The 144,179-nt window shown below is 38.3% G+C and overlaps 7 protein-coding genes across 17 annotated transcripts in view; 6 read left to right on the forward strand and 1 right to left on the reverse strand.

The window, feature by feature from the left end:
- The first annotated feature begins 3,037 nt into the window (after positions 1–3,037).
- pfdn5 (prefoldin 5) lies at positions 3,038–5,261 on the forward strand. 2 transcript variants are annotated; one of them, XM_079461379.1, is made up of 7 exons: positions 3,057–3,381; positions 3,857–3,959; positions 4,040–4,071; positions 4,180–4,254; positions 4,386–4,491; positions 4,619–4,742; positions 4,914–5,214. In XM_079461379.1, exons 1-6 carry the CDS (start codon positions 3,316–3,318, stop codon positions 4,699–4,701), a joined length of 465 nt encoding a protein of 154 aa, XP_079317505.1. In that variant the 5' UTR covers positions 3,057–3,315; the 3' UTR covers positions 4,702–4,742; positions 4,914–5,214. The 2 variants fall into 2 exon arrangements, with proteins under 2 accessions (XP_079317504.1, XP_079317505.1); XM_079461378.1 differs by having other exon boundaries at positions 3,038–3,381; positions 4,619–5,261.
- Positions 5,262–6,623: 1,362 nt separating this feature from the next.
- On the forward strand, positions 6,624–27,587 carry larp4ab (La ribonucleoprotein 4Ab). 4 transcript variants are annotated; one of them, XM_079460424.1, is made up of 17 exons: positions 6,725–7,164; positions 11,682–11,820; positions 12,885–12,998; positions 13,110–13,197; positions 13,828–13,964; positions 14,041–14,144; positions 15,277–15,387; positions 15,491–15,544; positions 16,155–16,355; positions 17,240–17,343; positions 21,342–21,383; positions 22,676–22,849; positions 23,323–23,371; positions 23,447–23,623; positions 23,837–23,961; positions 24,403–24,583; positions 24,693–27,587. In XM_079460424.1, exons 1-17 carry the CDS (start codon positions 7,060–7,062, stop codon positions 25,062–25,064), a joined length of 2,277 nt encoding a protein of 758 aa, XP_079316550.1. In that variant the 5' UTR covers positions 6,725–7,059; the 3' UTR covers positions 25,065–27,587. The 4 variants fall into 4 exon arrangements, with proteins under 4 accessions (XP_079316551.1, XP_079316550.1, XP_079316553.1 ...); XM_079460426.1 differs by lacking the exon at positions 6,725–7,164 and adding an exon at positions 10,292–10,542; XM_079460425.1 differs by lacking the exon at positions 21,342–21,383 and having other exon boundaries at positions 6,624–7,164.
- Positions 27,588–28,234: 647 nt separating this feature from the next.
- On the forward strand, positions 28,235–38,015 carry atf7b (activating transcription factor 7b). Of its 7 annotated transcripts, none has more exons than XM_079460566.1 (12): positions 28,235–28,351; positions 29,163–29,238; positions 30,338–30,434; positions 30,736–30,866; positions 31,024–31,167; positions 31,255–31,409; positions 31,949–32,042; positions 32,603–32,722; positions 32,890–32,985; positions 35,654–35,842; positions 35,998–36,100; positions 36,194–37,904. In XM_079460566.1, the coding sequence occupies exons 2-12, from the start codon at positions 29,191–29,193 to the stop codon at positions 36,379–36,381; spliced, it is 1,365 nt and encodes a 454-aa protein (XP_079316692.1). In that variant the 5' UTR covers positions 28,235–28,351; positions 29,163–29,190; the 3' UTR covers positions 36,382–37,904. The 7 variants fall into 7 exon arrangements, 6 of the variants coding, with proteins under 6 accessions (XP_079316692.1, XP_079316693.1, XP_079316694.1 ...); XR_013786930.1 differs by having other exon boundaries at positions 28,277–28,351; positions 35,964–36,100; positions 36,194–37,897; XM_079460564.1 differs by having other exon boundaries at positions 28,277–28,351; positions 31,009–31,167.
- A 967-nt stretch (positions 38,016–38,982) lies between these two features.
- Positions 38,983–73,625, forward strand: dip2bb (disco-interacting protein 2 homolog Bb; the record flags this gene model as incomplete). The annotated part of the gene is made up of 38 exons (XM_079460563.1): positions 38,983–39,067; positions 52,179–52,250; positions 52,655–52,819; positions 54,923–55,048; positions 55,250–55,510; positions 57,036–57,176; positions 58,590–58,709; positions 58,806–59,003; positions 59,086–59,177; positions 59,610–59,720; positions 59,820–59,943; positions 60,036–60,145; positions 60,303–60,405; positions 60,529–60,593; positions 61,916–62,009; positions 62,097–62,216; positions 62,313–62,427; positions 62,524–62,663; positions 62,997–63,133; positions 63,221–63,301; positions 63,658–63,785; positions 64,092–64,206; positions 64,287–64,488; positions 64,553–64,665; positions 65,072–65,152; positions 65,515–65,638; positions 66,209–66,330; positions 66,477–66,588; positions 68,497–68,606; positions 68,778–68,908; positions 69,065–69,233; positions 69,995–70,165; positions 70,291–70,352; positions 70,425–70,482; positions 70,672–70,746; positions 70,875–71,049; positions 71,409–71,532; positions 71,731–73,625. The coding sequence occupies 38 exons, from the start codon at positions 38,983–38,985 to the stop codon at positions 71,981–71,983; spliced, it is 4,785 nt and encodes a 1,594-aa protein (XP_079316689.1). The 3' UTR covers positions 71,984–73,625.
- Positions 73,626–75,332: 1,707 nt separating this feature from the next.
- atf1 (activating transcription factor 1) lies at positions 75,333–81,597 on the forward strand. The gene is made up of 8 exons (XM_079460570.1): positions 75,333–75,660; positions 77,530–77,633; positions 77,897–78,016; positions 78,108–78,202; positions 78,519–78,652; positions 78,960–79,127; positions 79,292–79,439; positions 80,481–81,597. Exons 2-8 carry the CDS (start codon positions 77,535–77,537, stop codon positions 80,623–80,625), a joined length of 909 nt encoding a protein of 302 aa, XP_079316696.1. The 5' UTR covers positions 75,333–75,660; positions 77,530–77,534; the 3' UTR covers positions 80,626–81,597.
- Positions 81,598–94,334: 12,737 nt separating this feature from the next.
- LOC306895995 (thiol S-methyltransferase TMT1A-like) lies at positions 94,335–97,849 on the reverse strand. The gene is made up of 3 exons (XM_079459626.1): positions 97,276–97,849; positions 96,789–96,874; positions 94,335–96,408 (listed from the first exon to the last, which is right to left on the reverse strand). The coding sequence occupies exons 1-3, from the start codon at positions 97,768–97,770 to the stop codon at positions 96,261–96,263; spliced, it is 729 nt and encodes a 242-aa protein (XP_079315752.1). The 5' UTR covers positions 97,771–97,849; the 3' UTR covers positions 94,335–96,260.
- Positions 97,850–99,150: 1,301 nt separating this feature from the next.
- scn8ab (sodium channel, voltage gated, type VIII, alpha subunit b) overlaps positions 99,151–144,179 on the forward strand; it is a 53,234-nt gene continuing 8,205 nt past the window's right edge. The window contains exons 1-21 of the mRNA XM_079460438.1: positions 99,151–99,268; positions 106,651–106,988; positions 111,627–111,757; positions 112,036–112,116; positions 112,220–112,348; positions 115,646–115,737; positions 118,683–118,904; positions 119,582–119,645; positions 119,875–120,016; positions 120,315–120,521; positions 124,319–124,594; positions 128,773–129,129; positions 130,314–130,446; positions 130,821–131,059; positions 132,037–132,210; positions 132,336–132,692; positions 132,898–133,371; positions 137,251–137,368; positions 137,503–137,657; positions 138,715–138,888; positions 141,500–141,622. Of these exons, the coding sequence (XP_079316564.1) occupies positions 106,707–106,988; positions 111,627–111,757; positions 112,036–112,116; positions 112,220–112,348; positions 115,646–115,737; positions 118,683–118,904; positions 119,582–119,645; positions 119,875–120,016; positions 120,315–120,521; positions 124,319–124,594; positions 128,773–129,129; positions 130,314–130,446; positions 130,821–131,059; positions 132,037–132,210; positions 132,336–132,692; positions 132,898–133,371; positions 137,251–137,368; positions 137,503–137,657; positions 138,715–138,888; positions 141,500–141,622 (3,930 nt within the window). The 5' untranslated portion in view covers positions 99,151–99,268; positions 106,651–106,706. The remainder of the gene's footprint in view (positions 99,269–106,650; positions 106,989–111,626; positions 111,758–112,035; positions 112,117–112,219; positions 112,349–115,645; positions 115,738–118,682; positions 118,905–119,581; positions 119,646–119,874; positions 120,017–120,314; positions 120,522–124,318; positions 124,595–128,772; positions 129,130–130,313; positions 130,447–130,820; positions 131,060–132,036; positions 132,211–132,335; positions 132,693–132,897; positions 133,372–137,250; positions 137,369–137,502; positions 137,658–138,714; positions 138,889–141,499; positions 141,623–144,179) is intronic.

Below are 144,179 nucleotides of genomic sequence, written 5' to 3' on the forward strand. Positions count from 1 at the left end.
TAAAGTCTCTTTTAACGAAACGCGCCCCCCGCCATGGGATAGAGTCTCTGCAGTTCTTAAGTGATGCAGTAAGTGTAGGTGTCTGATCTGCACCATCTGCACCTTTCTTTTAACCACTCTAATGTGGGCCAAAGATATAAAAATGCTCGTTGGCTGCTAAATCGTACGTCAACGGCGCCCCCTAGTGGTTGCAATATTCCCCAATATTTATGTATCATAAACGTAATTTTATTCATTTTTTCGACCTTTAAAATACAAACTAATTGACTTACGTGTAATAAAAATCACAAAAGACTCTAATAAATATTGAGTTTAGTTAACATAAAATATTAGTTTAAATTTGTTCTTTTATATAATTTTCCTAGCATGCAAACACACAAACTGCATTTAACAAGAGGATTTTGAGCAAGCAACCCTTGCGAGGTTCATTATATAAGACAACTGACATCCATCAGCTTTCAGTCTACAGATGAAGCTCAGTTAAAAATCAAAACATGCTTGGTCAATATGCATGGGGTCAGAATTGTTGCATTATTCTGAATAAATAAACTATGATCCGCAAATAAACTGTGTTGACTGTGTTGTCACTGTGCTGCTGTTCATATTTCACAGATATACACATTAATAAAAACACATCAATAAATACAGTATATAAAAATAAAAATGTATAATACAATTTTAGATGCTAAGCCTTCACGTGCCATCTGGCATTTTTCTTCTAAAATTCAATTCAATAAAATTTTATTTATATGTTCAAAAGCAGCTTTACAGGGGAAATTAAAAACACAAAAAAGGTAAAACACAGTACATGAATAGTTTAACTTGTTATTTAAACACCTAGTAAATGTCAGCAGTCTGCCGGTGGTTTATTTAGCATATTTGGCATTAAGTGAATGCTTGGCTGAAAATATGTGTCTTTAATCTAGATTTAAATTGGGCGAGTGTGTCTGATCCTCGAATAATATCAGGAAGGCTATTCCAGAGTTTAGGTGCTACGTATGAGAAAGCTCGACCCCTTTGGTGGAATTTACCGGTCAATCTACGTTCCTACTCTCACCTATGGTCATGAGCTTTGGGTCATGACCGAAAGGACAAGATCCCGGATACAGGCGGCTGAAATGAGCTTCCTCCGCAGGGTGGCTGGGCGATCCCTTAGAGATAGGGTGAGAAGCTCGGTCACCCGGGAGGAGCTCGGAGTAGAGCTGCTGCTCCTCCACATCGAGAGGGGTCAGCTGAGGTGGCTTGGGCATCTGTTACGGATGCCTACTGGACGCCTTCCTCGGAGGTGTTCCGGGCCCGTCCGACCGGGAGGAGACCACGGGGAAGACCTAGGACACGCTGGTGGGACTATGTGTCCCGGCTGCCCTGGGAACGCCTCGGTGTCCCCCCGGAAGAGCTGGAGGAAGTGTCTAGGGTGAGGGATGTCTGGGCATCTCTACTTAGACTGCTGCCCCCGCGACCCGGCCCCGGATAAGCGGTAGAAAATGGATGGATGGATGGAGTCTCTAGTTTAGAGTGCCACATTTTGGCATTTATTGTACATAAAATAACTTATTTTGTCTGAAATTCATCATATCCCCTTGTCATAGCCCCTTTCAAATCATGTATGTTTATGTTTATCATGAACATTTTTCATATGCTCAAATATGTCCAACATGTTCAAGTTATCAAATGAAAGCTCTTTTTCTACAGATTATAAATCTCCAGTTGGATTTATTGATATTTTACCACAGGCAAAGTCGAATGAATTATGTTTATGAAATTGGTATTTGTTAACAAACATCACATCCACCAAATACCTAAGCTAATAACTGCAACCCACCATTACACAGCCACACATGCTACATGTAAGTTTATTACTTTGTCTAGCTATACAGCTTTTATGACTTGAAGGGTCTAGTTGACGGAGCAATCAGAGGAACCGGATCCGGGGACCAAGAATGACACAGACACAGAAGTGTAGTTCACTCAAAGTCAAAGTTTACTAAAGATGGGTTCAGTATATATATATGCATAAGTGAGGAAGTGATGAACACATCACTTATCTCTGAACATCTCACACGATAACAAGATAACACAATAAATCTGACATTTGTTAGGTCAACGGAGCACGCCGTCATAATGGAGATCCCTTAGACAAAACATATATCTGTCCTTGCATGTTGAAACAGCTGGACAGTGAATTCGTTCGGATTCTATCAAATAATTCCTTTCCTACCTCATTATTTGGTTTTAAAGATTAAGCTTCCAATGTATCCCATCAACATGCTGTGCAGCAACTTGACATAAAAGCTTGGATTGTTAAACATTCTGTAAATATCTGAACCTCTGTCTATCTACATGAGATTACATATTAAACGGAAGCTCAGGCTCTGACCTCTATGTAGACTCCTCATTTGTCCAAATTGGCGGATCAGAGGCTAAGATATGGCAATACTGGGGAGGCAGAACAAAACACCATGAGCAACTCATGGAACTCAACACCAAGTTTCGCTTGTTAGATGCACTTTAAGCTGTGTTGCATGCAATTTTGAGAGGTTTACTGTGAAATTACACAGAAATATAAAAAAAATGTATACCACTGTATGAGGTTATTGGGTCTGTTTAGAATTGGTTATGCCAAATTCAGGTGGAAATTACGAAAAAAGGACACTTGAGTTGCTTTATAATAATAAATGAATACCACTTGATACAGAAAAAAATAAATGTTCCTCTATTTGTTGAGATCAAAAACAATTGTCTGCAGGTTCCTGGGCCCTTCAGGCTCACACTTCAAAAACAGATTTTAGAAAAAAGCACCTCTTTTTGTATCTTTTTCATAGGACTTGTCCGACAAACAAACCTGCCGTGGTGATTAATATGAAAAAGATAGCTTTTTAATTATTGTAATAGTTAACAGAGAGAGATATACCATATGATATTAATGCGTTTTAATATTAATTTTTGTCTGAAATTAGCGTGTCAGTTTTCCAGAAATTCATCACTATTTCCCCAGGGAGCGACCACATTTATATGGAGCGCAAGTCTGATACCAAAAGCTCGCCTGACATATCAACAGGAACGGGTCAATTAAATTCCTTCACTAACCACCAGGGGTTTATACGTACCCGATTTTGTGAAACCTAGAAGATCGACCTCTGCATCATTGAAGAGATCTGTACGAACTATTTCTATTTTTGCCAGCTCTCGTAACGTTAATGTTAAAAGAGAAAGCTGCAGACTTTCGCTGTTATTTGATACGTTCGTCCATTGTTAAACGTCCTAGTTTATTTCCGGTCGACACGGAAGCTTTTCTCGCTGTGCACTGTTATCAACATGGCGGTGAATCTTACTGAATTGTCTCTCCCGCAACTAGAGGGTTTGAAAACGCAGCTTGACCAGGTATTTTGCGCTTTAAGTACAACCATGACCGGCTTCACTTTAAACTATAACATGCTCTGATATTTTTCTGTCAGTGGTTTTCTAAATTGAACGCAGTGGACGTCATGCTGTCTGAACGCGTGCTGCTACTAGCATAAACGATACACATGTGTTAGCTAGCGAAAAACCTTCATAGAATGACCAATTATGTAAATGAGTGTCATTGGACTGTAGGTGAGTTTGGGGGCATATAGGTTTAATTCATAGACCTTTTTGGGATTACCCTACAGTGTCATTTAGGAAACAGATTTCTTTACCTATCTCTATTTAGTAGTAACATTGCGTTTGTAATACGGAACAGATTCAACAACATTACTGTATACTGTTCTGTGTCTTTCCTCGTTTTTGATTAGATATGTTTGTACCGACTCGTTTTTCTTTAGTTTCTTTACTAATTTCGTTAGTGCTATGTTAACACATGTTTTTCTTCTTCTAGGAAACGGAGTTCCTGTCATCATCCATAGGTCAGCTTAAGGTAGTTCAGACAAAATATGTGGAGGCGAAAGACAGTTTGAATGTTCTTGCTAAGAATAATGAAGGTGAGTTAAATGAGATGATTCTTGTTAATTCTATCCGAATCTGTTCACTTACCTGTTTTTCCTGTCCTTTTTTGTCTCAGGAAAAGAACTGCTTGTCCCTCTCACCAGTTCTGTATCCTCTTAACAGTTGCCTTATAAATGTAATTTTACCATCAATGTACCAAAAAAAACCTTTGTGTTTGTGTTATTGTTTGTTTTTCCTTTAACTGTCTTCTTATAGATGTATGTACCTGGAAAGCTGCATGATGTAGATAATGTCTTAGTAGATATTGGAACGGGTTACTATGTGGAGAAGGTAAGCCAAGATCTTAAACATAATAGTTTTATTTAGCAAATAATTTGGTACTTTAATACTTTGCCATCACTGGGCTTTCTAAAGTAAATCTTTCCGCTGAGCTTCTTTCTCGCTGTCTTTTATTTATTCAGAAAGTAGAGAATGGGAAAGAGTTCTTTAAGCGTAAAATTGACTTTCTTACAAAGCAAATTGAGAAAATTCAGCCTGCCCTTCAAGAAAAACATGGAATGAAACAAGGTGAATTGTTCACATACTTATTTGGAGTTGGACATATTTTTCTGCCTTTTGTCTGGTATATTATGTTTATATATTTAGCTTACATCCTTATTTACTTCTCTCTGCCCTCTGTGCTGCTCTCCTGAAGCTGTGGTGGAAGTTATGAACATTAAGCTCCAGCAACTGCACAGCCAACAAGCATCACAGTCTGCCATCACCACCAAAGCCTAAAAACAGTCAGGAGCACCAGTATGGAAAAATCATGGCAGATTGTGAGAATTTATACAATATCAGTCCAATCTGCAAGCGTGAGACAGGACATTGCTGCTATGTCGTCACACTCACTTGGAAGAATGTCCGCTAGTTGCTTGTGTTACACAACTTTTACCTTATTTTGTTCCACATTTTCCTGTTTGGTTAACAAACAAACTTTTGGCTTTCAGCCTCCCAAGACTGGGATTGTTGCCAGAGATTCTCTGTTTGTGCAAAATTACATTTTAGTATAAATAACATTGGTAAAAGTGTTTTTGTAGTATTTACTTGTACCTGCATTCACTACTGTTATTTCCCTGTGACTCAAAGCAATATAAATCATAAAATACCTGCTTTGTTCTGAACAATTTTCCTCAGCAGAAAAATGTACTGGCCTATCAACAACTTTGTAGCTACTTTAAAGTAGATTTTGAAGGAAAGTGTTTCCTTGCTGGGGTATCAATAAATTGAAGATCAACATATTTAAATCTTACATTGCATCTTGTTTTTCCATTCATTAAAATAAAGACTTACAAGTTAAATATACAGCGTATGAAATTTAGCGCATCTAGTAGGGAGGAGGTGAATTGCAACCAACGGCTCACTCTACCCAACCCCCTTTCGAAGCACTTCGGTGGCTGGCACAGGAATTAGATTTGATTAATTCAATTAATTCAATTCGATAATGTATTTACGAAACACATTTTAGAGTTTGTCTGTTAGGGCTACTGTAGAAACAAGGCGAATATCATGCAGGGGGCCCACGGTTTATGTAGATAGAAACAGCAGTGTTGCAAGTGGAGGGTAAAGGGTGACTGAGTACATAGGGCTTTGGCATGTGAGGGTCCTTGAAGTTCCTGAAATTATATTTATTATTATTTTACAATGCGCCTATACTGCACGTCTGTGCAACTTCTCGGTTCTCTAATTTTGAGAAGCTTCAGCCTCACCGCGAACTGCATGATAAGGCTGTATGAGTGAAGTAGAATGGACTCACATTCTTGCTGAAAGCATTCTGTTATCAATCTGCTAGAGATCCGGTCTAAATTAACACCTAATTCATAGCCTCACAAAAATTAGGCAGGAGTATTTGAGAATTATATTCAGCAGACAACCCAAAAATAGTTGGAATTGAATTAACAAGGCAGGCTGCTATCTCTTAAAACAATCACTTGAAAACAATGTGCGTATTGGGGTAAATTTAGGATATATACAAAGTTGAGGCTGTTCTTCTGAGACATTCATTTTTATTCCTAATAATATTTAATTACTCAAATAAAACGATAACAGGCAAAAGTTAAAAAGGTCAATAAATATGTAAGTAATAAAAAGATGTGCTAGTGTATTTTGGACTTTTTATTTTGAATAAAAACGTATAAGAGGGAAGCTCTTTTTTTCTTGACATACTCAACTTGGCATTAAACTTTTTAAGAAATATTACACACATTGAATTTGCACAGGGCCCAAGATTTTTTGCTACGCCCCTGATAGAAATATTTAATTCTAGGGTTATAAAAACATAACGCTTCATTGTGCAATGTCTTATACACCTCTGAATACATATTTATGTAAATTATGTATATTATTGTTTGGATATTACCATCTAGAACCTCCAGGGGAGGGGTTGAGAAAATCTATTCTATATACAACGGTTTGCCACTAGATGAGAGTGTATATGATTATTCCCCTATATACCCTGTGTAGTTTAATGTGCCATCAAAATCCAAGAATACGCAAGAAATGGCTTTTAAACAGCTGCCCCCTTTAGTGGCCTCCATGCGTGAAATGGTTAATAAAGAGTGCACGCGAGTTCAGGAGCGAAGGCTGCGGTTATTATATATGGATTATTCGCTGTGTCATGATTTGCAGGAGTTGCCCGGCTGCAGCTTCGCTGAGCGTCTGTCGCTATGCGGCGCGAGCGCCCGCTGGTTGCTATGCGGCGCAGCGCGTGTTGCACACTGTTGCCAGGGAAGAGAGCGCGCGCGCGCGCGATGGAGGGGGGTGGTCGCATTGTCTGTCGGGACGGTAACGGTGTGTGAATATCTGCCGTCTGTCAGGAACGCTCGCTGATACACCGGTTTGTGTTCTTTACCCGGAAGCTTTATAGTATACGAAGTAGACCAATACTACATATACATTCGCAAGCTTAAGTTTTAGCACAGCTCGCTTCTTCCCCGTCGTTTCGTTCGAAAAGGTAAGACAAGCCAAACCTAACTAGCTAGAGCAAGTGCTTGTTGCATTCAGCCGGCGTGAGGAGTGGCAGAGTGAGGAGGTGCACGGCGCTTGAACACGGATTGGGTCGAGAGGGACCGGCCGGTGGAGAGCGAAAGGCGGCCGATGACTTCGGAGAGTAGCAGCCAACCGCAACAGATAGAGGAGATCGAGCTGGGATCAGTCGTACGAGATCAAGAGGAGAGAAACGGCGAGAACCAAGGCGGCATGGTAAGCAGGCCTGTGGTGCTGAATCGGCACAACCCACTTAACCCTCCCCGCGATATTTCCATGTTTGTTAGTTAATCGTGGTATTAATGGCATTTAAAATAAACGCGTTTAGACCACATATGACCAGTTTGTCGAACTGTTACACAAGACATAAGTTGACCAACTACCTGTGATCATGCGAGCTAACGTTACGCGCATTGTAAATCCATTTGTCAAGTTATCGATCCACTGAAATGGTTGAGAGTAACGACCGCTTGGTTAGGATTGAGTATTAGCCATGTCAGTTTAGCCGGTTCGGACATTGATAAGACGGCATTGCTAGGCAACAGACATTTTTATCCAATGGCTTGTGCCCATACATTACAAAGCACGTGTTCATATCCTGGTCCGCGGACATGTCCGATATAAAGCATTGTTAGTACGAATGACGTCAAGGTCTAAAGTTTGGAAGTTGACCACCACCTGACAGCATACAGTTATCTTGTGTTATTACAATTAACTAAAGATAAGTTATTACCAGCTAGAAATATTATTACCTTTATTTAAAAAGGATTATCATATCAGCACTAGCATTTGTATTTTTTTCTAAATACAAAAGGCTAGTGCTGATCTGATCTGATGAACCTTTCAAATGAAATAAGTTTCTGATACTGTAGATATGTTATAGATATATTACACATATAAGCTAAATATTTCAGTCTCATCACAGATTCCTTTCACTAATGACTGCCTGCTAGTCTTAACCCCATTTTTTTATTGCGTTGATTCTCCAGCTCTATGAGTGACAGCTCTGTTACATTTTAAAGGGGCTTGATGTGCTTTGTCATCATGACTCTCAATATAGCAGGAGGATTTAGTGCCATGTGACAGGATCTGTTGTCTAGATAGAATGTTTCAGTATGAAGAATGTCAGCTTTAGAACAAGAAGCCTTTCATTTCCCTACATAAAGCATTGTAATCTTATTCATGTACTATGGTATTAATATTGTAAGGGATATCATGGTGTTATTATGCTACATGTCCAAACTAATTTTGTACTAACATGGTCCTTTTGGATAGTGTAAGATCCGGTCTTGTGTGTATATGCTGTCTTATATGTATGTATACACTCACTACAATACTTATGTTTTTTACATTACTATACAACATTATAAAATGTTAAAACCACCTTTTTTAAGTTACAGCAACACTTCACTATTAAGAGTTTAAAGGTATAGTTCACCCAAAATTGAAAATTCTGTAATCATTTACTCACCTTCGAGTTGTTCCAAATCAGTATACATTTCTTTGTTCTGAACGAACACAAGTTCTCAAAACCAGACAGATTTTGCAACTACCATAGTAGGAAAAATACAATGGAAGTCAAGTGCCCCAGAACTGTTTGCTGTACTACATTCTTCAAAAAGTCTTCTTTCGTGTTCAACAGAACCAAAAAATTATAAAGTATTTTAGTCAATGGGGCAAAATCTAGGTAGGCTTGTGCCGGTAGTACATTTTTTAAATGTGGCGGTATTTGATTAAGCTTTTATTATGGTAAACTGTAGTATCACATTGATGAAATGCATTACAAATACATAAGCCAGTATCAGTGTTATAGTATAAATACAGGTTTAATCCCTTTTTAAATATCATCCAATAAAAAGACATAAAATAGAAAGTACAGCTTATTGGTTATTTGTCAGGTGTTCAATTAAATATATTTTACTCCATACTAGATTTTAGTAAGTGAACAACACATGTAATGATGATGATTAAGCTAAAGATACCCACTTAACTTGCTGTACAATAGTGTATTTAACATACATAGTCAAATACATATGTAACATAATATTCATGGCTTAAAATTTGAATGGTCATTTTTACTGACACACAAGTTCATTATAAATAAACCTGTCAGTGGCAGTACAACAATAGTGCTAATTCATGTTTTTCCCGGATAGCAAGTAGTAGGATAGCTTATATAGATAAATAGACATTTAAAAGCAGCATTCTATGGCAAGATTTGATTCTGTTGTGTTTCATGTTAACACTGCCATTATAAACTACATAGCTATGATTAGGGGATTACTGTATTTTATTTGTTAAGTTACGATATGCAAACTTAATGCGGACCAAGCTAACTCTTCAACTGTCAGGAATGCAAATGGAAATATACGATCGATGCAATTTTGGCACTGTAGTTAGTCTTTTTTTTCTATGTGGTATTCAGAAACACGTAAATATGAGAAGTGGCGTGACATAACTCATATTTCAGTGTTGTCCAGGCTGTTGTCAAGTCAAGTAACTTATACCCAAGTGCATGTGTGTATGATGCTTGCGCAGCATAGACGGAGTGTTATTTTATCCAGTCAAAGGAAAGATAAGGCACATTTTTCTTCGCTTGTGATTTTACGTGCCCGCAATAACATTACTGTGCATTTTCACTATACTGTGGTGTATGGTAACCATACCGAACACCGACACAAGCCTAGTTAAGCATTCTTCCAAATATCTTTCAATGTGTTCATCCAGAACACAGAAATGTATACAGATTTGGAACAACTCGAAGGCGAGTAAATGATGACAGACTTTCACAGCATACTTGCATAACATGCCCAACTGACCACCTCAATACACAATTGTTTTGCAATTTACTCCATTTGTATTTATCTTCCTTTGTTTATTTCACTGCACTTCCCTCAATTTTCAACTTACAAATCACAAATGCACTGACATCTAGTTTACCTCATGTTTAAGTCGCTTTGGATAAAAGCGTCTGCTAAACGACTAAATGTAAATGTATTTTGAATTGGGATTTAATAACGTTATAACACATTATTGTATTACAAAAGAACAATACTGAGTTTGTAGTTTTTGTGGTCGGTTTAATGTTTCGAAACAAATATGATTCGATTTATTTTATGACTACTTTCATTCATTTTGTCAGGCCTGTCTAATCTGTCGCCACGTGCTCAGCGGTGATGTTGGTTGAAGAGGTAACAGTTCCGGTAATTCGAACATAATTTTGACAGACCTAAATCTACTCCAATAATAGTGAGTTGTTTTGTGACGTATTTTGGTTTGCGCCAATCCCGTATTAGAGGGCGGGAGATGCTAAAGTCGTGCTGCAGCATGTGATCACAAAAGAGACGAAGGAAAGACGAGCTCATGGCCAATCAGACGGACTCCATAGCAGCCGTATCTATGCTTACGTAGAGCAAAGGGGATTGTTGCTGATGAGTAGTGGCGAAACTCCTTTGCTGTGAATTTGCGCTTTTGGTTTAAGCAACGAGTAGTGCAACTTACTGCCACGTTATCGGGAGCTAGATTTATTCGGGTACAAGCTGTCTAGCGACTATAACGTTGTCGTGGAAAAGGACCATGCTGTTGTTTGTAGAGGTAGGTCATTTTGGCGACCGCGAATGTTTCTTCGCAGCTGCTGCGTGCATTTACTTCGATGGCGCTTGACACGAGTTAAACAAGGAAATACTTTAATCTAGTAATGTGGCACACTCACTATGTTTATGTTTGTTTGGCGATAAACAGTTCTGCTGAGTTGACGTGTTTATGTGGTCTTGAACTGACCGTCGACCCTGAAAGATCCACGTGCGCGCTATAAATGCTAGCTATTAGCCAGCCTCTTCGTAATAAAGCAGAACTGTTTGCCACCGCTCACAATTGTATCGGCTCGCAGCAACGGAGAGTTTCAGTTAACTTATCACGAATTACATTGACTTTTAATTCAACTTTTATTTCAAAAATAACTGAAACGTTGGCTCCTTCAAATCCAATCAAGTTCGTCTGGTTAACCCGGCTGCCTTCAGATAGAGGGTTGTGGCGCTTTGCCATGAACTCTCGCTCTAGTTTATTAGAGTAGACGTGGATTACTAATCAGATTAAATGGATGAAAGGCCACACTATTTAAAACCCCCTGCCTGTGTGCATTGTGCTAGTTTTGAATGGATTTATCCTTTATCGAGCGCCGTAGTACAAAGTTTGCAGGAATAGTTGTTCTATATTTAATGCGAATTTACTCCGCCATTTCTTTGTAAAGTTACATGAAATGCGATCAGTTCAGTCTTGTGGTATTTCTGACAGACGTCCTTCGCTAAGGTTGTGCATCCGATTCTGTAGTAAATGCATTTGCCAAAGTAAAGCAGTGCTGCAGTTGCCTCAGCGTGCCTCGTGTCATTTGAAACTGACAGCGTCGCTTCAGATTCAGATAAATGCAGTTTGTGCTGGAAACATTAGGTGTTGCCCCCCCACACAGAACTTTTGGGATCAAACACCATATTTTAGAGCTGTGTGTATAATTATTTGCTTGTTGCATTGACGCCCAATTTCATCCATTGTCAGTTCAAATAAATTTAATACATTTCATAACTCAAAAAGTGCAGCCACAACAGTCAATTTCAGATGACGTTGCACAATTCTGATTACAAAATGTCGTCTGTGGTCTTCTGGTTGTTTCTTAGTGTGAACATTCAACCAAGTTGGTAGGGAGTTAACCTTGCTGATTTATTAACCTTGTTTTCAAGGTGACCACCAAGGGGGCCGGTCTGAATCCCAATGCTAAAGTGTGGCAGGAAGTATCTGCACCTAGCACCCAGGCTCCAGAGGCAGTCACACAGACTTGCCAATGGCCACCAGCAGATTCTAACATCGGGGAATCCGAGGGTATGTATAATGTGCCAGTGATTTAGGGCTGTTATTTTGCAGGAAGTGTTAAAAGATAGACTTCATACATTAAGGGAACTGTTGGAGTTGCATTTGCGAAATAAATTATCATCCATATTTGTATCTGCTGATAAGTAGCCATTTTTGTTCTTAATCTGTATCGATAGTAAAAATGTAGACTGGTATATTATAGCCAATAAATAATAATTTCCTCTGGCTAAACTTCTTCAACTGCATGCTGCTCAGTTACAGTACAGTATTGTCTTTCTGTCGTGATCATTCACTTACTGTATGATGTGTATATATATATATATATATATATATCTCTACATGTAGATACGGTATTTATGAATGAGTAAATTATACGAACAAAAGCATATTGCTTGAAGCAAGACAGCTGTCTGAATGCTTTTCTGTCTTGAGACCTGTTAGACATGACATTTTCTGGGTTGCGTAAATGTATATTATATATATATATATATATACATTTATACGTTAATGAATATAATTTGTTTACTTAATAGAAAAATATAACGGAATTTAAAAGTTAACAAAATTTAAGTTGAAATAATCTTTATAGTGTAAAGTAGGCTTGGTACATGTTCAATGATGACTAATTGTTTTCAAATGAAGGCAGTTGTCCACTTTTTGTTTCAGACTTAGGGAATTTTATATTTATATTTAGATATGATTTATCGGCTTTCAATGTTACACAATTATCAGCCAAATGCGTACATATTTGTGCATCCCTAAAAGCTTTATATTAGTTCACATTTGTGTCCCAGTGATGATCAGTATCGCGCTTGGAAGGACCCAGAGCCACTTTTACTGTTGAGATCTTTTTCTCATGTCTCCTCTTTTGCTTCCTTTCTGTTTCTGTCCTCTTCTAATTCTTTTTCAAACTTTCTAGCTCCTTCTTGCTCACAGTGAAGTGCGTCTCTGCCCTAATGACCGTGAGATTATGAGATCTGAGGGATAAATGATGTTTATATGCTTTATAACCTTATGTTAGAGATATGCACAACCCCAAACTAACCACGGTTTCTTTGATTTTTCATTATAAGGATTTAAGGAGTTCGAAGTTGGCTATGGTGACTTGGATTCAGCCCCTCCTTTAGAGAGCAGCATGTTGAATGGCTCGGAGTCTGCAGAACTTGATTACCCACTCTACGAACCAGGTCTGAGAGAAGAGCATCACAAAGCCACTGTCACTTTTTCCATCAGTGTTGCTTAGTGACTGATTGTCATTGCGTGTGTTTGTGTCTCTGTGTGTTGCTTTTAACCCACAGTTGAGGGTGAGGTGAGTGTAGAGCAGCCACTATCCGAGGAAAGCCTGAAGGAGTCGCTGAAGAAACAGCTGGAGTTCTGCTTCTCCAGGTAACACCCACGGGTCGTCCAGACGTGCTCACACCTCCGGTATTGCGTAATGTCTATTTACATAAGTTCCTGAGGGACGGATGGAAATTTATAATCGCCTGAATGAAGAAGCCGTGTTAAGTTGGCGCTTTAAAGATGATTTCTTATTCTGTTATTAAATGCAATGTAGTAATGGACCTGCCGTAGTAGTAGTGGAGATTAGGTTGAGATCAGGTACTGCTATTTTGGGGTAATTTGATTGTTGGTGTGCAGATGCGGCACCGGTGTAATTGAGTAATGGGCCACAAGAGGATTTGCGTTATGTGCTTTATTACTTTTAGAAGACCGATGCTGCATTATATATTATTATTGACAGAAACGTTTTATGTTAACCATTCCAAATTGCTTCCAGATACATTGCCTTGTAAACGGTAACAACCTGTTGCTATGCAACACAATCAGCTTTGTGTGATGCAAACAGGCGCTTGAAGATATCATCAGTCTGTTGACCAATCAGCATCGAGGACCAGACCTATGTTTTATGATCTTTATTTCCTCGTTTACAAAACACGGTGCTGTTTTCTTTCGTGTGCCAATGTGCTTGTTTGTAAGAGCGTAACCTCTTGTTAATACTTTTTAATTGTTTTGTAGAGAGAATCTCTCAAAGGACCTTTATCTCGTGTCTCAAATGGACAGTGATCAGTTTGTCCCAATCTGGACCATTGCCAGCATGGAGGGGGTCAAACTGCTGACAACTGATATGGACCTGATACTTGAGGTTCTACGAGGTAACAAAAAGATGAGTAATGAGTTTTGTCTTGTTTGTATTACTTGCATGTTAATCGTGTTTTCTGTTCTGTTTAGCGTCTCCCATGGTGCAGGTGGATGAGAAAGGTGAGAAAGTACGGCCCAACCACAAACGATGCATTATCATCCTCCGCGAAGTACCTGAGGATACACCTATTGAGGTGAGACCTTATCCTTTTTGTTTTACATTGTTACATTTCTGTAGGAGAGACTATAGGCTACCTGTTTCGAAGTCGCACTAAACTTGACCTGTACCTGGTCCACTTTGTTTGCTGTGACTTCAGTTCAGTTTGCATTCACTTCTGTTAAGTGAATGCTTATGTGTAACATCTTTGTTTTAAATTCGGGAAATAATTGTAAATAGCCTTAAAGGGATATTTCACAGGCAAATCAAAATTCCCCATGTTTTGCTCACACTCAAGGCATCCTGACTGAATATGACTTTCTGCTTTAAGAATAATGAAGTTGAAGATATAATACCATGTATCATTTTACTTCCAAGCGGTACAACAGGTGTGGATGGGCGCCAACTTTCTGAAGCTCCAAAAAGTGAATCTATCGATCAAATAACTGCTTGTCTTGATAAAAGTCTTCTGAAGTGAATTGATGCGTTTGTTTAAGATATATCCATATTGACAGCGCTATTAAGGTTGATGTCTAGCTTCCGTTATCCCTCTGCTGCGCGTGGACCTGAGGCTTGTTTTTCCAGCAAATGACGCCAGTAAGTTCCGGTGACAAACGCAACATTTTTTATTTTTTCCCCAATAGGATGTCTTCTATGCGTGGGAGCTTTCGTCACGGTAATTTTGCCGGAAAAACAAGCCTCAGGTTCAAGCCGGGCAGAGGGATATACTTTGACTGCATTATTCTTCAAGAAGAAAGTCGTATTCAGTCAGGATACCTTTAGGGTGAATTTGGGAAATTTTGTTTTGCCTGTGACATATCCTATTAAGTTGAGTTTTTATCAGAAATTGCAGCCAGGATTGGTTCTTACTTATTGCAGTTACCCCAATGATGATCAGTATCGCGCTTGGAAGGATTCAGAGCCATTGCTGCTGTAAGAGAGCTTGTTCCCTCTCGTTCTTTCTCTCTCTAGCTCGTTCTCTCTCTCGCTCTGTCTCTCTTTCTCACCCAGCTCATTTCTTATCTATGTTCTGTCTCTCTCAGTGCAGTGGATTTTGGCCTAATGACCGTGAGATTATGAGATCTGAGGGATGACTGGCTGATAGTTTTTCAGTCGTTTTACCAGTGATTCTATTGATGTGTGACTGACTGCTTTTCTCTGTCTGATAGGAGGTAGAGGCCCTGTTTAAAAGTGAGAAGTGTCCGCTAGTCATCAGTGTGGAGTTTGCACACAACAACAACTGGTATATCACGTTCCAGTCTGACACAGATGCGCAACAGGTATACATAAATGTTCTTTTGATTGAAAATTTGTTTAAGATTACTTGTTACTCTAGTGTAAATGGTGGTTTTCTGTATTAACTTTCATTGTTTCACTTCACAGGCTCACAGATATTTACGCGAGGAAGTTAAAACCTTTCAGGGCAAGCCTATTATGGTGAGTGTATGTTTAACATACTGCCACGTCTGTTGCTAGGTCAGTTGTAATTTAAGCACCCTATATGTGTACGTGCCTGGCCTGCACCTTACATGCTACCAAAGTCACCTTGAGCTCATGACCACTCAGTGACTTGTAGTCTGATAAGACAGATGATTTATGGCAGCAGAGTCTTTGTGCGTTTGAGTTTGTTGGCACAGCTCACAGGATATAACAATACAATAATATTTATTATTTACAAGACGCTAAATGTACTTGACCCTTTCTGTGATTGGTTACACTGTCATGAGTGTTTCTGCTAGTATTTTGTGGAGCTGGGGTGTTGAATGACATCACAGGCTATTTAACATATCTGTGACGACATCCATGGTTAGCAATTCAAAGAATGTTATTATAATAAAGCTTATTGCCCAATAAAGCAGTTCTCGTTTACATCCGTGTCTTTTGCCAGTTCTGATTTATAAGGTTTTGAACCACTGTTTTTACTTTATTTTAATGTTTTTGACGGTTGTGACTGACCTTATTTGGTAAACATTTTTGGAATTTCATTCTGTAACACTAGTATCAAAGAAACCATTTTTTTATATTTTCCTTCTGTTTTTTTATGTAGGCACGCATCAAGGCCATCAACACATTCTTTGCAAAGAACGCTTATGGGACTGTGGACTCTTCTGTGTATTCCACTCCATCACAGTACTCGTCTCCAGTTTACCTGCAGCAGGTGTACCAGCCCGCCCAGCAGTACCCTCTCTACAGCCTGCTGCCTCAAACATGGACCCCCTCACCCACCCCTTACTTTGAAACCCCACTGGTAAGAATTTCAGCTTGGAGTTATTTTTTTCCAAGTTAAAGGTATTGACGGATGATCTTGATGGATCATCTTATTTGGTAGCTGTGTATCTATATGACAGTTTAAAGCAGCAGGTTTTATTGACCCGATGATGATACTCTCAGCGCATAGAGGGAACACAAGGAGAGATCAGATAATTCTGGGAATTCATCACTCATCACTTTTCTCCTCTCTCTCTGTCTCTCTCTCTCTCTCTCTCCCCCCTTCTGTCTTTCTGTCTTACTCAGAATCTCTGTGACTCCCATCCTAATGAGCGTAAAGATTATGAGATCTGATGGGTCTGCAATAGAAAGTTCTGACGGTAAAGAGGGTGGAATGTTTGCGATGACAGGTTTCCAGTGGGGGACTTAAGATGACATTTAACAGTTGTTTTTATCCAAAGCTACTCACAAATTAGGGGAAAACAATAGAAGCAATTATATGCCACAAAAGAAAAACAATGCATAGGTTCAGTAAAACTGGTCTTAGTTAGCCTTACCACAGTATACGCAGCTAAATGATTTGGGGGCAAATAGGAAAGAAGAAAAGTAGAAGACCGTACTAATGGGACAGATGTTGACGGAAGAGGTGACCATTCTTAAAGACCAATAAAGAATCCAGTGATCTTGCTTGTTATCAGAGGTGTGATTGCAGGCCAAGCTACAGCGAAGAATAGAATAGGGAGTTAGCCTGGGCTGTAAGGAGAGGCTGCTTTGGAAGGGTTTACCATGACAACAGTTTTTTTTGGTTAATGTAACACCTCACATAATATAAATTACTTTAGGTTTGGGTCAGAAAATGTGGAATTTAAGAGTAGTGGTTATGATAACCTGTGGGCTAATCTCCGCTTCTGATGCACCCCGCAGGCTCCTTTTCCCAACAGCACATTTGTTAATGGATTTGGCACAGCAGGAACCTACAAAACTGGCTCATCTCCAATCAGCCTTGCACGTAGCTACCCCCGCAACCGGTAAGATCCATCAACTTCTAGCTTCTCTCTCCATTTCTCTATTTCTGTCCCTGTTTGCCTGCCAAAAAACAGATGTTTCTTCAGGCCCTTTTCCCAATAGCTGATGTAATTTTTTCAATTGTGACCGAAGGCGTGGTTATTCTTGACTTTCCGTGCCTTCCTGCCCATACTCAATCTCGGAATTCCGCAAGTTCTTCACATGCACAGTACTAATTAGTATTTAAACTCAACTTGGGCTGTAGCTATCGATTATTTTAGTAATCAAGTATTCTACCAATTATTCCATAGAGTATTCGGAAAAGTACTTTTTCTTTATTACAGAGCAATACTATATATACATGAGAAAATAAGACGGGTCTCTTAAAATGAACAAATTTACTATTAAATAGTAATCTGTATGGCTGCAACTAACGATTATTTTAATTGTCGATTAATCAGTCGATTATTTTTCGATTAATCTCGTGCTTGTTTTTGTTTTACCATATGTATTATTTTGTAAACTTTCCAGTAAAATAATAAGTACAGCTTCTACCGTTAGTATTTTAAACTGTAAAAGTTTTAGTAAATCATTTTCTAAAACATACTTCAATTTAATTTGGTTTATTCAAACATAGATACTGCCTAACAGTGCAAAAAATTCCTGAAAGGCAACATATAGTTTAAAGACGTTACTTCAAATATATATCCTGCCTAATACACAGCAAAATATCCTGAGGCAACATGTAGTTTCAAGTAAAATCAAACATAAATAATGCCCAACAAGAACAGTGCATATTGGGGGACTGTGTCACAAATTTTAAGTAACTTCACAAAGTTCTAGTTACATTTAAAAAAGGGTAGTGCATGACCACAATAATAGTATTTTAGAAAGGGTAACGTATTTATGTATTTTATTATGAAATGTATGAACCGAGAAAGCATGACAAAATTTAAAATGTATATAGTGATGGTCTAACAAGGAAACGTGTTGTTTACTATCTGTTATCAATTTCCGTGGATGTAAGATTAACATCTGACTAATGTTGAAGTTAACCGCCACTGTAGGTAACTTATATTAGCACCATTAGCTGTTAACATTAGCATTATTATTTGGGAAGCCAAACAATGCAAAAGTGGGACGAGACAGCAGGGTTTTACAGAACTTGCTCCGCGCTGACATATCATCTGCGCGAATCAATGGACAGAGCGGACGTGTTTCCTAGCGCCACCATATTATTACCATATGTGCTAGCCGATAGCTTCAGCGCTAGGGTGACGTCTATCATGAATCATTGACCGTAACAAAGGCTCATCGGAGAGTCACAGGGTGTTATCTCTTGAGGTGCTCTTGCATCGCAGTCGTGATGCCATTTATTTTGTTACAGAGTGAACAAATCACCGTTTTGTCCTAACTGTTTGAAGTTTTCCCACACTTAGACATATTAAATAAAACCAGACCACGATCATGTTATCTTGTCATTTGCACTATGCCTGGGAGCAGAATCCGCCATTACTCCAAATAATGTAAAACATGTGACGTGTCGACGCATTTCACGTACGTTGACGTATTTTCGTAGACCGATAACTGATATTTTGAACAGATTAGGTAGATATGTCTGGTGTAAAAATGTTCAAAATTAAGAATAACAAGATTAAACCATGATTCCTACACGTTTACTATCTAACACCATGGCAAACGGTAAGGACAGGAAGAACCGATACTCATCATAAAGAATACGCTTCACTGATGCTGTCGCTCTTTAAAATGAAACCACGTATCTTTTTATTTAAACGTAATGTTAACCTTCCCTCCTTGTTTGAGCAATGATCTTGCTGCTTTGTTGTGCCATTGTTTGGGGCTTGCATAGATCATGTGAAACCGTGCTCTGCTCAAGGATGTGATATGATGTGGCGGTACCACATCATATCACGCTTATTACAGATGCTGTTCACATTTACTCACTGAAGGCAACCGACTTTGTATACTTTTATACTCGCCAAGACAAGCCTTCTGTGTTGTTTGGCCAGACACGTGACTTTCAGCAAAGCAGAGTGGTGGTGGGCGGGCATTGCTCTAGGCCAGAGAGTGGTGTATTACAACAGAGGAGGCTGCCTTAGAGCCAAATAGTGTGTTACACAAATAGATTCATAAATCGGCAAACCAACTTTGGAAATGATGTCAATAATCATAAAAATGCTTAATATCGACACCGATAATCGGCCAGGGCGATAATTGGTCGACCCCTAGTCAAAACACCCATGCTTGAAGTGAAGCTGACACCGGATGCACTGTCATGTGGCTCCTGTGTTTGGTTGCTTTACGAGGAGTCAGAAAGCTTCCAACACTACCTTAATTCGTGCTTTTAAGCAAATTTCAAGCAGTTATTTTCCCCAATTTCATGTCAAATAAGTATGTGTAGTAAAATTTTTAGATAAGAACTTGCTGAATGTTATGTTCCCTTACCAGAAATCATGTGACATTAAGACGTTAAACTGAAATCGTAGGAGCCAACTCGATTAACTTCATGAAACACAATGTAACTTTTAAATAACATTCAAATTTTGGGAAGCATGTAAAATGTAGGCCTATTTAATTTGCCGGACAGTCAACTATTTAAGTTGGCAATGGCATTTTAGGATCTTTTTATATTATCACTTTTTGTGATTAAGTATGTATACTGGAAAAACATGAAACGCACATTGAAAGTGCTGTAATTTGACTTTTTTGATAGCTTCATTCAGTAACGTAAAATCTTAAAATGAAATGAAAATCTGAAATGAACTTAAACTTTCAGAGCAACTCTGAAGATGATGTCCTCACACAGCGCAGACGTGGACAAATCCAAGAGCATCACGAGTTTAGCACACAGTTAATTAATTCACATGCAGAACAGTCAGATGGCACTTAAATGGCAAATAACGGGATTCGTTGTCCACAAGTACGCATCTAGTTATACGGACTCAATGCAGCCAGACAACAAGTTTCACTTGCAATATAGACTAAAACAAAGTAAAATAGCGGTGCGCCATAATGTCACAGAAACATGCAGCTCTGTTTAAACCAATTGTGTTCCATTCGTGAAGTATCTTTCAAAGTAAACGTGCCCCGTTTGACCGCCTGAGCGTGCATGTGATTGTGTGTGCAATTTTTATATATATATATATATATATATACATACACTCTCTTAAGCTTGAATTATATAAATCGTCATCTTTCTTCGAAGCTACTCTCATAAACGCTCCGAATTCTTTCTCCGTTGTACTCAAACTCTGTTGTAGTGTTTTGTCTCCTCTGCTTTGGCGTCTCGCTTTTGTTTCAGTCTTCCTCGACAACTGCACACCGCAAACTTTCCGTGTGTGTACTGCCTCCAGGTGGGCTCTTATCAGTCGCGCATGTGATGTACGCATTTCGTTCGTGTGATCTCAAAATTTGTGCTGAGCGCAGCTGTTTGAAGTTTATATAAACCGTTTAGAAACGTATTACCATGTTTTCAGGATTTTACTCTTGTTACTTTATAGATATCCTTTAGCTATCTTTTAAAAGCTCTTGAAATATAATCCCAAAACATAATTAATGTGTTGTTGTCAGAGCCGATAAGCCTTATGGTTAGAGCTCCAACATATAACATATACCTGAGTTTGAGTCCTTGCTCGCGGCCCTTTACCAATTCCACCCCTCTCTTGCCCTGCTTTATTTGTACAGTAATAGTGAGAGGACAGGAAACAAAGGCAAAAACGCCCAAAACAAATCTTACAATTCTTTTTTGCAATTTATGTAACTTCCAACGTAGATACACTAAGAATCTGGGTTCAGGAGAAACAGCCCATATTGAATAAACGCATGCTCATGTTTATCTTGCAATAGTCACCTAATGCTTTGTGTTTGCCCTGAGTGTCATAAATGTGAGTGTTAAGGTTGACTTGGGTTCAGTGCTGTCATTGGTTGATTTGAGAATAGGAAGTGAGGCTCTGGTGGCAGTCTCACTCTCCTAACTGTCACTGTTACTTTCACTTTCTAGACTTCCACTTTACTCAAGAAAGAATGTAATGAATGCGTTCAGGTAGATGTGCTTTATTTACTTATATACATTTCTGATTGATCATCTCATGCACTTTCATCTTGGTGCTTTTATAACGCAAATACCGCAATTGGATTTAAGTGCTATAATGGGCCTGCATCTTTCAAATGACCACTTTTGATTCCCTTGTTTTCGTGAACAACCATGAATGTAGCCACACATGCTTTATTAATGCCGCAAACGTGGCGGCAGTGTGTGGATCATTTCTTACTTTAGAGAAAGCCAATGCACGGAATTTACCGCGCCGGAGTTAATTTTGAATGAAAGTGTCTTCACTGGTTGGTAACTTTTGTACTTCAGATTGGAGCAGGCGGTCTGACAGTAGCCCTGACGCTCGGGACATCCTTTGACATCATACAGTGGTTGCGTGCACCAGTTCCATGTATTAAACAACTTTTCAAAGTATGTTCTGTGCATCCTGGCCACAAGTGCACCTTCTGAGAGAACAGTCAGCTTTTGTGGGTGGAGTTTTGAGCGGAGATGCAAGCCATTCTGACTGACAACAGTTTCAGTTTACATGGATTCATTTCGGTGCATCTATAAATTTGATCAAACTAAATACTGAAGATATGAAGTATGCAAAACTACTTTATAGGTAACCAAGATTAATGAATTTGTCAAACTGTGTGTAAGGTTCTGTAAGGTTTTTTAAAGATATTACATGATCATAATGATGAAAAACTAGCCAGTAAGATTCCAGCATAGATTGCTAGTAAGATTTTCTTACTGCGACCTGAGATGATTACTAGATTTTTCCCCAACATAATTCCCAGTTAGATTTTTGGGGGGTTCCGTTATTTTTTTAATAAATTTTAGAATGGTGTTGTACATAATTTTCCATTTCATCTTTTCCTCATTGCTTTCACTAATTGGTATATGGGCAATACATGTTGCATTTCAACAACCAAGATGTAAATGCATTTAGATTTCCCAGCAAGGTCACACTATATAAATATTACTTTTAGTTTAGTATTTAAGCTGTGAAGTTTGTATCAGCCTCATGTAGATTCTTTTCAAAGCAGCCACATTTTAGCTAAATTGACCAGGCTGAAATATAAGGAATTTCTCAGCCAGACACCCATTACCTCTAGTCACATCTCATGTATAAGACTTCCACCTGTGATGCCTGTTCTACACAGCCAGAAATACTGTTCTTAAAACCCAGCTGGACAAAATTTTGTATACTTGCTCTTTTTCTGGCAGTGAAGCCCAGGCTGTAGTTACCTGCTTTCATTTCTGAGAAAGCTCAGTTTTTTCCTCTGTATTCTGTGCAGGAACCACGTGAAGCCGCAGCCTCGTGTTGATGCAGAGTCCTTGTCTGGTGCTGGCAGTCCTCAGCCTCCGTGTACGCCCAACTCCGACACCACGGCTTCCACCCTCACACCCCTATCTGAACCTCCGTCATCCCCCAGAGAGAACCACCACTCGGACCTTAGCAGCCGTGCCAGGTCTGTCAGTACATCATATGTGACACAAGTAGCAGAATGCTACCTTTTAGAGCTGTGTATTCTTTCTGCTTTTATTTATAGTGTTTAAAGTTTAACTCTCGGTGAGCTGCACAAATCACCAGAGTTTTTGAAATTCTAGTGGATTTAATGGAAACCAGTTATTTGTCAAGAAATGTTTGTCACTGCAGATCTAAACTGCACTTGAATGCATAAAAGGTGGTTAGAGTAGCAGATTTGTTGTTTATTGACCCTGTGATGAGAAACTAAGCGCATGGAGGGATGCAAGGAGTGATGTAAGGCTTTCTCTTATCTTGTCTCCTTCTCCATCTCTCGCTTTATTTCTGTCTCAAAGTCTATCACTCCTGTCCCAATGAGCATTGAGATTATGAGATCTGAGGGTCAAATGTAGAGCTTGTACACTACAGGTGGGTGTATTTGATGGTAAGATGTTTAACAAATTTCTATGTGTGCAGGAGAGGAAGCTATCATGGCATGAGGAGGCGAAGAGAAGATGAAAGAGCGGTAAGTCCAGAAACATGTTTCTTTATAAAAATAGTATCCGTGTGTTTCTCCAATCAACAGATTTCTTAATTGTAGAGGCAACATCCTGAAATTGAGGTGAAAGCTCCGCCCCCTAAGTTTGACCTTGCAGCCACAAACTTCCCGCCATTGCCAGGGGGTGTGCCATGCCATCTGCCAGGTGTGACCACGCAAACAGAGTCCATGCTGGAGAATTGCATGGCAGATGTAGTTAAGGGCATCAACAGAGACAAGGTATGTGATCTGCTTTGTATTTAGTTACTATGGCTGAGCCGATACACGTACAATTTCTTATGATAGAGTCCTTGTTGTGTGTTTGGATATCACGCATATATTTTGTGTTGTTGTTGAAGGTGATCTCCGTTGTCTTATTTTTGTTAGTCGTAGAGCATCGGTCAGGCAAACATATGCAACTTCATTACTTGAATGCTATCTTTGTTTCTTTAGCCGGATGTGAATAAGTCAGATGTTAGTCAAGATCCTGGAACATGTCAAGTGGATGTGCAACTTACGACATCTTCCTCTCAAGCACCAAAGCTTCCCGCCACAAAACAGGACACGCCTGTGAAAAGGTGCGAGCATAAATATGCATACCATTGGTTTAAAATGCTTTAACTATATTTGTATAAAAATAAAGTAATTAAGTATACATATTATCTTTTGATATTCTTGTGAACCTATTGAAATAATTTTAATTCAGTTGTTTCTGTATTGATATAGTCAGTAGCTGCCTTATCAAAGTTTCACTGCAGCACTGTTTATTCCTGCCTTGTAAATGTGTTTCAATTCATGAACATTTTTCTGAATACAATTGCGCTGATATTCGCGAGAAGTCAATCAAACTGATCATGCTTTCCATGTTCCGTGTGATTGGCTGTTTGCCGCACATGTCACACTTTCAGGTACACTTCACGACCTCTTGATCAAACCGGAGTTAACAGAGAAAGTTTATACAATGTTGAAGTATGGTCATATGTGAGATATGGTGTTTAAGTAAAATCTTGTCTCTATAGTGCATCACATCAATTGAAGATACAAGAAAAAGATTTTCCGGTGTCCAATGCCCCTCCCAATACTGCATCAGCATGCCCTGTCCAGCCTGTTCCTGCCCCCAAACCTTCACGCAGCCAGTCGACTTTAAACACTGGGACACAAGCGTCCACCCTACTCGTTTCCACAAGCACAACTACACAGGTACACGCCTTCATCTACTATATATTAAACCCTGCAGATGATCAAGCTTCTACATGAAAAAAGGAAGGTTTCCTTTAAAAATTCATGTTAAATTGACTGTCTTTTCCAGGAACCTCGGAAACTCAGCTACGCAGAGGTTTGTCAGAGGCCACCTAAAGACCCTCCCCCTGCACCAGTAGCTCCGCCCAGCCCGACCCCTTCTCCAACCGCTAATCAACCGCTACGTGAGCTTCGTGTCAACAAAGCAGAAGGTCTGGCCTCATCGCGTTGTAGCCCCAGTGAGAGACTAGAGAAAGGAAGTGAAGGTCGGACATCTAGAGAGCATACTGGCTACCAGCGTGGTAGCGGACCCAGAGGGTCAGGCTTTAAGCTCAGAGAGCAACAGAGGCGGCCCCCTCAGGGTCGACGTTCTTCTCCACAGTCGGGATACAGCCGTCGCAGTGGAAAAGAACAAAACATCCCACCCAGATCGCCAAAGTAATGCCTCATGCCCACTATACATGCGTGTATTATATAAACAGAGTATATAAATCTATATAGCTATATATAAATCAACATAAGAGAACTGGACTGTCACACTGTGGTGTTGAGGAACCCTCTTTGTCCCAAATAACCGTGATATTTGGGAACTTGATCCTTAAACTAGGAATTTAAGGAAGATGAAAAACCTCTTACACTTGAAAGAAGAAACAGAGGCCATGCTTTCTGTATTTGTCAGTTGTTTTACAGCAATTGATTAGCTTGTGAATGAGTTTTGATTTTACTTAGTGTGATAAAAAAGGTCCAGGTCCCATTATTGTACATTTGTCTAATAATGAAAATTGTCCACATCAGAAAAAACAGCATTACACTGCTCTTCACCGGTTTATACGTTCCACCCGTGTTTGTGTGGGTATGTCCTGCTTTTGTCAAAGTTAAGATTGGAGAAAATGTTTTTCTTCAGTGATCCACAAAACGTCATAATCGTATATTTTAATTAGGTTTTGTGCAATTTGATGCACGTAAACGAGCCTTACAGATATAGAAGACAGTCGTGCAAAATTCATAGTAAATTTTATACTTTGACATTGCAATTGTTAAAGCCGGTTGGACGACAATTGTCCTTTGCTCAGTGGTTATCTATTTGAATAGATAAGTATCAAAGGCATATTGTGTGCTGCCTTCATGTCACAATTCACAGTGCTGACTATGGGCACTCATGTCATGCTTTATATTGATACAATACGGCACAAACCCAAGCAAGCACTTGCACTACTGTCGGCAATGTTTCGCCTGTGAAAGCCGAGCTAAAATGAATTTGTGGACTCAATGAGAGTGAGTTGCAGGCTATTTTGGTGGGTCCAAATTAAGTGCGATCTGCCAATTTGGCACACAACAAATTTGAACAAAATTGTGCACTTGGCTTAATTTGTTTTCTATGACAAATTGCAAAGTCCCTTTCACCCCTATTTCACACCACTAAATCTCATAAAAATGAGACGCATCAGGAATTCTCATATTTATTTTGTCTTAAATCAAATTGTGGTCTCAATATCTGGTATTCAGAAAGATAAAGGTGGCACAGAATAAGATCGAACTGGAAAGACACGAAGAATAGGCGTAGTAGTACTAGACCTATAAACAGGAGATAAAACGTGGACAAAAGTGGGGGTTATATTTAAGGTGATTTAAGTTGAGTGTTGTGGTGTGTAATGTCGTAAGATGTCATCTGTGATGGTCCTGTGTTTTTAATGACCGGGTCTGTCAGTAACCGAAAAAGCTCGAGCTGCTCAAGAGAGAAATTTGTATAAATTGAGCCACAGTTTGTCTTCCTTTTCCCTTTGGTGTGAACGTCTTGTAATGTTGGTGTTTATCAATCAGGTGTTTGTACAGTTGCCTTTCGACAAGGATTAATTTTTGTTTTGCTGTAGATGCTTATATTTAGTTAGTGTGCTGCTTCAGAATCACTGTTTGTCGAGTCTGATCCATTGTTTTTCTATGCCTGTACATTTCAGGTGATATGATATTCCTGCTACATTGCTTATGACTTACCTGTGTCCTTTTTTGTTAAAGCAGAGGGACTGTTAATTTTGTCCAAGGCATACTGGTGGCAGTCGTCACATTATTCTGTTTCGGAGTCTTGAGGTTTTTAGTCAATGAAACATTTAAATGTACAATTTACACTGTAACACTGTAATGTTTTTCCTCATCTTTCTCTTATTTGTCATTTACATGTATAGATTGTCCACAGATTCAGACCAAAGTCAAATCAGCAGAGAGACAATCTCAGGAAGTGCTGTTTGAGTGAACAAACTCCTTCCTCACTTTCATCATTCTGCCACAGGCAGGGCCACTGTATATGTGCGAGTGGTTGTATCATGTTATATCATGGTTTCAAACTATTGCGTTAAATGTGTGTGTATGCATGTGTGTTTTAGTTTTATGAAACAATTGTTTAGAACCTTCAAAAGGTAATGTGTCCTAATCATTAATTTCTCCGATTTTTGATAGTTTGAAGTAGAAGTAGATTTTTTTTAAATGCTGTTTTTCTCTTAAACTTAATAATTGGTGTGGCTTTCTTGTCCTAACATGTGTGTTCATATTTTGGGAGGTTATTTCAAATTTATTTTCTATATTTGGCAATATTATTTTTGGGCGCAAATTGTGTAGAGACTGCCACTAAAATGAAAAAAAATCAGTGGACCTGGTTTTATTTTTTTATTTTATCTGAATTGATGGATTTGATTCATATCTGGCTGTTGAAATGAAATGTTTTGTTCCTAATCTTATCACCTGTAGGCTGTAAGCTTTTTAGACACGAAATGGTGCGATTATAAGTAGCAAGACTTTAGCCAAAAAATAAAGTATTCTCACTTGTTTATTCCTATAGGGAGGATAGGTTCTGTCACAGGAGAGAGTGGGTATAGCACGTATGCTGAGTGAAGTGTTTGAACAACATTGTAGATGTTCAATAACAAAGTTCAAAAGGAAATTGAAGAAAAAATAAATGAAAGATTTAAATTGGCATGTTTGTATTTCCTTTCTTTCCTTGAAATTCCCTAGTTGAATTTGTATATAACTTAAGATTCTTCTGCACAAAACAAAATGTCTCTTAAATCCTGTCCCAGTCGAGATTATATAAACGCCAATAAAATGTGCCTGCCGGACATCAAATGGTAATTACAAGAGAAAGCACTGGGTATGGTGTTTGTATAATTTTATAAATAGTTAATTTAACCAAGAAGGAATTTCTTCGACTGGATCTTCAATATGAGTGGTTCTAAATTAAGAGATTCCACCAATGTCATGATGCTTTTTTGTTCGTAAATATTATTTTACAGGATCACATTGCAGAATGCATTTATCCTTATGTGGAATTGAGTTGTTTGTAGATTAAGTACTAATACAACTAATGCTTAAAAAATATACCACATGTTGCGAAATATTCCATCACTGTCTTTTTCAAGGGTTGTGGGAAGCTGGCGGTTTAATGTAACATGTTTACTTTTGTGTTACACGAATGAAAAGTAGTCAAGCAGATTTCTATCGAGTAAATTGACCACACTTATTCTGGGGTGAAACATTTATTTTTCAAAACGATTCTGTATTTGCGTCATATGTTTTTTCTTACCAACGAGATTGTCATCACTCCCAGATCTCTTACGTAACCCAGTACGAGTGTTACCTCGAATTCTCGCGAGATATGCATTGCGTGAACTCGCTGGATGAAGGAGTTCCAAAGGTGGGAACGCTGTGAGAGAGGGAACGAGCGAGAGAGGGAGGAGCGGGGTAAGTTTGTAAACACTGGAACCTTTGGTTGAAGAACAGGTGACACGCAACATATTCGGATTATCTGATGCATTACAATTAGTCATTTCAAACCTAACCGTACTGGTAGCACGAGTGGCAGAGGTGTCATGACACGCGTTACCCTGCACGCTACGCGACAATTATAACGCTGCCATTACAATGAACGACGTTTGTACGTCAATCGCGGACTATCATATGAGCGTTTTCGTTGTGTCGCGTCGAGTGACTCGCTTGCTGTGGTAAATGGGGTGTTACAGACCGTTGGCTCGTGTGTGGTTAGCATTAGCCCGTTAGCTTACACAGAACCATTTAAACGAGACTGGGAGCTGTGTTGAACCCTGCGATGTTGAATCGTCGGTTTAAAATGACATTTTTGTGCATCAGTGGAGGGGATTGTATCGCCTTAGGGGACGGTTTACCGAGGAAACGCATGCTGTCTAGCTTTATATGTTAGTGCTGATGAAGCTGTTAGGTGCAAGTGTTGCTTTTTGTGGCGGAAACGAGACAACAGTCAAATGAAAGCGTTTTTATCACGTAGACATCATTGATATTTTAAACACAGAAAGCCTCTGCAGTGAAGTCTTATAGAGCCTCTTGGCATATGTGACGGGAATGCCACTCTGCAACAATTCAAATGACAAGTTTGAAAAGCATTGGAATTTGACATATGGATACGTAATGATCAGATGACGAATTGAGCTTACGTCACTGAATCGAATAGAAACCAAGCTTATGAAAGCTCAGGACATCATAACACAAATCATAACTATTTTCTCTGGATGGTCTTTAGAAGTGACACAGGAAGTAGTTGATCTAAAATGGGAGACGATCGACCTTTTGTCTGCACTGCCCCAGGCTGCGGACAGGTAAGGGACACTCTTTTATTTGATCACTTTCTGCTGTTTCTACATTCCTCTTCATTATACTTTGAATTTCAAACCTCATATGTGTAAGAACTATAATCGTGACAACCGATATACATGTCAAATAAAAAATATGCTGACTGACTGAATATACTGAAAGTATGTTTTCTGACATCTGTACTAGACGAGCAGTTAAAGTGCTTATTCCGTCCCATGTCAGTTCAAACATGTACTGAAAAGCGATTTCTAAATAGAAAATCAATTCATGTCATGTTATCAGTTTGTTCATTTTATATTCTGATCACAATGGCTTAAATGTTTTTGTATTTATCAACCATCGGCCACCATGGTATGTAAATATTAGTGTCAGGATTGCTTCCTATAAAACCCGTAATATCTAAACCCTATGCACTTCTTACTTTTTCACCCCAAATCTAAAAGTTTAAGAATCCACCATTGAAAATCCTATTTATTGACTGTTAATCTAAACTACAGCATGATTGATAATTGTAGTTATAATGGCTGTGGCCCTAGTGTAGAACATATTCCTGGAGACAGATGTAGGGTGGGTGGTATGACAAAAAACCTGTTTCACAGTATGAGTAATTAAATTTGATGGTAACACTATATACCACAATATAGTTATGAATGTCTGATGTCACACATCTTCTAATAATAAGTTCTGGGTTCTTCTCAGGGTTTGTTTGTGGGTCTTGATCTGTGTGTTTTCGTTCTGGCTGTTTTTTCATAACTCTCGTTTCATTCAGTGCCTCTCTTGGACTTAGAAGAAATGGATGCATGAAAATGGAATCTGTTGCGGTTGTCATTTTATTCCATCACAGTTATATATACACTCTCATACAGCCCAGTCTTATCTTTACCAGAGGTTGTATTCTGAGAACATACCAGCTGTTTAATCCCAGCTTCCGGCGAGCAACTGTAAGAGGCTCCCAAAGCACTGCATCACTGAATAACATAAGCCGTCATCAAAACAAACAACAGATGGCTTGATATCACCCACTGCATCTCTCTCTGTCTGATTTGAATTAAGATTAATGCTTTGGGTTAATGCTTGTCTCTGTTACTATTTCTCTTACACCAGAGGTTCACCAATGAGGATCATTTGGCGGTGCATAAACATAAACATGAGATGACCCTGAAGTTTGGACAAGCCAGAACAGACACGGTTATCATAGCAGGTTTGTTTCCCTACATATACAAGCACCTGTATGTTCTATTTGTTGTGATTTTCTTATGACTTGTTATGTTTTATGTGGTTGCATGTACAATATTGCATAATCTCAATTTTACATGGTGTTGGTTATAAAGCAGTTGTGAGTTCTGTATGCCAAATGTTGACTAATGGCAGTGTCTACGCTCAGAGTGACTGATGACAGGGTCACACTTATTTTCATAAGATGGATTTCCATTGAAAATAATAATTAGCCTTCCTTGACAGTGCCGGTGTTTGCTGCTGACACCGTGTGTTTGTGCATTCAGATCAGACGCCCACTCCCACCCGTTTTCTTAAGAATTGTGAGGAAGTGGGTTTGTTTAGTGAGCTGGCAGGCTCCTTTGAACAAGATCTTCGCAAAACACAGGAGGAGGAGGAGAGGAGACTTAAAGGCACGGTAAGATAGAAATTGAGAAAAGCATGTTGTGAAAATGGTTCTTGGTTTGTGGAACAGGTGTGCTTTTGTATCAACTCGTACACTGTTTGCCAAAATGTGTAGTTCATTCATTAAATTGATTTGATTTATCTTATATCATAAGCTTCCATTTATGCAGACGCCAACAGAGAATAAAGAGAGAGGCGGGCCTCTTGTGATTGAGTCCTCTCCCCCTGACAGCCCTCACTCCGCCTCCAGAATGACGAACAGCAAAGAACCTGTTGCCATGGTCAAAGAACCTGTTGCCATTAGGAAGGGCATGGTGAGATTTAGCATCTTAATATTAGGTCAGACAACACAATCTCGCACTAGAGCAATGTAATAATGTTGTTGAACCACAATTTTGCAGGATGTTCCTCCAAGGACTGCAGCTAGTTCCACCCCTACACCAACCATAGTGCGCCCAGGCTCGCTTCCCCTTCACCAGGGATTCGATTCCATGAACCCAACTCAACCCTCCCCCACCTCTGTTATCACTAGGACCCCTCCCTCAAACAGACTCAGGTACAAACACACTTCAGCAAAATAACAAGGAGCATTTGGCACACAGGGGAATTCACCCACAAATCGAAATAATTTATTTTAAGCATGTTTGCAAATCACACTCATTCATCTCTCAAGAATTCGGATGTAATGGTTAGCGTCTCGCTGGATGTTAGTTTTATGAACTCTTGACAGCCATAGTCATCCTTTGTACTCCCTCGTGTCATTCCATATGTTGATGAACTTTTTCTTCTGCAGAAGACAAAAGAAGGTATTTTGAAGAATGTCTCAGATTTCTTGTGTTCCATACATTGGAACATACATAGGGATGATCCCATGTATTCTGCATGTCCTAAGGGTTCGAAATGACATGAGGGTGTGTAAATGATGACAGAATCTTTAATTTGGGGTAAGTTAGACGTTTATTTGAGCAGATACACTCCTGAGCTGAAACCTTTTTAATTGCACGAGTCATTTCAGTGTTGTTCACACCTCTCCTTTCTCACCTTGTGCGAGTAACAGAAATGTCCTAAAATAGCACCTCTCTCACTCTTTTTCAGCTCCCCGTCTGGCTCTTTTCCTATGCTGATGCAGCTTCCGAATGGTCAGACCATTCCTCTGCTTCCTAGTCCAGGGCAGACTTCAGTCATATCGGTATTGATCTCTATCACGCACAAACAGAAAATTAACCCTTGTCACACCTACAAAAGAAGCATAAAATTTTGCCTTCGAATAATGTGCTAAAAGTTGCTTTGAAATGCACACTTGACCTGAATCAGTAAGGGTGAAAGTATTATTTCTACAATTTAATATAAACCACGTATTTTATTGCAATCCCTAATTAATATACATTTAATTCTAATTTATACATTTTAATTCTGTACAATGCAGCAAATTGAAATGAAATTTATCCAAAATAAAACGGCTACTTGCTATTTTAGCAAAGTAAGTTTTAATTTTGGCTCTTGCATACAAACATTATTGAGAACCATCTATAGACCTGAATTGGCTTATAAATATAGTTACCCTTCCTCTTACAAAACAAATTATATGTCCCATTTTTCTAACCCTTGTGAGGGTCAACGTAAACAATTTCTGATGACATTGACAGCAATGTGACCCTTCTGGTCACAATTCACATTAATTTCATGTTTTTTTAGTCTATACTTTGTAAAATGTGTTAAGCTTGTGTTGCTATGTGCGTCTGTCAATAGCTTGCCAGATCATCAAGCACAGTGCCCAATATCCCAGGGATTCCGGGGCCTCCTATTGGTGGAAGCAGCAGTGGCTCCTCTTCTCCATCTGGATACAGTACACACTCTGAAGCCAAGACGGTGAGGGCGCTCGCACATACACCCACGCTAACACTTGCATTCAATAAGTTAAATGAGATTATTAGATAACAAATAACTAGCTGAACGTGTCCAAAAGACATTCGTCCATTAATTTTCACACTGTGGTGTTTTCCTTGTGTTTGTGTATGGGATGTGTCTCCATCTAGAGGCTAAAGGCCGCACTATCTCAGCAGAGTCCTAGTGGACCAGCACCAGTACTAAAATCAGATCACACTGAGACACCATCACCTGCTCAGCCACAGGTGCTCAAATAACACCTCATGTCTGTGTTACATGTGTACTGGGTGATTCTCACGAAATTTTGGCTTCCAAGATGTCAAACATGATATTTTTATAGATACTCCTTAATTACAACAAAAGACCATTTAGGCGTTATGACCAGATCTTTCATGTCTTTCAAAACTGACATGATCTTCAAAAACTCATTACTATAACAGCCTAAAACTGTTGATATCAAAGCATGTTTTGCCCCAAAAAAAAGAGAAGCCACGTTGTTTAAGCATCTTTTGATTAATTCATAATTAGAGTTTTAATGACGTGTATTTCTATAGAAAATAAACATTACATTTTTTAAATGAGGAAAACTACCTGTTACGGTAATGATAATTACATAATATTGCATGAAATCTCATTACCATAAAACATCAGCTACGAAATATAATTAATCCTAAAATTATTCTTTGTGCAAGAACATATTTATCTTTATTATGATCGTTTTTTGTGTTATTAAATTGTTTTATATTTAAAATCAATACTGCTAGGGATGCACCGATGTTCTGCAACCGAAAATATTATAATGATATTATAAGTGCATGACGTGTGATATGATCAAGCGGCAACCAGAACACAAAGAAACAGACTATTAATGCAGCAAACGTGTCGGCAGTGTGTGGACAATTTTAAAGTGCCAGAGAAAGACACTGCACGGAACTTGCCGCGCTGGAGTAAATTTCTGAATGAAAGCGTCTTTACTGGTCAGGAACTTGTGTTCTTCAGACTGGAGTGGGAGGTCTGACAGTAGCCCCGACACTCGCAACATCCTTTGTCATCATACAGTGGTCTCGAGTGCACCAGTTCCCTGTACTAAATATCTTTTCAAAGTATGTTCTGTGCATCCCGGCCACGAGTGCACCTTCTGAGAGAACAGTCAGCTTTTGTGGGCAGAGAGGAGAGACGTGATTTGAAATGGTTGTCAGTCAGAATCAGTGGTGGAGCTAGTGGGTGGCCACGGCCCACCATGGACATAATCATGGCCGCAACTCGGGTGAGTTATTCAAATCTGAAAAAAATCATAACTTTAATTCCTTTCAGTTCTTTTAAAGATAAGTGTCAATTCAGCGAAGTTGTATCATGATCCTGTGTAACAGAAGTCAGAAACAGCTTTACAATAGCTGAGTTGGAACTAAGCCCTATTTGCATGGGATTAGTATTACATGGGGACTTCTAGTCATTTGTAATAATTGCAGAGGTGTCTGTGATCTTAATCCCCTTCGAATCGGCCATGTCTGTAATTTGTAAAATAAAAATATGCCTGCAAATTACCTAATGTTACCATGTTTTGACGAAAACCGAGGTCGTGTGATAATACTAGTCCCGTAATATGGTGTTGTTCTGTCCTTCTTGCAATTGCGGGTCACAAATGCTGACAGGTATGATCATCTATCGTCATACACCATACAACTATATACACACTATACGCAAAGCCTTGCCATCATATCCGGGAAATAAGTTGAAAAATTAGAGAAAAAACAAACGCTTCACTTATCCCTTGCGAATGCGCCACATGAAATACAGATGTGGGGAGGTCATTTTTAAATCACACGAGGTCTCCAGATAATAATCTTTTCATAAAGTAATATTTGTATCTGTTTTTAATGCAAGTTGTTTGTACTAGTAGTACAACTGTCGTGGTTTTTGGAAATGGCTTGTAAGTTTGCTCAAGTTTTATTGTTTGCACTTAAAATACAATTCAATAACTGACATGATTTTCCTTTTATCCCCCAGAAATGGGAGCTATGAATTTTGGCTTCAAAGTGAATGTCATAAATTGTATTTAATCAAATAGTTTTGAACAACATATGGTTGACCAGTAATTAAAGTAAAAATATTGTGGCAATCGCACATAAAACATCATAATTATTTGGGCACCTATAATGTACTTTTAAAGTGTTTTATGGTTGGATGAGTGGCTTGTTTGGCACTCATGCAACCTCGCAATGCATGCATGATGATATTTTCTGTGCCAACCCAAAGTAACTGCTGGCCCAATTTTAAGTTATATTTAATTATATTGAAAAGCAAGACAAAACAAAAAAGCACATTTTGACAATTCAGTTTATGCAATTGTGAAAAAAATTAAGAAGAAATTCGAAAAAGCCATGTTCAGTGTTTCATTATTATTCGGCTTCTGCCAAGAATTTTCATTTATGTGCATCCCTAATGACTGCCATAATGTTCAATGGTTTCGTGAGAATGACCCATACTAGTGTTGAATTTGTTGCCTTTTGTATTAACAGAGCGTAATGATAAGACTGTTAATTCGTTAACATAATAAAACATGGTTTTAAAGAAAGGAACATTTTATACACGCGTTGTTTTCAGCAATCATGGGAAAATGTATGTGGACTTCTCATCATCTACAAATTATGTTACGTTTTATGCACGTGTGATATTGTTAAGCTTTAATAAAAATGACCTTCAAATCTTGCAAATGATGGCATTCCATAATGCCAAACTGTATGAAATCACTTTAGCAGCCCTAATAAATCATTACATTTTTAACTTTAAATTGGTGATTTCACGTTAAAAAAAAACATTCAAATGCTGTTTAGTGGTTTATAAACATATATTGATTGTCTTTGCTATGCCATTTGTCATGCTATCTCTGACAGCCCATGCCATGTCTTGCAGGTATCCCCTGCTGCACCGAAAGGTGGACGCAGACGACGAGGGGCAGATATAGAGCCTGATGAACGCAGACGCCGTTTTCTTGAGCGAAATAGAGCCGCCGCCTCCCGCTGTCGACAGAAACGAAAGGTGTGGGTCAGCGCTCTAGAGAAACGTGCGGAGGAGTTAGCAACTTCTAACGTCACGCTTACCGTAAGAGGACACTTACCGTCATCTTTTCTACGCGATTGATCTTACTGTACTGTCCTACACATCCCTGCATATAGTGTTTACTTTCTTTGATATATGATCACGTGGCTCTTGGAAATCTCAGAAGGCTATAATGACACAGCGTATGTGTTTGGCAGAGTGAAGTGTCTCTCTTGAGGACTGAGGTCACACGCCTAAAAGAGCTGCTGTTGGCTCACAAGGATTGTCCTGTCACAGCCATGCAGAAAAAAGCCTATCTTGGTGAGCTATCTGTTCATTCTTCTCATACACCCCAGAGACTTTCTTTGCAAATTGTTGTTACACGTCAGTTAAAAACACTGTTTCTCTCTATAGCCGCAGGAGTGGACGAGAGTGCAGCATCCGCTCTGGTGATGCCCGTTTCGGTACCAGCTCCGGTGTCCGTTAATGGTCTGAGTGTGCGTGCAGCCGAGGCTGTCGCGGTGTTAGCGGGAATGGGCTCTGGCCAATGGAGCAACTCGGCTGGAGAAGCTTCCTCCCAATCACAGCCCACATCCAGATGATGAGCACGTCAGCCAATAGGAACTCAATATACTGTCAATGAGTCTTTCAAAGGAGTCAATTTCCAAACATTTCCCCTCAAAACTGTCACTAAGTGTATTTGCTAATACCTCTCATGTGACAAATGGAACCAACGTTGCCACGCTCTGACCACACCCTACTTGCCCACAGCCTATCATAGACTCTCCCTGGGCTAAATGGCGAAACATCTCTGCCCGTCACGAGAAGATCCCCAACCGCGCACACACTAGGAAGCACTGCAGTGGAAATTAAGTCTCACAACACGATCTATTGAACACAAATTTAGATGTACTTGTATAGATCCTCTCACTTATGCATTCAGTTGATATTTTGTCTCGTTTGCAAATACTTTTTGTTTTGCAACGTGTTCAAATTTTTTTCTAATACGATGATTCATTGCATGATTCTGGCCACATTAGAAAAATTACTACACTATGCAGATACATTTTAACACGTTATTTCTGGCTATCGCTATCTCGCACACACTTGCTCTGACTGTCGTAATGTCCCTCCCCTTTCCTGCTCTCTGTCTTAATTTTATTGTTGTATCTAAAGTAATTTCTCTCAGGTCTGTGGCTGTTCTAGTGAAGATTTCGTCTCACTTTAGCGTATCCTGGCTGGCACCACAGAATGGACTCGCAAAAGCTTAAGAATGGAGAGAAAATAAGAGCAATATATTTTTGTATTTAAATATCGTTATCGGTTTGTCTGCATTTTGCAGTCTATATATGGATGTATCGGTTTGCGTAACCATGTGGATGTGTTTTAGAAGAGTATGATGATGATACGCTCTGCTGAATTTTAGTTAACTTGCAGCAAAATACATAAACCCTTTGACATTAGAGGTTAGACCCTAAGGTTGAATTGTATCCGGTCGCGTAGCAGGGACGCACGCGCACACAAACACTCTCGACATGTGTAATGACTCTCGTGCTTGCATTTTGTGAATGTACAGTAGTTAATTAACCCGGCTATTGAATGTGAAGCGCTGTAGGAATAAAATATTTTTATTTTGCCCGGGTCTGAAAGGCTTGCACTTGGTGACCTGAATGAACTTCATCCTGCGCACATAACTGACACATCATTTATCAAATTGTATGTCATCGAACAGTGTCACTGTTAAGTTGCTAAGAACATCTGATCAAATGGTATTACCCGTTCCATATAACACTCGCCTCATACAATTTGATCTCTGAATCTTTATACTCTGTGTTATGATTGAATGGTGTGCAGACTGTTTTATTGTTATTCCAGCCTGTAATGTCAGTTTACAGTATGTCATTAACCTGCCCTGCTTCTGGATTTCTCATATTTGGATGTAAATGTACCGCTTTCTACAGTGTGTATAACTCACTGATCCCAAACTGTGTAATGCGTCAGTCAAGCCCTTAAACGAGAGCTGTAAATATAAAATGAGTGTCAGCAAAACTTGCTTACTGTACGACTAACTGAAATGGTTCTTAAGATATAATTAAACGTTGATGGAACTCTCCGATGGATTGTGCAGGTTGAGTGAAATCTTTATAATCTTTGTTTAAACAGGAAATAGAAGTGGTACCATTAGTAGTAGTACTGTTCACCGCTTTGAACACACACAGAAAACTTATCACACGGTGTAGAACAACAGCAAGGTTAAGCAGATTCATTTACCACACTTTTTACATGACACAGGTGAATGGGTGGGCGGTGCTTAATATAAATGTTGTTAATCCATATCACCAATACTGTCATTTGACAGCTGCAAATCCCCCTTTCTATTCACGCATTAATTCGATAGGACCTTCTATCAAATGTTATAAATGCAATCTTAATACATTTCAAAGTGTATGATACAGGAAATTGTGTAAAGGACGTTTCGAGTATGTATATTGGATCACGCAGAGATTTTTTGCGAGTTATGTTTTGTGTGATCTACAAATAATTCTCAATTTCATAGTTATGATTTTTAAAAGGAAGTGTTGGCTGGGTTTCAAGAAGACGAATTCAGACCTTGTTATGTTCTTGTGTGTAACAAATGCAAAATGAGGGGGCAAGAAAAAACGCTTTGTGCTTCACAAGTTAAAGATTTGATGATGCAATACTGGACCCGCCGCTGCAAGGGTCCACAGAGCTTACGGGGTAAAACTTCGATTTGTTGCAGATAAATAATATGAATTTATATTAATTATAAAACATACTATAACATTGGGCTTGTTTTTGAAGATGCGGTACTATTTGTATTGGGGGAGTTGGCAAAACAGTGCGAATTTTGTCATTGTTCACACTAGCTAACTTTAAAGCTAACACGCTCATACCTAAAGCCACAAAACTTTGATTTCACGGGGACTTTAAGATCAACATCGTCCCATACACCACGCCAGAGGGAGCAAATCGCCACAGATCCAGACGATCGGCTCAGACTCCTCATCATCCCGAGCTGTGGTCATGTGACTCTTCCCATCGGTCGGGATTTCTTTCTCGGCATGGCGGAGGTGATGGATCTCGGTGTGTTGTCAAGTAACACTTGTTTTTAGCTGTGAGGAGAAGCCGGGGTTCCCGTTAAACCGTTGTGCGCCGTTCTTTCATCACGGTTTCGGCTCGTAATGGCGGAACGCGGTGTGGATGTGTCTGCTCTCCCCCAAGAGGTCCGGGAGCAGCTCGCAGAGCTGGACCTGGAGCTGTCGGAGGGTAAGCCTTTATTTATTAACAAGATATTATATCACCGCTGAACGATGCGTGTGTCTGGATGAATATGTGTTGATTTTGATGGCTCGGTTGCGCATCCTCAACAACAGCATCAACACACACCAGGTTCCGTGATGATCGTGATCGCGATGATGCTTCAATGTCGCCGCCGCTCGCGGAAACACACTGACCTCTTTTTCGACATCACACCGCGTTAGCCATACGTTTTATTCGGCTTTGGCCTTTCAATGTTCTGACAGGCCCCATATCTGTCTACGTTGTGCAAACTAAAAACAAGACGTACGTGCTCTGTGCGTTTATTCGTGTGATAATGTACAGGCCACCGTTCATTCTGCATGTGCCCTCTGCAGACTGCATGGACTATATAAAAAATACAAGGCGTATAACTCAAAAGATGACTTTCAGGAGAGTTGTCAGTATGTAGAAGAAGCTAAATACGATGTTTCCGCGGTAAACAATAGCTTTGGTTATTTTATTATTAAGTGCAGTTGTTATTATCATGGGTATTCTGTAGTTCGTGTATATTTTAAGGGTTGTTTGTTTGTTTATGTATGAGCGCATGCACTTGCAGTGTTGCTTTATGCAATAGACAATAAATAAACAAGGTTCCCTCCATAAACAATCAAACCTCTTAAAATATTCAATGGTGGGTCACATAGATGGTGAAGTGCATGAAAATACCCCAGTCAAGTTCTACATGGGACAGCCTGATGTCTCATCTGAAGCTTACGTGGTGTATGTTTAATGTCTGAGTACCATACATGGTGTGACATAGCAAGCATTTTGAAAAGAAACTCTATTTATATTTATAGAGAGATTTATCTTAAGCTTTTTTTCTCATTTCGACACCAAAGGAAACAATTACAGTTTATTTGACAATTACACATATGTATGCACGTGTATTTTGTTTCCATTAATAGCAATCTGAGCTACATGAAGGAATTATATTACATGCATGACATGCTAATCGTGTCGTGCACGTGTTTGTTTACATTTAGTGTGTCATTATTATGACCCATGGTAGAAGTGATGTTGTTTGTTGCTGTGTACATGTCCTTTGTGTTATGAAGTCTTTGTATGAAAGATTCAGAAGACCGAAACAAAAACGTAAGCAGAGTTGAACTTGTTATAAAGAAAGATCCTCATTTATCTCTGCACCAGAGAATCTCTTGATAGAACAACTGATCTGAGATCAGTGCAATCTGGCCTCAATAGGTCTCCCACACAACTAATCAGAGAGCAGCTAGAGTTCCCAAAATGGGTTTGCTTTGATTTATTGACAAATGTCTCCATCAAACACATACATGCTCTGTAGATCTTTCTGTTTACACATATTGCTTTCTTTCAGGTCGACTGAACCATGTTGTTTGTGTAACGTATGCGTTTATGTATCAGCCAGGATTGTTTGTCAAAGCCCACAATGCAGTTCTGGCACAATTCACAGTCCCCACCTACAGTCCTTACATTTTGGCTCGTGGACAGAAGATGCTTACTGCAGCCCTTAGTATACAGGCAAAAAATACTCATTCTCTAAGTATTGTGATTCTTCTGCCTTCAAATGCTTTAGAAAAGCATTCGCTGTATGGGGCTGGTGTAATTGTTAAGACGGTACTTGTATCCTATTTCCCTTTCATTGATGACTAGTTTAGGTGACTTTATACAAAGAAAATGTCATAATGAAATGTTCTTTCTTTTAGTCTTCGAACAATCAAGGGGCGGGGGTACGTGGCAGGGGGGGAGGGGTTGCACACTTGTCCTCAGATTAAACCAAAAATGTACAAAGCTTTGTGATATTTCTCTCTTGCTTACATAACCATGTTAGTGTTTTAATAGCAGAATAGTGCTGTTGCATCATGAAAGCAATATGACCAAATCTTAGGGTTTCATTTCAATCTCTTACCTCAAAGAAGCGGCTCGGCTCTGTGGGAGGGTATCTGGGTACAAAGTGGAACAATCACAGCTGCTGTGGTCTTTGTAGACGCAACTCATGGTTACAGTTTTGGAGAGGTGCATGAAAGGCTGTTGGTGAAAGCTATGACATAGGGTTGATGTAGAAGGCCCTTTAGAATATAGCCTCTCTGGAAACACTCACAACTTTTTCTTATGTCTTTCCCTTAAAGTTTCTGAGAAAAGTGGGTCTTCCAATCGCTCACTGGTTGGCAGGTGGGCAGGATTTCTTTCGCTTTTCCTGGAGAATTGCCCAATAACAGGATTAGGATCCCTGTTACGAAACAGGGATACAGACTTATAAAAAACTTTCCGAAACAAGTTGGAATGCTGGGGGAGAGTATCAGGCACAGAAATGCTACTTCATACGTCTAACTCGTTTTTTAACAAAATGACCATGTTAAGCATGAGAAGCCAGTACGTTTAACGGTGTAAAGAAGTCAGAATAATAGCATAATTTTAATTTAATTTTCAAAAATGAAAAAAGTGTGCAGAGAGGTTTTTCTTCATTTACATTTGACGTAAAACTTCAATATGTCAGACGGAGGGGTTTGTAATACAATTATCAAGGTCCTCCCATTGTTTTATCATCACCGTTAGATGTCATCCTGTCCTGAGAGAGACAGATACTGCACTATCAGCACATATTTTCTATTTGTATGTGTTATGAATGAAAGAGTCTGTCTGTGTATGTGTGTATGTCTCCATGACAGAGCATTAGGGGTGGGACAACGGAGGTTCTGACAGACTCGCACACAATGAACGCCATTGAAGGCATCACGACTGAGCTGTAGAGATCTCTACTTGAATTCCTAACACATACTCAGACGCTTTTATGCACTTAAGCTGATCAAATGAGCTGTGTGTGTGGAAATCCTCTTCAATAGATTGTTGAGGCAAGGAGGCTTGGACCTACTGTATAATGTTTGCCTGTTCATGTGTGTATGTGAGTTCAGGTAACCTCAGTAAGACAGTGTGGCTGTAGGAGGACAAGCTTTCTTGGGTGCAAAAAAGCAGAAAGATTTAAACAGAGAGAGAGAGAGAAAGAGAGATTACTCTGATCTAGGCCACAGAGCGTCAGGAAGCAATGTTTTACCCTTGGTTCACAGCAAGCTTTCTGACATGTTGCGCTTTCTCTGACATGTTGTGCTTTTGTCACACTATTATGGATGTAAAACTTGTCATTGGGTGTAGAATGGATTACATTTATTTAATTCAATATTTTATGTAATGAGTAGAGGGGAGAGAGAAAAAGAAGTAGACGTCTAGAATGAACATAACATTTCTCAAGAGCAAGTTTTGCAGGAGACTCAAACAATACAGTCAAAATTGTAGTTATAAAGATATGTGAACACAGAGGAAAGCCTTGCTACTATTATTATTGTAGCATGGAGACTCATTAGGGTTATTTTCAAGGTTTCTTTCTGGTTCAAATGAAAAAGCAGATTTTTCTTCAAAACTATTTGTTGCCATGTTTTTTAAGTTGTTTACAATCAAGCCATCAACATACAATGAAATTTAAACACAATGACAGACGCTTCAATTCTGTGTTGTAATCTTTGATGAGTCACTTGAGTTTCAGTCAACTGAATGTTTATCCACCGCTCACACACTGCACGAAATAGATGCTGAGAAAACGACATTTTCCAACTGAATGAAAGCTGTGCACCTTTTGTGGACATAAGGGGTCTGAAATTCGCTAAATATAGTGCCAAAGTCACTAAATTGTGACTGGTATATGTGCACATCTCAGGGACCTGAATGGCAAGGAACGGTGGCTAATTGTAGCCTTTAATGTTGCTAACATTATGCCAGGTTGCCACAAATAAAACAATGTATCGGAAACGGCTTCGGCGTGTTAGTTGCAGTGTGTGACAAGCTTACGTTAACTAGCTAAGTAACGTTTTAATCGCTAACACAGCAGATTCATGGAAAAATACATCGTAATCAGCATTTTTTGCCACAACTAATTTCTTAATGATTCAGCATCAACTACATTAAAGAGAATCACTTATTATAAAGTGAATAAAATAGCCTACTTACTGAAGTTCTACAACAACTAATGAACTGAGCCGCATACCTGAGTTATGTGTGTAGCGTAGGTGTGATGATCGGGTAAAGCAGGCAGTGGGCCAAACCACTGTGAGGCAGGTTTCTAAAAGCATCTATACTTTTTTCCTACTTACACAATTATTTTAGAGATACATAAATATATTTTTCACAATAGACAGTGTGAATTTTTTTTAAATGATTTTGGGGGTGAACCCTTGGGATTTACACCCATGGTTGACTTGTGGCAAGACATGTTTGGCCAGTCGCAGCATTTGCTGAATTATTATTCCCAGAACACGGTACGCAGCAAATAATTTCAAACGTTTTTTTTGCCTGTTCGTGACCTTTTGAACATCGTTTCTTACATCCTTAAAAAGGAAAGTAATCTTATTTCTGCGATAACAACCTGTACATTATCTCTTACATATTACTTGATGTGTGGAATGTTTGTGTGATATGGGTTCCACAGAATCGCAGTTATTTACCGGTGTGTGATGGACAGATGCACACGCCCTGCTCACAGTAGACATACCACACACACACAAACTCATTCAAACTTTTGAATGTATCTCAACTCCTCCCATTCATAGCATAACATTTAACTAGAATACAGGTGAGGATGAGCTTGTTTGCACATGATGTCACATGCTGTTGCTGTAGTGCAAAATGCAGGTAGAGGGAAGGAAGTGATTTTCTGCATAGGAATTACTATCACAAACTCAAAGTGCCTGTTTGAGTTTTTGATGGATGCTCAAGGCAAGATTTTATCGTCTACCAAATGTTGTTCATATTTGGAAAAAAAGTTGCCATACTATGGAGCGATTTAAGTCTCATTAATTATTCACTCGTAAAACAAGATACACACATGCGTAAACAGTTTCGCATGCATAAAACCTCATTTACGTGCACATAGTATATATTTACAGTTACGAAAAGCAATTCACGTGCGTAAAACAAAACTATTTTCTCACAAAGTACGTTTTGCAAACATACAACTGCGCACAAAACTTTGGAAAGGTTTAAATGTACACGTTTGTCTTGTTATGTGAATGTTCAAATCGTGACACACGTGTGAATCGCCTTGGACGTGTGTGTGTGTGTGTGTGTGTGTGTTTTGAGACTCTCCTGGCAACTCAACCCCTCCCACTTGGGTTGTCGTACACTTTAGCCAATCAGATTCAAGCTTACCATTCAACCAATCACAACCCGCTGAGGGCGCAGGACTCAAGGAAAACGGCTCTGCGCACCGTTGGTGCAGGCGGCACATATTTTGTTTTGTAGGCTAACGTTACATAGTTTAAACGTTCACGGCAAGTCTGTTTTTATGTTTTTAAATGTCGCTTACGTTACCATGATTACGGTGTGTTTATGTGGTTGCCAATCCAAAATAATAGAGTTGTTACATGAACATGGATGATTTTGGTTACATGTGGAATAAAGTATTTTTATGGACTGCAAATCTTCAGTTTCCTCCCATTTTGCGATTCATTGCTGTATCATGTCTATTTACCTTACCGTGTTTCGATCTGAGATCAGTAGTATTGTCAAAGACGGTTTGTGTCGTTTTTATTAAAATCTGATAATACTATTAACTTTAAATGTAGTAATTTATTAGTATGGGTCTATATAGGCTAATATATCTATCCATTTAATCTAAATTAGTAAAATAATCCCTTCAATGGCGTTTACAGAAGCCAATAAGGAACATAACACATATGTCTAAATAGACTTTATTCATTTACATGAAGAAAGAACTACAAACTACAAAGTCAGGGGAAACATTACAGTATTTCAAACTGACTTGACAGAACGCATAGTGAAATGAGACCAGGTGGACAGCAGCGAAGTAAATTGAGTATTGTATTTTATTTAACAGTAAAAAATATAATAAATTGTACCCACAAAGCTGCGCAAGCGTGGAACAAATCGTAACGTGATTAACGTGCGGTGAGGGTGATGCGTCATTTCCGTTCTATTTGAGCCAAACTGCTAAAGAGTACGACAACCCAAGTGGGAGGGGTTGAGTTGCCAGGAGAGTCTCAAAACACACACACACACACACGTCCAAGGCGATTCACATCTGTGTCATGATTTGGACATTCACATAACAAGACAAACGTGTACATTTGAACCTTTCCAAAGTTTTGTGCGCAATAGTATGTTTGCGAAACGTACTTTGTGAGAAAATAGTTTTGTTTTACGCACGAGAATTTTTTTTCGTAAATGTAAATATATACTATGTGCACGTAAATGAGGTTTTATGCATGCGAAACTGTTTACGCATGTGTGTATCTTGTTTTACGCGTGAATAATTAATGAGACTAAAATCGCTCCATACCTCGACCTGCATCTACATTGTGTAATAAAGTGCCTACAAAGACTAAGCTTATTGACTTTTCTTGGCTGCTTTATTAGTGACTGCTTTTCTTTTGACAAACATTATCTCTTAAATCTGATCTGAGTGGGCATTTATGTTGTTTTGGTACGTGTGGGTATCTATTTGATTTTTTTTGTATTTAGGGTCACAGTTGCTACGGTAACAGTAGAGTTTTCCTTAGGCTCATCTCATTCATAAGGAAAAAGGCTAAAAGCATAACAAAGCCCATATGCCAACTATACAGCTAAAAGCAAGCTACATGACATAGAAAAACACACTTGACCTATTTAAGCTTCAATCTGTAACTCTTGCCTTTTTATCACCATCTCTGATAGAAACACAAAATTGGAGATTACTATACATATTTTTGTTTGTTTGATAAAATCAGACATTTCCAGTGAATTCCGGCCCGACATCTCAATATAGGAATTTTTCTTGAAAACTTTATTTATTGGGGTAAGGAGACAGTTTGGACACTGTTTTTTATGTACCTGCTCAATTAAAGGGTAAGTTAATTCCAAAATCAAACTTGTGTGATTTTTTTACTCACCCACATGACGTTAAACATGTTTTGAGACCTCCCGGCATCTTCGGAGCACAAATAAAGATATTTAGCTGACATCCAAGATATTTCCAGGCCTCCTCATTTACACAATGGTTATAGTTGTTATCAAGGTCCAGAAAAGTACAAAAGACTTTGTTAAATTGGTCCATCCGCTCATAGTGACTCAATTGAATTTATTTGAAGCGACGAGAAAGCTTTATGTAGGAAAAACAAGTGTCTTCCCCCACCGATTGCGCATGCATCGAAACAGGGCCGGCCCAAGACTTTACTGGGGCCTACGCAGAATTGTATTTGGGGGTCCCCCTTCCAATTTGGTTGTGGAATTTATTGTTCAATGCATTTAACTATTTGCAAATATTTTATTTAAAAAATAAATTGTATTTTATTTGACCACAACCTATAGACACCCTTTAAAGCCACACAGCCCTTGAGGATGATTACATTTAAAAAAAATATTTAGTTTATTTCCTTGATAACCATTACATTAATTTAAAATGTGCACACAATAATTCTTAACCTTGTCCCAAATACAACACTGAATTAACAGTTTATTATAAATTACATGAATTACGTAAATTTAATCTAAATCAGCATTTTGTCGTTTGCATCATTAAATACTGTCGGATGTTCAACATTTCTATCGTTAAACACTACACAGTATAAAATGTAATGTTTTTAGTCACTTGCAGAATGCTGTGTGTCTTGCTGAACAGCTAAAGACTGATTGGTCACTGCTCGGTTCTGTAACCATTAACTCTAGCCTCCTTTCATTTGATTGGCCACCTCACTTATTTTGACATTTTAATGGCACGTTCAGTCAGTAATTTCACAAAGTTTGACACACACCACAGAAAAAATAGTGGGTGGGGCCGTAAGTGAGAAAATGTGTTATGAATATATTGCAAAAAAGCTGTAATTTCATGTATTCTTGGGGGCCCCCTAGTGGCGGCGAGGCCCTAAGCAGCCGATAAGTTCGCTTCTAAGGAGTTCTCTCGTGAAACGCTTGCACTATACACTGACATGACGTCATTTTGGTTAGTCCATTATAAAGCATTCTTGTCGCTTCAAATTTTTTTTAATTGAGCCGCTATGAGCGGATGGACCAATTAAACTATGTCTTTAGTATTCTGGACCTTGACAATGACCATAACCATTATGTCTATGAGGAGGCCTGGAAATCTCTCGGATGTCACCTAAGTATCTTCAGATGCGCTCCAAAGACGCCGGGAGGTCTCAAAACACGTTTAAGGTCATGTGGGTGAGGTAAAACAAGTAAATAAAAAATTATTTTGTGATGAACTTTCCCTTTAATGATGTTTCTTTATTTTAAATAAAAAGTTATGTGCCTTTGTCATTTTATTTTATTTTTTGTTTTCATTGCATTTCATATTTTATTTAAGTTCAATTAAAATTTTCTTTTTAATAAAGTAACCTTGATCAGACGATTCCATGTAGTTTATTACAAAGGAAATTCAGAGGTTTGCACCTGACTAGGCTTGTTCTCAGGTGTGTTAGGCTGTAATTTGAGTCTTGTCGTCACCTGCAAGCACACACCCTAGTTACTCTGACATTACTGTTTCCACAAGTTTTGCAGAACTGGTTGTTTGGTCTAGAAAGACACAGGAACAGATGAGAATAAGTTGAACTCCATGTTGTTCCACTTCTGTCTGTTTCATCTTCTCTCACACAAGTCTGTTTTTATCCTCTCAACAGAACAGGAAACCATGTCATAGTGTCGAAGATTTAGTGCTGGAGAACATGACATCATCCAGAGGGTAAAAAGGAAATGTGTGTTTGTGCAAAGAGAGACAGAAGTCGGGGTGTGTAGGAAAGGACTCTGAAGGGGGGGTTGAATGAAATTAAACTTCAGTACAGTGTGAAACAGTGTTGACAGTTGTCTAATGGTGAGTCACCATCTGGTGGTGGATATCCAAGCCTGTGTGTGTGTGTGTGTGCGTGCGTGCGTGCGTGCGTGTGTGTGTGTGTGTGAAAAATGAAACAATGACAATGTATTTTTTACATTTATTGTGTCTTGAGGGAAAGTTATTGTGGGAGCTCTGTTTTGTCATAGTATTTCAGGGCCAGTAATGCAGTGAGCGTTATGTGTGTGTGTGTGTATGTGATTTTTTGGAAACAATGTTGTCGGGGAAAGTTGTGCTTTTAAAAGAAAATAATACATTTGGGAACGTCAGGATATTCCTGTCTTTGCCTCTTTTTCCTTTTTTATATATTACTCAATACTCATATATGACTACACACACACACACACACACACACATTCCTGCTTCATTTCCAATTTCCCCACAGTCCAAGCAGCTGATCTGTATATCTTATGTTCAGAAATACACTGAAGACCTAGATGATTTAGTTTGTCATAGCTTTATTGCTTACTGTAGCCATAGACATTGTCCAGGGATTGTTGACAAATAACATCAGACCTTTATTAAACAAATTATATTAACATATTAATACATATGTATATACATGTCCCGCAATGTACTAGCCATCTATTAAGGGCGTACCCTGCCTGTGGTTCAAGATGCTATTATACTGTTACCATTCCAGACAATAAGAAGTTTCATCGAATGAAGGAATGGGTTTGCATAAATTGTTTAAGAAATGGTATATATTTAGGGTCTCTAAGTGCCCGGAAAGTTTCTCTGCTTTTTAAATTACATTAAGCTTTTTGCAGTTTACTTTAATAGTCACAGTGTGACAATAGTCTCCAGCAGACATCTACAGTATATTTGTAGTTGTGTTTAGATGGGTCAGAGACGTTATGTCCCCATCAAAAGAAATGTCCAAAAGTTATTTTATGTGCATAGAAACCACATTAAATGTTATTAAGATGTCTACTTTGTGGTTTCAGTTTTTGGAAAATAAAATGTCAAAATTGATTTGAAATCATATTTATGTACAAATTCAAACAACATACTTTTTCTGACTTATATATTTAAATATATGAAAGAATAAGGGTGCATTTGACATTTTATTGAGCTTATTGACAAATGTAAAATGTAAAAAAATCCTTTTCTGATATTTTATGCTCACAATAAATGCATTATATGCATAATTTGTCTTGTGACAGGTAATGTTACGCTCTGTTATTGTTTTTTATTTTCATTTTTCACATCAACAATTTAAAGCAGTAATACACATTGTTTTTATGCTTAAACCCTTTTTCGGCTTTGACCCACATATATTTATTTATCCATATCTATAAACATACATTTATTTATTTTACTGGAAGGCAGAGGGATTTTGTATTTTATGTTTATTTGGATTATTCAAGAGAGTACACTCACATGGCCTTTGACAGCAAATAAATAGTATTGCATATATGCATGTCTTTACAGCATATGGGCAGTAATATAGATACTGTTTTACATTTAAAGTACACTCTGGACTTACTATATTGTTTTACAAGAGGGAAAGATGAATAGAAATAAATAAAAGAATTAAAGACATGAACAAGGTAAACTATATACGTGTAGTCTAATCAAAATCAGATATTTGTGGGTTTCCGGATGCACCGTTTTATCAAAAGTACCTTAAGTTCTGATAATTTCAGTAAATGCTGATATCTGTGCAGTTTTATCTCTTAAAGGAAAGGAGTGACCTCCTCCACGACATTGCTGTTGTATGTGAGCACGGTCCCAAGAATAGAGAAAATGTTGAGAAAATATTAGGTAAATAAGAATCAAGGATGTAATTGTTACAATTATGCTATCATCACAGGATATGCTTTACATGGGTTTATAAACATGATGTTGTCGCATGTAATGCAAGAGAGAATTTAAGGCTTAATCTACAGAATGCTGTTGCTCGCTCTGGCAACAACCAATCGGAATCCATCTAATCCTAAATGTGGTCTGGACCATCTTGGTCAACCAACAAAACCCTCTATTTTGCAATCGAGTTAGTAACATATTTACACATCCCTTAAAAGCCGACTGTATATCACTTGCAAATCTGCTTTTCCCCCAGACGCTCAGAGTCATATAGATAATTAACATGAGCACATCTTCACACACCCCTATACAGTTACACGTCAAAGAACAGTCCGCTAAAGCTAAAAATATCCCATAGTGCAGCTGGGGGCCGTCCTCATGCATTACTCATGGCGGTTGACTCTTCTCTTCTTTCAGTTTTTCTATCTTTTAATGGCACACTCATGTGCCTTGAAACACGCAGCCTTTTCGATGTGTTGACACAATTTCAACTTCTACAGGAAGACAGTGCGGGACGTATTGAGTAGCCCCTCCCCTTTTTTAAATTCCCAATAGCATTAGAGTCTGGCAAAGCTACATTTGACAGCTTGAGACAGCCACAGTAAAAAAGTACTTGTTTATAGACACCTTTACTGTTAGTAAACATTTTGACAAGTTTTTGTGGGCGGAGCTTAGGTGGAGGCAGAAAGATCCCCTGACGGGGATAATGCTAGGTAGCACGTTTTGTTTGTTTGCTTTTTGACAATGACCAGATAAAAATCCACACCAACAAAATATTTAATCCTTAAGTGGCATTTTAGATGATCGTTCAGTCCGGTTGTTTAATTATGTTTAACTACAGCTGTCGTCAGTGTTTTTGTTTGGCAATGGCAGCAGCTATGTGTTAAAATATCAAATTGGAGACTGTATTTTGTCAATTGTTGCACTAAACAACACTAAAAGATGATATTTTAAACTAGCCGAATCTGTTCTGGTTTGTAGAGATCGACCGATTGATCGGTTGGCCATAGAAAGGGGTTTCCCCTCGTTCAACTCATAAACAAAAAGCACGCATCATACCACCAGAAGGTGCTTAAAAGTTTGACTAATGTATTATTACTATGAATTAGACTACTAACTTGTACCCTGCAATAAACACTTAAGTGCACTGATTTGAAGATTTGTTTAATTTAAACAATATTCTGTATCACTTCTTATTACTTAACTGTTGGATTTTATGAGATTGAGGTGGAATAAAGAAAATCGGCCAAACATATCGGCCTCATATCGGCCATCGGCTGGCCTGATTTCTAGATATCAGCATCGGCTATTGAAAAACCCATATCCCTATGGTTATCAATGGGGTCAAAGAACTGTTTGGTTACAAGCATTCGTCCAAATATCTTTCCCTGTGTCAAACAAACAGAGACATTTATACAGGTTTGGAAGAAGAGTCATTCATGACAGAATTTGTCAATTCTGGCTGAGCTATCCCTTTAAATGCTGGAAATGACAAAACATTTGTTTCTTGCATGAATCTGGTGTTTACTGTCAACAGTGCATTTCGGAGCAAGCGGGAAGCTGATGTGCAAGGCTCTTGGTTTGAATGGGATTAGATTAAATACATATTTTTGTGATATCTGTTTTAAAATCTTTACCCTTTGGGAAACGTGTTGAAATGAGCTTTGTGCTGCGTACCCTGCACACGTATCATCACCGAAGCTTTTAAGATCCCCCATAATCCCACTTGATTACACATTCTGCTCTATTTCACACTCACAAGCACACAGATGCAGCATTTACTCACACCAATGGTTGACAAATGCAAGAACGTGATGATCTTTTGGTATTACATTTTTCTATTGCATATTGTGCGATATTGATGTATGTGTATGGAGTTCACATACAGTGGGTCCATACACATTAGGACACTACTGAGAACGTATTTATCTTTTTGCAGTGCATACATATGAAAAGTGGATAAATATGTAAAGAAATCATTCTTGTTGCTGTCTTAAAACAAATGCTACCTTGTGGCACCTGTTGAATTCCCAGATAAACCATTTCAGCTCGCTCTGTCATTCTTAAGCCTTCTGCGGTCAAGGATTTCTGCTATACTGTATAATTGACCATTGTCCTGATAACTCAACTGACCACGTATCAGATTTCCTACATAGTGCTGTGCTGTTTTCGTATCTCATGTATCACTCACTCAAGAAATCAATATTTCATGTCCATTTATTCATATATTTGGTAGCCATGTAATAGGCACGCAAACATACCATAGTTTTAGCAAAATAAACCCGTTCACTGTGATTGAATTTTTCGTGTCGTGCTGGTGCCCCTATTAGGGTTTGTCAAAAAATGTGCCGTGCATTGTTTGTGAATGGATTTTAATGGTCATTTTTTCAGATGGTAATAATTGCATTCTTTCTTTTTAAGGTGACATCACACAAAAAGGATATGAGAAGAAGAGGGCCAAACTTTTAGCACCCTACTTGGTGCTAATACAAAGTAAGAATGACAGAAATATTCCTGCTTATATATACTCGCTCCTTCTCCTTTTCTGCCATATTACTCTCTCTCTCTCTCATCCTCTCTTTCCCTGTTTTTCTTAGTTATCCACTGACTCATATGTTAATGTGGTTATGAAACATCCTCTCAGGCTGTTTCTCTTGAGGTTGAGGGTTTAAGTCAAAATCCCTCTGCCCTCTACTGATCATGTGTAGAGTGTTAGTTTGAAATGCTCTCACTTATTTGCGTACATTGGCTGTGGCAAGAAATATAGGAAGAACGTTAAGATGTGTTTATTTGTATTTGGTCCAATCTATACAATTTATTATTTACAGTATCTGAAATCTCGGTTATGTTGCTGTGTATGTCAATTTGGTCGAATTTAGTTTTTGCTCTTATTGCAGATTTGGCTCCGCCTCCAGCATACGATGGACAGTCCCCTGGTCCAAGCTCTGCAACTGCACCTGAACCTGGCCCCTCCAACTCCTCTTCCTCCTCATCCTCTCGTCACCGGCGCACACGGCGAGCGCACCGGAGCAGTGGAACTAGAGATGAACGTTACAGATCAGGTAAAAACAGCATGTAAAACATACTTTTCAAATTCATTTTAAAACAACACTATAGAAATTTTGATCACTGGTTCCTCCATGTGGTTGATAAGCGCGATTGTCTGTTACTAGTGTCGTAAAGGCTGTCGCTGTATAAGCTTCCCTGTGGGCAGCGCAATACACGTGAATATGTTTACCAAGCTGATGGAACAGAAACGATGGAACAAATGCAGAAACGTCGTTTGGAAACTCTGTGAAACTGTGTGTAGCGACCCGAACACAGAACTTACAGAGTGTGGTTGTAGCAGCTATTAGGCTGCTCATGTAGCAGCGGGAGTAGAATTTGTTCTTCTACCACTGAAATCATTTTAGAGACATTATTTTAAGGTCGAATGACTACAGTGTTGCTTTAATCTATCACTCCATTGAAAGACACGAAGGTGAAGTTTGTCGTTTTTGCACCACCAAAGGCAACAAATGCAATTGCAAAATGATTCCCTTTTTTCCAGCCCATTGGGTGGACGAACAGGTCATCCTACCTTTGATTCACATTTTGGTTGACCCAGAGGTTCCTTTCGTATAGTTTCCCAGCACATTATACTAAGACATGAGATTTCTAACATTAAATATTTACACTTCACCTTTAAAACTTTGTTATATATCTTTACAGGCTCTTTGAGGTACTATTTATGGAGCTGTAAATAGACTGGCATTTCTTGAGATTAATAGAGTGTGAGGTTTATGCAGTTCCTGCAGATGTCATTTTCTGCAAATGGTAATATTTGCCTGTTCTTTGACCACATTCTTATATAAACCATTGGGTGGTCTGCTATGGTAGTCGACAAAATGGCTGCCATTGGGTATGTCTTTTCCATTGTGGCTATAGAAAGACGGCATGTTGCTTACTGTGGGCTGTATGTTTTAAAGAGATATACAGCAACAGTATTTTTATTTTGAAAGATTTAAGAGATTACCACAGACATGATTAAATATTTGACTCCTCTCTTGTTTCATCAGTTCATGGTAATGGTCAACCAATGCTTTTTAGTGATGGATAGCAAAGTGACTGATGGCCATTGTAATATAAATATAACTTAAAGGGATAGGTCCACCAAAAATGTAAATCCTGTCATGAATTATTCACTCTCTAGTTGTTTCAAACCTGTATACATTTCTTTGTTTGGCCGAGCACAGAGAAAGATATTTGACGAATGCTTTTAACCAAACAGTTAATGGCCGACATTGACTACCATAGTAGGAAAATTACAATGGTAGTCAAAAGTGCCCCAGAACTGTTGCTTTCCTACATTATTCATAATATCATCTTTGGTGTTTGTATAACAAAAATGTTATAAAGTAATTTTTCCTACTATGTTAGTCAAGCCCATTGAAGAACCATCCAATAACTGTTTGGTTATAAGCATTCTTCCAAATATGTTTCTCTGTGTTCATCAAAATAAATACATTCACACAAATTTGGAACAACTCTAATGTAAGTAAAAGATGACAGAATTTATTTTTTTCGGTGAACTATCCCTTTAAAAACATAACCTAGTTTACTCTGACAAGCCAGATATGGCAGCATAGGCTAAATACATATTTTGAGTTCGGAGCGAGGCCGCTATTTGTGTGACCAACCAATGGTAGGAGTGTTTGCGAAGTCTTTTTGCAATTCGCTACTTCAGTGATCTGTTGAATTCACTACATAATTTATGTTCATGTCCTTGTTATGTAAGCGTTACCAACATTCCCTGTCTTCAGTGTGATAGCCTGCTGGTTAAGGAGCTGTGCTAACACAAAGGATTGTAATCAGTTTGCGGCAAAGCATCGACTGGAACATTTATGAGATTTCAATTACTGTTGTGCCCTCGAGCAAAGCGCTTAACCTCAGGATGTTGACTGTCCCTGTCACGTTGGGTAAAAAACATCTGCTGAAAAATCTGCTTACACCTCGATCAGTCAAAGAAAAGTCTTAAATTCCAAAATCAAAATATTAGGTCTTAAAAAGTCTTAAATGTGACTTTCTGAAACCTGCATAAACCCTGTAGAGATTATTGATAACATTGATAACAATGTTATTGTTTTTTGCGTGTCCTGTGACTCGAAATTGACCTTTTTTCTCAGACATTCATACAGAGGCGGTTCAAGCAGCATTGGCAAAGCATAAGGAGGAAAAGATGGCGCTTCCAATGCCAACCAAACGGCGTTCCACTTATGTACAGTCACCAATTGACAACTGCACCCCGCCAGGTAAGATACCACACATAAACACACCAAAACGGTTACACTCGCATGCTATGAGACAGTTATTAAATCTACAGCACATACAGTAATAAAGTAACTGTTTGGTATGTGAACTGAGTAACATAGCTTACTATTCAATTGTAAAAATGAGTTGTCTCATCATAGTACCTGTTCTTTCATAGTTTCCTTTGCATCTTATTCTCGCAGACTCCTCGTCTTCCTCTGAAGATGAGGCAGTGTCCAGTGAAAGTGCAGGGCCACAGCAGTCTCCAGACACCTGGATCAATAGTTCTCTTCACGGCTCCTCCACCTCCTCCTCTGCCTCCTCCACTCTGTCTCATGGAGAGTCTCGCCCCGCACAGGCCGCACAGTCTCAACAGGCCCCACCCCCTCCTCACCAGGTTCAGCCACCCCACTCGCACTCACAGCCCTCCGCCCTGGCAGAGGCCTTCGCTGCAACACGTATAGGTTGGTGTGCCACACATTACCCCACATACTTTTTTAGCCATTTTGTTTAATTTTTATATGCTTATCCAGTCGTTGTGCATATCTTTTTGTATTTCGCAATTGCTTCTAAACATCTTTATTTATGTGAAATTATTGTTTGGATTATTTGTTTGTCTTTTGAGAAGAAAGGGAAGAGGTAAAGTTAAGTGTTAGCAAATTTTAACTTTGCCCTGTGTGTGTAAGAATTTGCTATTTGCATGACTTCCCCGTTTCACAGGAAGAACCCCAGCCAATTTTCGGCTGGTGAGACTTAAAGCAAGAGAGAAATGAAAAAAAATTATTTTGCCGATGATGTACATTGCGGCACACAGCAGTGGTATATAGAAGTCCTGTTCTACCGTATTTGAAATGATACTTTCATAAGTTAACATTTCGTTATAACATTAAAATATGGTAGAACGCTACTTCTATATACCACTGCTGCCAATTGCTGTGAGTTATGAATTTCTCTCCGCCCCTCCATAGGCCTCACTCCTTTAGCCTCTCCCCAACTCTCTTGTCAAGCAGTGTATTTAAAGCCTATGAATGATTGGTCCTTACATAGCAACTGATGAAATAATAAATACTAAAGACTCTTTGAGACGCGCTATGTTACGATGCGGTTTAGGAATGATCATCTATTATGCTTTAATATATATATGCTTAATTCCAGTCTGTGTTCATTAAGGGAGTGCACATGACTTAACCTGAGTGTGGGTAAAATGTCAAGAGATGTTAACAGTAAAGGCGATTGCACATTGAGTCGGAAATTTGTATAAAAAATTTCCGCACGTTAAATAAAATAATTCGACATCACGTTGTGTCAATCACATTTATTTTTGTCCGTCAAAAAAATATCCGGAATGGATCAGATTTTTTACGTTTTTGGCATCCGCAGCAAGGATTTTGAAAGGCGTTTTGATACGAAATAACGCATACAAAAATGTCGGACCGTATGTGCAAAGACCTTAACTATAGACAATATGTACCGTAGTCTGTCATTTGCGCACCTGGGCTTACGTTAATTGATAGTTATTTAAATACAACAAGAAATGCCATTTTCATCTCTGTAGACACTATTTACACAGGGTAATACTTCCAACATCTATAATTTAGTGATTTTTAGATTAAAATTGGCATGAGACTAAAACGAAAACTTTGAAAGTGTTCATTTTGTTTATTGAAATCAAATAAAAAATGATTGGAAAAATATAACCAAAAAAAGTATTTAAATGTTGCCTCAGAAATAAACTGATAATAAGTTTAAAGCACTAAAATTATAATAATAAACAAGAATAAAAAGATAATCTTAAATAACAACATGAAAAAAAATGACAAAAGCATATAACAAAGTTGATAAATATTACAATATAAAAGCTAAAGTAAAATATTAATAAAAAGGAAATAAAACGAAAATAAATATTGAAATTATAGGCATTATTTACAGACTCTGGCATAAGACATGGTTGAATGTTGAATGGATGTAACATGTGTTATTCTGTGTCAGATCCAGGAGGAGGAGTCGGGCCACCTGAGGTACCATCCCAAGCTCATGCCAGAGGCTCTCGTGTGGATTTCCCTACCAATGCTGTGGTGCGAGGAATGAGTCGAGGACCGAGCCGGTCCAGCATGATGGAGACAGCAGACGGTACTGAGTGTGTGTGTGTGTGTTGACTTGTACAAACAAGTACAAATAAAACATCCTTACTGATTTTTAAGATAAAAACAGTGAGATGAAAACATATTTGGGTGGTTGGTACATTAATTGTACATACATTTTAAAATGTATGTCAGACTGTGAGTGCTCCTCATAAATCTCTTTCATGCCTCTTTCAACAACGCTTCATTAACTGCATCCTGTTTCTTTTTCCTTTTCTGCCTTTTATCCACTTGTGTCATGTTGCTTTTCTCTGTCAGTGAGAAGAGTAGGCAGAGGTGACAATAAGTCTTGCACATGTCCTGTAGTTTGAACCTGTGTTGGTGTTTGTATACTGTGTGTCTGCGTTATGTAAAGAGAGCACAAGCCAAATTCAAACTAACAATTAGATGAATAATATAAAATATTAATACAAATGATCACTTACGCATTATGTGTGCTTACATGTGGTTTTACTCTTTCCTGAGCCTTTGTAACATTTCAATAAGAGCTGTTTTATAGCGGTCTGTATTTTATATACTATAAATGATGAATAGAATATGTTATTAAAAAGATAATCAAATACTTTACTCTGATTTAATCTGGCAGCGGAAACCTTTTGATATATATATATATATATATATATATATATATATATATATATATGATATGTTTGGACAGGACTGAAAAATACCACTGTGAGATATATATGGGTAGTTGACAAATATTATGTATATGTGTCCTGTGGGATGACCGCATAAATGTAGAGAAAACTAACAATCAAGATAAATCTGTCTTATACTATTTTATATTATAAATATAAATTAATTAGTTTATTAAAAATAGCTTTATTAAATGTGTGCTATGTCACACCATAGGACACATGTATGGTATACTGTATCTGTCAACTACCCATACATACATTGGCCACAAAAAGGTATTTGAACACCTATGTCAAAACATCTGGCAATAATATTAAAGAAAGAGCATACGGTCATGAATTTAAGATTGTTTTGGATATATACAAAAGTGATCATCATAAATGCAAATAAATAAATAAAATGCTGATTATTATAAATACTATTTTTATTAGAAGTATTTATTTATATATTATTTTATTAAAAATCATATAATTCTAAATGTCAGACTTGCCAGATGTGTAGTTAATATGATAAGTTTAAAACGTTTTCTCTGAAAAGTCATTTTAAAAAAGCTCTACCATCAATTGTTTTTGCTGGTGCCACTTTATTTCAATATTTGTTATCTCGTACAAAGAATTCACACAAAGTGTGGTTTGAGTTTCAAAATACTTTCTGGGGCCATTGTGAGGTCTAGTCATAATTTGCAGAGACCTAGGTGAGCAGAGTATGTATGTGTGCGTGTTTGCTTGTCTGTCTCAACCCGCCCTGCCTGATCCTGATGTAGGTGTCCCAGTGTCCAGTCGTGTCTCCACGAAGATCCAGCAGCTGCTTAATACACTGAAACGACCCAAACGGCCCCCGCTCAGTGAGTACTTCATGGATGACCAAGAGGAGATTGTGGAAGGTAAAAAATTATGAAATGAGTGAATGCTAATTTTTTACATTTCTTTTAAGTGAACTGTCCCTTTAAATCCCATTGTTCGTCTCTCTCTCTCCTCAGTTCCTCGGGCAGATCCTAACACTCCTAAACCAGAAGGTCGTCAGATTATCCCCGTGAAGGGGGAGCCTTTGGGTGTTGTCAGTAACTGGCCTCCTGCCCTCCAAGCGGCGTTAACCCGATGGGGCGCCACGCAGGGCAAAAGTCCTGCCCTTACAGCTCTTGACATCACTGGGAAACCGCTTTATACACTTACATATGGTAAGACTGAGCCAGATCACCTACAAGATACTTGACAGAGTGTTGTGATTGGCTGATGGTTGAGGTTGACTTTGGTTGGCAGGAAAACTGTGGAGTCGTAGTGTGAAGCTGGCCTACACTCTCCTCAACAAACTGGGTACCAAAAATGAGCAGATCCTCAAACCCGGAGATCGGGTAAGAAAAACAGCATTCAACAAGGGATAGTTAACACACAAAGGAAAATTCTGTCAATATTAACATTACCGAGCAATGGTGGTACCCACAGCCCTGCATTGGTTTTGTGTCAATAAAATAGAAGTAAATGGGTACCACCGTTTTTCAGAATATCTTCTTTTGTGTTCTGCAGAAGAAAGTAAGTTATATAGTTTTGAAATGACACAAGTGTGATTGAATGATGACAGTATTTTCATATTTCGGTGAACTATCCCTTTAAAACTGTAGGGGAAAAAAACAGTTCTTAGTGACAACTTTTATTAGTTTTTTATGCATTATAATTTTGCTGTCATACGTTTAACATCTTGTGATGAAGCAATATGCATAGAAAAGGAATTTCCCAAAAACAATTATCGTAAAGTTTTTACATGCTATGTCTTGATGTGCATCTAGGTGGCGCTGGTGTATCCTAACAGTGACCCTGGTATGTTTTGGGTTGCGTTTTATGGCTGTTTGTTGGCTGAGGTCATTCCCGTGCCCATTGAAGTTCCGCTATCACGAAAGGTAAACATTAGAGAGCACCCTCTTTTAGATATCTTTCAAACGTAAATAGCCTGCTTTTGGTTCACATCGTGGTCCAAATGTTTCTGTGTCCCATTACAGGACGTGGGGAGCAGTCAGGTTGGTTTCTTGTTGGGAAGCTGTGGGGTGGGCCTAGCTCTGACCAGTGAGATCTGTCTGAAGGGTTTACCGAAAACCCCCACTGGAGAAATATTGCAATTTAAAGGTGATAGTCCTGACACACACTGTATGATCCATCACATTTCCAAAGTGTTCAGGAAGTCTGTGAGCTGGCTTTATAATGGTTCTTTTTGATAGGCTGGCCCAGGTTAAAGTGGGTGGTGACTGACTCCAAATACCTCACCAAGCCTTCGAAAGACTGGCAGCCACATATCCCGACAGCCAACACTGACACAGCGTACATAGAGGTGAAATCACGTGTTACTCCATTGTAACAATAAATCGATATATATTAAACATACAGAATATTGCACACATTTTATTTGCCTATTTGTTTTGACATCTTCAATAGTTTGGTCTTCAACTCTTGTTTATGTGCGTGTCTGTTGTATTTCTCTGATGCAGTATAAGGCCAGTAAGGAAGGTACAGTGATGGGTGTTGCGGTTTCAAAGGTTGCCATGTTAACACATTGCCAGGCACTTACTCAGGCCTGTAACTACTGTGAGGGTGAGTGGTTCGGTTGCTATGGAAACACCATCCTTCTATTGCAGCTACACTAAATCAAATAATCAGCAATGCAGCTTTATGCACTACACAGTCAGAGATGTAACTACATACGTCTGTACGCAGGTGAGACGCTGGTGAATGTTTTGGACTTTAAGAAGGACATGGGTTTGTGGCACGGAGTTCTTACGGTGAGTGTCAAAAGCCTGTAGATCAGAGTTTGTCACCGGTTTTGGTCACCAGACCGTTTATAAAACACCTTTTTAAATATGGAATTCATAACTTTTGCCTCTATATCAATATCTATGGTTGAAACATACAGTTGCAGGCTTTGTGTACTTTTCTTTATGTGAGTGGAAGTCAAATGATGTCAAATTGACACTTACCGAAATCGTACCCAATAGTTTTCAAGGTGATTTAAGGTTACTAAAATTAAAACTTTGAAAGCGTTTTTGTTTATTGAAATCAAATCAAAGTTTGGCTTTAAAGTTATTGGAAAAATAATATACTGTAGCAAACATAAAACAGAGAATGACAAAAGCATATAACAAAGTTGATAACTCTTTAACTAAAATCAACATAAAAACTAAAATTCTAAAAATAAAAGCCAATTTAAAATATGATTTAAAACTAAATAAAACTAAAATCAAAACGATAATAACTCTGGTTTATATGATAAGTTATGAAATACTTACCATTGGAGTTTGTGGTAAGAAGAAAAACATTTTTATGTACCAACGCAAAAACGTTTTTTGTTAGTTTGTTTATATTACAAATAAAAAAACTCAGTCAAATCATTTTAAACCTGAGGCAAAGAAATATTTGTAACACTTTACAATAAGGTGCTATTTGTTAACAATTAGTTATTTCTTTAGCTAAAATAAACTAACAATGAACTCTACTTCTACAGCATTTATTAATCTTATTTCATGTTCATTTCTGAATTTACTAATACAGCTTTAAAGTAAAAGGTTTGTGTCTGTTAACATTAGTTAATGCAACATGAACAAACATGAATAACTGCATTTACTAACATCAACAAGGAGTAGTAAATGCTAAGATAATCGTTCATTGTTAGATAATGTCGGCAAATTCATTTTCTACTGTTAATTAATACAACCTTATGATACCGAAATATCTGTATAATTTTATTCCAAATATTTCATTTAAAAAACAAATTAAATCTTATTTTGTTTTTTCACAATACAATTTTTTGTGACACGAAGTGTTTTATATGTGTTTCAAGTTACAGTAAACTGTAATTTTAAACTAACAGTACTGTTTGGTGTACTGACAAAATGTTTATATGCTCTCGTACTTGTAAGTCGCTTTGGATAAAAGCATCTGCCAAATGAATAAATGTAAATGTACGGTTATTATAATGCCATTTACAGTAATCTAAAGGAAACGCTCAATTTTCTTGAGAACAATGTCAAAGGAAAAATAATGGTACTCGTTACATTGTGTCTGTTTCCTTTATGCAAAAACATCTGTCTTTTTGTGTATGTTCCAGAGTGTGATGAACCGAATCCACACCATCAGTGTTCCATATGCAGTAATGAAGGCCTGTCCACTGTCCTGGGTTCAGCGAGTTCACATACATAAAGGTAAGATGCACACTGACGCGTGACAAAAAATTTCTTTGTTCACTACATGCGAAAACTTTGGTCTGACAAGCGTGTGTACTCCTGTAGCGCGGGTGGCTCTGGTAAAGTGCCGTGATCTGCACTGGGCGATGATGGCACACAGAGACCAGAGAGAAACCAGTTTGGCCTCTCTGCGCATGCTGATTGTTGCAGACGGAGCCAATCCCTGTGAGTTACGCTCACAAGCCTTGTAGATGCTGTTCATTTGAAAGTTATTTATGCTTCTATTATACGTTCATTTGTTTTTTCTCTTTCTAAATTTAGGGTCAGTTTCATCATGTGATGCGTTTTTGAACGTATTCCAGGCTCATGGCCTGAAGCCGGAGGTCATCTGCCCGTGTGCTACATCACCTGAGGCCATGACAGTTGCCATACGCAGGTAAATCATTTTTTATATGTTGCCAGTTTTGTCTGTTTAAATAATATGCCGCTTTTTTATCTACGAGTCAAAAATATTTGATATATATTTCTTTAGGCCTGGGCTCTCTGGTGCTCCTCTACCAGCGAGAGCCATCTTGTCAATGACTGGTCTGAGTCATGGAGTCATCAGGGTCAATACTGAAGACAAGAACTCTGCTCTTACTGTACAGGATGTGGGACATGTCATGCCTGGAGGTGTGTTGTGTCATAAAACAATAAGAAATCTGGGATGTTAATGCATGTTTCACATCAAACCACCAACTGCATATTATTTTCATGTTTATTTTTTAAAACGAGCAAAATGATGGGAATATTGTATTCTTTGAAGAACTTTAATGTTAACACCACGGTGTATGAATTTTGTAGTCATTTCATACCATGTTATACATTAAAAAACGTAATATCTGATACCTTATTTATCTATGTACAGTATGTATTAATATATGATACTTTGTACCGGTATGGTCATTCATTACACAAAGATTGTGGTTATGTATGCATGAATTAAATCTGTGTATTGTGTGTTAGCATTGATGTGCATTGTAAAACCGGACGGGCCGCCTATGCTGTGTAAGACGGATGAGATTGGAGAGATCGTTGTAAACTCTCGTGCGGGCGGGACCATGTACTACGGTCTGCCTGGGGTTACCAAAAACAACTTTGAGGTACGGCAGTCAGTGGCAACATTATGATGTTATAAATTACACAAACAATAATTGCTGGAAATTGTTGCGTTGTTATACACTTTACAGGTGATTCCAGTCAACGCTAGTGGTGCTCCTATTGGTGAAATCCCATTTGTGCGATCCGGGTTACTGGGGTTTGTAGGACCGGTAAGTGGAAAATACAGCCAGGGCAGTTTTGGACTTTAAAGGGCTGTGTCCACCGAGGCACATTTACGAAGCTGAAAACGGTGCTGCAGGTGCAGCGTTCTGCCCAAAGTTGAGCATTTTTCAACTCTGGGCGCCCGGTCGAAAGCCGGAGATGACCGTGGGAGAAATTCATAGCACCAGCGCTGAGCGCGTAGAAAAAACGTAATCTGATTTTTTTGTAATAAAGTGCGGCGTTTCCATTGAAAACAATTGAAAAAACAAGGTGGACACAGACCCTTACATTTGTCGACTACAGCACTAAAAGAGGAACTGTGCTGCTAATGTCTTCTAATCTTTCCTTCATTTTTTTTGTGTAGGGTAGTCTGATATTTGTGGTGGGTAAGAATGAGGGCTTGCTGATGGTCAGCGGTCGTCGTCACAATGCTGATGATCTAGTAGCGACGGCGCTCGCTGTGGAACCTGTCAAGACTGTATACAGAGGCAGGTGAGGGTGTTTGTATGTATAACCTGTGCACATACAACTTTCAAAACTACAAAGATCAATGAAGCACTATTATTTATAAAATCCTGGCAAAATTAGCCATCTATACAGAATTGTGGGGCATTGCATGTGCACATTCATTTCAGTAATACAGTTTGAGGTTTCAAACTTGCGTTCGATGTCCAGAAACAGCCCACTTTGACACAATGTGTGTTGACAATTTGTTTTAATGTTGTTCTTGTGTAATGTATTATGGATTTGTTTGTTTTAATGAGAGTAGATTTGAAATGTGAAGTGTGTGTTTTGTAGGATCGCTGTGTTCTCAGTGACTGTGTTCTTTGATGAGAGGATTGTAATCGTAGCAGAGCAGAGACCTGATGCCAGTGAGGAAGATAGCTTTCAGTGGATGAGTCGGGTCCTGCAGGTACACTTTTTAAAGCTTTAACACTCACATTTTCAACAACAAATTTTAAAGTTTCATTTTATTTGTATTCTTGACTTCAGGCAATTGACAGCATTCATCAGGTGGGACTGTATTGCCTTGCACTGGTTCCCGCCAACACGCTACCCAAAACTCCCCTAGGGGGTATTCACATCTCAGACACTAAGCAACTCTTCCTGGAGGGGGCGCTGCATCCCTGCAACATCCTCGTGTGCCCCCACACATGCGTCACCAACATGCCCAAACCACGCCAGAAACAACCAGGTGTGTGTCAGTGAATCTTCAAAATCATATGTGATTTTACTCTCTAAATGAATTGTGTTTTTAGTTGGCGTCGGCCCTGCGTCCATCATGGTGGGTAATTTGGTTGCTGGGAAGAGAATTGCACAGGCTGCGGGCCGGGACCTTGGACTGATTGAGGACCAAGACCTGGTCAGGAAGGTAAGATCATACATTGCAACATTTAATTGTGAGTCTTTGAGATGTGCATTACAAAATGCAGTCACTTTATGGTCCGGTTGTTTGTTTGAAATGCATTTTGTGATATTTTAATGCTTGCGTGTGGATGCAGCTGTGCATGTGGCCTACGATGATGGTAAGCACTGAGGTCTTCGGCACACCTTAATACATATTCTTGGGTCTTTTGACATTACACAAAGGTTTATTCAAATTTAAAGAGTCATTCTGCAACAAGGAAATTCGCTTACATACACTTTGATTAGTTGTTTTTCTTTATGTATTTCTTTATTATGTTTTGTGATCGAGCTTTTCTATTAAACATTTTACTGCTGTGAGATGTGGATATTAATACATTATATTAATCTTATAATGATTCTTTATTTCTCAGCATCAGTTCCTCACAGAGGCTTTGCAGTGGAGAGCACAAACAGACCCTGACCACACACTCTTTGTGCTGTTAAATGCAAAGGTATAACACACACACACACACACACACACACACACACACACACGTCTGTTTTTTATCTCTATGCGGACAGTCCAGGCGTAATGATTTTTATACTGCACAAACAGTATATTTTATTCCCTAAACCTAAAGATCATAGAAAACTTTTTGCATTTATAGATTTTTTTAAATATTATTCTGTATGATTTAAAAGCTTTCTCAAGTCCCCATGAGTTAGTGTGCATTCAGGTTAAGGTCCCCACCGGGATATAAAAACAAGGCCACATATACACACCAGTAAAAGAGTAGACACTTGGAAGGAGTTAATGTAACACATTCACAAACCCACAATCTCTCTTTCATTCTCTCCCTCTCTTTCTTTGTAGGGAGTGGCTGTGTGCACAGCTACATGTGTTCAGCTTCATAAAAGAGCAGAGAAGATTGCTGCTGCTCTCATGGAGAGAAGTGGTATTAACATTGGAGAGAATGTGGTGCTTCTGTATCCACCAGGTAACACACAATGTCTTATGTAGATGCACACACAAATGCTTAGGCAGACTACTGCATTCTTATGCTACACTATAATAGTCTAGACCGCTGCGGTTCTTGTCAAATCGGCGCGCTTCATTGAATTAGCGCTTCACTGCAAAAACAACACAATTTTTAAATAGCGATTCAAGTGCATAAGAAGCTTGGTTTGCACGCAGCTCATCGGAAGAGAGAGATAGTGAGAAATGCACAAGTGTCTGTCTGCTCCTGTTCTGTGTTTGAGGTACATCGACCAATGATAAATAAACAAGAATTCATACAACTATATAAAAATTGCACATAAGCTGAGATGTATTCCGTATCTATCGATCATGTATTAAACATTTGACATTATATTAAAAACACGAAATGTAAAGAGTTTTAAATTTTCTGTCGTGTCACGGACCGCCAGGGGTCTCTTCAAGTACCACTAGTGGTATGTACACAGTTTGAGAACCATAGATAATAACAAATAGGAGTTTGTCATGATATGAAGGTTGTTCTCGATTAATTCATATGCAATACATTAGCTTTTGCATCTCTTGTATGCAGGTATAGATCTGATCGCGGCATTTTACGGCTGTTTGTATGCTGGCTGTATTCCCGTCACCGTGAGGCCTCCACACCCGCAGAACCTCTCTGCCACTTTGCCCACTGTCCGCATGATTATCGATGTAAGTCACACGCATGTTTACAGATTTGTTAAAAAAGACTTTTGTTCTTTGTTTATGTGTTTGTGTATGTTTGCCTGTACCTGCTTTTTTATAAGGCCTTTACGCAATGACACTCATAACATTGCAGCATCTTTTTTCACTTTCAGGTCAGTAAGGCTGCCTGCATTCTCACTACTCAGGTTTTAACAAGGATTCTCAGATCTAAAGAAGCAGGAGCCACTGTCAACATAAAAACATGGCCCATTATAATAGATACAGGTAACACACGCTCGTGCACACTTGCTCGGTTACTTCATTATCTGTGTGTTGTGTATGCAGCATGAATATACACATGAATATGTGTAAATGTCTTGGTCTTTTGTGAAAACCCCAAATATTGATGACTTCATGCTTTCCTCAAAATACTGTTTACTTCTAAGTGACAATAGAAAGTAGCAAATCACATTCATGGTTGTTTAAAGCTGCAGTCTGTTACTTTTGCCTCTATATCGCCTTTGGTGTTTGGAACATGAAATTTAAAAGACATTTGTTCCTATAATTTACCCATTCATAAATATCTACATACTGTACCTATATCAAAATTTTTATCTATATCAAAAACCTAGCATTAAGTGAATGATCATGACAGAAGGACAATACTGTTCTAGATTTTAACTGTGCAGCTGAATTGCTTCAAACAGAGGAAATGATTTATATTCATCAGCTATAATATTATGGCTTGATCTTAGACTCAATTTCTATCCTAAACGTCTACTCTCGAGTGTCTGAAACGACTTTGGTCCAGCACCTGGATTCGTTTGGCCAACCAGAATCAAGATAACAGCGCAAAATCATACGTTCTAAACGTCATGTTTGCGCCTGTGAAAAGACACGAGTATAGCCAAAATAATATGGCGGCTTCCCGTACTGTGAGCAATCGCTGCACGACTATGTATTAACGTTTCCCCAGCAAAATGTGGATTTGCTGCACCAATAAACCAACCAGACTAAACACACGTATACGTCGACCAATGGTATTAAAAAGCACTTTTGGCTTATAACTGTGCATGTTTACAGTATGTGCCAAGGCACGCCTGTTTCTTTACACAACCAGATCGCCACCCACTGGCCTTGCGTGCATCCTGGATCCGTGTAAATGCAGACCGCTTTGATAACGCTGTCATGTGTACATGAAACGCGAAGGAAAAACTTTTTTCATCGTGTACACGTGGCCTTAATATCTCTCTTAACATCAGTCCCATCCTGTGTGTTTTAATAACTAAAAAAATCTGATTCGCAAGCACTTTGCTTCCGATGGACACGCATCCAGTTTGCATTAGGAAAGACTTAGGAAGGTGCACCTCTCAGAAAACATAGACAAATGAAGATCATTTTAGATTTAGAGCATTGGGATCGCGAGACAAGGGCAATGTATTTCTTTTTGGTGAAAATCTCCAATTCAACCAAAATCCATATTTTTCCTGTAGCTCAAAATTATTGTCATGTGATTAGCTACTGCTCCATAGGGGTCATGTGGTGCACTTAAAAAACTTGTGCAGGCCAAAAGCCTGAAGAAAATGACAATGCAAAGAGTTTTAATCCATAAATTACTTGCCCTCTTGCCATGTCTATGCCATTATTGCGTCAGCCGGACACAATTTGAGTAATTTTGGTTCTATCTTGCTTTGTAATGGTAATGAATTGTGTTGCTGTTTTGAAGCTCCAAAATAGCGCATACATCCATCATGAAAGTACTCCACTCGAATCCAGGGTTTTATTAAATGTCTCCTAAAGCTAAAAATTTGTATTTTGAGTGTATGTAGCCAACACAGGTTGCATTTTTGAAAATGTATAGATGAGAAAACTACATACGTAATGACGCTTGCAATATCGTATTGTCAAATCAAATGGGTTCTAAGACATTCAAAAACTAATGAGATTTGACATTTTTCTAAGACTCAAATGATATTAAACTCACACACAAAATAATACTTTATTGATATAAGCTTACCATTGCAAACCAAGGAAAGGTTGTATACTTGCACAATAACTGATATTTGTAGATATTTTATGTAACCAAAAAAGTGACATATTGCAGATTAAGGCTTAAAATTCAATTTAAAGTAAAATCTTTCACAAGTGCTTATACGTCAGTACTCTTTACACTAATTTATATGTTTTTCCCAGATGACTTACCTCGAAAACGACCACCCACAATTTACAAACCGCCTAATGCCGAGGTCATCGCCTACCTGGACTTCAGCGTCTCAACAACAGGCATGCTGACAGGGGTTAAAGTGAGATTGAGGGATTATGTTTTGATGCAGTCTCTTTCATACACACAAGGGTCTAACCCTTTTATCATGATCATGTTGCATTGGCTGTGTATTATAATGTTCATTTGATTTCAGCAAATGTTATATTTAAAATATATTTAAGACTCCGCTCTCTAAATGGCTGTTTATCAGATCTCTCATGCGGCAGTGAGCGCTCTGTGTCGCTCTATAAAGCTGCAGTGTGAGCTCTACTCCTCACGCCAGATCGCCATCTGCCTCGACCCGTACTGCGGACATGGTTTTGTTCTCTGGTGTCTTGCGAGGTAACAGATGGATACATGCAAACAGTCACATACAAATGACTCATGCTAACATAAAAATGACTCAAGACTTTGTTCATGAGACGCATATCGTGATTTGAGTAGATATGAAGGTGTGATGTGTTAAAGCTACTGTGTACTTGTACTTTTATTGTGCAGCGTGTACTCGGGTCACCAGTCCATCCTGATTCCTCCTATGGAGCTGGAGATCTCACTGGCCCTGTGGCTGAGTACACTGAGTCAGTATCGTATAAGAGACACTTTCTGCTCTTATTCAGTCATGGAGCTCTGCACCAAAGGCCTGGGTGGACAGACGGAGTTGCTGAAGGTACACTTATTCAACGTATAGGGTCACGAATGTGATCATATTAAAAAATAATTTGTAAGCTAGAATTGGAAATAATTTTTGTAGCCCAAAATATTATTGTTCCAACATATCGATTGGCCAATAAGAGCCCATAATACATTTAATATTCAAACTCGTTCACGAATGTTTAAGAATCCTAAGAATAAGAGTGGTGCTAATATTTAAATTATACATTTTTACAAATTCTAAAGAGTGACAACCGATAAAATGCAGTAAATAAAAGCAAACATATTTTTTATGTTAGTGGTATTTTATATTTTTGATCATTTTAATATCCTTAAATATTGTATAGATACAATTATAACATACTGATTATTGTATGATAATTTTTTACTTAATATCAAATGCAAATATACATGTGTGTAAATATATGTATAGGTTTGGTTAGCATTCCTCCTTATTTGGGTTAGATAAACCTCAGAACATACCTGTAAAAGTTAAATAACAACATAAACATATTTTGCATGTAAAGCATGGCCTTATTTGATGTTTTGATATTAATTGGCAGCTGTGATACAAAGTTTCATGTTTTGTGTATTAACATGACTGTGAACTTTGTATCCTGTACCCTGAGAAAATCACATAATTGTGGGTTCAACGCCACATACTGGTCAAAAGTTATAAAACAAATAACAGCGCTATGACAAGACGGATTGCGATAGACATGTGTGCTTAGCTTCTTTATATTCTTGATGTTTTTTCTTGAATCTGTTTGACTGCAGGCACGTGGTGTGAATCTGTCATGCGTGAGGAGCTGTGTGGTGATCGCTGAGGAACGTCCACGCTTGGCTCTCACTCACTCCTTTTCCAAATTGTTTAAAGACATCGGACTCTCCACACGGGCTGTCAGCACCGCCTTTGGTTCAAGAGTCAACCTAGCTATCTGCTTACAGGTAGTTTATCTGAATCACGCCATTGTTGCTTTAAGTATAGTGTAGAAGTATAGTGTAGAAGACCATATCTGTGTACATGACCAAGATGTGCACCTGATCTATTTGTGTATTTTTGTCACTTGCAGGGTACCACTGGACCAGACCCCTCAACTGTATTTGTCGACATGAAGTCCCTTCGACATGACAGGTAGGATAAGGATTTTATCTTAATCCGAACTCTTTACAACGTAACATTGATTACTGTGTTTCTGTATTGTAGGGTGAGGTTAGTGGAGCGAGGAGCACCACAGTCTCTTCCTCTCATGGAGTCTGGAACGGTAAGTAACCATATTGGCTTGGGCTGGGTTTCCCGAAACCTTCTAAACGCTATGTCATTCTTAAGTTATACCTTAAGAGTGGTAGCGATATATTCTTAAGAACGACATAGTGATACGAAAAACCAAGATCAGGTGCATTATTGTGACAGAATCAATAATGTTTAATTTGCCTCACTCTGTCTTATTTAGATTCTTCCTGGTGTGCGGGTAATCATAGTCAATCCAGAAACCAGAGGACCACTGGGGGATTCTCATCTGGGAGAGGTGCACTTTTCACTCACAATGTTAATAGTCTGGACTCTAGAGTATGTTTTCCAGAATTATGCACTAGTGCTGTGATGCCCAACCAGTACACATACCGATTTTATTTTTACACTTCCTCTTGTTCTCAGATTTGGGTGAACAGTCCCCATAACGCAACAGGGTACTACACTATATACGGAGAGGAAAATCTTCAAGCTGATCACTTTAACACTAAACTGAGCTTCGGAGATCCACAAACACTCTGGGCCAGAACTGGATACCTGGGCTTTGTGAAGAGAACTGAACTCACAGACTCTAGTGGAGGTAAGAGACAGGAAGACTGGTGCTTGAAGATATATGCTGTACTTTTACTTACCAAAAGTTTAAATTAATAACATCAAATGCATAACACAATGCGACTTAATATGAAAATGAATTTGTATATAGTTATTTTCAGGAAAAATGTCCTCAGTCACCATTAGACAGAAATGTTATAGATTTTTCAATAATTGTTTTCAATGTGTATGTTACAAAACTGTATAGAATATTGCATACGTATGCAGTTTGGGACACACATATAGATTCTTATTAGATTAGAATATGTATTGTTATGGCAAACTTTGTGCATGTTCTTTTAGGTTATGCTTAATATTCCCTCCTGTAACTTTGTTGTTGTGGTTTAGATCGACATGACGCCCTGTTTGTCGTGGGCTCTCTGGATGAGACATTGGAATTGAGAGGTTTGCGATATCATCCAATTGACATTGAGACCAGTGTTTCACGTGCACACCGAAGCATCGGCGAGAGGTAAAATCTGTGTCCACACTTAGCTTTGTCCTTTGGGCACATTTGAAAATAGATCTATAAATAAAGCTATCACTGTTGTCAATTTTAGGGGTTTACCTTAGTCTGTAGTCGTTTTAAATCAATGTCATGTGTTTGGTTAGATAAATATGTACAGTCATTCATATATTTTTTCACACTATCCTTCTTTCTCTCTCTTAGTGCCGTTTTCACCTGGACAAACCTGCTGGTGGTGGTAGCTGAACTCTGTGGTTCAGAGCAGGATGCATTAGATCTGGTTCCACTGGTAACCAATGTTGTATTAGAGGAGCACCATCTTATCGTTGGTGTGGTGGTTATTGTTGACCCAGGGGTCATCCCTATAAACTCCAGAGGAGAGAAGCAGAGGATGCACTTGAGAGACTCCTTCCTGGCAGATCAGTTGGACCCCATATACGTAGCATACAACATGTGAGCCAGGCTATGGGGAAGCCTATCGGCCTATCAGAGATGTGCAATGAAGCCTGGACTCAGAGCTTATACAATTGAAAAAGACTTATCCCTGTTTGTTTAGGGGTAAGGTGTTAATTCACAGAAATACAAAAATGTGAGATGACCGTTTCAGAAGAGGGATGAGTTTCCCTTTTTGCTAAAGTCCTTTTCCCACTGAAGCACTGCCCTCCCTAAACTCTCCCCAAAATGCCATATACGCAGTCCAGCAGATCAAGATTTAAATGTACTTGAGTCACATCTCAACACCCAACAGCTTACCTATGGTGCTGTGGGTTACAGGGCTGTAAAATGTAACATTTAAGGGATGGCGCTGAAATTGTAGGGGGTTCGATACTCCATTGTGGTCATTTGGCAGACGCTTCTATCCAAAGCAGCTTGCGGTATTCTCGCTACCGAGACATGTAAAAGGGGAAATATAAACCTGGGGTTAAGTGCCTTGCTGAAGGGCAGTATGGTAGTAGGACATCTCTGTAATGCTATAGATATAGATATAAGAATGCCCTTAACCAGGTTGAAGACTACACCACTAGACCCCCACCCCTCAGAAGGGTCGCCTTATCCCTAGGCTCAAGCCAAAACCCTTTTAGTGACCATGAGATAATGCTAATGGATTATGCCACAGGGACTGCATTCGCACCTGACATATGGATGCAAATCTGAATTGCTCAAAGTAAAATAAGTATTTAGCTCAATTTGTTTAGTCAGTTTTAGAACACTAATATGTTTAATCTTACTACTGGAGCTTTTTTTTTTTACTTTGAGCTATTCTGGATACAAGTTTGCATCCTGCATCTACTAGGCTGTGAGATTTTTTTGACTTTGTGAAGATGTACAGTTTTGCTTGTACCAGAAAACATAATGCCCAACACTGAATTATCTTTTTTCAGCAGGTTGTTGTTTAGGAATGTACACAGCCAGCTTTTACACTATTTGTTAGGTTATTTGTTGTATTTGTTGTTGGTTTATTTTAGTCTAAATCGTTTCATTTTACAAATAGTACTATGAACAATTAGCAGACAAAAAAAGATCTCAAAAAGACTTCAACGTTACTCATATATACAGCATGATACTAAAAAGGCCAAACGTATAGGTAAAATAACTCAAAGTGAGGAAAACTTGAAAAATATCTAAGTAAAATCATAGATTTGATAAAAGCTTGGCACTTTTGAACCCATACGCCCATTCCCTTAACACATAAAATACACAATTAACACTAATTAAAAAAAATACTAATTTTATTTCATTATGCTTTGTGCACTTTATTAAATAAATGTGGATATTTTCAATAACATGGACTAGTAGTATCTAACAAGCAGAAGGGCATGTCTTTGTTATGTAACATTTACTTGCATTATTGAGTAGAATATGACTAAAGCAGGTTACGCACCAGACGAGAAGTGCCATGTCACGGCAAGGACAACAGCGTCCATAATTGTAGAGGTGCAGGGGCGGCATGTGTATCCTCATATATAACAATGTGTTTGATTTTTTTAAATACAATGCCGTGCCTCTCGTCCAGCGTGCGACCCCTTTAACACACCAAAAAATAAATCAAACAGAAAAGTGCAGATACACTTTGTTAGCGCAGTGTAACATCACCTTCTGCATTAACAAAACACTCAAGCTTACCCCTCAACATAGGGTACGAATTTAAAGACACTCACAGACGTATTATGGCTCCAACTATAAACCTCATTAAAAACCAAACACAAACTGAGGTATAGCTCTATTTTTGCTCTCATATAAAGGTGCTTTTACACATCAGGACAAGCCATTGACACCTCTTAATGGCAAAAAAGAAAAGATATTCAGGCATCTGTACAATAAAGCAAGATAACTGTAAAATAACATGCCTGTGTACAAGCGAGTCCATCGTAAACATCTAACTGTACAAAAGTATAGATTTTACAAGTTTGGCTTACGGATCTTTCAATGACAGGTGCTGTCTCCTGTACTATAGACATTTTTACCAGGAATGACTTCAGCGTCTTGAAAACCATGAATAATTGTAAATAACTGCTTGTGTACAGATGATAAATTCTACTGTACTGTGTGTTAGTCAGGTTTTTGGATTAACAGAATATAAACTACTGTCACTGACATCCCACCGTAGCTGAGCGGGGGTCTAAAGTTTAAGACTTATTGAAAATAGCTTGCTTCATTTCTCTTTGTTCTTTTACGCTAGATAATGTGTGATGGGTTGACGTCTGTGTTCAGATCTGTCTGTCTGTTGCATTTCTGTTTAGAATTCAGTTTCAGAGATTGTACAGAGCTCTTACATTTTGTAAAGTCTTTATGATGTAAGCATGATAAAGGCAGGCACTGTCGGGGCTTAGAAGGACTGGGCCTCACATAATTGATCATCACAGTATGTTAGACTACATCCCCATACTGTAATATGGGGTGTATTGTGTGTGTGTGTGTGTGTGTGTGTATGTTTAGAATGCAAAGTGGCAGCCTTGTGTGTTTGTAGTTCACAGTTATGTACTGATAGGCGGTTTGTAACTGTGAGAACACAGTTAAGAGATTGTTTGGCCTCATGATCATTCCCACAATACCTTCTCCCAAAACTGATACTTAACTGTCATGAAATGTATGTCTTATTTTCCCTCTCGTAATGTTGTCAGAGCTGAGTTTACGTGAAAGCACAAGCGAGTGAATAAACTTTTACATGGGACTTTCAGGGAAATAGTGCTTTCCAGGACAGAAAGGAAATTCATATATAAATATTCACTTTATTGTTTGTTTTTTGTTCTTAAAAGATTTTAGTTGTCGTATAGTTTCAGAATTGATGTTTTTAAAGTTATGGACAAAACAGGAAACAAAACATAATCGGTTCTATTTATTGGAATTCTGAATGCCAGCTTAGGGCTGGAACCAAATGATTTAACACACTATGCAACCAACTGCAGACACATTTTCAAGTATTTGGCAGACATACACCCACCCACCCACACACATACATACATACACACGCCGTTAATGGGAAATGGATTAGCTGAATATAGATCTCTGGAATAATGGAACAGTAACTTGACTTCACTATGTTGATAGACAATGCATATTACTATTATGTATTATTAATTATATTATTAATAGCAGTATGGCAAAGTCATTATTTCCAAAGTTATATTTCAAGATTTCTTGGTCATTCATGGATATAGCTGAAAGTCACGATTATGCAAGCAAACATTTCCCTATTGGTTCACATGTTTCTTTTTGTACATTGTTTACCGTTACTGTTTTTTACTGAAATGGAAAAAACGTGAAAAAAACAATAAAAGGCTTTTATTTTGCAACTGATAAAGTTTCGTCATCTTACAAATGTTTGCTCTTTGTTTGAATTTGCAGAACCAAACGTCGCTTGTTTTCATTCATGTCCCCAGAGTCCTTTGTGTTGAAGTGATACGGACCAATCGCAACGCGTATGACATGATTACGTAACACGTTCTTCTGAGAGGCGGTGCTTATCGCGGCCTTCAGGAAAAAATCCCTCAAGCCATCTAGAGTTTTTCAATGGAAACCGCCCAGGTTTATTAAATGCATTCTTAATTAACTTACTGTTCATTGTATCGTTTGAATACTGGCGTCTAAAATCACCGCATCGTTGTTTCCAGGAGCAGTTTGAACGGATTAAAGGTAAGAGCTCGCTTTTATACGCTTCCTCTTAGCCGAGCCCTCGCTAGTCATGGCGCCCGTCCGCTCGGTTGTAGTGCTCGTCTACGGGAAGGTGTTTTAATGGCTCCCCGTATCGCTGACGTCTATTGACGCGGGCACTTGCGTGCCACTAGCTTGAAAGTTTGTGCAGAGCGCGGCATAAAGTCGCCCACGAGCTTCATAACACGCACCGAAGCGGTTTATACTAATGCAGCGGTTTGGTTTATTCAGAGAAGCACTTTTGACAACGATCTCTCGGGGGAAGAGGACTTTAAGACTCGGGCTTTCGCAAATTATTTACAAAACACAATCTACCCCCATGTGAGATTGTTTATGTGTAATGTTAACACGGACGACTGTAAAACATCCAAATATGGCAAACTTTGTGATATAAATTATTAAATGCATCCCAAGAACAGCTAACGTTATCTATATTCCTTAGCCAGTTAAAGTTAGCTGCTTTAGCCGTACGTTATATTGTTTTGCTTTCCTGCGTAATGTTAGCAGCTGATATAATCAAAAGTGAGAAATCAACAGGTGAATTCTTATTGTGGCTTCCACGGAAAAAGAAACAGGGTCGATATAGTTTCTTTTTGGGAGAATGTTAGTGGTTGATGGGCGTTTTTAGCATCCGGTTTTAGTTTATTGCCTTAAATAACGAGACAAAGCAGCTCCATCCACAACACACTGATTTACTAACGTTACTGCGGACGCTCTCGTGTGTCTGTTTTTCCTGCAGTTTTCACATTTAATAGTTTTGTATTTCATAGTTTTTATTTAGTTTATTATTTGCTTTTTTCTACCTTTCTTTGAAAATGTACTTTAAAAAAGAGAGAACTGCACAATAATGTAAAGAGAACAACCCTTGAAGCCTTGAATGATATTAAAAGTGTGTGTGTGTGTGCGTGTGTGTGTGGGGAGGGTTTGGAGGGAACAAACACTGTACTGGGGAAAATGGAAACAGTGACTATATACAGGTTCTTGAGTTTTTGCTTGGATTGGCAAAGATACGGACCTCCCTGTTCACACGTATAAGAATATATAGCGTTTGGCAGTGCGATACAGCTGTTATATTTATTTTTCATCAGTAATGTTTGTTTTGGGCGATGAACCCTCATCTTTTTGGGATGCTAGCATTGCGCTACCAGTTGAGCTTCAGGGACTGGATGAACTAGCAATGAACGTGACATTTACAGTCAAAACGAAGGGTTTTCTCATTTAGATGCGTTTAGACGTGCCAAATAGGAATGCAAGGGGACATTATAGAGGGACTTTACAATTCAAGAACCAGAAGCAATACAAATTAATCTGTTATGGAAATATTAATTCTCAAAACTGCATTCATCTGACTTTGTTTGAAGTATAATGTATTGACATCCGAGAAATCAGTGCGGTAAATACATATTTTTTCATGGTGCATGAAACATATTGGTACATATTTTTTACTCGTGGTCGACCGATGTGGCTTTTTGATGGTCAATGCCAAAAACGAAATAAAAAAGCCACCGTGACCGATTGTAAATGATAGAGATACATATTGGTCAAACTATGAAAGATTGTGGTGTATGGAGTGGCTAGCTAGTAACATGCAGCTTAGCATTAAAATAGATTTTAAACCATGAAAAAGTGCACACATAACACTACGCTAATATTGGAATTCCAAATCTTGAGACAATATATTGGCCAAAGCAATATATCAAATATATCAGTCTACCACTACTTTTTACCGTTGAGGAAACTGTAAAAGAAAATTGTGATCTATCATATTACGAAGCATTACAGTGACATTACATATGGAATACTAATCTGTGTTTTACATTAGGATCTAATCTCTTATCTGTGTTGTTGCAGTGGCAATGGAGGATGTTCAGCAAAATAACACCAATGGCTCCGAGTCCCAAACTGTCATCCCGACAACCATTACTGCCTCTCAAATATCACAGATAGCACAGCAGGTACTGTAAAGCTATGCGCCTTTCAGATACACTTGTACTGTTGTTACGCTTGTACTAATTGTTATGAGTGACTACATTTTTCTGAGTGACTTATAAAAGGCAAGTCTGGATATATTAAGCCTCTTAATCTTTTGTTAAGTGTTTGGATAGAAGCCATCGTGTGCATGTTTCACATATATGATTATAAATGCAAACTTTTGCGTTTGTTTGGCATTGCCGTTGTGCATTGCTTTAAACCCATCATTCTCGTATGTTCGGTAAAGATGTCTCTGGGTGGGTCTCAAGTGGCCGTGGTTCAGCTTCCCAGTGGTCAATACCAGGTGCAAGGTGTGATTCAGTCAGCTCAGTCATCCGTTATCCAGTCTCCACAAGCTCATGCACAGGTAACACTTTGGTTTTACATGCTGTTCATATTTTTCATCGCAGAATCATAAGTTTACATGTTGTTCTCTGCTTAACAATGTTTCTATTTAGGGTCAAGGATCAGACAGTGATGATTCTCAGGAGTCATCTGACAGTGAATCTAACCAGAAGTCAAGAGAAATCTTGGCTCGCCGCCCATCCTACAGGTATTGCTGCGCTTCTGATTTTGGTAGTAGTAGTAGTAGTGGGTTCCCCAGTTTTTCAAATGAAGCAGTCCGGTCAACAACACATGCTATTGATCGATGGAACCAATGTTGGTTACATCTGTCCCGAAAGGATGATACCAATGGAGATAGTGAATGTAAAGTTTACTTCTAAGACCCTATACTTGCACAAAAACTAAAATACAAGACAACCTTTAGTAAAACTGTTAAAATGTAATTTTGTACATCTTATGGTTATGGTTATTAAGCATGTGAAATATAAGCGCTGCATAAAACTTTGTTCCTTTTAATGTTTCAGGAAGATTCTAAATGATCTCTCAGCTGAGGAAGTGGCGACTCAGAATGAGGAAAATGAAGAAAGCTCCACCTCCTCTGCCATAACTAGCGTCTCACTGCCCACTCCCATCTACCAGACAAGCACAGGCCAATATAGTAAGTCAATAAACTAATATTTTTGAATGGAATGGAAACATCAGTCTTTATTGAGTCAATAATGTGGTAACTTCCATAACATGTGTGGCAACAAAAAGAAGCATATACTTGCATAAGAAAAACAACAGAGACGAAAAAAACAACGTGTGTTTATTTACCCTTGCACTTTTAAGTTTTACAATGTCAGTATTTCAGACTTTCGAATTTTCAAAGCTGATTTTGCTTGAAATTCAAAGTACTACAACTGTACTTAAATGTGATAGATCTGTATGCACAGTCTCTCACAGTTTTGTTTGCTGCTTTGCAGTCGCGATTTCAGCCAATGGCTCACTGCAGCTGGCTAGCGAGGGGATGCAAGGTCTACAAACTCTCACCATGACCCACTCGAACCAAAGCCAGCCCACTATACTACAGTATGCCCAGACTGCTGACGGCCAACAGATTTTACTACCCAGCAACCAGGTGGTGCTCCAAGGTAAGCCCAAGCGCAGTGGTAAGAGCATTGCGTTAACAACTCAAGGTTGTGGGTTCGATCCCAGGGGATTGCAGATACCTATGAAAAAATGTATAGGAAAATGCAATGTAAGTGGCTTTGGATAAAAGCGTCTGCTAAATGTAAATGTAAATATTGTGTCGTAGGTGCTGGGGGAGAAATGCAAGCTTATCAGATTCGCTCCTCTTCCTCATCGCTGCCTCAGACCGTTGTCATGACATCACCCGTCATCAGCTCCCAGGGCAAGAGCGATGACCCACAAATGAAGAGAGAGATACGCCTCGCAAAGAACAGGTAGAGTGAAATATTATTAGTTTGTTTAGTGAAATGAAGTTGGTTGGTAATATCACACTAATATCACAAATATTACTTATCGGACCAAAGACACGCAAACCGAATATTTCTGATTATAAACTGCAAGTTGAAGGATGTACTGTTACTTAAACAAATACAGTAAGAGATCTAGGCGTTATATTAGACAGCAACCTGTCATTTCGAAATCACATCTCAAATGTCACAAAAACAGCCTTTTTCTACCTAAGAAATGTTGCCAAGTTACAAAATATTCTGTGTGTTGCTGACGCGGAGAAGCTTATTCATGCATTTATGACCTCAAGACTTGACTACTGTAATGCGCTACTTAGTGTTTGTCCTGCATCATCAATAAACAAACTACAGTTAGTTCAGAACGCAGCTGCCAGAGTTCTAACCAGGTCCAGAAAATACGATCACATAACCCCAATTTTATCAACCCTTCACTGGCTACACATTAAGTATCGTATTGACTTTAAAGTTCTTTTAATCACTTATAAAGCCTTTAAGGGTTTAGCCCTTACCTACCTAACAGAGCTTCTATCACACTACAACCCATCACGCTCTCTAAGATCTCAATACTCAGGACTTTTGATAATACCTAGAATAACTAAATCCACCAAAGGGGTCGAGCTTTCTCATACATAGCACCTAAACTCTGGAATAGCCTTCCTGATATTATTCGAGGATCAGACACACTCGCCCAATTTAAATCTAGATTAAAGACGCATCTTTTCAGCCAAGCATTCACTTAATGCCAAATATGCTAAATAATAGCTATTATTAAATAGATATTATTTACTAGGTGTTTATATAACAAGTTAAACTATTCATGTACTGTGTTTTACCTTTTTGTGTTTTTCTTATTTTCCCCTGTAAAGCTGCTTTGGAACAATGCAAATTGTGAAACGCGCTATATAAATCAAATAAAATTGAACACTATGATGATTTTATTGAACATTATTTGTTCTAGTTCCAGTTAATTGTTACTACAATTTATGACTTATTCAAATCTTTGTGTAGGGAGGCAGCCAGAGAGTGTCGGCGAAAGAAAAAGGAGTATGTAAAGTGTTTGGAAAACCGTGTGGCTGTGCTGGAAAATCAGAACAAGACTCTTATCGAAGAGCTGAAGACATTAAAGGACCTATACTGTGTTAAAAGTGGCTAATGGAACATTCCTCCAATCATGCTAAAGGAACTTTACCGGCATACCTGTCTGCCCACTTGCTTATACAAACGCAGAAACTGTGACTTTTTGGCACAGGGAATACATTTAATCCTCCTCCTGTCAAACGTTTGTTTTTAACTGCTTTTTAACTAACAGCCTAAGAACGATTGACCAGAAACAGCGAATACGCTTTTCAAAGTAGATGGAAAGAAGGATAAACTTTTCCATGACATGTTTTTATTTGCAGTTAACAGATGTTTATATTTGTGTATGTATCTTGTGCAAGTATTGGCACATCTACACTGGGAGTTCTTGCTTTGTTCTCGACCCATTTGGTTTCCAGGGAATCTTGAATGTTAATTTTATTGAAGCGCTAGCTCAACACTTATTTTTGCTTGCAGTAGAAATGCAGAATTGACAGACTTATATTTTTACCTTATAACTGATGCGCTTGAACTGTGTGTGTATGAAAATGTGACACGATTGTCATGCAGTTGTGTTCTTTGCATTATTACCCCGTTTTTGGATTTCTGGTATTTCTATCCCCATTCCGTGTTTTATTTCACTGAATTTTAGTGCAACAATTCCTACAGAGTCTGAACAGAGTTTAAGGTAAGGGCTTTGACAGATTTATGACTAAATCTATGGCTAACAGGAAACGGTAGTATACTTGTTTTAGACTTGAAATACGCCTTATTCTGAATTGATACTGTAATAGTATCAGATTTGTAATGTCTAACTGGTCTGTATGCCATATCCATGTACACACTTAAGTTGCGTCGTTTGATGGTTTTAGCTTATAGGCTCATGGATTACTGCTGTTTAAAAGTGAAGCTGTTACAAGACAATCGAATCAGGGAGCACATACCTGCACTTCACAAAGCAGGAGACATCAGTAAACCATGATCTCAATAAAGATGTCACTTGTTTTTGGTAAGGTGATTCTAAATAAATATTTTTCCAGCCTTTGAATGGGTTTCTTATTTTCCATCATCATTTTTTATTATGTATACCTGGTTTTGAATTAATAGCTTTAAAAGATGCATTCGTGCCGGTCAGAAAGGAATGGTTTACTTGTGCTATGAGATTTGGTCATATTTGGAAAGAAACCAAAGCCGTTGAAAAACAGAGTTGCGACACCCTTTTGATATTGCCGTCACATGGTCACTTGGTTCATGGGGCTCTCAGTGGTTCAAAACTGACAGTCTGTTTGAATGGCTTTAAACGATAGAGACAGTGGAAGCAGCTGCATTTGCAAATAAGTGTCACTAAATACCAACACAATATATGCACTGATTACTATGTTGATTAAATGTATAATAACATTTGGTATGGTTAGTGTAAGAGATACAGCATTAATCCATTTTTTTTATTAATCCGTTTTAATTTGACTTGGAAGGATGCATAATGTGCAATATTGCATGCATTCATCTGTTTCTTAGGCTTCTATAATCATCACTACATACCAAAGTAAAATTGTGTTAAGACATCCACATAAAAATACACAAGTAATTTATCAATAAATAATCAAAGATAGCAAGTAAATGCATCACAAAGAACGCAAAAAAAAATTAACAAGACAAAACAATTTCAGGCAGTAAGTTTTTACTATATCATTTATACAGGGAGTGGGATAATGTTTTATTTAAAGGGGTCATATGACATTGCTAAAATGAATATTATCGTTTGTTTTCAGTGTAATGCAATGTGTATACATGAGTTAAGGTAAAAAAATGCTGTATTATCCACGTACCATGCATGTTTGTATCTCCGCTTTTTGAAAAAGCCCATCGCTCTGAAAACCGAGGTGTGCTATGATTGGCAAGTTAACCAGTGCGTATAGTGATTGGTCGAATACTGCAAGCAATTGTACTGACAGGAACTTAGTCGAATTCTTATAGAAAATCATTCAACCGCACATACAGAAACACAGAATATACTTTTTTATTTAGGAAAACAAAAACCATCAAAACCATAGAGATATATGTAAAAATATAAACACCCTCAATTAGAACACAAAGAATCCAGATATCCATTGGAAAAAGGAAACAAAAGGGTAAGATCTAATATAAACTAAAACGCCAGTTTTACAGATGTGTATTTTATCAACTTACCTGCGAATGTGTTTGGGAAACAGTGAAATGAATGAGCTTCAGTGCAATGTTTGCAACCATAGACCAATTTGGAGTCGATGTCATGGTGGCAGAAAAACTGCAGAAACAAACCATGAACACTGTGTCAAAATAGGAATGCCAAAAAAGATGGGCTTCATTTTTTAAAGAATACTTTCATCAAAGACTCCGTTCCAGGCCAAACGTAGACGTTTATGGTTGCAAGCCATTAAACGGATAGACTGGACTGTAGAAGTCATTCAGAATTCTCGTCTCTGCAGTGCTAGAGCATGATTTGGATGTAAACAAGAGATCTAAATTATAAAATACTTTAATAAAACTAAAAAATGAATAGCATGTAGTTATTTTCATTCAGACATGCCATTCAAGAGGGAATACTGTCCATGTCATTAATTTACGTGTCAGGAAACCTCACCCCGTTGCTAAGATAACCGGTCCTCTGCTGGCAAACTGTTAAAATAACTGGAGTAGACGTACGGAGTACGGACAATTTAATTTACTAAACTCTCAATCTGAATTTAGGGGGGAAGTTCAGACTTTCTGCCACCAGTTAGGCTCCGCCCACAGAATCACGTCACACTGTTTGCAAACCAAAACCATTTCTATAGACCCCGTCATGACACAAGCTACTTACGCATTCGATTCTTCCAATGGACGACTATGCGACTGTCGCAACTCTCTTTTTTTACACGGCTCTGGAAACGATTGTTTCTGCCTATTTGAAAAAACAGTATGCTTAACAATGCTGTTAACAATGCACTTAATATGCTTATGAAACCGTTACCATACATTATATACTAAATATTTTATAACCAAAGGTTAACTTTAGATTTTTTTATTCCCCAGAATGCTTTGTTTTAGTGTGCTCCAAGCCACAAGAAGGCACTGCAGCACAACCTTAAGGACCGCTTAAGGAACACCATGCGTCTAATCAGCATACTATCTGTCCTATTAGGATTCAAAAGTAGAATAAGTATGTCCCAAATCGTAGTATGTTTAAAATTGTATTCCAAAGATTCCCGGATGGTCTACTACTTCAAGTAGAAATTCGAAGTGCAGAATGATGCACACTCCAGGTGCTTACGACTTCACTTTTAGACAGACTCTCGCGAATGTCTCTAAGCACTTACACTCGGGGAATCCCTGCGCCATTTTTAAGTGCGTTCCACTCCGCAAAGTGAACGAGGGAAGTTCATATAGACAGACCCTCTTAACCTCGATTTTGTCAGAGGAATTCCCACAATTCAACTTGATGTCACGGCACAGCAGATCGCTCTGTAATCCATGGTGTATAATTGTTTTGTAAAAGAAACGTATATAACATATATTGTGAGATTTAGTTAGCTTAACCTATGTTTACAGTCAAAGTTTATACTATTGATGTTATGATTGTGTAATAAAAAATGTCTCCAATAGCTTATAGAGCTATCTATAGGATTTTTTATATTTTCTACAACAGCTGATATGTATGTATAATGATGCATGAAACAAATTTATAAGCAAATAATGTTTTTTTAATAATTCAGCTTCAACATGAATTCCAAGTGATCAAAGGCATAGTGCGTTCCATTTAAACTTCATTCATGAGTGCGCATGTATTTCACAGTTTATTGATTTTCAAACAGACAATGATACAGGCTTAAAAGGAACTCCGGGTATTACAACTTTCATTCATTAATTTTCTACCGCTTATCCGGGGCCGGGTCGCGGGGGCAGCAGTCTAAGCAGAGATGCCCAGACATCCCTCACCCTAGACACTTCCTCCAGCTCTTCCGGGGGGACACCGAGGCGTTCCCAGGCCAGCCGGGAGACATAGTCCCACCAGCGTGTCCTAGGTCTTCCCCGGGGTCTCCTCCCGGTCGGACGGGCCCGGAGCACCTTCCGGGGAAGGCGTCCAGTAGGCATCCGTAACAGATGCCCAACCCACTTCAGCTGACCCCTCTCGATGTGAAGGAGCAGCGGCTCTACTCCGAGCTCCTCCCGGGTGACCGAGCTTCTCACCCTATCTCTAAGGGATCGCCCAGCCACCCTGCGGAGGAAGCTCATTTCAGCCGCCTGTATCCGGGATCTTGTCCTTTCGGTCATGACCCAAAGCTCATGACCATAGGTGAGAGTAGGAACGTAGATTGACCGGTAAATTGAGAGCTTCGCCTTGCGGCTCAGCTCTTTCTTCACCACGACGGACCGGTACATCGACCGCATTACTGCAGAAGCTGCACCGATCCGTCTGTCAATCTCCCGTTCCATCCTTCCCTCACTCGTGAACAAGACCCCGAGATACTTAAACTCCACCACTTGAGGAAGGAACTCTCCACCAACCGTATTACATCTTGTACGGCTTAAAAAAACGCAAATTATGTCTCTTAATGAAATATGTATTATAAATCTACATACGATTTACGATATTGTAGAAATCTGCATCGTCTTTTGCATATTTTGGACTCTAGGGGAGCCATTTTTCACTGACGTCAAATGGTTGCCAGACGGTGAGCTCCCTGTTACTCGTTGCCCCCTGTAAGTAGAACATAACTTGGAATAAAAAATACTGATACGATGCCACATTGTGCTGCTATTGGGTGTCATTTTCAGTCGAAGGGCAACAAGACAACCGACATAATCCTTCACAGCTTTCCCAGCCACAAGAAATGAGTAAAATAATGGGAACATTAATGATGGTAAACAGAACTTTCCAAAGACCCACGTCATTGTTCTCGCCACTTTAGCCCTGATGACTTTGAGGCTTTTACCCATAAAACGATATAAAGTATTGAAAAAAGAACCTCAATTGCAGAAAAATGTAAGGCTTTAACCCAGGCCAAATAAGAAAGATTGACAGTTATGTTGCTAGGTGGTTGCTAGGCTTTTTAAGCTGTTTTTAAACTGCTAGGCAGTTTTTTAATATTTTACAACACTCATATCCCACCTCAGTGTGTCACACAAACAAAATCAGGACTGTTAAGTGGGGATTTGTTAAAGTACAGGCCTTCAAAATGGCCATATATATTTATTATTATTTCTATAACTTCAGATAAATAATAAAAGAAAACTATCCGATTGCACAAACTCATTTCACTTTATGAGAGTATACCTCAGTGTGTCATACAAACAATATCAGGACTGTTTATTGTGGATTTTTTAAAGAACAGGGGTCCCCAAGTTCGATGAGGCCAATAACTGTGCAACGTGTATATTTTATTTATTTGTAAATCACTCTTTAAACAACGGAACGTTGTACCAAGGTTCTGTACACTACACGTCACAATACAATATGACAGAAATCCACATAACATAAAAAATATCACATTAAAATAAACAGACACACACAACCCTCTACATTCGCAGAGGCTGTACAGAGGACATACATCATCAGACGACTCTTAAAGGATGTTAGGGTAGGAGCGTGTCTAGTATACTATTCCATTTCTTGGGTGCTGCCACTGCAAAGGCCCAATCCTCCCTTCCCTTATATTTAGACCTTGGAATGCAAAGTACTCTTAAGTCTGAGGATCTTAGAGACCTCGGTGGCATATATACCCGTAGGAGGTCAGCTAAATTGGAAAGTCCATTTAATCCTTTATAGGCATAAACTAAAAGTTTAAAGTCAATTCTATCTTGGACTGGCAACCAGCCCAAGGAAGTCAAAATAGGGGAGATATGATTATATTTGTGGGTCCCTGTTAAAAGTCTAGCTGAAGCATTTTGAACCAATTCACAATGTATATGCACGGCCACTTACGAGTAGGCTCAGATGTTATCTAGCTACCGGCGTGTTTACCAGTGTGTGCTTACAATCAATGAACGTTTTCATAAGCTGCCGTTATGGCAAGCCGTTTTGACATAAAATACGCCTGGCTGTACTAGTCTTTATTTTTGACTAGTCAAGATTCCAATTCCAGATATCTCTTCTGTAATTTTGAGTCGTCGCAATTGAAATTACTATATCTACAATGTGATCATGACTAGTCATTCAAACTGCTTCATACAAAAGTCATTTAAAAGACTGAAAATAAAAGCGTAGCATAAGGTATGCAGAGGGTTTTGTTAAATTAAATAAAGTTGGAGATGTGTGCTGTGGATTATATAGTGTTTGCCTTTATTCCAAATGAACACATTTAAGATAAGCATCTGTATAGGCATCATGTCTGGTGCAACATTCTCTCCCTGACAAGTTACAAACGTTGTCTACTGTTGTTAGCCATTAGCACTATGTATAAGGAGGGGCTCTGGCATAGATAAGTAACCCTTATTTTAGTTAGATCGAACAGTCTTTAATACATCCAACTGGAGAAAGCTGGTAACAGCGAACAAAACCCATTGACATCCATTTTTAAAACTAGCCTGTTGTCTCCTTTGCTGTGTACCGATGAAGCCAAGGTGATAGCATTAGCCGTTGAGCTTTTGGTTTTGGCGTGGGGGAGGAGCTGAGGAGATTAAGCCTCACGTCACACAACAGCAGATTCGACTAGGAGCAGGCACAATTTAGATATCTTAAAATATAATTGTGACTAGTCGTAACTGAATTAGAGATATCTTTAAATACTTCGCGCATGTGTGACGCGATAATTTTAGATATCTATGACGTCATTACAGATATCTAAAATAGAGTTTTGACTAGTAAAAACATATTTACAGATATCTCGAATCAGAATTATAATTGCAGATATCTCTTATTATCAATGTGACTAGTCAAATTATAATTATGACTCGTCGAAATACAATTGAAATATCTTAAATATATTTTATGGATAGTCAAACCAAACTTTATATGTCAAAACGGCTTGCCATATGCCGTTGGGACACAGCAATATTGAGACGTCGCACCTTCACTACGAAGGTAATTAAAGCTTCTTGAACTCATAACTACATTGATAAAATATATAAAACAGGTATGTAACAAAAGTTAATATATACTGTATGTATAATATTATATAATTGAATTAAATGGCTAGTTAATCAAAGTATGCAAATATAGTATGCAAAAATATAATTTTGCTATGGGACAGTTTCACACCGGAAGCCCGTGTAAAACTCAGATATGGGCAGCGGGGCGTGCATAGAGTGAATTGCAACACCCACGTACAACAAAATACAGTCAAGTCTGGAGAACACAAAAGCATGGATCAACTTCTCTAGATCTGATGAAGAAAGAAATGATTTGACCTTAGCCAGTAATCGCAGATGAAAAAATGCTGACCTCACAACTGAATTTATCTGTTTTTCACTGTTTTGCTCACCTAAATTAGGCATCTCCTGCAGAGCAAGTCCCCTAAATCAGACGAGCTCAGTTTTATATTCGTTGAAATTTAAAAAGTAACTTGATAGTGTTCACTGGCAAATCCTGCTCCATCTGTGTGTCCAGTGACAAATTGGGTGAGTTTTTTTAGTTTACTAATGAAAGGCGAATTGAAAAAAAAATATTACACTCGAGCAATTTTAATTAAGCTGTTCATGGTATTTCAACCTTCATACTCTTTAGATCCAATGTGACATATGTGAAAGGTGGTGCCACGAATGCTTCCTGGACATGTCCAAAGCTAAAATTAAACGTGCCAAAGCTAACATAGGGAAATGCATTGTGCTCCCTTAAATCCACTGGATTCTATTGTATTTTCAAAATTGGCTTTTTTATATTGTATATAGTTCAATTTTGCCAACATTTTAATATTTTCAATATGATTGCAAGAAATAAAAACAAATTTAGCAGTAATTGAAGCTACTTGATTTTGGATAAAAGTTGTAGTTCACAGTTTTTGTCACGGTTTATCTTCGTTTTTGTGTTTTGGTTTTTGTCTCTCTATTCCTAAGTGTTCATAATTTGTTAATAAGGTCCTCATCTGTTTCTGTTTCCCTTGATTACATTTCCCCTGGTATTTAACCCTTTCTTTGTTCATTGTCTAGTCTCACTTGTTATGTTTACCTACGTCATTTACTGTAGTTACTGCACTAAATATAGTTAGTGTTTTGGAAGTACCTCGTCTGTGGTCTTTGTGCTCCATGACAGTTTTCTTTACTAGCTTTTACCGTATAGGTGTGCTGTGTCACTTTTACAGATATTAATCGTCCAGTCCCAAAACTTCCAGTAGTCAAAACACAAAAATATTAGGGGTAAAGGAAGCAGAATATATGTGATAACAAATCAATTGTTTTCTTTAGCACCATTAATATATGTGAAACATTTACATTTAGTCATTTAGCAGACACTTTTATCCAAAGCGACTTACAGATGAGGAAACATTGGAAGCAATTATAACAACATAGGCACTGAGCCCTGTGGCACCCCCGTGTTGAGCTGTTGGGATGCGGAGATCTCATCTCTCCAGGATACTCTGAATGAGCTAACCGAGAGGTAGGACTCGAACCATTGCAACGCCATTCCAGAGACACCCATAGCACTGAGAGAAGACAGGAGGATGCGATGATTCACAGTGTCAAAAGCAGCAGACAGATCTAGTAGGATGAGCACAGATGACATGGATGATGCTTTTGCCAGTCTCAGGGCTTCGATGACTGAGAGCAGTGCAGTCTCTGTCGAATGACCGCTCTTGAAACCAGACTGATTGCTGTCCAGGAAGTTGTTTCGCATGAGAACGGAGGAAAGCTGGTTGAACACAACGTGCTCCAGACCTTTTGCAATGAAGGGAAGAAGGGAAACCGGCCTGTAGTTTCCTATCTGGGAATATTTTTAGAGTTTATAGATTTCAATGTATGTATACGTTTCTTGAAAAAAACATCAGTTTCTGCTTTAACTTATTTTATTCTTGTATTTAATTTCTTAATTTCATATAACTTTTTTCAGAAGTTGAGATGCTTTGTGTGTGACAAGGAGTTTATGTATGGAAACAAAACACCATCCATGCTTAGGCAATTCAGAGTTTCACATGAGACTGCACAGCCCCAGAGCAATCCTAAAAGCACACAAAGGACTGTTGCTTCATGATTTTTATCCATAATTGTTAATGCATTATCATGATTTCAATTCATATATGTATATTATATATAACTTATTTCAGACCAGAGCAAACAAAGCTCAAAATGAACAAATTAAACAAAAATGTGTAAGGCTTTTATTTGTACACATAATATTGAAACTATGGAGGTTGTGGTGGTTGCTTCATATGACAGAGCATCTTCCACAGGCTTCTGGCTGCTATGTTTAAATAAGCATCAGGTGGCGCTGTTCTCGACACGCTCAAAGCTTTTAATATTCTCCCAAAACAGAATGTTTTCTACAATCGACCTGGCAAATGCACACCATCAAGTGCCACTACACGAGGACAGTAGGGACCTCACTGCTTTTATAACACATGAGGGTTTTCTTTGTTACAAACGAGTTTGTTAAGGATTAGCATTAGAAAAAAATCAATGTGTTCTTCAATGTGTGGAATGGGGTAGCTGTCCACAACGATTGCTTTGTTGGGTTCCCCAAGATCCTTACACATTCTGATGTCTCCAGATTTCTACGATGGGCGAAACACACGGCGAAGCATGCACTCTTTCAATTATATCTGCTGCTAGTAGGCGGTTCAAAAAATGAGGTGTACTATTCTCAGGGGTGTTGCAGGCGTCCAGTGTTATCTGGAAGACATAATTGGGTTTGGTGACTCTGTTACTAGCCATGATGCTCACCTAAAAATAGTGCTGCACAAACTACAAGAAGCAGGTCTACATCTGAATGAGAAGAAATGTACATTTTGTCAGGAGAATCTCTGGGACATACCATCTCCAAAGAGGGACTGATGCCAGATCACAGCCACTTGGAAGCAATACTTAATGCTCCACCACTCCAAAAATTTTGCATGGACTGATGAAGCACACAAAAGTTTCCAGGACGTAAAAGAACTGATTGCACAGAGCCCCGCATTGGCTTTATTTGATCCTGCTTTGCCCACAATTGTTACAACAGATGCCTCAGACTACGGCATAGGTGGCGTCCTGACTCAAAGGACCGTGGATTTCGCATCCAGAACCTTGACATCGGCAGAAAGGAAATATTCTGTTGTTGAAAAAGAAGCCCTTGGTTGTGTCTGGGTCATTGAGCATTGGAGAACATACCTGTGGGGCAAACACTTCAAATTAAGATCAGATCACCAAGCCTTAACCACCCTTTTGACTACTCTAGGTATGGGATGAGCTGGACTGAGAGTAGCACGATGGTCTGCCAGATTGCTCTGCTTCAACTATACTATGGAGTACAGACGGGGTTTGACAACCAGGTAGCAGATTGCCTTTCGCGTCTTCCATTGCCAAATGAAATTAATTCTGACTTTGATTCTGAACCAGAAAGTATTGCTGCTATCACTACACTCCTGTCAGCTGTTCCTGTGGCTGAATTCGCAGCTGAAAGCTCCTCGTGTCCTGAGCTCGCCAAACTTTGTCAATACATCGAGTGTGGCTGGCCCGCTACATCCAAAGCTGTGCATTCTGACATGTCCAGGTACTTTCCAATACGAGACGAACTGTCTATTTTGGACTCGTATGTGCTTAGAGGACCACACAGACTGATTGTGACTCTTAGTTTACGTTCTCGTTTGGTCATCCTCGCTCATGATGGTCATCAAGGCATTGTGAGAACCAAGCAACGGCTTAGGGAGTGGCCTAAGATGGATTCGCAGTTACAGTCCACAATTGCAACTTGCGTCCCCTGCAATGATAAACTGTTAAACCAACACATACACAACTTACCCCTGTTGACTATCCAGCAGGTCCGTGGCAGAAACTGGGCATCGATGTGGTGGGTCCTTTCGACATTAGTCCTGTTGGTTGTAGATATGCTTGAAGAAATCACATTGATTGAATACCATTCAAAATGGCCAGAGGTAGCTTTTGCGCCTCATGTGACTGCATCTACCATTAATAGTTTCCTTAGGTCAGTGTTTGGAAAAAAGGGAATCCTCTGGAGATTGTTACTGACAATGTGCCTCAGTTCGTGTCAACGCAGTTCAAACTATTTCTACAAGAAAGAAATCTAAAGCACATTCGTACTTCTATATATCACCCAGAAGGAAATGGAGCTGTGGAGCGCTGGAATAAGGTACTGAGGGAGGCTATTCTGACTGCAGAAAGGGAGAGAGCTCCTTGGACATCGTTCATTGAGGATTTTCTTCAAACTTACAGAGCCACACCTCATGCAACGACAGGAATGTCTCCTTTTGAGCTGATGTTTGGAAGAAAATTGAGAACAAAATTGACAATTCTTCCAAAGTGCAATGTGAATCCTGCTATGAAAAAGCTGAAAACAAAGGTGATGTGAAACCAGAGGAAAAGCCAAAGACTCTGGGGCTCAAGAAAGGCGACTTTGTACAGGTGAGAAAACCTGTGCATGTGAATAAAGGGAAATCAAAATTCAGCAATCCTATGCAGATTGTTAGAAGGAAGGGGACACTGAATTGAGTGATGGACGGACTTGGACGTATCTCATTTGGCACCACTGCACTCAGAATTCGCTCAGGTTCCTGAACACTCTGAACAATCAACTCGTGCTGCATCGCCTGAAAGGTGTAACTACGAATTGGAGGGAAGTTGTCGAAGGAAGCCAGTATGGTTGAAAGACTATGTAAGTTAAACTGTCATAGTAGGCAAAGAAGAAAAGAAGCAAAAGAAAACCCAAAAGTTTAGTTCAGGAAAGTTGTGGTTTGAACAGAAATAATGTCCATGTAACTATTCATGCTATATGTGTTTTGTCAAGAGATATTGTTAGACATTGTGCTGTATTTCCAGTATATGTAAAGAAATCCGGTAAGGAAACAAAACGATTGAATATAGTGTTTAGCAATGTTCATTGTTACTGCAGATGGATACAAAATATGTCAAGGGGACATGTTGGGTTCTCTTATTGCATTGCTAGTTGATGAATGTCCACTAGATGGAGATATTGTTCTAGACATAAAAAGTAGAAATATGAAGAAGAAGAGTTGAGATGGATAAATTAAAAAGTAAAGAGACCTGTTCGCTACTCGGTGTGCTCGCATTTATTTTTTATGTAATAACAAAACAGAAGGGTCTACAATTTGTATGGCAGGTTTATTTGAACTGATCGAGACAGAATATTAAAACAATCAGGGAATTTCTTTTATGTAAAGGTTATAAATTGATTTGCATTTTAGACAGTGAAATAAGTCTTTGATCCCCGAGCTAAACATAACTTTGTACTTAGTGGAGAAACCCTTGTTGGCAAGCAAGCACATGAGTAAGACCTTTCTAATAATAGGTCACCATGTTTGCACATGTGTCAGGATACATTTGAGTCCACTCCTCTGTGAATATTTAAGGTTTCTTAGCTGTTGCTCAGCAAATTGGAGCTTTAGCATCACAGAGTTTCTATAAGACTTGGGTCTAGAGCAGCCCTTGCCAAAGTCCGGATTCCGGTCCGAATTGGGAGTTCGTTTGTAGTCTAATCAAGGTTATTGCAGGTTTACAATCTTGTCCCTGACATCCATTGAAACGCATTTGGTCTTGACCTTGGTGGTGGAGAGGTTGAATGAAAGATACAGATTCTGTTGGCCGGCATCTTTTATATACATAACAAGCTGATTTAGGAGTACTTTCTTAAAGCGACAGGACTAATCTGTGGTCCATAGGCACATAACCAATCTTAGTTAGTAGGGGATCAAATACGTATTTCACTGAGGCAAGGCAAGGCAAGTTTATTTGTATAGCACATTTCATACACAATGGCAATTCAAAGTGCTTTACATAGAAGAAATTAAAAATATCCATTTGATAAAACAGTTAAGAAATAAGAAAAATAAAAGTAACCAGTTAAGAATAAAAAAAATAAAATAACATAGTTTAGAAGAAATAAGAAAAATAAAAATTAACCAGTTAATAAAATAAAATAAAATATAGTTTAGATTAGATAATCAATAAAATAAAGTACAGCACAAACAGTCGGACGGTCAGAGGCACAGTGGCACATTAATCAAATGCAAAGTTAAACAGATGTGTTTTGAGTCTGGATTTGAATGTGGCTACTGTGGGAGCACATCTGATCTCTTCTGGAAGCTGGTTCCAGCTGCGGCTCGCATAATAGCTAAATGCAGACTCTCCTTGCTTGGAGAGAACCCTTGGGATTTCTAGCTGATGCGATCCTAATGACCTGAGTGTTCTTTTGGGTCTGTATTCAATGAGCATATCTGCAATGTATTGAGGTCCTAGGCCATTGAACGATTTATATACCAGTAATAAAACTTTAAAATCTATCCTATATGTAACTGGTAGCCAGTGTAAAGACCTGAGGACTGGTGTGATATGATCATATTTTCTGGTTCTGCTCAGAATCCTTGCCGCAGCGTTCTGTATGAGCTGCATCTGTCTTATGGTCTTTTTGGGAAGGCCAGTAAGGAGCCCATTACAATAATCCACCCTGCTGGTGATGAAAGCATGCACTAGTTTCTCTAAGTCTTGACTAGAAACAAAGCATCTAATTCTTGCAATATTTTTCAGATGATAGTATGCTGATTTGAAATGCACATCAATTTATAACCTTTATATAAGAATTCCAGATTTGTTTTATATTCTGTCTCTTTTGTTGTGGAAAGTTAATCTTGCAGCTTCAAAAAAGTGCTCAGACAAGGAGAGTCCAGGTGTCAAAAATTAACTTTATGTGTACAAGTCAAACAAAGTGAGATTTTCCCAAGGCATCTAAAGTTACAGTGTTTTCCAGCCCCTAGTTATAGTACAATTTCTGAAAAGGGGGCTTCTCTTGAACCAGTCAGATATGTTCCTCTCTTATTACTTGTCATGTCTTTCCACCAATAGATTTCCAGCAACCAGACATGTTTTTCTAAAGGGGGTTGGGCATTAGTATCACAAGTTAACCAATAAAGAATAATAGACATAGACAAATCATGTGCCCTTATTTGGACACTTTTCCGGGGTCTACAAAAGTGTGTGTGGTGTACGTGCAGTTCCTGTCTTATTGTGATAAGGTGCTTGGTGTGTGTGCAGGTGTTCAAACAGTGTGTAAAAGTATAGAAAACAACCCAGAAATTACGCATTCCCTCATTTATTTGTAAGCAGGCAAACTTTTCAAAATCAGCAGGGGATCAAATCATTATTTCCCTCACTGTATATCAGGTTAAATTCTTGAGTTAGAAAAAAGTCTCATTGTGACTTTGGAAAGTAATGTGTTTTTCCCATTCAAGCAAATGGCATATGACCAAAGTCCATTTTCTGGAAAGTCATGTCCCTGACTTCACTGAGGCCATATTCATAATGCCTCCAGGTAGCTATTTCAGTGATACAAGATTGACAATACATGACCAAATTGATTTATTGGGAAAATAATTATATTTACGCTTGGCCCTTACCCCATCTATAAACGTATCTTTCACAGGGACTGGAGTTACCTTGTAAAATGAAAAAAGGAGAGGAGATCATCTTTCTCTGCTGGAAAGGTATCTCTAGTGATAACCATGCTCACATTAAGACTTTTTTATTCTCAAATTGCACAAAAAAATAATAGTTGCTCCATCTACTTCTCGAGTGCAAACGCTTGAAAGTATTCCAGGACAGGCATGTTGGACTTCATGCGGCTAATGAGCAGCCCCATTGACATCTGATTTGAAGCAGTACGTGTTGGTTAGAAATTAAGATGGTTGTATTGAGTGTTGCATTTTTCCTATTTCACTTTTCACCACTGCAAAATGAGTAGACAAAATATATCCAGATAATATGATTCCATCAATTTTGTATATTTGTCAAATGCACATTATTCTGTCCCATGAGACCTCAGGAGCTGGCGATTTTAAAAATACAGTGAACCAGGGCTCTCTTTTCAACTGTAAGCAAATAGGTACCAAAAATGTATTCTTTCTGTTCAAAATGTAGCTCATTTAGCACTTATTTCAATTATTTTTGTGGCTGTTGTTAGTACACCTCCCAACAGAAAGGTTTATCTGCATATTCCAGCAAAAAACAAATACAAAACTTTTCTCTAGATGATTTATAGTGTAAGGATTTGCACTACTTACATTAAACCCTTTCTTTGCATCGTAACCACTTATAAAAAAGTTATTCTATTGAAATATTATCCCCAATTACTGTTTTTGTACATTTTTTAGTGTTCTGCACAGAGAATACACAAACAACCACAATGTAAAACTTTTCTGTAGTTTTGCTGCAGGTTTGCCAGAAACTGACTGTAAATTAAATTTACAATTTTGTTTTAAACATAAACTTACCTAGTTCTTATAATTTCTTCCATAAAACAAGACAAAATATATTGGGTCACTTTTCTTGTTATGTAAACGTATAGTGAATAAATACGTTTTTAATATTTTTACTAGAAAACAAGACAAAAATAGTTGAAAACAATACTAATAGGAAAATAATTAAATCTACAGTAAGTTATGGGCAAACCTGCTACAAAACAACTAGGTTTTACAGAGTTGATCCATTCATGTAAAAGATAAAGGTTGGTTTCAACCCTTTGCAAATGTATTTGACTATTTTATACAAACTGATATATAGTATCAAATATTGTTTCCCTTTTGGCTCAATCTATTATTTCACGGCGTAACCAACAATGTGTGGTCTGATAATGAAAAACAGAGGGGGCTGAATATGGCGTAACTGCAGATCAGAGAAGCCAGCTGCCTCCAGGTGCTTCCAAGTGGCACGAGTTGTTTCACAGCCATCGCCAAAATAGTACCTAACAAACACATTTAAATGTAAGTATAGATATAGCCCTTTTATTTCAGAACACAAATTCAACTTTCTACTGGGGATGTGCGTTCTCCCTTCATGTCAGGCCTTTGTTTACAAGGAAATATGTTTTCTTGCCAGTATTGCTTTCTATCCTCAAGTTGGAGTAGGTGAATACCACCAAAAGTAGATTTAGCCGTGTTCCGGGAGAATATTTTGCTATGTTTTAAAAAATATACATTGCTTCCACAAACCATTGTTGTAAAGTCTAACATTAGGTTATAAATATATTAAAATCTTTCTGATATCCACCTGATAGAAAACCCAGTAAAATGTTATCCTATGACCTACTGTGTATTTGTCTGTTTACTGTGTGTTTAATATTACCAAAATGGCTGTAGAACATGTTGAAAAAAATAAATCCAGCTTGATGGGTCAGACTCCACATGCTCAAGAAAGAAAAATGCTCCACCCTAGAAGAAAAAAGTGCAACGTTCTATAAAACACGTATTGTCCATCTGTTACTCAAAAGTGAGAGTATGGGTTTTTATTATTCAGTATTATTTTAAACACTCTGATTTGAAGACAGTACTCTTTATAATGACATCATGACATATCCCATACGTTTTTCATTAAGCAAATCAAAGATGAATAGACACGAATATGCAATTATCCTGTGCCACCTGCGTGTAGCTGAGAACGCACTGCTTGTTTATGTAGCCTAATCCTAACCTTTGGACTGATCGTCAGAAAATTCATTATCAGTGATTGTGTTCAATAACATGCTTAAGAACCACAGTTTTTCCATATTTTAATGTCATGTACAGATCACTGGACTGAACACATGTTGATTTAACGTGTTGTCATCACTTACGGGCCTGAGAACTCTCTTTGACTCCTGCAGAACCTTGGGAATATCCTTGACTGAGCACAGAACCAGTGTGCACACCACAGCATCAAGCGAGTTGTCCTCCACTACCTGGAGATTCTCACCTGAAGCGACTACGAAGTTGTCATAAACGAGGTGGTCGTTCTTCGCCATACTTTTCTCAAGATATTTTCGAAAGAAGGGGTTTGGGTCGACGCATGTAATATTGCAGCCAGTCGGGTAGTGCTCAAAGTTCGCCCCGGATCCACAGCCGACCTCCAAGATCCGCAGGGGGCCGTTTGGAGGGTAAAATTTAGACAAGTTTCGAAATAATTCCCGTTTCTTGTCATTCATTTTGTCATTGTACAAAGGCACAAATCTAGATGTAATTAAAGGAAACAGGCGTTTATAAAAAGAAAAAAGTCCAAGCAACTCCGCTATCTGAAGTGGTAAGGTAATGACTTTCACCCCAAAAACGCACGCGTGCATTAAAAACGACATTTTTTACAACAACTCCACGGCACTGACAGATTCGTTTGATAAACAAAAGGGGAGTTGCTTAGAATACCACGTGACTACCCAGTCAACGTCTGCGTCTAGAACGTCATATTCGGAGAATGGCACAATGCAGCAGTGTGCCAATAGGTGGCGTCTGTGTATAAACAATAAGAACAGGGCGCCATTTCTCCGTGAAAATTCACCGTTTATTCGCAGATTCTGTGGAGGCTCAAAGTGAATTCATCTGCCTGTCCGCCCGTCTTAACAAAAGCACTTATTCCTAAAATCCTCCATGGTCACGTATAGGCTTACTTGATGAGATTAGGTTTGCAGTAATATCTTTAAGCCCTGAGCTTCTGTGTTAGGCTACTTGCAACACTGTATAGAAACAAATAATATTCACACCTCTAACAAAAGAACAAAAATGTTCTCTGCTAGTTTCTATTATATCTGCAGACAATATCAAGTTGTGTCAAAAATGCCCCATTTAAATGCCCCATTTGGACAAAGTTAGACTTCAGAACCAAGGACAGTACCAAAACACGGCCACGGCTGGTGGCGCATTGCACAGCCAAGCTTCATCCACTTGGGGCTCATCGGTGAGGACTAGAAAAGATGCTCAGGTGGCCCAGAAGGGGGAGTTGGCAGTAGGTTAAAAGTCGAAGGCCGATTTTCTCTTGCACTGTCTAACTGGATTAGTGGAATTGCCTGAAACCCTTGACCCCTTAAAACCAGCTTCCTCAAGCTCAACCAACCACACTGGCTTAATCTACCCCACATGCATACAGAGAGTCACCAATTTTATTCCATCACTGATCACTGTACTCAAAACAAGAAGTATTACTACCTGGGTTAATTTTACCACCATTCAGTGTTTGATGGTCTAAAATGTTTTCAGTATTATGGATGACGCTGTGTTTGGCAGTCTGCTTAAAACATTTCAAATGATAAAGAAACCTAAACAAGTTTTTGTATATTGTATCAATTTCAGTGAATTCCAGAATTTGTCTCTCTCTAATCCTCCAGAAATTCCACACTATATATTATGAAACAAAATAAATAAAACATATATATATATATATATATATATATATATATGAATTATTATTTTATTTTATGAATATTGCTTTCCAATTCCAATGTAACTGTTGAAATCCAATTTTACAGACATTGAAAAACAGGGACACAACTGTGCAGCCAAATTAATTTAAATAGATAATGTTTTGTGTGGTAAACCGAGCTAAGATTGTGATTGATAGTCCCTTTTAGCGCTGTTTCGCTTACGTTGCAGCGTTCCTTCGGTCAGTACGGGAAGTCGGAAGTAGGGTACTTGCAGACGCTCCCTAACAATTTGCTGAGAGTCATCAATTATGCAGGCTAGCCGTACGCACTGGGAAGGAAGATAGCGGCAACAATATGGCGACATCCGCAGTTTCTCAAGGGTCTTTTAAACATTCGTAGGCACGCAATATCTACACGGATCGCTCTTAATGCGGAAAAAGTAAGTCGACTTTCTCTTGTCTACAGCGCAAGTGTTTTATTTTAGTCAGGTGTTTGTAGCCCATTCGGAGCGTGTCTCATACCTGGACTCATCTGCCGCAGAGCGGTCTCTCTCGCTCAGCATCTTTTCTGCTCGCAGATGTGGATTGTCTTGCTGCAGAAAACGCAGGCAAATATCAATTACACGCCTGACACCACTTACAGTTATAGTACGGGTCAGATGGTGTATGCGAAGAAACTAAATGTCAGTCAAAGGTAAATGAGGGTGTTGGCCTGGCCATGAAAACATAACATTGGAGTCTGTATCGAAATGTCGAATATACGCATAGGATGGGACTGGCAAGGGAGACCGCCGCAAACTTTATTGCATGGGTTTATTTCGCTTGCGAACACCCAAACCCCCGCATGACTTTATTTTAGGCATTCTTATGTCATTTGTGGCAGTGTTTTGCAATATAACATGTCAAAATCACTAATGTGGCAGTTTTTAGTCCCCCTGCGCCTGCATTCCCCCTCCCTTCGAGTCACCCTCGCCATACTTATTTGGGCTAGTCTCCTTAGAATCTGCACGTTTCCTTTTTTGTCGTTAAAACGGCAACTACCGTTCTCATTTTCTCCTCACTATACGACTTGAAGCGTAGCGGATGATGTGCCTCGCTGTGTGCGGTGTTGCGGCTTTAAATCTGAGCGAGGACCGTCAGACTGTACGGGTGTGGTGCTCAAGAGTTCCAAATGTTCTTGAAGTGCTCAAATAAAAAGAAAATAAAACCTCCGGGAATAGAAACTCGAGACATGATAAGACATTACAGGCACGGCTGTCTGATACGTCAGTGCGGTTGAGATTTAGTTATCGCTTACATTTAACAGATTGATTCGCTGGCTCGTGCCTTCACACGAGTTTCACTGCGGTATTTCAGTCGAGAGAGTGGGGCCCACGCGTGAACATACAGATGTCATAATTACTGCAAACAAACTTGGACGTACCGATCTGGTAACCCCACAATATTTAGAAGGCTACAATTAGATGCACGGAGCTTGTAATTAATCGAGATGGGCAAAATATGCGAACGGGTAAGAATATAGGGGATCGATGAAACGCAAACCAGAAGTGTGACTTGTATAATCGCAACAGAATTGTAAATCGTGTGACCTGTCCCAAGATGTAAAGTTGTTTTATGACCCAACATATATCGGAAAGGCCAAATATATATGAGAAAGGTAATCGAACAAACTCACATTTGGAGTTCGCCTGCTCTCGTTGTGTGTGATTTGGTTTAAAAGACCAATGGTATGGCCTATATTCTCCACACGGGACAGGCTGTGGGAAGGTTCGTCCTCGTGACAGTTGTGCTCCCCCTCCTCTTAATGTACAGTGCCAGAGGACGATCATTCACTTTCTGTATCCTTTAGTTATAGTCAAGAGTCACGTACCAAAAAAACGTTTTGGTCAGGATGTTTGATGGCTCAAGAGAGCATCTGTGGATTTTTCAACACCTAGAGGACACGCGTGAGCTCGCGCAAAGCAGTGCTGAAAAGAACAGCGCCACTAAGGAGTCAAGTATTCGACGGTAGTGTGTCGCCAGTGGACTTTCTGTCGGTTATTAGATGCTTTCTAAAACGGCGTGTTATTCGTACGGAGACCGGGAATTTGTAGGAATATCTTCACGACGGGACCGGAATGTGCCTTTTACGGGGGAAGGGACTAGGCAATGACTTTGCTTTTAAGGCATGTAAGTACCTGCATGTAAACCTGTCGATTTGTCATCGACCATTTTCAAAGAATGTTATATATGTTGGTATATATGTTGATTTACTTTGTCGATGCTTAACCATTGATTGGGACAAAAACACGATTTAATATAACAGTTGGTGGGTAAACACCATAGCCTGTGCGGAGAAAATGCGAGAATTTGAAGGCCATTGTGTATAGGATATTTCAGGGCTGGTCTCTCTGACACAGCGTGTCGTTTATGTATCACCTTGAGCTTTAGCGTCTCTACAGTGGGGTGCCGTAAAATGACTCCTGCCAAATTATGACTTCCCCATTCCCCACTGACATTAGGTGTTAGGATTAGGTGGGGGGGGGGGAGGGGTTAGGATTAGCTAATCCCCCAGCAATTTCAATGAGGGGAGTCGTAATCTGGCGGGGAGTCAAAATTCGGCACAAAACAAGGAGATTTGGAGGTTGGACAGAGCCCCCGAGTAACCTGAACGCACGTCATTCTGTTTACTTTGTATTTCACTCGTCTACACAGTTAGTCTTTGGCATGGAAATTTCATTTTCGCTTCAGCTGACGTTTTTTGCTGTCGACCAGTAAACCATGTGTTTTAATGGTGATGAAGTCGCCCGGCATAAAGAGCAATGTCACGTGATCGTGGCACTTGAATATTGATTTGGCCTGTGCTGACTTAACTGAATCAGTTTTTTGCATATAAATAATTAACTGACTGTGTCATTAAAGCTATATAGAACAGGGGATCAGCATTAGACATCATATCAAAGTATCTTATTTTAACAAAGAATTTTGAATTAGTGAAACATTGTTTGCTAGAAATCTATTCTTAACACTTAGTTCAGATGTCATTATTTTGGTGTTTTACACTTTTCAGAAAATTGTGTGCTTGTTTGAAATGTCTAGTCATTTTACTTGTTTATTTTTTCTTTACCCACTGAAGTGTAAACACAGGACAGGCTTGCAAGATAATATGCATATAAAAGGGGCATTCTGGAAAAGGAATAGCCCACATATGGGAAGCCTGAGGGACTGTCAGGCTGGGAACACTAGAGTGTGACCAAGTGGTGCTGATGTCATTCACAGTTTTTATGTGCCACAACATTAATCATGTTGAATTGTAGTGTACTTCATGGACAGAGCTCCAGCTTATGTAACAAATTTGCCGAAAGCTCAGTGATAACATAATCTAAACAAAGAGTGACAGTGTAAGTAATTCTGGTTGATTGAAGTCAATGGTTTGAATGTTTGTTGTAATTTTATGACAGCCCTATATGGGCCTAAAGTTTAAATTCTAGACTCTGGGCTTGTTTATGTCCAATGCATAATTGACACACTGTATTTATTAATATCAGTATTCTCCTATAAGAAGATTTAATGAGATTACACAAACTTTGCAGGTTGAACGTATAGAATCACACTTCACGCAACAGGCGCAACGCGACATGACAACCTGCTTGTTCTTAATGGATTTGTTGCCGCATCCAGTGTGGACAAAATGTAAAACTATAATGTTCTATTCTAATGCGTTCTAATGCGTTTCTAATTTAGTTTGTCATGTCGCGTAGTACTGTTCGCGTCCGGTGTAGACATGGTGTCATAGAAGTTTTCTGAAACAGGATTTCTCTCTGTTCCTTGATGAAGACTAACTGCCAGATAATTCTTTCAATACTGACTTAACCTCATGTTGTTTAAAACACTGATGGTTTCTTTCTTTTTCAAGAATTTCTTTAATAAAAAGTTTTGTTTTGGGGGGGTACAATGGAAGCTTTAAAGGCCCAAAAAACATTAAATATCCCCACACCTGCCAGTTATATCTGGCATCCTGAAGGCATACAAATGGGTTTGGTGAAAAATAACCTAAAATCAATTATTTGTTGAAAGTCTTGACCTGCTCCTCCCTGCGCATTCTCTCTCCTTCTGATATGCAACATTTATGCAGTGTTGGGACGTTACAATTTTTAATAAAACAGCAAAGTCTACCACACTAAAGTAGAAGAGTAAAATATTAGACTCATAAAATAATAGATTATATTATAGGCTGTTTTCCACCAAACACATTGTTATGCCTTTGAGAGGCTTGAAATATACAGCAAAATTCAATTTTTTAAGTTTTTCTGAATTTACTATGTACGATGTGTTTAGGTAAAATTATTATATTTGTTCCATTCTGTGAAATGTATCTTCCAAATTCAAATCAAATTATTGTTTCTATTTGCATTTATTTGCAGAATAGGAAAACTGGAGAAACAAGTAAAAATAACATGCTCTGTAGTTCTCTCTCGAATACGCAAAAACAAAAAACAATACAACAGGAAATATTTTACATGTATTAAGGAAAAGATCAAAATTAATTTTTTATGTGATAACCTCGATTCTTATCATGTGTTTTCATGTGTCTTGTCATGTTACCAGTCTTTCACATTGCTTTTGAATGACTGTATATTTTTCCCTTAGGTTTGATTTTGTTGAAATTCATTATTAATTCATTATTTGTTCAAATTCAATATTTGCACGTTGAATGATGTTTCCAAGCCATCTCTTAACATAAAACAAAACAGCCACACCTTTTTCGTCTGAGAAAAGTTAATCTGTAATGTGTGGCTGCTTGAAGAAGAAGTTTCTGTAACCAGTGATCAACAAACAAAGGTTTTAATAGGAATAAAACAATTAAATAAATATTTTCATCTTTCTTTGCTGGGAATGGCCAAATTGAATATTGTTGCTGACATCATGGACTGGAATATAGACGGTTTCATCATCTATAATGCAGACTTCCATTCTGTATTTGGTTATAATATAACAATTTACTTTAGATCAGGGGTGCGATGATTTTTATTTCGATTATCAGATAAAAGTCTAAACTATTTTTAATTTGATAATTTTGCTTATAATAACTAAATAAAATCCCAAATAAGGGTATTTATTGTATTCTTTGAAAAGTGAGTTTTACTCATAATCTATAATGTTGACTTTAAATATTCCCGTTTTAAACAATAAAACTTCTTTAAATATCCCAAATATAAGTAACAATCGGGAGAGAGGCCGTGAGAGTTGTTCTGGTGAGGAAATGTTCCCAGTGAATAATTTACCTATTTTGATCTTCAATGTTAGAAAGGAAATGATTTCCTTTCCTTCAACAAAAAGTATTATTAAAATAATTCATTATTATAAAAATGACTAAGATTATATACTCGCTTATGACACAAATAAACAAAAGGCTTTTGTTTTTTCCAACTTTCTTTAAAGGAGGGGTTTAATAAGCCGGTTCTGCCAATCTTATGTTAATATTGAGTACCTGTAGAGTAGTGTTGCGTTCTTCATATCTCTGAAAAGTGTTTAGTTTTCTCACATTTACAGAAGAACTGTGCGATTATTTCCGAAGAAAGCCATAAGGTTAACTATGGCTTAAAGTTTGATCGAGCCTTGCATAGGCTATATGATCCAGAATCGGACCCCGAGCCTGTACTAGAACAAGAACTACAGCAGCAACGACTACGATGGATGTCTCTATGCTAAATAGTTATTAGTCTTGTTATTCCTCCTTAGCTTTGCCGCCATTTTAAAATTGTATAAATCACAATCATAATGTTTAAATGCATCATTACATAATCCCACAGAGACTGTTCAACCACAGTATGTCTTATTCATACTTACAAACATTTATGGAATTCACGCTCATATTGGGCATGCATCGCTTGTGAAAGCTCACGTTAAAGATTACAACACAATTGAATACCAGTATACATCGGTAAGAGTTTAAAAAGCCATTATTTCATATACATTATAATATCATAGAAAGTAACGCTTTGTACTTTCCATTTTAAAACTTTGAAATGGCTAACTGCTATCGTGACACCTGTCTAAGTGATCCTGTTGTTTACATCACATGCACTGAGATGCCGATTGCTTACAAAACATAGATATTTCACAAAGTTTTACTTACCGGCTGTGGTTCAGAGTCCAAAACGTTCACTTTCATTCAGTTTCAAGCGATTTGAAAGTCCAGAGTAAAACTGGTACTTGTTTGAGAAACAATCTAGTTTTTAACAAGTTGACCATGTTAAGCTTGAGTGCCCATCACGTTTAACAGTATAAAGAAGGCACAATGGATGTAATTGCATGTTAGGCCTCCTTTAAAATGAATGCTTAGTTTGTGGTTCATTAATACTTAATGAAAAGACAACAATAGTAGCATAAACATACTTTTACTGAAACTTTATAATAAGACTTTTATTGAAAAACGAAATCAGACGGAAAACATACATTATAACACAAATAAATAAAAATTGGATTTAGTTCATAGTTTCCTTCTGATTCATATAGCTTAGTGGCTAGAGCATGATGATAGCAATGCCCAAGGTTGTGGGTTCGACATACTTAGAAACAAATGTATAATATAATGCAATGTAAGTCGCTTTGGACAAAAGCATCTGCCAATTGTGTATATGTAAATGTAGTATATGAAAACACAACATCATTAAAGTAAAACAAAGACACACAAAGTTATTTTTTAATTAACAAACGTTCTTTTGCGCTCTTGTCTCTGTCATCCTGTTAATTTCACTTTCCTCACGTAATCTCCCGGTGCTCTGTGCTGCGTGCGTCAGCTCGTGCTGTTTGCAGAAGACGCATCTGCTCGCGTTATATGAAGAACACTGGCCTGTTCAAACTGCACAGCTCGCGTCAGGGGAAGACGCGTCTGACGTTTAATGAAGAGCCTGACAACTTATATGCGTGATATTGGGAGACTTAACAGCTTTAATAACCATCGTAGAATTTCCCGAATGTAATTATAAATCTCATTCACAAACATAGATTTATTTTATAATCGACAGAGATACTGTATGTGGAGGTGAACTGATATTAACGTTAATATATCATGTTTTATTATATGAACTTCCTCTATAGGCAACATTAAATAACTTAAAGATTTACAAAATGTATCCACTTGAACATTGGTAAAATAATATTTTGGCACAATGGTGCCCCACCTAGTGCGACGCCCCATGCACCGCAAATACTTGCATACCCCATTTTTGCACCCCTGCTTTAGATTTAATTTATAGTAATATTGTATTGTATATTAACTGTATTAAATTAAATTGAAACTACTCACCAGTTATTGATTCTTTGCAGAAATGTACCAGAAGTTATGTTTGGGCCACATAATGTTTGTTTATGTTGGTGCCTCTGAAACCCTCATAAACCGTTAGATAATACAGGTCATCTTTGAGAGGTTGATAGGGCAGTAATACATTTATGACCTTACTCACTAATGTACACTCTTGCACTTTTTATGCACACACACATACAGGTTAAGCCTTCAGTGCTGCAGCGCATTTGGTGTTATTCTGCTTGGTCATCTACTTCTTAATGGACGTAATGAATGTGTGTGCCTGTGTGTGTAAGAGTAAGAAAACAGCAAGAGAGAGAACTGCAAAGAGGATGACGAATAACAGACTCACTGAAATCAATCGATAACTGGCTAACACATAAATATCTTAAAATTCAGAATAGTTTTATGTTAGTCTTTTTGTGTATGTAAGTCTTTTTTCAAGATCTCTGCAGAATTTATTTATCTTTTTTTTTTCTCATTGTTCCCTATGTTCATTTGTCCGGGTGCCTGCCTCTCCCCTCCTCTTCTTAGAGCTGGCTGTCCTGAATGGCTTCTAAATAAAGAGGGCTCTGCTGCAGGATGACAATATGGCCGCGCATCTGCTCGCACCTCCAGGCCCCGACAGCTTCAAGAGGTTTACCCCTGAGTCGTTGGCCAACATCGAGAAGCGAATTGACGAGGAGAAAAAGAAGAAGCCTGTTAAGCCCAGATCTGACAGCAGTCACCGTGATGACGATGATGACAACAAACCCAAGCCTAACACTGACCTGGAAGCGGGGAAGAGCGTCCCCTTTATTTATGGGGATGTCCCTTCGAAAATGTTGGCCGTGCCCCTGGAGGACTTGGACCCCTTCTATTTGAACAAGAAAGTGAGTCCTGCATTGTCCCTAGTTATGTAGGTGGAATATGCTTGCCTCTCTATGGTGAATTTAGAGGAAGTGATCCAAAATCCATTACTCTTTTGCTTCTGGTAGTACTGGAGAACAGGGGTGGAAAGGTTTGCGGTAGTGCAGTTAAAATGGCCGGAGGGAATTCTAGCTAGGTTGGATAGTAACATACTAAGCTAGAGTTACACATTTCGAAATGGATCAATAAAAATGTATATTGTTTTATATTTATGTATTAAGTGCATTTTAAACGTTTGGCTTTTTATAACCTAGTTCTTCACATCCATAATGTCTTAAAATTTGGAAGTTGACAGTTCAATATACACTATAGGGACAAAAATATTGGGAAGCCCCCTTCTAATAGTTATGATTATCTATTCTAGTTAATCCAATCAAAACAAATATAAATGCAACTTTATATCATTTTGTTTGCATCTGTAGCCTGTTTCTGTTTGGCTCAAAGCCTGAAAGTCATACCAAAGGTCGTCAGCTGGGCTCAGGTCTGGGTTTTACGCACCAATCAAGTTCTTCCACACTAGACTGTAGCAATAATTTATTTAATAGAAAAAGGCCCTGTCCAGTCTGTTTCTATAAAATTAGAAGCACACAATTCATTATCTGCTGTAGCATCAAGATTTGAGCTCACAGAAATTACCAAATTTAAGTAAAACCTGTTCACTAGAAGGGGCTGTTCCAATAATGTTGGTGTGTGTATTTGTATATGTTTTGTAATATTGGGAGTGTTAACAGAACACAGAAGTCACTCTTGATGTTTGACAGCCATAGATGTGTAAGTTTTGACAGGCAATATGTTTGGCTTGTGTTCCAAAGGTTTGTATACAAATGTCACTATTAACAATATTGTCCTGCATTGATTTCAGTTTATATTAAGAAATGCATGTTTAAATCATTCTTTTTATTTATACAGGTTTGATTGATTTTGGGTCAGTGACATAGGTTTATTTTGACATGCCGATTTTAAAATACAAATAAATTATAATATGTAATGCAGTTATTCAAACATTTAGAATGTGGTGTACACATAAATGCAGAATACAATAAGTGTTTTTCATCTATGAATTGGCGATAGCCTTAACAAATGTGATGTGGTGCGACTTAAAATGTATTTCCTTGACATGCATTTCTTTGAGTTTTGGTAAGTAATCATCTCATATTTTTATTCAATAATTTTGTCTACTTAAATGAAAAAAATGAACTAATTTAGTTTTCCTGACAATTGCATACAACTGATATAATTGTTTTAAAAATACCATTCACTTAAGCATACTGTATCAGACATTCATAGTTCAGCCACAAAAATTTGCTATATTTATTTTTAATTTAAATCAATTATTAATATTATTGGTCGCACCACATGATAAATGGCTGTTATATTGTTATATGTCATTTACCCTCAAAAGTATGTGCTCAACTGTACGTCTTTAAAGTGGTGTGGTTGGTTAAAGGGATAGTTCACCCAAAAATAAAAATAATTGACTCGCCTCCGAGTTGTTCCAAATCTGTATTAATGAAGAACACGGAGAAAAGTATTTGGATGAATGCTTAGTTCTTGGACCCCCTTGACTACCATATAGGAGAAATTACTTTATTTATTTTTTCTTCTGTTGAACACAAAATAAGTTATTTTGACAATATTGACAAACAATTATGCGGCACGTTTGACTACTATTGTATTTTTCCTACTATGGTAGTCAATTGGGTCCAAGAACTGTTTGCTTACAAGCATTCGCCCAAATATCTTCCTCTGTGTTCAACCAAACAAAGACATTTTTACAGGTTTGGGACAATTAGAGAGTGAGTAATTCATGACAGAATTCTCATTTTAAATGTGCAGCATGACAAGCCCTATGGGAATAGGAGTAATGTGAAAAACACATTCCAAAAAAGGTCCACATCCACTTTCCATTTGCTTCTGAAATGGCCTTCAACCTCAGTGTATGTTGTTTGCGTGAGAGTAAAGTAGCAGCATCAGCATAGCTCTGTTGGTACACTCAGTAGTGGTTTGTGTTACATAATTGAGCATAAGTGTAGCATGTGTTTTATGCGGCCAAGAGAGGAAATTATAGGAAACTTTCTCCTCTTCTGTTACTCACTTCCCCTTGTCCTATCTCCTGTTCAGAGAATTATGGACCGTTAACGCAACTTTTACATATATGTGAGAAGGGCAGTGCCTACGGCAGCTTACAGTAGTGCTTATGTGTCGTGGAATAAGGGTTAACGTGAATAAAAAGAGAGTAATGGGAGGAGGAAGAGGAGAAGTGCAGAGTTGCAGTTCTCCTTGTCCCTTAAGTAGTGGGGTGAAAGAGCAATTCAGAATGTCATAGGTATATAAACCAGCAGAACGCTCAGGAGTCACATAGCTTTGTAAATGTATGCTTGTGAAATATGGGATGTGACCCGGCTGCTGAGTTAACTGAGACTGTGCATTGAAGTTTTTTGTTTGGCCCAGCTGTGTGTGACCTCTAGAGGCAGCGGTGAAGACAGTCGTCTATATGGGGAGATCATATATTTAATCGCTTGCTTTAATTTTCTGTATTCCTTCCTTTATGTACTTTATTATTTTCTTTATTGTCCTTCATACTGTAAGTACTGTATATGGTTTGGCTGTATATTGATGTTAACAGTCATATTAAGCTTGTCTGTTGACAGACAGATATCTATATAGATAGACAACTGTGTAGATGTCTATGATAGATAGATAGATACTGTAGATAGATGTGAATAAACGTGGAGAAGTGTCAGATAGCGTTCAGAAGGAGTGTTCATTTGAGGCCTTACGGTAAGTGCATTGAATGACGTAGAGTAGATCGGATGTACTTGGAGTTAAGTGCAACAGTGATGCTATATCCAGTTTTACCACTACTGAACCCCCCTCCGCCCCAGCTCTCCTCCCCCTCCGCATTCCCTCAGCTCTTGTCCACGTCTTCATGTCTCTCTGGCTCTCTTCTCTGTAGATGATGAAATTTTCAGTAGCTTTGCAGCATATCACTTATATGCTTTCTGTCGGAAAGACCAACAGGCTGCATTGTGAATGATCTTTGTATGTGAAACATGTTTTTGTTCATGCAACCTCCTGTGCATCCATTACCTTCTGTTAAAGTAAGATCCTTCATGTAGTCTTGATGCTTTAGAGATGAACGTATTGGTCACTGACATTTAAAAAAAGGCATGAATGCACAAGAACGAGGGGTCAAGGTTATTTTTGCAACTGATGATTTGATCATGGGTTATGCAGATGGCCTACTTTGGGTTATGATGAGCATGTTTCTAGTTTTTTTGTGGGTGGGGGCGTACTACTCTCTTTAGCTATTTACTCTCATGACAGTGATGATGTAACATCATCCAGTAAATGTGATGCTCATTATCATGAAGATATGAGAAAAGACCTGAACGATCTACTGGATATTTAGGACAGGATATTGTGAGCTTTAGAGAAAGATCCGCAGCTACTTCCTAAGCTAACAGTGCAGTGTGGGAGCTCCCGCCAGTGGAGGAAGCCCACAGTCTGTCGCAGTGTGTGTGTGTATGTGTGTGTGTGAGAGAGAGAGACTCGGGGGAAACCAGTGCTCGGTATTCAGTAGCACATGGAGCCTTCTGGGCTGTTCACAGCTTTTGCTAGTGTGACAGTTTTTGGGAATCTGTGCCCTAAAATGACAGCTGTCTTTAGTTTAGAGGACACTGACTGACATACGCTGCTTTTAATGTATTATTTTGTTTAACATGTTACAGTATTTGAAACCGATTACAGCCGATGAAGACAGATGGACGGACAGACAAAAAAATACAGTTCAAATGGGTTCTGAAATGAGGCTGCTTATGCTGTCCTCCTTCAGACAGCTGTCTATTTTTAATCTAATTAGATTTCAGGAAGATGCTCATCTGCGTATCTCTCTGGTGTTTCCTTGAGTGGGCGAGTGTGCTGCATAAAGCACACACACACACACACACACACACACACACACACACACGCGCAGACTCAGTGTGTTATGTGTGAGTGCTTATTCAGTGATGTGAACTGGAATGTAACAGTGTAGATGTGAATAAAGTCATTTTTTCATACATTACATGGAATCAAAGGAGCTTTGCAGGTCTTTTGACCCACCTTTATCCCCTCATACACACACCACCACCCCTCCTTCACTATCCGGAGTCAGCACTTCTGCCTCTGATGGATCGCAGTGTTAGCGGTTAGCATTAGCGTTAGTATTACAGTCCGAGTTCCTGTAAGAGCTCTCTCTTTGCCAGAGCTCAATGCGGTTGTCTTGGTTTTGTTCGCATAAAGCTGTGTTCGAATCATCGGGCCTGATTTAGAAAATGGCTTTTGACCCTTATGTAACACACGTTGTTGACTTTGTACTCTTTATTTTAATGTAGTCACAGTCATTGACCATAAAGTGTGCTATGTCAGATTCTACACGATTATGTTCAATACAGCTATAATGTTTTCATTTCATTTCTCAATTTATTATATATATAATATATATATTTATTATTTATTTGCTTTCTTCCATTTTATTTCATGCCGATTGTCATAGCTAATCTCTCTCTGTGTCTCTCTCTCTCTCTCTCTCCCTCTGTTTTGTCTTCTTGTCTCCTCAGACCTTTATAGTGCTTAACAAGGGGAAAACGATCTTCCGTTTCAGTGCCACGCCCTCATTATATATCATTAGCCCTTTTAACCTATTTAGGCAAATAGCAATTAAAATTTTGATACATTCATATCCTTTTCAATGCTTTGAACATTGCCACTGCTGTGATGATGATTGTTGAAACTTATTTTCAGAAATGTGCTTTGTATGTTTACCCACTACATTTGACTTCCAGTTATAAGCATTAGTAAACCAGCTGCCTATATTTCTATTTCTATATTTGACTTATTATGTGCAAATTTAGTATTTTTGTTTTTGTGTGCTTGTTATTCAGCTATTGTTTTGACATCTGGACTGAGATATCATCCTCCTGGATGAACCTGTGTAGGATTTCCTTAACTTCTTCTTACACTTTTCAGCATGATCATCATGTGTACAATTTTGACAAATTGTGTGTTCATGACATTCAGCAATCCTCCAGAATGGTCCAAACAAGTCGAGTAAGTATTCTTTCTTCTTATGTTTTATTTTTATTAGGTGTGATTAAAAAGGGCAGCAATTCAGAAAGTTAAAAATGATGTTCATTTTATCACAATCTGTCAGATACACCTTCACGGGGATCTACACATTCGAGTCACTCACAAAGATTGTGGCTCGAGGTTTCTGTATAGATGGCTTCACCTTCCTCAGAGACCCCTGGAACTGGCTGGATTTCATGGTCATTTCTATGGCGTAAGTATAATTCCATTAATTTGAAACGTTAAAGGAACTGTAAGTTAATACTTATTCAAGATAATATCGTACGAATGTTTTTACATGAACCGATTTTTACATAAAGTGCTTATACCACTGTGTAGTATAGACCTTCAGGGGAGTTGTAGACCAGACTTTTGGAGATAAATGTTCCCCCTGCTTGATGTGCAGTTTAGTTTTTGGTGTATTTACAATCAACGCAACAGAATGTATTGTTTAAGACACATGACACACTGTGCAGGTCTGTAAAGTGTCTAAAATGTAATGCTATTGCAGCATTATGACCTCAACATGAACTTTGAACCCCAAGGTCATGCTTTCATAGAGGGGTGCGTGAGTCAGAGACTTGTTCTGCACAATGTCTTAGAGGTCATGGATGGAAGTTCGCTGTTCAAAGATGTCTGCTCTTATCCCTGTTTATCATACTGCTCTTCCTTCTTTAGCTTTAATTCATCTGCATTTCATCATTTTTTTGAAGGACATACATTACCAACCACCCAGCGCAATGTTACAACTTAAGCAGTGTTAGGAAAACCTGTATACTCTGGTACAAACTCCACCTTTAAATATTTTAATGGCAACCTTGCCCTAAAACATAAAAAAAATTGTTGTTCAAGAAATTGCATACATTAGAATTAGACAACAAATCTAAACCAATTTTTATCTTGTAGTTGATAATGTGTTTAATGGCAAAAATATTGTTCATACATGATGAATATTACTTTTAACATTCAAGAAATGTTCAGGTTTCAATACAAGTGTGGAATTTCTATGGGGCATGTCACTACACACTGTCCAAAAGCATAACCACAAGAATTCATACTGTACATATTTACACAAGAGTAGGTGATCTTGTCTGTGTGTAGATATTGCTCTTTTAATGTGAAAGTAAACGTCTTGTACTTTTACATCATAAATGCCAGAATAGCAAAAAGGGACTTTACAAAGTCAAGAATTATGAATGTTGCAGAATCCTGTACACTTAGGGTGGGTTGCTCCAATAAGGATTAGGTCTAAATGTAGATAAAATCTAGGTTTATTTAATAATTCTTTTGCACCAAACTGTAAACCTTGGTTAAAAATAATCATGTTTATATTTAAGCTATCATTTGATACAGGTTTGAATTTGACAGTAAATCTGGTTTAACTTGAATTCTTTTGCTCCATTATTTTACACTCATTTATCTCTTATTTAGGGATTAATTATAAACTTGCTACTGAGGAGGTTTAAAAACCCCCACATATCTATAATACAATGTGCGCAAAGATGATCAGAATCAGACACATAGGTGGCATGTGTGTGCTTCAGTGATGTGTTTATTGGGTGTGAAAATACAAATAAATAAAACACCTCACCACAAAGTATGGGCACAGCAATTTGATAAACTAGGTGGATCAGCTGTGAAGCGTCAAGTTCAAGATGCCCTTTTTATTGATCCAATACATACAAGAACAACGTCTGTGAATAAAGGGGAAAAGATCGACATCCTGAGAGAAAAGCTGTTTTAGCGGCACCAGTGACCATGGGCACCGGTATCTATCCTGGGCGCTCCGGTATAAATTGTGGTCCGGTCCAGTCTCGAACAGGCGCATCCTAGCCGGCAGTGCTGCCGCAAACAGCCCCAAACACGACCAAGGACGACCACCGGAAACGCAATCGCCCAGCGGGGCCGTTCGTAGCGGCGTCAACTGTAGAGGTCCACCCACTTATGACATCCGTACTGTTCTCTTCTCTCAACTGTCATATCCGTACGCATATCCCTCAAGGCTTGTGAAATGTGTTCATGGATGATCAGCCTGATCAATGAATTATCCAGAGAGAGGTTTTTAACAGCAACCTTTCTTTTACATCCTTTACATGTTTATTTCCTTTTTATACCGGCAAATCCTTCATGACGGATAAAATGAATTGCAGATTAAATACATTTTAAAGTTAAAAAATCAATGATTTGTTAATCTTTGTTTAAAAAGTGGTGCAACACAACTCTAACTAAAATAAAACTAGTATCAACAAACCCCAGATTAGCTCTTAACTCTCTTTAATTTAATCCTTATTTTAGGATTAGTTTTAAATCTAGATTAAATCAAGGTTTATTTACGTTGCACTAAACTGTAAACCTTGTTATTAAAAATAACCTAGATTCACTTTAATTCTGTTGCTCCATTATTTTAAACTCTCTCAATTAGGAATGAACTGTAATTTTGCTACTGAGGAGGTAGCAAATTTTGTGAAATGCGCTGTTTATGAATGATCAGACTGGTCAACGAATTATCCAGAGAAAGGTTTTAAATAGCAAAATTAGGTTTCTTTTATAAGCACGAGCTGTTTATTTCCTTTTTTTACATGACAGTGCAACACTGCTGCTGTTAAATTACACCAGCAAATCCATCATGGCGGACACAATTAATCGCAAATGATGGTTAAATACAGGTTTTTTTTTCATTTTAATCCATGATTTGTTAATCTCTGTTTAAAATTAAGTGGTGCAACGTAATTTAAATTAAAATAAAACAAACCACAATTAGCTCAAAACTCTGTTTACTTTAATCCTAGTTACTGCAACCCACCCTAAATATAATATAACTTAATATAATATAAACACTTGAATGAAAACAAAAACCGGCTGTGTAGAAATCAACATTTGGAATGCCTTGGCCCTAGACTTCCATTATAAATTGTTTTACAAACCGGAGAGTTGAAAAATATGGGCTGTGGTGATTCACAATGCACCACAAATGTCTTTGTTCGAGCTTAACATGCTTTGATCCCGCAACAGTCCTTCAATGCATTTTATGTGCAGATGAGCTTTTCCTTTCTTTTTTTACCATCCTTCATTTCGAAGCGATAAGCTTCCTCTTCCCTCACTGCACTTCAATCAGCAATCTGGTCTCATCTTTTTCTCATCTTCTCTCTATCTCTGGTAACTGTGCTGCGATCCATTCTGCAGGTATATTACAGAGTTTGTAAACCTAGGCAATGTGTCAGCTCTGCGCACATTCAGGGTGCTGAGGGCATTGAAAACTGTTGCTGTCATCCCAGGTAAGTCCAGCATCCTCAGGGCCAACAGAGGGCGCCATCCGCTGTCTCTCTTTTCATGCTCCTGTCTTTTCCTTCCTCCTCCGTTCGTTTTTTCTCCCGTTAGACGGGCTTTTGCGTGACGTCTTCCTCCCAGTTCAGTGGTGGTGCTGGTGGCAGTGTCGTGTCGTACGTGCCGTGGTGTTGTGTGTGTGTTGTGTCATGGTGTTTGTTCTGTGTGTGATCCTCCCTTGTTGCAGATATGTTACAGAGTTTGTGGACCTGGGGAATGTATCAGCCCTGAGAACCTTCAGGGTTCTACGAGCTCTCAAAACTATTTCTGTCATACCAGGTGAGAAAGCGTTTAAACACGAAGGCTGAGCTGCTTCCCACGCCGATGCAAAGTATTATTACCAGTATTATTACTACTGTTTTTGTTTTATTCTTAGTTTATTTTTATTCTTGACTTGCTGTATTTTTCGAGAGGATGCTGCAGGAACAATACTTTCATTTTATGTTCGATTTATGTTTTGATATCCAAACGATCAAAAATGGTAACGATACATTTTTGATAGGCTTTGCAGTCTGCAGTCAAATCATTGATGTCGAAAAAAATCTGCTGCCCCTTTTATTAGCTTGAAAATTAAATGTTTTATTTAATGTAATTTGAGACTTTTGGGAAAATATTTTAAAATATACGCAATTAAAATCCAGCAAAAACCATCTCGGTTGGAACATTCCTGACCTTGTTCAGGGGGTCTTAGTGGGCAAAAAATACATGCTAGATTTGGTTTAAGTGATCGAGTTAGATTTTGGAACACGTTAGCTGATTTGTTGCCGGTGTAAACTGCAGTTCCCCACCAGCTAGTCATCCACCTACACGACCTTTGACTAATAAAGCAGTTACGGCCTGTTCCAGCAGACAGATAATATTCTTATGCTAAACAGATTAAAGTGTTCTGGAATAGCACATGTGGAACTCAGAATGCAGGTCTTATAAAAGCTAACACATGCTAAAAACATAAATGATGTTTTTCATGTCGTGTCCAGCCTCAGTGTAGTTTACCATAGCATAGGACAGATCTGGCGATTTTGTTGTGTTGAGTTTTAGTTGCATCCCATTATAATAAGCAGAAAACAAAACTCAACCTAATTACATCATCAAGGCAACAGTGACATTTATATATGCATTTCGTAGTCATAGAATGTTTCACAATCTGTTTGATGAGGAACATCTTATTAGAGTTTCTTTAATAGAAGCTGATATGATGTGTCGTAAAGCAAAGGGTTGTGGGTAACGTATTCACTGAGACTGCCAAGCCTAGTTTGACACATTTCTGCTGCATGATGCTTTTGGAGACACCTGCTTTTTTCAGTTCGTCTTTCTTTCATTCAACTATTTGTATATTTCTGTTGTTAACAAGTGGCTTTCTTCGAATTTCTGCATCCTTTACACACATGTAGATATACAATTCTTTTCCGTTTTTGTAAAATTATAGTTCCTTTTAAGGACTCGGAGTGGAAAGTAAAAAAGTCATGTCAGACTAAGACAAGATCTTTGTGAGTATGTGTTTATTACGGTTATGGAAACCAAACATAAGGAACAGGTGTGTCATTTACAGACATTGTGAAACGTGCACAGTCATATCCAATGACATAAAACACAACAAAACACATTTAGTGTTATAAAATTCTTATTATTTTCTGCTGTTTAACATTTCAGTATTTAGATAACTGAATGACTTCTTCAGGCACATGGTATCTCTCGCCTGTCAAGACATTAGCAGGGAAATAAAGATGGGGTTACATGTTCTCTGGGAGTTAACGATTGGTTAAATAGACATTGACACCATAATGATAAAGCAATGATGATGTTGCTGCCTTCAGCCTTGGCGTTTAAATGACCTGCATGACCTTCCTCCCCCTGCCTGTCCTTTCCTCTTCCTCTCCCTGTGTTGGCTCTCTGCATACTGTTTGTGTATGGCGCCGCTCTTTATAAGCACCGTCTGTTTTGCTGATATGTGTTCAATATTCTATGTGTGTTTCTTTTAAAGAGTTCTCATATTATCTCTTCGAGGTTACAACCTGTCCCTATAGCAATTAGAAAAAATAAGATATTTCACTTTAGAAAATGTTGTAAGATTAATTTTGTTATAGACAAAATCCAGTTCATTATGTTTCTATCATTAATACATCACACATCAGAAGGATATACAATTATTAAAGATTATTTATGTCATTTTCAATATCTAAACGGTCTGTATTTTTTTCGATATGTTTTCGCTCGGTTTTCACAGGCACGGTCACATATACAGATACAGAAGACTTGTGCTTTGGGCAATAATTATTATTTTAATAGTAATAGAATAAAAAATAGCAACGCTTTACACATGTCTAGGGGCCAAATTAATATATAGACTTGGATGGGATTTTCAACCTGGACAGTTAGGAAGTCATTTCATTATCCCTTAGCAAATGCATAGTAGCAACTTAAATCAGAATAGCAACTACCAAATAACACCATAGCAACCACCCGAAAATACCTTTGCAACCACCCTGAACACCCTACTGTAGCACTGTGAGAGGAAGGTTTGCACATGCACGCAAACCCAATTTCATTCAAATAACATAATGAACTGTCATAAAATATAATACAATTACATTAATGTTCACATTGTTAATCATTTTAGTGTATCTGAATCATACTGTATGTACAGTATTTCACTTATTAAGAGTCAGGCAGTTTGTGTGCAATTACCATGACGAGATGGGAGAACCTTTAAACCGTATGTTAAATGTAATGTAGTATATAAGAAAACACATTTTTCATGTGTATGTATGAAAGAAAGTAAAACAATGATAATGGTGTGATTGCTTAGGGATCTGAATTGGGATGTGTGTGCTGAAATCTACATTATTACCGTATATTATACTTTATTTTTATATTATAAGTTAATGTTCACTCTCTAAAAATGCCTGGTTGTTCTTAACCAGTGGTTGGGCCAAATATGGACAACCCAAGTGTTGAGTAAAATTAAATGTCATGGGTTAAAAACAAATAAAATAGGACCACATGAAAATGTTACGAAATTATAATGTGAGATTCTTTGGAAATGGGGGGACAATTGCAGTACAAATTACAATGTAAAAGAATGGAATGTTTATTTCAGCACATAGGCTATATACATTTTATGTGTGGTATGTGTGTTCACAAATTGCCTGGTGTGTGAGTCTGATCAAATAATTTTTGGCAGACTGTATATTTCCCGTTGTGTCTGTTTCCTAATATTTTAACAGGGCTGAAAACCATTGTGGGCGCTCTGATCCAGTCAGTGAAGAAGCTGTCAGATGTGATGATTCTGACAGTGTTCTGTCTGAGTGTGTTTGCACTCATCGGCCTGCAGCTGTTTATGGGTAATCTTCGGCAAAAATGTGTCATCTGGCCAATCAACCAAACAGAAACCTACCTGGCTAATGGCAGCAAGGGCTTTGACTTCAATGAATACATCATGAATGAGAGTAAGTGAACAAATCTCGTACTGCTAAGGGTAGTTTTGAACAAATTTATGAAACACCCAATACACTTTTATCAAGCATTTTGTGGGATGTATACAACACTGGTCCAGAAAGGCTTAATGTTTCAGTTTTTGCAAGTCTTGCAAGTCTTAAAGATGTCCGCTTGACATTTTTATTATTTGACAATCATTCGTTAAAAAATGTGTAAGCCAAATAAAAAGCCCTAAAAATGTATCCTTAGATCACTTGAGACATGGATCTACGAAAGAGAGGCGAATGCTTTTTGTATTTTATTTGTGTTGTGAACATTAGGGAAAAGTGTCAAAACACTTTAACGCCATAATGACAATGTAATAACACAAGCCCTTTCATTTTGCTTTTATGTGTAACACTCTATAAATGAAATATCTACTATCTTCTTCAGAGTACTAATAAAAAACAAAGTGTCTCCATAGACTTTGTCTCTTTTTAAATGATGAGCACAACCAAATCTGCAGACATGTGGCATTTTAAGACTATTTTAACACATTTACATTTGTGAACAAGCTTAGTTTGCTGACAGATTGTAAATTAGTGATCCTACAAATTAGGGATTTTTTAAATCATATTTGGACAGGAAAAACACTCTAAATGATGTCAGGAATGCATTGGTGTTACACAAGTCTCTTTTCTTGTTTCAGAAAACTTTTACATTCTGCCAGGCATGTTGGATGCTCTGCTTTGTGGAAACAGCTCAGACTCAGGGTGAAGAGCACACACACAACTTTTTTCCATTATGAATCCATAATAAAGGTTTTTATCGCACATAATTGCCAGTTTTATATACAATGAATTCCAGCCCACTTGGAGAACTAAAACTATAACAATGAGGAAAAATGTATTTGTGTTTTCATATACATGCTAAAAAGTAATGCTACATTTAATGACTTGATAGAAAATACAAAACCCATTTTGAAATGTTGTGTGCATGTAGGCGCTGTCCGGAGGGCTACACTTGCATGAAAGCTGGACGCAACCCAAACTATGACTACACTAGCTTTGACTCATTTGGCTGGGCTTTTCTTGCCCTCTTCCGACTCATGACACAAGACTTTTGGGAAAATTTGTACCAACTGGTAAGTACTCTTTTAAATGTTTCTGTCATTTTAGTTCACTTTTGCTTTTTACAAAGAATCAGTTGTTGTACAATGTAATGGAATTATATTTATTTAAGTATAGACAGAGCAGACAAGAGCAGAATGCTGCATTCCTGCCTTAATCAATTCCCTATATTATCCATTGATTAAAGGAATTATTTCACCTTTTTAATTCAATTTTAAGGTCAAATGTCCTAACTCTTGGTTCAATCAAATTACATGACTAGAATGACAAACCAAAATAGTTTGGGATCTTAAACTTGTCCTTTTTTCATAGACTCTGCGAGCTGCAGGGAAAACATACATGATCTTTTTTGTGCTGGTGATCTTCGTGGGTTCATTCTACCTTGTGAATCTAATCCTGGCTGTGGTGGCCATGGCTTATGAGGAACAGAACCAGGCCACAATGGAGGAGGCTGAACAGAAGGAGGCGGAGTTTCAAACCATGTTGGAGCAACTAAGAAAACAGCAGGAGGAGGCACAAGTACATGCATATGCACACGAAGGCACAGTAAACCATATCCATACAGTGCATACGGAAACTATTCACAGCACTTCACTTCACTACAGCCTTATTCCAAAATGGATTCAATTAATTATTTTCCTCAAAATTCGACAAACAATACCCCATTATGACAATGTGAAAGAAGCTTGTGTGAAATCTTTGCAAATGTGCTTTTTTATTTTTAATACATGTACATAAGTTTTCACAGCCTTTGCTCAATACTTTGTTGAAGCACCTTTAACACCAATTACAGCCTCAAGTCTTTTTGAGTATGATGCTACAAGCTTGTCACACCTATTTTTGGGCAGTTTCTCCGTTTCGTCTTTGCAAGATCTCTCAAGCTCCATCAGGTTGGATGGGGAGCGTCGGTGCACAGCCATTTTCAGATCTCTCCAGAGATGTTCAATCGGGTTCAAGTCTGGGCTCTGGCTGGGCCACTCAAGGACATTCACAGAGTTGTCCTGTAGCTACTCCTTTGTAATCTTGGCTGTGTGCTTAGGGTCATTGTCTGTTGGAAGATGAACCTTCGTTCCAGGGCACTCTGGAGCAGGTTTTCATCGAGGATGTCTCTGTACATTGCTGCATTCATCTTTCCCTCGATCCTGACTAGTCACCTATCTGAAAAACATCCCCACAGTATGATGCTGCCACCACTATGCTTCACTGTGCATGGCATTGGCCAGGTGATGAGCGGTGCCTTGTTTCCTCCAGACATTACGCTTGCCATTCAGAGCTGCCAGCTCTAGGAAGAGTCCTGATGGTTCCAAACTTATCCATTTACGGATGATGGAGGTCACTGTGCTCATTGGGACCTTCACTGCTGAATTTTTCTGTACCCTTCCCCAGATCTGTACTTTGATACAATCCTATCTCAGCGATCTACAGACAATTCCTTTTAGTTCATGGCTTGGTTTGTTCTCTGACATGCCCTGTTAACTGTGGGACCTTATATAGACAGGTGTGCATGTCCAATCATCTGAATTTACCACAGGTGGACTCCAATCAAGTTGTAGAAACATCTCAAGGAAGATCAGTGGAAAGAGGATGCACCTGCATACCAGGGAAAGATTGAACGAATCCAGTAAATTATAAACCTATTGCTTTGACATCTAATATCTGTAAAATAATGTAAATTAAAGGTTACAGGCCTGTTATGTGGAAAATAATAAATATTTATCTAAATATCTGAGTGGTTTTAGGAGAGGGAGAAATACCATGGATCCAGCTGTGTGTCTAGAACACGAAATAAGAAAAGCACAAATAAATAGAGGGAGTATAGAGGCTGTCTTTTTTTGACATAGAGAAAGCCTACGACATGATGTGGAGAGAAGGGTTGTTAATCAAATTAGGTCAATTAGTTATTACAGGTCAAATGTATACATGGATTAAGGAATTTTTATCAGGGAGAACAATAAAAGTTAGAATAGGAAACAGTTATTCAGAAAGGTTTGTGATCGAAAATGGAACTCCTCAAGGAAGTATAGTGAGTCCTTTATTATTTTCTATTATGATCAATGATGTATATGAGGATTGGAGAATGGGCTGCAGTTTTCACTTTTTGCTTATGATGGGGCAATCTGGAAAAGGGAAAGGAACATTGATTTTATTGTTAAAAAATTAAAGGAGGCTATTACAATAGTTGAAGAATGGTCATACAGGTGGGGTTTTAAATTCTCAGTTGACAAGACAAAGATAATGTTTTTTTACAAGGAAAAAATTGGAAGTGAGGTAAAGTTAAAATTATGTAATCAAGAACTGGAAAGAGTGAAACATTTTAAGTTTTTAGGGTTGTGGTTTGACGAAAGAATTTCTTGGGCGATGCATATCCAGAAAATATTCGACAAATGTAAGAAAGTGATCAATATAATGAGGTGTTTAGTAGGAAGTTAGTGGGGGCAGATAGGATGGCATTAAAGGCCATATATAGTGGGTTGATTAGATCAGTATTAGATTATGCTTGTGTGGTGTATGGATCAGCAGCAGGTACGTCTCTTAGGAAGTTAGACAGTATACAGCATCAGGTATTGAGATTATGTACAGGTGCTATAAAACTACACTAATCATAGCACTACAGGTAGAAATGGGAGACATGTCATTAGAAATGAGAAGGTTACAGTTATCACTGAGTTATTGGGCTAATTTCCAAGGTCACAGTCAAAGGCATCCATTTCGACACTTTAAGTACTAGTTGGGAAAAAGATAGGCGGAAATAGAGAAAGCAATAGAACTTAAAATATATCAGTTAAAAGTTAGTCCAACAGTACTGTTACCAGAAAAAAAGCCTTTGTTTCAGATGCAATAGTACATTTTAAATTATTAGAAAAGAAAAACAAGGAAAAGGAATGTGATTCATGTAATGCGCAGACATACACTCACCTAAAGGATTATTAGGAACACCATACTAATACTGTGTTTGACCCTCTTTCGCCTTCAGAACTGCCTTAATTCTACATGGCATTGATTCAACAAGGTGCTGAAAGCATTCTTTAGAAATGTTGGCCCATATTGATAGGATAGCATCTTGCAGTTGATGGTGATTTGTGGGATGCACATCCAGGGCACAAAGCTCCCGTTCCACCACATCCCAAAGTTGCTCTTTTGGATTGAGATCTGGTGACTGTGGAGTCCATAAGAGTACAGTGAACTCATTGTCATGTTCAAGAAACCAATTTGAAATGATTTGAGCTTTGTGACATGGTGCATTATCTTGCTGAAAGTAGCCATCTGAGGATGGGTACATGGTGGTCATAAAGGGATGGACACGGTCAGAAACAATGCTCAGGTAGCCCGTGGCATTTAAACAATGCCCAATTGGCACTAAGGGGCCTAAAGTGTGCCCTACACCATTACACCACCAGCCTGCGCAGTGGTAACAAGGCATGATGGATCCATGTTCTCATTCTGTTTATGCCAAATTCTGACTCTACCATCTGAATGTCTCAACAAAAAATCGAGACTCATCAGACCAGCCAACATTTTTCCAGTCTTCAACTGTCCAATTTTGGTGAGCTTGTGCAAATTGTAGCCTCTTTTTCCAATTTGTAGTGGAGATGACTGGTACCCAGTGGGGTCTTCTGCTGTTGTAGCCCATCCGCCTCAAGGTTGTGCGAGTTGTGGCTTCACAAATGCTTTGCTGCATACCTCGGTTGTAACAAGTGGATATTTCAGTCAAAGTTGCGCTTCTATCAGCTTGAATCAGTCGGCCCAAACATTATACAGAATTCAAATGATGGGACGTACAGTGATATTTTAATGGGTACCTGCACCATGTTGGTATCAAAGAAAATGAAATGGCAGATGAGGGAGCAAAAGAAGCCAATAAAAACAATGCACAATTTTGTTTGTTAACCGTCATAAAACCTTAAAAAGAAAGAGAATGCACCTGAGCTCTGTGAATGCACCTGAGGCTATGAATACACATGTACATGTGCTTTTTTCGTTTTTTTTATAAATTTGCAAAGATTTCAAACAAACTTCTTTCACGTTGTCATTATGGGGTCTTGTTTGTAGAATATTGAAGAAAATAATTAATTGAATCCATTTTGGAATGAGGCTGTAACATGACAAAATGTGGAAAAAGTGAACCGCTGTGAAAACTTTCCGTATGCACTGTATGTATATATATATATATATATATATATATTCAAGGAACCAAAAAATTAAATATGCATAAATTCAAGTATACAGCCATGCTTTTTTGGGCACATTTATACTTTCATCCATGTGATGTATTTTCATTGCTTTCTTGTTTTCTCTCTTCTCTCCATCATTGCTAGGCAAATGCTATGGCAACCTCAGCAGGTACAGTATCTGAGGATGCAGTAGAGGATGATGGGGGAGGGCATCTGTCCCGCAGTTCTTCTGAGGTGTCTAAGCTGAGCTCCAAAAGTGCCAAGGAGCGAAGAAACAGAAAGAAAAAGTGGCGGAAAGAACAGGAAGAAAAAGGTGACAGCGAGAAGGTAGTGAAGTCAGAATCCGATGACGGCAGCAAGAGGAGCCGCTTTTGTTTCCGAGACAACAGGCTTGGGCGGAAGGCCTCTATTATTAACCAGGTGAGAGAGTTGATAGTTATAGCACTGGTTGATTTGATAAAAGAGGTGTTGTTCCTTGCTGTCTTTAAAAAAGTAAATACAAAATATTTTTGTTATATTGATTGAAGGTCAGATATGCTGAAAGCAATAGTTAAAGGTTCAATGTGTAATTTTTTGTAGGATCTATTGACAGAAATGCAATATAAAATACATGTCTTCAAAGTCCTCACAAAATGGAACATTATGTTTTTATTACCTTAAAATGAGCTATTTCTATCTATATACACCGTTGGTCCCCTTAAATGGAATTCACCATGTTGTTTCTACATTGGCACTTAATGGACAAACTGCTCTACAGAATGTGTTCATAAATAGACCTCCTTCGACAAAGAAGCAAAAAAAACGTGATCACATCTTAAGTCCTGCGTCACCCACTGTAGTGCTTCGAAAGGGAGTGGCCAGTGGATGTTGAGCCGTTGGTTGCAATTCGCGACCTCACCACTAGATGCCGCTGAATGTCATACACTGAACCTTTAAGGTGGTCTAAATATGAATCAATATTAAAAATAGTCCTGCACGTTAACCTATGTATCTGAATAACTCAACCTTACAAAACCATATGTTTTGTTTCTTAAGGAAGAATTGTCATGATTTTGCCTCTCATAATCACGTTTTTCTTAGTCTTGTGGCAGAATCATCACGGACCAATGTGTTTTGTGTGGAGAGAGACATCGCATTGCTAGTATTGGCATGCCATGCGTCCTCTCCTGTCTCGTTTTGTCCACACATATCCCTGTCAAGAATAGTCCTAAAACACCAAATTCTTAGGTCTGCTATGAATGCACACACATGCCTTACAAGACGTCGTATAGAGCCCCACACCAGATTATTGTCTTTATCAATTGACAATAGACAAACTGGCTTTTTCACTGGAAGGCGGGACTTTGTTAGGGCGACCATATTGAGTGTTGCATTTTCCCCCTTTAATAGTAATATCAGTGCTGAATCTTTTTACAATCTGTTATCTTCATTATAATATATATTTATGTTCCTTTGGAGACTCTCAGCTAATAGCATATCAAATAACATTGACCATTCAGTTCAATATGAAAAAAAGGGCAAATATCTGAGCAAATCCACCTTATTTTTGAACACGGAGGAAAATGAAGTGACCTCCTTCCTTGTTGTTTTGACAATTCCGTTTTATTAGCCAGCCGATGGAAAACGATGGGACAGCGCTCAAAACACTATTAAATACGTTTTTTCACACCCGATATGTATTACACAGTGGGTGGATGAAGTGGTGAAGATAATTCAAGTACTTTCTCTCGGAGTTGACGGGTCTTCAATACACAACCATAAAAGCACAGAGACGAACCAGTAACGTGACAGAGCACAAATACGTATTTTTAAAAGCAGATGTGAACCCCAGTCAAACTGGAGCAAACATTCCTTACAACCAATATCTGAAGAATGAAGATGGCTGGTTGCTTTTGTATCGCGGGACTCCACCTATCTTCAGCATTAACCACAACTACAAACTAACTAATAACTGTCTGTTTTATGTCTATTAAATAAAGACATTCTCATGTTGTTCATTCTCTCCCTTGCTTACGTCAGCTTTAATCCTCCTATTAACATGGCCTGGTAAACTATCAGTACTGTTTACTGCACACATTAAGATTGTAACTTTGGGTTCCATAATAAATATTATCTAGCCAGTCAAAATAGCACACTTGTCTCACTCGCAATTCGGCTATAGTGGCTCACCGGAAGTCTGAACACCGGAAGTCTGAAAAACTCAAAGATGGGGGCACCCACATTTACACCAAAAATAAAGTGGCAGTGGATAGGTGATTATTTGCTAACCTTTACAATATCTCGAATTCTGCCGACGCTCTGAAAAGGTGTGCCTCTGCTGCTGCAGTCTCTGTTACATTACAATAGCTAGCTGCTGTAACCTCTGATGCTTCCTGTCATGGCCCAGTTTAGCCCAGCCCACAAAATTGCTGTTCTCTGCTCTTTGCAGTCACAGCCACTTTCCGCTGAGTCATCATCCATATCACCACGATAGTGATTAGACAAAGTGCTTCAGCCTTACACTCAAAGATCAGAAGAAGAGAAAGTGCTGTTGCCCATGTATCTATTACAGTAATTCTTTACATCTCATTCATTAGTTTTGTTACGAAACTTTGTAGGCTGCCTTATTGCTTACTGCCTTCATAGACAGCTGACTTTAAAGTCTAAACATCATGGAGTCTTTTAAGTAACCGATATGGAATGCTTTATACAGGCAACATCACAACATGACACAACTAGTCCAATGTAAAAACTGTAATTTTACAGAATGTTATGTTTTATTTCACAGATTTTTCATGTATTTTTGAAATGCAATAAAATGTTCAATAACAGAAATATACTGCAAATTTACAAGTTCGGTTTGACTTACAGTGTATTTGGGAAAAATCCGATAGATGTTGGTGTGTTGCTTGGCTAGGGGCACTAGACTGTTTTGCAAGATGTAAACAGCATTGGTCTAGAAGCACTTCAGTATTCAGTTTCACAAAATATAACCAACGGAGTATTCAGAACTGAATAAAAATCTTTAAGACTTTTTTATATCTGTCAAAAAATACTTACACAAGAAGTGCTTGTGGACTAGTGCTGTGTACATTTTGCAGAATGGCCTAAACAAGCATTACAATGAGCATTAAAGCAAGATGTTTTGTTATTTTTAAAACAAATTTGAGATTTTATTAGTTTAGCCAGCTTCTAAAATATTGTATTGTATAGAAATTGTAAGTAGTGTGGAATATTGTTGTCGACACTGTGTGGGAGGGCTTAAAAATTCGGAGATTCACTGCACGATACTCAAATAATGGGTTTTTAAATGTGCATATATATCTTATTTATGCATATCACAATACAGTATGGAATGGCCTTCCCAGAACGGTGTGATGCTGTCAGATAAGTGTGTCACCTTTTTCTGATGCGAGATCAGTGTTTGACAAAGTGCATTTAGTTATTTCAAAATGCAGTCAAGACCGGTGTTCAGATAAATGCTGAGATATCCTTGTTGTTGCAGAAAGACATGGGGTATGGCAGGAAAACTTTCACTGCCCCTGTGAATTATTTAACCACCCACTATAAATCTTTCATCTGATGAGAGCAGTAATATAGTGCTTAGACAGGAACTTACACTCTTGGGTCCTAAGCCCCACCCTGTAAATGTTGCTCATATTAGCAACACTGCCTTTAATTGGAAACCGATTTCATTATTTATTACAATGTGACCCGACATTTTCCCCCGGCAGTGTTTTTTCCACTGGTTACCAGTAGTTCAAAAAGCAATATCAGCGAAAAACGCTATAAAATCTTTAAAATGTCATCCTTTGTCAGTGCAGCAAGGCAATGTCACCCGTTTACCAGATAAACCCTGTACTTCTCAGTAAGTGTTCTGAGGAAACAGTCCCTGCTGAGAATGCATTTAGACCTCACTCTGCACATAGTCTGCAGAGGTCAACCACTACATTACTGAGACGTCTCTCAGCACACCACAGAGAAAATGCCTGCGCTAGCAACCATTCTGCATTATCGGTGACTTTGAGCAAAGAGTTAGAACAGCAATATTAGTCGTTTTATCTAGCATCTCGGATCATCTGGAGATTTCAGAAAAAAAGTAACCGTAAATGTAAAAATGTAGAAAAAGAAAACTAATGAAGAAAAATCTCTCTTATGCTTTTTATATTAGAAATATTAATAGTATACACCACAGGACATTTGTTTTGTATATTTGTCAACTACCCAAATGCTGAAAATTATTAACACAAATACAACCAAATTTTTACCATTCATTTATTATTATTTAAAATAAAAGTAAGTATTTGTATTTTAATACCAGATGGTATGATCACCATGAACCCTCTTTTGAACTTTCTATTGACATTTTTCGATTTTTCTGTTGTTTTGTAACAACTTATTTTCAAATTTTCATTTTGGATTGAATAGATTTTGAAGCATAAGTTAGTTAGCTACCCTTAGTTATGAAATAAAATTACACCAAAATATCAGAAGTGATCTAGACATTCATGTTACATTACTTACTAAATGGATTGTTCAACGATTGTTGTTCTAGTAAGAGCCAGTCTTTGATGTGCTGTTGTGTTTATTTAGAACATGAATCATTCTTGCTTTCACAGTCCTTGTTGAGTATCCCCGGCTCGCCCTTCATGTCCCGTCGCAGCAGTATATTCAGCTTCAAGGGCTCAGAGAACGAGTTCGCAGACGATGAACACAGCACGGTCGAGGAGAGCGAAGACCGGCGCGGATCCCTTTTCGTCCCCTACAGACGCAGCAGCTATAGCGGCTACAGCCAAGGTTCCTCACGCATCAACCCGCTGGCGCCCCACCCTGGCTGCAAGAGAAACAGCACGGTGGATTGCAACGGTGTTGTGTCACTGATCGGGCCTGGGACTGGCCGCCTACTGCCTGAGGTGAAAATAGATAAGGCAGCTTCTGATGACAGTGTAAGGACGTCCACAGGGGGCAGGTTCAGAGTATAGGCATGACAAAAGTGGCCGATTACGATTCCAGTTTAGATTTTGTTTATTATCCCATCTCGACTTCCTTTCCTTTCTTTCTCCACCCCTTGATGATTTAATTTCCTTTTCTATTTATTTTTTCTTGATCAGCAAGTCCCAACAGTCTCCCTTTGTGAATGGCATGGCCAAATAAAACCCCCCAAAATAATAATAATAAATTTGTAGTGCTTTCAAGTGGTCCCTTTGTACACACACTGGCTGTTAAATATTAATGCCCATCTTTTAACTAACTTATCCTTCTCTTGCTGCCTCTTACATAATTGATATACAAATCTTCGGCCATTCATACGCATACATATTTGTAGTATATTACTCACACTTAACCCATACCTTCATGCCAATCACACAACATCAAACACATTTTCCACACTCCAAAAATGTTAGGACCACTCTGCTCCCCCCAAAAAGTGTGATGCAAGACAAACCTATCCTAACCTTTCCAGTAACAGCATTGTGCGTCATTTTGGTTAGCATGGTTGTTGACATCCTTATACTCTCTTTGCCTTCTCCTCCTGTGTGGGAAGCATGATTTCTTGCCCAGTTTCCACCCAGCTCTTCTGCATCCAGTTCCAGACCTTTAACTAAACATGCACCTGTCTTCAAGTAAACTAACAGTATTGTGAAAATGTTGCTCTGCTTTCAATGAAACAAAAAACCATTGACAAATATACATCCAAGACTTAAAACTTAAAAAACTTAAAAGTGACATTGAGACCAATGTCCATATGCCAATTCATTTTATATCTGAAGGTCTTGGCAGTGAAAACTGGGCCTTGTGCAGTGTGTGAATTGTTATCTTGCTTTGTTCTTTCTTGATATTATAGAGGCATTCTTTTAAGTTAGTCACCTAGGCTTGTAGTTAAGAACTAATAAACAACATTAATAAAGTTACTCTTATAATTATAAGTAAAGTAAGCAAATGCTGTCTCTCATTTGCAATAACGAATATCATGTAGCTTTTTAAAACTTTGATATTACTCAAACATTGGGGTTAGGTGTGAAATAATCTCAGTGCTTCTGTTGGAGCTGACATTTTGTGCAAGGTGCTTTTGTTTGTGTGAGCATGCGCATGTCTGTTGGCATTGATTAGTATGTTTTCTCCCTGAAAAAATCCAACTTCCTTACGTGGCATCTTTCAGACTACAGAGGTGGAGGGGAAGAGAAAACACTCAGGTTCTCTCATGGTATCGGTAGACCAGCTCAATACCTCCTTTAGCCGGAAAGAGCGAGCCAACAGCGCAATGACTGTTGTCACCAACACGCTGGTAGAAGGTATGCTTTAATATATGTCATTCTGTCCCTTATGCATCATGGGGTACATTGGTTTTGAATTTGTGGACTGGTTTTATAAATAAAGTGCATAAATATTACTGCAGTTGATGCTCCCAAAGAAAACAAATGAGCAATACATAAACTTTACGTCTGTATTATTATTGCATTGTTCTTGCTGGTTACACACAGCATCAAACGTACAGCATAACCAGTGTAGACAAATCTGTGGTTTACAAATGACATATGATTATTTTTAAAGTACTAAAAAGTAAACAGAATCAATAGCATTCATTAATATGTACCATCAATTCCGTATGAATGATATACATTCATTTACATACTTTGGTGCTCAAAACTCTCCTTTGACCTTACAGAACTGGAGGACTCTCAGAGAAAATGTCCACCCTGTTGGTACAAGTTTGCCAATACGTTCCTGATATGGACGTGTTTCCCGCTATGGATAAAAATAAAGGAAATAGTGAACTTGATAGTGATGGATCCATTTGTGGATCTGGCCATCACAATATGTATTGTGCTCAACACAGTCTTCATGGCCATGGAGCATTACCCCATTACACCACACTTTGAAAACGTGCTTTTTGTGGGAAACCTGGTAAGAATGTGTTTTTCATGTTTGCTTGTGTGTACATACATAACACATAATATAGAGGCTGCAACTGACTTTATACTGACACCTATTGGTTACTTTAAAAATGACAAATGAAAAAAATCAGGTTTTCTCCTATTAAATAAAGACTGAATTAAATTTGTTATTTTCTTGTATGGTAAATACTTGTCATTGCATATTTATAAGATTGCATATACAGTACCTTTATATGGCGATGTTGTAAGGGTATTTAGATTTAAGATAATGTTATATTTTATAGTATGTTTCATGTTGAATGGTTTCTTCTCTTACTCCAACACTTCTCATGCTGTAATGAACAGCAACACCGGACCTCACATTTCCATTTTCTGATATGACTCTGCCAGTGCGCTACTGATGTCTGCTGCACGGCAACTGATGGGCCTACATTGAAAATGCAGCCTGCATTAAAAAAAATTCCATCATCCCCTGAGTCTCTAGTTTCTTCCACCGCCACCCTCGCCCCATTCCTTCCTTCTCATATCCGATTCAGAGGTCCCGCAGTACTCAGGCTTGCAATACAAGAGAATTGAGAGATGTGCGTGCATGCTGTTGTGCAGGAAGCTTTACATTAATATTTTAGGTAACTCTAAAGATTAGTACAGTAATAAACTGTGAAGGTATGGTGGACATCATGTTCTGTGATATAAATTTTCCTATTTTTGAGAAACCGGTCAAGACAAACCTGGAATACAGGCCTTTTTTAAAATAACATTCAATAGTTTCAAAGACGAAAGGCTTCAAAGTCGAAAATCAAAACGACTTCTGTGAGGAAGGAAAATGAAGGAAAATAACATTTCAGTTCCATTTCACATCCTACAAGTTTGATTTGTTGACCACATAAATCCATATGACCACATTCAACCCTGTTTGCGTTATGTCAAGTGACAAGTACAGTCAGCACTTGTTCTGCTGTTTATTTATTCATTTATTGTTTACTTTAGGTGTTCACAGGTATCTTCACAGCTGAGATGGTTGCAAAGCTGATTGCCATGGATCCATACTACTACTTCCAAGAGGGCTGGAATATCTTTGATGGCTTTATCGTGAGCTTGAGTTTGGTGGAGCTGATGCTGGCCGATATAGAGGGGCTGTCTGTACTCAGATCCTTCAGATTGGTGCGTGATAAGCGAATAAATTAAGATTTCTTCATCTCTTTATGTGTCCAATACATGCATTTGTGCGTACAGTACTTTAATATTGCATCTCACTTTTCTGTACCTCAAACTTTTCCCTTTTACAGCTGAGAGTGTTCAAGTTGGCTAAATCATGGCCCACTCTGAACATGCTGATAAAGATTATTGGTAACTCAGTGGGAGCTTTGGGAAACCTGACCCTGGTGCTGGCCATCATCGTCTTCATCTTTGCTGTGGTGGGCATGCAGCTATTTGGGAAGAGCTACAAAGACTGTGTGTGTAAAATTGCAAAAGACTGCATACTGCCTCGCTGGCACATGAACGACTTCTTTCATTCTTTCCTCATCGTGTTCCGTGTGCTGTGCGGAGAGTGGATTGAGACCATGTGGGACTGCATGGAGGTGGCAGGGCAAACAATGTGTCTCACAGTCTTCATGATGGTTATGGTCATTGGAAACTTGGTGGTGAGTTCCTGTTTTATCTTATTGCTGGTCCTCCTTACTTCTTCTATCTTCTCCTTTTTGTGTTTAATTTCCACTCTCACTAGTCCTCCCCATGTACTTCCTCAAACGGCCATAAAGTATGTCCATATGAAGTCCATGTGGAGTGGGAAAGGGCCTATAATTGTCTACAGATAAATCAGCAGTAAACGATTTTTCTCTTGATCAGGTGCTGAACTTGTTCTTGGCCTTGCTGCTCAGCTCCTTCAGTGCTGATAATCTGGCAGCTACAGACGACGATGGTGAGATGAACAACCTGCAGATCTCAGTGATTCGCATCAAGAAGGGCATCGCCTGGTTCAAAGTTCACATGAGGCTCCTGATTGCCCACATCCTGAAGAAGAAACCTCTGGAGGACGAAGACAAACCTCTCGACGACATGTTTGACAAGAAACTCAACATTATAGGTAACCAAACTGGCGTGGACATCAAATGTGATCTCAACTACCCCAAAAACGGAAATGGTACCACAAGTGGCATTGGCAGCAGTGTCGGAAAGTATATGATCGACGAGGAACCCATGTCCTTCATACACAACCCTAACCTAACGGTACGGGTTCCTATCGCTGTGGGAGAGTCCGACTTTGAGAACCTCAACACGGAGGACTTCAGCAGCGAGTCGGATGTGGAAAATAGCAAAGATGTAAGTATGAAGACTTTACAGCGACAGAATGTTGGAAAATGTTGCGTAGTTTTGTAAAGTGCTAGGGAATGCTACTTTATAAAAATGTTTTTACATTACTTCTCCTAAAAAAGGTTAAAGATGTGTTAGCCAGCATATTTTGGTATGAGCCACTGCATAAACATGTAGAGATTTTGGAGGCAGCTAATGGACTGCACGACTGCAGTGTTAAGACTTCTGAGAGAAAATAAAGTATGTGAAATAGTTACTGTAAAAACAGTATGACATTAAAATATAGATTCTAAATACTATCCTATACTGTATTGTACCGTATAATTTTGATATATTTAAAACCCTCTCTGGTACTTTTGTGCTGATGTTATTGTAAAAAATACTTAGTCTATTAAAGAAGAAGTGATCATTTTTATATCAGGATGGAGTAAAACCTATAAAAACGTGTAGGTAGCCTGTACAGTATTCTTAAAGGAATTGAAAATGGCTTACTGCTGCTTATTGTACAGAATTTACGGATCATCATTTTGAGGCCACAATGCTTTTAGCACCATTTTACTGTGGAAAGAGTTGGCTTGTGCATGTGGACACTGGCAAAGGTGTGAGTGTTTCTTCCTGGCGCGGTAAAATAGTTGTGTAATGTTTCATTGCAGGAAACACATTATTGAGACAATTTTATAATTTCTTGATTAAGGAAAATGTATTCATTGATAAAAGAAGGCTGCATGACTGGTCAGACTGTATAGACTAATACGATCTTAAAAAAAATGTTATAATTTTTAGTGGTTGACTAAACTTGTGTCCCATAGTTATGAGCAGAAGATAGCGGTTTTGTCTATAGAGTGTAAGTAGATAAAGACAGTGTCAGTAGTTTATTACAGACTGCAGATTACAGAAGCATGGGCGGATTAAGGCTTTGCAGGCAGTATAAGAATGTTGAGTTGTGCTATTCCTGTGATTTATTACCTTGCTGCTGCTGCTGAGTGCTGAGCCACTCAGCCAAAGAATAGATGCAGTCTACTAGATGATGTAATGCTTTTCCTTTGTTTGTTTGTGTGTGTGTGTATTTACCAAAATTGAGACATTGAAGGTGGGTTTCTAACACACTACCAGGAACAGATTATACTACAGTAGTAAACTAGAAAACCCTGGTATAGTTTCATCTTGTAGCACATCCATTTTTGTGTAATGTAACTGGGAAGTAAAACAGATAATTAGAAGAACTAATCTATTAAAGTGATAGTTCACTCAAAATGAACATTCTGTCATCGTTTACTCACCCTCTTGTGATTTCGACCTTGATGACTTTCTTTCTTCTGCACAACACAAAAGAAGATATTTTGATGAAAGTTGGTAACCGAACAGCACTGGCCCCCATTCACTTCTGCTGTATGGACACAAAACCAATGCAAGTGATGGGGGCCAGTTAACATCATTTTGCAAAATATTTTCTTTTGTATTTTGCAGAAGAAAGTCATGTAGGTTTGAGTAAATAATGACAGAATTACATTTTTTGAATGAACTATCACTTTAATATCTTAGTGACTAAATAAATCCACCTTTTGCAGTATGTCCCTTTTTACTGGGTTGTAGGGAGTGCTGAAGTCTATCCCAGCATCCCTCGAGCTGCTGGCAGGAAAACACCCTGGACTGGTGGCCAGTCTATCATACGACAAACTGTATTCATGATTAAATAAAATAATTTTACCGTAAAAACTCCCTTTATTGAACAAAAAAATGGCACTAGTAATTTATGACTTTGTGAAAGCAAATGATATAAAATAGTTTTATTAATGCATACATTAACATCGATCATCCTAAAATAAAATTGTATCTAAAAATGATAAGATGTAATCAAAACTAAAACAAACAAAAAACACTAAAATATGAAACTAATAATTAATTAAATGAAAACTAAATAACTGCAAAATTAAACGTAAACTCGCCCAAGTAGGAAATCATGTGATCTGAATGAATGATGTTAAAAAGGATGATTTTTTAAATGCCTCTCACAAGCGTACAGTACATAGATTTTCCTGTCAATGGCCTGATCTCTGTGCAAACACCAGGTCACCTTGACCCAGTTTAGACGAAACAGATCCAGTCTTGCTGAACTCCACGTGCTGAAATCTAGCCAGTGGCATCGCCGTAGTTCATCCTTGTTAGCCAATCAGAGTGTTGCTGGGTGGGTGGTCATTTTTGATTGGCCCGGCTGAGTCAGTGAGGACTGCAGTGGTAGTGCGTGAAGGTTCTTTGATGCTTTTAGCTTTTGATGCTTTTGACTGCTGTGTGTGTGTGAGTGTGTGTGTGTGTGTGTGTGTTGACGATTAAGCTTTTCTAAAACTGCTGTGTCATCCTGGTCTGCTGTGATCAGGGTCAGGCACTCCAGTAAAGATTTATGTAGCTGTTTGTGTCTTTAAATTAGCTTCAAATGATTTTAGTTGCTTGTAGTATACCTTACAATAAAATATGTATGATTATATTTTTCTATTAATCTACGGTCAACAATACTCTTATTCATTTATTAATAAGGCAGTGTAAAAAGAACATAATAATTGATGACAGTGTTGATATGTCTATTCGTATTTCATATATTCTATTGCCTATAACAGAGTAGAATAAGCCAGTTTGTCCAATTTCATACAGTATGTTCTTTTACTATGATTCTGCAATTCTTCAGACATGATAGCATATAGAGGAAAATTATCCTTTTACATAAAGGGACAGTTCAGCCAAAAATGACAATTCTGTCATGACTTACTTATTCTCTAGTTTTTCCAAACCTGTGTAAATGTATTTGTGCCCTCGAACAGAAAGAAAGATGTTTGGAAGAATGTTAGCAACTGACATTTCTAGGGCATCATTGACAACCATAGTAGAAAAAAATATGTTATTTATTCTGTTTAACAGAAAAGAAGATATTTTTAGTTATGTAGGGTGGCAAATAGATCTGGGCCAGCTTTGACTACCATTTTATATTTGTCTACTATGGTAGGCAATGATCCCCAAGAAATGTAATTTGCTAACTAAATATCTTTCCTTGTGTTCAACCAAACTAATACATTTATACAGGTTTGGAACAACTAGAGAATGAGTAAGTCATGACAGAATTGTCATTTTTGGTTGCACTTTCCCTTTGATTGTAAATAATGTAATTCTCATCATGCAATGTAATAAACTCAAATGTTACAATTTATCATTAAATGCACATTGTCTTTAAGAAAAGCCCAATGTCAGAACAGTCTGTTTTGCATCTTCTTTAAGCAAAATAGTATCATTTACTATCACAATGTTACAATCTAAAACAAACTTTTGTCTTGTGACTTTTTTTTACAAATTATTAATGCTGTGTTTTGGGATTATTGCCTCATCAAATATGTTTTGCCCTTTATGTCCTTGCATTGCATTTTTTAATTGTGGCTATTCTCAAAAGTAAATGCAGTCATGAACACATGTGTGATACCCTAATATTGCAACAAAAGTTAATCAATAAGCAATGCCTTATTTGCATAAATAGCAACAACTCATTCATCACTGTCTGATTTGCATATATACTGTAGTTTTCAACCTTGTTAATTCACCGAATATTGAGTCAAGGTTAAATATGGGTTGGGTGAATACTTATTATGCTCGACAACCAGTAGAACAGTGAAGGTTAGTGCTAAGACACATCTGGCCTCTGTTTGTAATTTACTAGTAAGATTATTGACTTGTTCTTATATCTGCTGATATCAATGTCTATATTACGATAATAATTACAGCGATCTAACATAACAGTGTTGTTCTCTGTGGAGGCCGGAAGTGATCTCTCATTGAAATGAATGAAAGCATTAGAAGTGTGAGAATGCTTAAATAAAACCTACTTTGATCTGTCTTTCCCATATATAGCTGGATGACACCAGCTCTTCCGAGGGAAGTACTATAGATATAAAGCCGGATGAGGAGGAATTGGCCGTAGTAGAGGTGGTGGAGGAGTACTTGGACCCAGATGCCTGCTGGACGGACGGTGAGCATGTGTTTGTTGACATGCAACAATCCTGTGTAGTGTTTGTATGAGTATCCTGCAAATTAAGGTTTATTGGAAGAGCAGTAGTTTGTGTTTTTGATTTTTAAATTTTACGCAATAACGTATTTTTTCAGGTTGTGTGGCACGTTACAAGTGCTGTGACGTTCCCATTACTGAAGGCTGGGGGAAGTACTGGTGGTTTCTAAGGAAAACCTGCTACCTCATTGTTGAACACAACTGGTTTGAGACACTCATCATTTTTATGATTCTGCTCAGCTCTGGAGCTCTGGTGAGACTACACACAAACACACACAGTTGTCAGATACTGTATAATGGTGTTGAATTGAAATTGCAAGAACAAACACCATTTATGCAACACATTGCAAAAGAGCTAACCTCAAGGGGCCAGAAATATTTCTTCATTAGTTTCACATTGTGGCAATATTCACTGGCACACATTCAGTTACTCCTTGTACATCTATATCGATTTAACATCTACTGCCACAGGCCCCTGACAGATAAACTCCACGAAGCAAGAGCCCCCATTGGCCAGGAGTCCTTTATTTTACACCGTTAAACTAACTTGCGCATTTCTAGTTCCATGTATAATGATTTATGCCATTTCTGAATATCAGTGAATATAAATACTGAATGTAGATACTGAAAGAACTAAGACAGCAAGAAGATTCTGGAACAGGATTAGATAATAACACACAGTGTCTTTCTTCTTGTGCAGTGTTTTACTGCATTACTAATGCACTGGAACTCTAGTTCTATTGGTGCAGGTGATTTTTAATGTGATTCAGGCTGCATTGCTTAATGTGTGGTATATGATATATGTAGGTAGCTAATGGCTATTACTATATTGCACTGTAGTGGGCCCTGCACCTCAGCAGTCTGTTCTGGGGCTGCAGTATCTCATGTCTGCTTTTAGGGACCATAGCCAAATGCTGTAGAAAAGGCCCCACATGCAGAAGATGTTGCCGCCTCTCTCTTTTTACTGTTAGGGACTGTCACCAAACTCCAATTAATGTAGAAATTTGAGCCTGTGGAAGTGGGGTTGCAGTGCCACACTTTGGTGATACAAGGGACTGTGTCGTGATAGGGGACTTTTATGTGTGTTTGTGTAAAAAAATGACTACTTACACTGTGACATAGTTAAGTGAAACAGTTTCTTCAACATTAAATAAACATTTAAACATTGAAACTGTGAAAAATTATATAAACGGTTCAGATAACCATTGCGTATTATATTTTAAATCATTTAAAGCTTTGTGTGATTTTCCTTAATAGAATGCAGGTGCTGTATTAAAAAGACAAAACCCTTTCTCTGTTTTGTCACCAAGGCATTTGAAGATGTGTACATTGAACAGAGGAAAACCATCCAGATCATTCTAGAATATGCAGACAGAGTCTTCACATACATCTTTATTTTGGAGATGTTACTGAAATGGGTGGCCTATGGGTTTGTCAAATACTTCACCAATGCATGGTGTTGGCTGGACTTCTTCATTGTGGACGTAAGTAATTTACATTGATATCCATCATTTACAGTTATTATCCCTCGTAGTACCTTAGACTGTGTAACGGTACCTTTCTGCAGGAATTGAACACCGTATAGACTGACCATTCCTCTGCCAAAAACATCAAGGGACCACTCCAGTTTTTCCAGTTTTAACAGCTTTGCTTTTCCAGTTTTAAATTTCTGCGTGTAATTCCAGTCCAGTGACTGTTGAATTTCCACAGAAACAAACCTCAGGGTCACCCAACAGCAATGTGAAAGACTGAGAAAATGCAAAAAACATATGAAGGTTGTGGCAAAAAAATCAGGCTTATTCCTTAATTTTTGAACTAGTCCTAAAATACATTTAATAATATTAGTATTGTGTTGTTTGAACTTGTTTTCTTTGCAGTATTCAAGATCTGCAAATGTTGTTGTTTGTTCATTCTAACAAGTTTATCCCATTTGGACAGTTTGTCCTCTTTCAAAATATATTCAAAAAAGATCGCGTACATGCATATGCTAAATTCTAAAAATGTAAAATAGTTTTGGAGTGGTCTCTGAAATGTTTCTGTGGCTACATGAAAAAGTTTTGTGTATGTCAATATATTTTTTTAAGCTTTAAGGCTGATCAATTAATATTATTATTTGTTATTACAAAGTGTAATATGTTTTATTCTTCTGAAATGGTAGGGTGCTCTGCTGCTGGTACAGTCTGTTCAGTGGGCTGTGGTTTTAGTCGTGTCCTAATGTCATAGTAACTGTCTATCTATTGCTATATATATTTTGGAAATGAACTGAAAGGTTCACATCTTATATAGCTGTGATTGTAAGATGTTGTATGATGTCTAATTCTAGGTTATCAACTTTCTCTCTCAATCCAGATTTTAACCCTGCATCGAAGATTACTAATCCTGTGCATGCACATATAAGGCAAACACTTGCAGTGAAACTCCAATAGCGTTCATAAAAAATTGGTGTGAAAATTGTTGAATAATTTAATATTAAGAAAAAGTATATTTTGGGAAATATTTGTACACAAATAATAATAAGGCTAAGAAAAATATCTAATATAAAATTAAAAGATAACAATTAAAACACTGACGTTTTAACCCAATTTAGGCTCCAGAAATTCTTGGGAGCAGATTAGCCATGTAGCAGTGGTAGTGAAACCATCCATGGCAATAAAAAAACAAAACCAATCTACCTTTTCAAGTCAGAAAAGCCAAAGTTTGATCAAACTAAACCCCGACCTACAATGGGAAGCAACTAAAACTGGCTTTGTGGAACAGACCTCTAATTTCCATACATAAAAGTCTTAAAGATGCAATACATCTAATTAATACAGATTATTATACCACGTCCTAACCAAATTCAATGCGATAAGATTCCAGCGTTAAGCAATTTGTCCGTCCACATGGAACTGGAAGATGGGGTGTGGCATGAGAATCAATCGCAAAAAACAGCCAATCAGACTGCAGTTGATCATGCCTCCAATTTCATGACTCTTGGGATGCCTCATCGGACGCTACGCTATCATTGCTATAATTTCAGATTCTAAATTTTTATAAGCAGTTTTTCATCATTCATGTTTTTATGAAACGTGCAGATCTTCCAACGAATGAGATTGCAGTGTGAGCAGGGCTGTCAACAGAAATGTGGCAGAAATAGAAACTGGTTAGGACGAAATCTCTGAATAACATGGAAAATATAATTTTTATCGTGTTACGTGGCATCGTTTCGCTTTTGGTTTGGACACGGTGAAAAAATCCTACGGGTATCTGTCAATGAGAGTGCACATTCAATAAAAATGTGTGTTTGCTGAGCGTTGTGTGTTTTAGAAAATCCTAAACAAAAGTATTGATAGTTTATTGTCCCTGACAGGCACTGTAACCTTGTCTCTCTATAGTGCTGAAGGACACACAGGGCCTGAGGGGCCATAAGAGGGCCGAGAAGTGAGGGGCCAGGGTAAGGTCTCTGTGTCAGGACTCTCTTGTACTTTGCCAGGAGTTCCTCTCTCTCTGCCTACTTACTCTCCCAAACTGCCCTGTTACCCTAATGACTCTCGTGTGTACCGTACAGTATGCGGTTGGTGTTCGTACAGTATGTATCGTGCGTATTTTGTGTGTACAAAGTAAAGTGAATGTGCTTGTAAGTTTGTGCACACCTCTTCTCTAAATGTGTTCCTTCACCTGTGTTTTGTTCTCTTTTTGCAACTATCTCAACCACAAGTTTCCTTCCAGGTTTGCTGTGTTTCCAAGCATCATCTGCCTGAAATAGCAAAACCAAATCTCATACTAAGATAAAACAAGGGTGGCCCAACATGCCTATAACTCTGAGTGGTTAACCCCATGTTTAACATTAATCTCCTGTCTTTCTTTCTTTCTTTCTTTCTTTCTTTTTTTCTTTCTTTCTTTCATTCTTCGTTTCTTTCTTTCTTTCTTTCCTTCCTCTTTTGTTGAATCCACATATGTGCATACATACATGAGCTTGTGTTTGTATGTGTATGTATATATGTGTTTACTGCCTCTCCAGTGTCGACATACAGTTCAGTAGGGTTTCTCTCTCTCTCTCCCCGATGTCCTCTTTGACTCTCTCTTTCCTCTCTTGCTCTTTCTCTCTTTGTGTAGGTGTCTATAGTCAGCCTTGTAGCTAATGCGCTGGGCTACTCAGACTTGGGCCCCATAAAGTCCCTGAGGACTTTGAGGGCTCTCAGGCCCCTGAGAGCTTTGTCCCGGTTTGAGGGCATGAGGGTAAGATTCAGGGCTGCCCCATGCATGCCAGTCACTCCGTGAGAACACGGGCGCATGCTGTAAACCACCATTGTGCATTGTGCACACAGCTATAAAGGAATAAGCAAATCTGTGAGGATTGTGGAAATCCAAATGACATTGTAGCGGCTAAACTTTCACTTCAAGTGCATGTGTTTGAAAACTATATCCGCATGGAAAAGTTTCAACATTGAGTCATGATGCAGCTGAAATGTTTCTTTTTTTACTTAATTGGTTAGATTTCTGAATGATGACATTTCATGGGTATTTTAATTGACACCACAAATGATCTAATAGCTACTTTTCCGAAAATATATGGTTTTTGAATAAACACGAGACAAAACCATCAGGGGATATTAATGTAAAGCTGCCTCATCACAATCATTAATTTATTTTATGTTTTTATTGTTAATTGGGCCATTTATGCAACAGCATTAGTTGAAGGCCTGTTTGTGATCTTTTAAGCATCTAAATGTCTTAAAGTTTCACTGTTTCTAAAAAAATTACTTTTGCTCAAGTCTTTTCACAACCAAAACCCATTCCCATGCTCTTTTTTCACTATGCATATTTTCTGCACCACAACATAAATTCTACAATGTTTGTATCCTTACTTTACCTACTTACTTGTTTCACATTATTACCAAATAATGTAAATAATACAAGCACAGATGTCTCTTTGGCTCGTTGATTCATAATTTATCAAGCCTTTTATTTTATTATAACCAATATAATCTCATTTAGAAATTTCTTTTTTTTTATTATTTCTGAGTAAAAAATGTTGACTTATGCAAAAAACAACCATCAGTATACCAAAAACTTTAGAATCACTTATAACACTTGTACGATCATGGGAATATAATTTGCATAATACATTTTCAAGTCAAGCAACATAGTTAAGGATGTTATTAAGGACCATATTTATCATAGTTTTTTAATACACATATTGGTATTCCAAACTCTGTGTCCATCTATGTCACCAGCTCTTTTGTCATTGCTAATCATGTAGTATGCATGCTCTTTGTGGTATATCAGAATGCCATGTACCTCTCTAGGCTCTAGTAAGAATTACACCACTCATTAATTACAGTGAGTTACAGTAGTAGGATTTGTTAACATGGTTAACTATTTATGTTACTAAAAAGGGGGCCATGGCTTCTGCTAAACGTGTGCCCGCATGCGCTCATATTGGCTTATCGTATCTGATCATCAATCAATCAAACAATGTTCCAAAGGGGGTCTCACACTGGACAAGAAGCGCCAACTGTTAAAATTATTTTTGTAAAAACGTACTACTGTACTGTAAGTGTATGCAAACTGACGACGCCATTAGATATCTTTCAGGCGTGCGTTTAATGTTCTTTAATCAATTTCTTTGTTCTGATGAAAACAGAGAAAGATATTTGGAACAATGCTTATAACCAGACAGATCTTGCCCCCATTGACTCCCACAGTAGGAAAAATTACATTTTCATGTTCTGTTGAACACAAAAGATGATATTTTGAAGAATGTAAGACAGCAAACAGTTCTGGGGGCACTTTTGATTTCCATTGTATTTTTTCCTTCTATGGTAGTCAATGGGGGGCAAAATCTGTCTGGTTATAAGCATTATTTCACTTCTCTGTGTTCAGCAAAACAAAGACATTTATAAAGACTTGGTACAACACCAAGGTAAGTAAATGATGAGCGAATGTACATTTTTGGGTGAGGTATACCTTTAAACCTGGCCCATCCTTAATCAGAAGTAGATGGTAAACTTACACATACACCTGCGCGTCCGGTGTGTGATGCCCATAACGTCACAGCTTTTGCATGTACCGTGAGTAAGAGGGAACTGGAACGGCAAGAGACTTCCTCTACATGTCTTACTGTATTTTTCAATTTCAACCTTGTGGTGATTGGATGCCTAATATAATGTTTTTTTTGCATCAATAAGCAATGTACTGGTATGGAAAGAGGAAAATATTGTATATAACTCGGAGAGAAATCAATGCAATTGTCCTACTTTAAACTTCGCAGTGAGATATAAACTGTCTGTTAGTTTTTCTTATGTTACATTTTTCAGTTCACCAGAATTTCAATCTAATCATATAGAAAAGAAAGAACTTTAGTTTTTTATAACCATCCCCACTTTAAAGGCGGGGTGTCGGATTTCTCCTAGCCGTTGTTGATGTTCAAATCACCAAAACAAACACACCCCTACTTCAGTCTTTCACATTCGTCAGTGCTCGGCTCGACTAATGTTTTTCCTGTGCACTGTGCACCTTACTGCTGATTGGCTACGAGGTTGTTTTGGTACTTGACCCAACTTTGTCTAAACAAGTGTAATTCGGAAATCGGACACCCTGCCTTTAATGTTAAGGTGGTAGTTATTGATTAGATTTTTCTTAATAATGTAGCGAGCTTTAAAAATACTTTCCCTAAATCCATGCCAGTTTTTACATCTTGGTATTGTCATCTTTGTAATTTAAGTTACAATATTCACTACCGTTCAGAGGTTTAGGGTCACTAGTTATTATTATGTAGCATATTACGATGAAA

The sequence above is a fragment of the Barbatula barbatula genome, assembly GCF_947034865.1.
Source record: "Barbatula barbatula genome assembly, chromosome: 7".
In the NCBI taxonomy this organism is placed as follows: domain Eukaryota; kingdom Metazoa; phylum Chordata; class Actinopteri; order Cypriniformes; family Nemacheilidae; genus Barbatula; species Barbatula barbatula.

What these genes read in the sequence shown, in the direction of transcription:
- pfdn5 (XM_079461378.1), top strand. Translation starts at nt 3,316, where the DNA reads ATGGCGGTGAATCTTACTGAATTGTCTCTCCCGCAACTAGAGGGTTTG. An exon ending in CGGGTTACTATGTGGAGAAG is followed by an intron (nt 4,255 to 4,385) that starts GTAAGCCAAGAT and finishes TTATTTATTCAG; the next exon opens with AAAGTAGAGAATGGGAAAGA. An exon ending in AAAACATGGAATGAAACAAG is followed by an intron (nt 4,492 to 4,618) that starts GTGAATTGTTCA and finishes GCTCTCCTGAAG; the next exon opens with CTGTGGTGGAAGTTATGAAC.
- larp4ab (XM_079460424.1), top strand. Translation starts at nt 7,060, where the DNA reads ATGACTTCGGAGAGTAGCAGCCAACCGCAACAGATAGAGGAGATCGAG. An exon ending in CGTAGCTACCCCCGCAACCG is followed by an intron (nt 17,344 to 21,341) that starts GTAAGATCCATC and finishes TTCACTTTCTAG; the next exon opens with ACTTCCACTTTACTCAAGAA. An exon ending in AGGGCATCAACAGAGACAAG is followed by an intron (nt 23,624 to 23,836) that starts GTATGTGATCTG and finishes TTGTTTCTTTAG; the next exon opens with CCGGATGTGAATAAGTCAGA.
- atf7b (XM_079460564.1), top strand. Translation starts at nt 29,191, where the DNA reads ATGGGAGACGATCGACCTTTTGTCTGCACTGCCCCAGGCTGCGGACAG. An exon ending in AGACACGGTTATCATAGCAG is followed by an intron (nt 30,435 to 30,735) that starts GTTTGTTTCCCT and finishes TTGTGCATTCAG; the next exon opens with ATCAGACGCCCACTCCCACC. An exon ending in GCAGAAAAAAGCCTATCTTG is followed by an intron (nt 36,101 to 36,193) that starts GTGAGCTATCTG and finishes TTCTCTCTATAG; the next exon opens with CCGCAGGAGTGGACGAGAGT.
- atf1 (XM_079460570.1), top strand. Translation starts at nt 77,535, where the DNA reads ATGGAGGATGTTCAGCAAAATAACACCAATGGCTCCGAGTCCCAAACT. An exon ending in TATCACAGATAGCACAGCAG is followed by an intron (nt 77,634 to 77,896) that starts GTACTGTAAAGC and finishes TGTTCGGTAAAG; the next exon opens with ATGTCTCTGGGTGGGTCTCA. An exon ending in CAACCAGGTGGTGCTCCAAG is followed by an intron (nt 79,128 to 79,291) that starts GTAAGCCCAAGC and finishes ATTGTGTCGTAG; the next exon opens with GTGCTGGGGGAGAAATGCAA.
- LOC306895995 (XM_079459626.1), bottom strand. Translation starts at nt 97,770, where the DNA reads ATGTCGTTTTTAATGCACGCGTGCGTTTTTGGGGTGAAAGTCATTACC. An exon ending in CAAAGAGAGTTCTCAGGCCC is followed by an intron (nt 96,875 to 97,275) that starts GTAAGTGATGAC and finishes TTTTTCTTCTAG; the next exon opens with GGTGGAGCATTTTTCTTTCT. An exon ending in CATGTTCTACAGCCATTTTG is followed by an intron (nt 96,409 to 96,788) that starts GTAATATTAAAC and finishes TGTGTTTGTTAG; the next exon opens with GTACTATTTTGGCGATGGCT.